This window comes from Alnus glutinosa, chromosome 14 (assembly GCF_958979055.1).
Source record: "Alnus glutinosa chromosome 14, dhAlnGlut1.1, whole genome shotgun sequence".
In the NCBI taxonomy this organism is placed as follows: Eukaryota; Viridiplantae; Streptophyta; class Magnoliopsida; order Fagales; family Betulaceae; genus Alnus; species Alnus glutinosa.
This window is the reverse complement of record NC_084899.1, coordinates 4,987,947-5,124,973: the sequence shown is the minus strand read 5'-3', so window position 1 is coordinate 5,124,973 and position 137,027 is coordinate 4,987,947. Positions and strand designations below refer to the sequence as shown.

General features: G+C 34.9%; 6 protein-coding genes, 1 long non-coding RNA gene and 1 pseudogene across 7 annotated transcripts; 1 reads left to right on the top strand and 7 right to left on the bottom strand.

Annotated features, from left to right (window-relative positions):
- Positions 1-11,627: 11,627 nt before the first annotated feature.
- Positions 11,628-19,473, bottom strand: LOC133857837 (aldehyde dehydrogenase family 2 member C4-like). Its single transcript, XM_062293189.1, has 8 exons — positions 19,202-19,473; positions 17,450-17,592; positions 13,239-13,622; positions 13,039-13,128; positions 12,757-12,930; positions 12,365-12,640; positions 12,207-12,268; positions 11,628-12,126 (listed from the first exon to the last, which is right to left on the bottom strand). The coding sequence occupies exons 1-8, from the start codon at positions 19,305-19,307 to the stop codon at positions 11,853-11,855; spliced, it is 1,509 nt and encodes a 502-aa protein (XP_062149173.1). The 5' UTR covers positions 19,308-19,473; the 3' UTR covers positions 11,628-11,852.
- An 11,544-nt stretch (positions 19,474-31,017) lies between these two features.
- LOC133857261 (aldehyde dehydrogenase family 2 member C4-like) lies at positions 31,018-35,623 on the bottom strand. Its single transcript, XM_062292458.1, has 8 exons — positions 35,360-35,623; positions 34,457-34,599; positions 32,511-32,894; positions 32,333-32,422; positions 32,032-32,205; positions 31,634-31,909; positions 31,469-31,530; positions 31,018-31,388 (listed from the first exon to the last, which is right to left on the bottom strand). Exons 1-8 carry the CDS (start codon positions 35,463-35,465, stop codon positions 31,115-31,117), a joined length of 1,509 nt encoding a protein of 502 aa, XP_062148442.1. The 5' UTR covers positions 35,466-35,623; the 3' UTR covers positions 31,018-31,114.
- A 13,186-nt stretch (positions 35,624-48,809) lies between these two features.
- LOC133857985 (aldehyde dehydrogenase family 2 member C4-like) lies at positions 48,810-54,516 on the bottom strand. The gene is made up of 9 exons (XM_062293387.1): positions 54,267-54,516; positions 53,773-53,915; positions 50,671-51,054; positions 50,318-50,407; positions 50,026-50,199; positions 49,780-49,917; positions 49,541-49,678; positions 49,384-49,445; positions 48,810-49,278 (listed from the first exon to the last, which is right to left on the bottom strand). The coding sequence occupies exons 1-9, from the start codon at positions 54,373-54,375 to the stop codon at positions 49,005-49,007; spliced, it is 1,512 nt and encodes a 503-aa protein (XP_062149371.1). The 5' UTR covers positions 54,376-54,516; the 3' UTR covers positions 48,810-49,004.
- A 1,847-nt stretch (positions 54,517-56,363) lies between these two features.
- Positions 56,364-63,991, bottom strand: LOC133857227 (FRIGIDA-like protein 4a). The gene is made up of 3 exons (XM_062292411.1): positions 63,009-63,991; positions 57,373-57,548; positions 56,364-57,287 (listed from the first exon to the last, which is right to left on the bottom strand). Exons 1-3 carry the CDS (start codon positions 63,838-63,840, stop codon positions 56,715-56,717), a joined length of 1,581 nt encoding a protein of 526 aa, XP_062148395.1. The 5' UTR covers positions 63,841-63,991; the 3' UTR covers positions 56,364-56,714.
- A 649-nt stretch (positions 63,992-64,640) lies between these two features.
- Positions 64,641-65,736, bottom strand: LOC133857228 (uncharacterized). Its single transcript, XR_009898321.1, has 3 exons — positions 64,988-65,736; positions 64,759-64,781; positions 64,641-64,668 (listed from the first exon to the last, which is right to left on the bottom strand). It is a non-coding gene; the product is annotated as an uncharacterized LOC133857228 (long non-coding RNA).
- A 1,412-nt stretch (positions 65,737-67,148) lies between these two features.
- On the bottom strand, positions 67,149-79,072 carry LOC133857025 (casein kinase 1-like protein HD16). The gene is made up of 19 exons (XM_062292120.1): positions 78,864-79,072; positions 77,126-77,281; positions 76,838-77,049; positions 75,531-75,656; positions 75,365-75,438; positions 75,220-75,289; positions 75,067-75,122; positions 74,908-74,979; positions 74,726-74,820; positions 74,555-74,621; positions 73,880-74,009; positions 73,524-73,742; positions 73,304-73,434; positions 72,388-72,562; positions 72,008-72,098; positions 70,938-71,095; positions 70,669-70,857; positions 68,384-68,484; positions 67,149-67,568 (listed from the first exon to the last, which is right to left on the bottom strand). The coding sequence occupies exons 2-18, from the start codon at positions 77,226-77,228 to the stop codon at positions 68,425-68,427; spliced, it is 2,028 nt and encodes a 675-aa protein (XP_062148104.1). The 5' UTR covers positions 77,229-77,281; positions 78,864-79,072; the 3' UTR covers positions 67,149-67,568; positions 68,384-68,424.
- A 49,022-nt stretch (positions 79,073-128,094) lies between these two features.
- On the bottom strand, positions 128,095-130,823 carry LOC133857562 (uncharacterized). Its single transcript, XM_062292826.1, has 5 exons — positions 129,753-130,823; positions 129,404-129,647; positions 128,907-129,338; positions 128,514-128,627; positions 128,095-128,270 (listed from the first exon to the last, which is right to left on the bottom strand). The coding sequence occupies exons 1-5, from the start codon at positions 130,821-130,823 to the stop codon at positions 128,095-128,097; spliced, it is 2,037 nt and encodes a 678-aa protein (XP_062148810.1).
- A 2,674-nt stretch (positions 130,824-133,497) lies between these two features.
- Positions 133,498-135,594, top strand: LOC133857561 (polyol transporter 5-like; annotated as a pseudogene).
- Positions 135,595-137,027: the final 1,433 nt, after the last annotated feature.

Here is a 137,027-nt window from a genome sequence, read left to right as displayed (position 1 = left end):
CACCTTATTCTTCTTCACTGGCTTGTAGCTCATCAAGCGGTTCAATTTCCATGCAAGGGTTTCTCCTGATGTTTCTGTTATTCTCACTGTTTCTTCTGCTTCCTTTTTAGAAAATCTATCTTACTATGATTTACTGCTGCTATCTAGTAGGTTGTGCTGGACAAGGAGAACCAAGTAGCCACAGTGGATAGAGAGTCTCTTAAATAGACTATGCTAGGTGGCATAAAGAGTCTCTTTCTCGCCCAATAATTTTAGTAAAATCCTCAACAGAGAATGTAAACAGACATCCCAGTTGTGGTCATAAAACATCAAAAAAAACCTTCCTTATGTATCACATACGTATTGTTGAGATTCTTCAAGCTGCTTATAGTTGTAGGTACATTCACAAAAACCAATTTCAAACATCATATCTAACAAGAAAACACATATACATATTCATGCCTCTTTAATGATAGAATCGCTAAGACACATGCCAAATAAGAGTTCCGTCCTGTTAAATTGTCTATTAGATTTAGGTCTTAATAAGGCCAGTCTTAAATGTAGAATGAAAAACAAATGTGGACAGTTATGCACCCCAGCATAGGTCAGCTGCTATAGACTCGTTCTTCTAGTTAAGGAGAGTAAATACAGATCAATATGGATATTGGGGGAGAAAAGTTTCATACAGAGGGAAAAAGGAACTTCATGCAGCTGCATAGACTCGTTCTTCAATTTTATGAATAGTTTGGTACTTAAATTCTTTATTCATGAATAAAAATCAAATTATAAAATGAAATCTGTTAGATTTCGGTTAAATGTTCTTAAATAAACTCTAATATTAATTTAAGATTTTGTTTTATTTGAATCCTATGCTTCACGTGTTGTTTGAAACAAAGCGATTCTGAGATAGTCAGAGAGATATGAACATACTATATCTTCACTTCAGATTAATGGAGACTATTTTTCTTTCCAAAACCAAAAGGTACACTTGGCTTCTAATGATGCATAAGCATGCACATGCATTTCTCTAGAAATAATGTAAAGGTTAGAGACACGTGTTCCATGCACATGCAAGTGTCTACGAAATTCTCTGGTCTATTGAATTCATGTCCCAACAGAGAGTTATTGGCCCTTGCATTCGTCAGTTATTGTCCAAGAAACAAATGGAAGGAGTGAAGACCATAAGCCGTCTGAGACACCAGAATTGGTTCAACTCGTCGGCTGGAGCCAAAAGCGTGATAGCTTCCTACTTGTATACGAGTACATGCCCAATGCAAGCTTAGATTATCATTTATTATGCATGCGCTGCATAATCTGGAGAAACGCAGCTCATCCCGTCATGTTGCTACGGCCAGAGGACCCGCTTGACTTGGACGAGCATGAGCTGCATAATCTGGGTTGGGATTCGATCATCAAGGAGCTAGGATTGCACGACGATCCTGGCCATGGCCCTGCTTTGAAGAGTGTTCTCCAATTCAATCCTTGCGAGCCCCAAGTTCCCCATCACCTTCCGGAGCTAGCTCCCACACTCCCAGCATTTCAATCCCTCCTAGTTTGCTCACCGAGTTACCGCCATCGTGCCAGAAGAGTACGCCGTCGAAAGCAGACTGATCAAAGAAAAACTCTTACAGTTCGCTCAAGAGCTAAAGATCAGACTCCAGGTTGACTTCATGCCCTTTCGCACCTTCGAAGCACTATCTTTCAAAGCTGTCAAATTCATCGACGGCGAGAAGACCACGATGCTTCTATCTCCGACCATCTTACGTCGTCTCAGCACGAACAACCTCATTGCCGCTTTCGTCAGCGATCTCCGACGGCTCTGAGGAGGGACACGTATTCCAGGTTCATATCCTACGGTTTGGGGAGGCCTAAAGTGTTTTGATGAATTTTTGGGGGTTTTTTGGCCTAAAGTGGATTGCAAATTTCTTGAACTTTATGGGCTGTAATTGACGCAATCGAAAAATTGGTACCAGGATTGCAAATTCGTGTCAACTTCATGGGGGTAAATTGTAGTTTTTAATTTCAAATTGCCAAACTTACAAAAAATAAAAATAAAAAAATAAAATAAAATTCTCCATAGAGTTTACTTGACTCCACTTTAATTAAGACCGACACAGAAGGGAAGAATTTGCGTTTGGATATGCAAGATATGAACTATCCATCAATGTGAATTATTGAACTATCAATGCCAACTAGGACTGTATTCGAGTCGAGAGTATTGAATGTTTAAATTTGACTTATTTAATTTTATTTCGGACACAAGTTGAGCTCGAACTTATCACAAGTTTCTCAATTAACTTATTCATTTCTTAAATAAAGTAAATATTATGATTGTTTATCTTTTTGTAAATCCATACTAATTATTGGTTATTTAATTATTGTTAAAATTTTATCATTTGAGTTAATTAAATAAATTAACTTGAATCTTAAACAATATATCTAATCTTAAGTTTATATGTATGTATATAAATTCATTATGCACATACACAAACACGTGCACGAGAACATACACATATATCTGTACATACTCACAAACACACTCATGTATACACAAAACTCTAAAACAAAACTTACAATAACAATAATTCAAGTATTTTTCATATTAGGAAGATAATTCTCTTATTACAAAATTAAAATAATACTAAAAAAATTTGTAAAAATAAAGTTATACGAGTTTATACAAGCTTATTTGAGTCGAACCGAATCGAGTTTAACGACTCACTTATTTGCCAATCTAACCCTAATGATCGATTGACGTGGGATCGATCAATCGATGTCAACCTACATGTAATAAAAAATTGGACATCTCAGCATCTGTACTCGCATGGCATGCCTAAACATCATAATGACACCCATTTCATCAATTTTCATCAGCCTTTAGCTCAGAGAACCCTAGAGAGAGAGAGAGAGAGAGAGAGAGAGAGTTATAAAGAGAAGAGGTGGATTCTTGAAGTTTACCTTCAAGAGATGTAACCTCTTGCTTTAATCTCATTTCCATTATTGTTATGAGCATGGTTTTATGATGTTTAGTTACTGTGTTAATTGTACTTTCATGGTTTAGGGTATAAGTTTGTTGTTTAAGATTTATATGATGAATCTTAGAGGTTTGACATGTTATAGTTCTTGTTAAGCGTGTAATATCTTGTTGTTTCATGATGTTTACTTACTATTTAAAGGGTTTAAATTTAGACGTACTAAAGTGTTTTAGAGATGTATTATGGTATATTTGTTATTGGATGGATGTTGGATGAGAAAGGTTGGAGTTTTGACGTATGGACCATGTACTAATGACCAATTTATGCTTATAATAGTGTCAAGAGTTAGATTATAACCTTATATTGTATTAGAATGGGTGTAGTTATGACTTTTTGAAAAATGGGAATTCTATTAAACCATTGATCGATTGACACGATTATCGATCAATTGTGCTTACACCGATTGTTCGATGATTAGACAAAATAATTGCTTTGCCTAAAATCTTGGTTTAAGAGTATTCTAAGCTAAGATTAAGAATTAATGATAGCACCTTACGCAAATTTTGGACTTGGAGAGTGCGAAGACATATACTAAGGAGACCTTTATAACCACGGGGAGTACAATTCATATAGATTCTCGTTATTAAGATTATTTATAGCATGATTATTTTATATATCAACGTGTATGCTTACTACTCACATGAAATACATTTTAAAATGATGTGAACGTACTTTATTTTTGTGTCAACGGGAAATGAATAAAGGAATGTTGCATCGTAAGTTTATAGAAGATAATGATTAATTAGTTGCATCGTATGACATTGCATGTTATGTATGGATATCAACCATGAGCTTAACATTATATGAGGAAAACCATATTGTCCATGATTTATTTTTGTGTTGTTTGGCCTTGAATCCAATAGTTCTATAGGTGAACTGCAACCATGTATGGGTGGTGGTCACAATAGACGATATCGTTAGTGGTATGGATTATCTCAGATTAAATCTGGTCGGACCACTAGTGGTGACAACGACATTATCAGACACTGGTGTTATAGTACAAGTCTCACAGGACAACGCAAACTCTATCGAGAATGGGTTAAGAGCTCGAGTATACCATATGAAGTTTAACTATGACATGTTCATTTTAAATATCATACATTATATCTATAATGTATCAGCATGATATTCTTGTCATTTAATAGAGGACCTCATCTATTACTGCCTGTGATTTATATATATATATATATATATTTTCCTTTCGTCCATAAAATTATGGATGGTTTTGCCCAAAACCGTCCAGAATTTGTCTTCTTCTTATTCTTTTTTTTTTTTTTAAAAAAATTTAATTATAATTATAATATAATTATTATTCTTATTTTTATGTCCGGTGGAGCTTCGTCTACCAGTGTAAATCAGCTCTGGTTCTACCGGAAATCCAACGGAGAGACGGGTTTCTTCGGTCACTGCCGGTCTCCTTCGAGTTCCACCTGAAATTAACGGTAGATCCGGTCACCGGGATCCAAAAAATCCTTCACAAATCAAACCCAAGAATCACAATCCAAACCCAAAGCAGAGGAAAAATCCTTCACAAATCAAACAATCATTCACAATCGAAACCCAAGAATCACAATCCAAACCCAATACAAACACAAAATGTAAATCTAACCTAAGAATTTCACTTACCAAAAAAAAAAAAAAAATCAAACATCCATCCGGTGGTTTGGAAGAAAGTGGTGTCGAGGAGGCCGGAGGGGGGGAGAGAAAGAGAGAGGAAGAGAGAACCGGCTGAAAATTCACGTATTCCGCCCGGATCTGTTTCTGTATCCGGACAGAGATCCGGCCAGGCGTGGGTTTCGGCCGGATCCGGCCGAATATCTGACCTTCCGCTTTAGATCTGACCTCGGCAACGTCACCGACTCCGGACGTGTCCAGATCCCGTCGTCCCGTTCCCATCGCTCATCTCAGTCGCCGGCGGGAGAGAGAAGAAGAAGAACGAGAGAGGGAGGGAGAGATGAGGCCGGATGACTCGAGAGAGAGATTTTTTTTTTTTTTATTTTTTATTTTTTATGAAGGGATCTGGGTCTTTCTTTTAAAAGAACAAAAAAAAAAAAAAAACAAAAGGAAAAAAGAAGTTCAAACGTAAGGATTTGATTAAATTTAGAGACGGTTTTTTTTTAACCGTCTATAAATTTAGAGACGGTTTTAGGAAAACCGTCTTGAAATTTCCAAACGGTTTTTCTAAAACCGTCTGAAAAAAAAGAAAAAAATTCTGACGGTTTTTTTTGTTTAAACTGTTTGTAAATTTGCAGATGGTTTTATTAAAACCGTCTGGAAATTTAATTTCCAGACGGTTTTTCCAAACTGTCTGAAAATTTACAGACGGTTTAATTAAAACCATCGTAATTTTTGATTTTACGGACGATTTTCAAAAAACCGTCAGTAAATTTTATTTTCCTAGACGGTTTTTTAAACCGTCTAGAAAAAAGCCGTCAATAAATGAGAGTTTTTTTGTAGTGTATCTAGTTTTATAATTGGCTTTTATTGTGATGTTGGAACTGAGGGAAAAAAAAAACCCTTTGTTTCCGAAGGCCCTAGAGGATCTAGCCAGACTGATATTTGAGGTGTTAGACCCAGATTTGTCGAATTACTTAATGACTGGTAGGTGGGAAAGGCAGATGAATTTATAGAATTTCTGTTGTTGGTATATTATCTTCGGTGGAAGGCTTATTTGGACATTATGAACTTGTCTTTGATGTTATTCAAGATCATGATCTGTAGTTTGATGATGTTTATTACTTACCGGTTTAAGTTAAACTTGATTAGTACAAGTTGAAAGTTTTAGACTTAGTTTTGTAATAACTAATATTTGACTTGATGACCGATCAGCTTAAAGCGAAACACTTGATGCTATTTTTATGATTATGTTATGATTTTTTTTTTAGTTGTTTCTATCGTTGTTATTTATTCATGAAAGATGTAGAATTGGTTATTTTATTATGTAACTGGTAAAGTTTTCCATTATAGTCTCTCTCATGATGGTCTTGAGATACCCTAGTCTTATTTCTTGGTAAGACGGAGAAGCGTACCGTGGAATTAATTAACAATTAATTAATTTTTTGGAGCGTTACAAAAACTCTCATGGTCCTCAAAATCATTTGTTATGATACTACCTTGTGACACTCCGACTTAATTCTATAAGTAGGAGAGGGTGCAATACTCGCATATTCTATGTGGCACTACTACCGTCATTGTGATACATGCAGCAAAAAATACATGTATCTCTTTTTTTCTTTTTCTTTTGTTTTTTTTTTTAAAAGAGAAAAGAAAAAAAAGAAGAAGAAGAAACTACAAACACGCTTCTACAAACAAGGAATAGGCCAGAGGACTAATTGAATAGACATTTTATAACCTTAAAAAAAGAGTCATTACAATACTTAACTAAAACATATATTCTTTACAATACCAAGTGCCACGTGTATAGGACAACTAGCTAGCTATGACAAAGGCTAACATCCACAAAAGATCAATCTTTCACAAAATAAACCCCTTAACTCCTTAAGAGTTGTAGTCCAAGTGCTGGTAGGACTCTTCTTAGCTAATTTTACAAAGTGAAAAATAGTGAGTTAACGACTAAGAGCACTAGCAGCAGCTTCCCAACTATTTTTCTTATATTTAGGGAACAAAACCACTTTTTGTTTCCCTAAAAAAACACACTCCACAATAGATTCCCTTAATTTTCCCTATACCAATTAAATATTATTTTTTACTCTTATTTTATTATTTTTTCTCTTTCCTACTTTTTTTTTTTTTTTTTTTTTTTTTTTTTTTTTTTTATCAATTTCTTTTCTTCTCCCACTCATCTTCTCTCGCCTGCTCACCCGTCTTCTCCGACTGATCAACCGAAGACCCACCGAAAATCACCCTCTGCTTCGCTGGAAATCGCCTCACTTGGGTTCACCGGTGGCGACCCATCAACGATCGGCTCCTCTGGGTTGGAGGGTTCCGGCGATCTCCCTTTCCGTCTGCATCTCTCTCTCCCGGGTTCATTCTCTCAAACTCTCGATCTCTCTCTCTCTCTGATCTCTTGGATTTTTTCACGATCTCTCTCTTTCGTCTAACCCTCTGTTCTTCTTGAAGAAAAGAATGAGTAAAAGAAAGGAAACACAAAAGAAGAGAAGGAGATGAAGTGAAGGAGATGAAGGGATGCGACGAAGTGATAGATGAAGCCAGCCGTGAAGGAGAGAGAGAGTCAGAGAGAGACAGATTTTTTTTCAATAAAAAAAAGTGATTGGAAAGTTACAGTGCTACCCAACCAAAACATGTAAATATGGGGTGTCTATTGTGGGGCAGTTTTTGTGAGTTTTGGTGAAATTTTCCCTATATTTAGGGAAGGGAACCAATATAGGGAGACTGCTACTAGTGCTCTAAGTGAACTAATCCAAACAGGTTGTCAATGTGAAGCGAGCCCTTAGTTCAAACTTCAATCAAAAACCAAATTTTCATATTATGAGAACAAATAACGGCACGTTTGTCAGTTTATAGTTTTTTTATCGACCTTTTTTAGAAGAGTAATGTTTGCTGCACAATATTTGTACACACTTTGTACAACATTACTGTCATGAAAATTGCTGCAATTACACACTTTGTGAAAAAATTGAAAAAAACTTTCACGTCAACTTTGTTGTACAAAGTGTGTATGTACAAATATATATATATATATATATATATATATATATATATATATATATATATATATATATATATATATATATATATATATATATATATATATATATATATATATATATATATATATATATACATGATAATAGCTTAAAAGTGCTTATTTTCTATATTAAAATAAGTATTATCATACTTTGTAATAATTTAATTCTTGCATTTTATATTTAATTGTGGAATATTGTTCAAATATTAATATTAAGATTAAATGGTATATTAATGCAATAAATTTTGTTATGTAGAAATTACAACAGAAATCAAAGAGTAAAAGCCAATAGGTGGGTTAAAAGAAGAAGTCTATCCTATGCCCAAGATAGAGTCCAACGTGTAATACAAGAAGATGTGAAACCAAATTGTTGGACCCACGAATTAGAGAAACATTCTAATACTACTACATGACAAAACCAAGAAGAAAAATATGTCTTTGGCTCTTATAAAAAGAAAAAGCAGAGTTTTATTTAAGTGTAAGAGAGAGACATGGAACAAATAGAAGACTTGGATTCTTATGGTTGTACGAATCCTAAAAGAAGAAAGACTCTTATCTCTATAAGAAAAGCAACATGGCAACAAACATGAGATCCGAAAATTGCAGAAAAAGAGAAGAAGATGTTCAGCTTCAGATCAAAGAAGACAGCAGCGACGGTTCCAGATTTGTTTTTATTTTCTTCTTAATTATTTTATTTTGCTAGTATGATGTTTAGGATTTTAACGATGAAATTTATTTACATAATCATGTCTAGCTAAATCTCAAGCTGAAGGTAGGGGTGAAACTTTTAATAAGATTGTAGTATTTATTTTCTAACTCTTTTATTGTTTCTAATGTATGATCTTTTTAATTGATTGCATGATTTATTTTTAGAAAAAGATTTTTGTCCTGCAAAATTCCTTGATTCATTGTTAACTACAGGTACAGTGAATGCTTTGAATTCCCTGCAAATCAAATAACCAATTTTGCGTAATAAAATCAATCAATTTTAAAATTAATCTTTCGATGATATTTTATCTTGGTATTCACTGATCTATTTTTTGATTATCACATGAGTTGCAAAATAAGTATTATAATTTTGTTAAAAGTAAAATCACAATGCCTTATCGATTCCTTTTAATTGTTATTTTCATTATATATTTTATTTGCATTAATATATCATTTAATCTTAATATTAATATTTGAACAATATTCTACAATTAAATTATAATAAAGTATGATAATATTTATTTTAATATAGAAAATAAGTACTTTTAAGCTATTATATATATATATATATATATATATATATATATATATATATATATATATATATATATATATATATATATATAAGTAAAGAGGTTACCCTTAGGGTTGGCAATTTCTAACACGACCAGCGAATCCGACACGAACATGACACGAAAATATAGGGTTTGGGTTTGGGCTAATCGGGTTTGAGTCGTGTCTGGTGGGTCAACCCGTGGGTTGAGCTGCCAACCAGATTGCGACCCGGTCATTATTATTAGGGAAAAATATATATTAGCCCCTCAAACTACCACCCTTTCTTCGGATGGCCCTCCAAACTACCAATGCTTAGATTTTACCCCTTCAAACTACCACTTTCTGATTTTTTTGTCTCATCCGTCCATTTATGCCGTTAATTTTAAACAGAATCCCGAAAATACCCCTCCTACACTTTGAAATTCTCACGGTTAAGGGAGGGGTATTTTCGGATTTTTGACAAATTTATGTTAGAATTAACGGTATAAATAGACGAATGGAGTCAAAAAATCAGAAAGTGGTAGTTTGGGGGGTCGGAGTGCAAGTGTTGGTAGTTAAGGGTGCCATGCGGAGAAAGGGTGATAGTTTGGAGGGCTAATATATATTTTTCCCTTATTATTATTATTTTTTCCCCAACCCGTTTACGACATGTTTATGATCCGTCAACCCGTTTATGGCATTTTTTTGAATTATTTATTTATTTATTATTATTATTTTTAAAAAAATACAATCGGGTTGACATCCCAACCCGATGGGTTAACCCGTTCCAACCGGATTACTAATCGGGTTGTATTCGGGTCGTACTCCAACCTGCCAACCCCACGGGTTGACACGAACTCGACCCGCCAACTTAAATTGTCAAGCCTACTTACCTTTACTAAAAAAGTTGAAAATTTTAGAAAAACTTCGGGCGCTTAGAAAAAACACAGGTAAAGACTAATTTTACCGCCATTTTTTTTTGTGACCCCCTAGCTAGTAAAGAAAACGTCAGTAAAAACTTTTTTTCTTTTTTTTTTTTTTTTTTTTTGTCCAGGAGAAGAGATTAGGGATGTAATCGAGCCGAGCCGAGTCGAGTTCGAAGATTTCAAGACTGGCTCGTTTATGAGTCGAACCTAAATAGCCGAGTTCGAATTCGAGCCGAGCTATAAATTACATGTTCAAGCTCGGCTCGTTTAAAACTCGGGCAAGCTCGAGCTCAAGCTCGAGTTCGTTGAAAACGACATTCGAGCCGAGCCGGGTTATTGGACAAGCTCGGCTCAACTAGAGCTTGATGTAAACTATTAAATTTTTCAATGAGTGATCAAAGCAGAATTCAAGCCCAAATTTATGAACAACCTCTATGCATTTATTAATAACATAAATATATAATATGTAAGTATATAAGGCATATTATAAAATATATTACATAACTATAGTTTATAAGTAACAAATTAATAATATGTTATTATATATAACTACAGAGTATAAACAATGGTATATGTATAATGTGAACATATAGTAAGTCTAATATATTCTATATAACTAAGTAACTATAATATAAGTATAATATATAACTATTGTTAACCATGTGTGATGTGATATATGTATTTATATATATATGCTAACTATTTAATATTGTTATATTGTTATATACTAATTATTAATAACATAATATGTTAATTTAACATACTAAATATTGTTATCAAAGTATTATAATTAATATGTAATACTATATATATTATACTATGTTTACTATTTACTAATATATATGTAAGATATGAATGAGCTAACGAGCCGAACTAACGAGTCGGGCGAGCGATCTGGTCGAGCTTTAAACGAGTTAAGCTCGCGAGCCCCTATCGAGTTTTGTCGAGCGAGTTGAGTATGTATCACTTACTAATCGAGTGGGTTTCAACAGTAACGATCGAGTTTCTACAGTATCGAGCTCGAATTCGGATCGAGTTAAACCGAGCGGGTATCGAGCGGGCTATTGAACGGACTAGCTTATTTACATCCCTAGAAGAGATGGTTGGACTATCTTAAAAAGGTTACAAAAGAGTTGGCTCGACCACCCTAAAGTGATCGAGGGGGTTGGTCCTCTCACTACATGTTTTTTGTTTTGTTTTGTTTTTTTCTTAAAAGAGTTATTCACCTCATGCGTCATGTTGTATTTTGCACAAGTGATAACATTTTATTAAAGTCCTTCGTTGCTTTTAACAGAAAGAGAGAGATTTGTTTTCGCCTCCGCCGCGGCTCCCATAGTTCACAAAAACAATAATGAACTTTATTCTTTCCAGTTGGCCTCTTTGTTTTATAACAAAGTCATCGCACAAGAGAGTTAGAGAAAATTTTATCTTCTGTAAAGAATTCTCTTTTGTCACAATGTGAGGCTTTAGGTGTATTAGGACCTTAATTAGGTTTAAGTGTGTTTACATCAAACCATGTAAATATATATAGTTCAAGTTTTTGATAGTGAATTCTTTTTTGGTCGTCTTCGCCCGAACATGTAAATTTTAGTATTTTGTGTGATTGGCTTATTTTATTATGTTCTTTTTAACTTCTTTGCGAACCGGAAATCAATTTATCAAAGCAAAATGGGAGGCACTAGCTGTTATCCTCCTTAGGCAAACTGAAAATAAATCCACGATTTTTTATTTTTTATTTTTTATTTTAAATGAAAAAAAAAAAGGAGAAAAGAAAAAGAAAATAATAGCAAACTAATTATACAACCAGCCGCTACACAAACACATAACAAGCTCAAACGTTTTTAACCGTCATGTCTTTGACAAAATACAGAATTTGAGATATCGAGCTTGACACAAATGGATCCTTTTAACCACCAAAGTACGTATAACTTCAACTTTATTGCACATAATTATACTACTAAACGTGCTTTCCCCATTAGCTAGGACCCAAGTGATATTAGTTCAAAGCCAGGGAGTATTGTAAAGGGGAGTTACAACCGACTTCACATGAAGATACTTGTGAAGGGCTTCCAATCCCGTATCTTTTCCAAACCCACTCATCTTATACCCTCCAAAAGGGCAGTCATTGTCGAAGGCAAAATAGCAGTTGATCCAAATGGTACCAGCACGGATTGATCTTGAGACAGTGTTAGCCACATTCAAGTCCTTTGTCACGATGCCCGCCGCTAACCCATATCTAGTCTTGTTTGCCCTCTCAATCGCCTCCTCAATTGTTCTGTAATTGTCCATCATTAGAAGTTTTGGTTAGAGTAATTACAAAAAGGTGGAAAGTACTGAAGACATATATGTACTCACTTGAATTTGGCGAGGGCCATAACAGGTCCAAATATTTCATCCTTTGCTATAAGCATTTCTTCCTGACCAAGTCATCAAGAACATCCATAGATTAAGGAAAAGAAAAACTAAAACATAGCCATAGATGAAGGTAAAGCGGACAATATATATATATATACCTTGAAATCTGTGAAAATTGTAGGCTCAATGTAGTATCCCTTCCCACCCAAGGGTTTGCCCCCAGTTAAGAGTGTCGCTCCTTCTCTCTTGCCATGCTCAATGTAGGAAAGAATTTTTTCAAACTGCTTCTTATCAACTTGGGGTCCTTGTTGAACTTGAGGATCAAATGGATCCCCGACTACCCAAGCTTTTGCCTTTTCCACCAATTTCTTCACAACTTGGTCATATATCCCTTCTTGAACATAAACACGAGAACTTGCCACACATATTTCTCCCTGAAAAAGAAAAAGAAATCAGGAAACAAAGAATAATGAAATTGAATTAATATGCAATATTTCTTTAGAAAAATGCAAGTTTATTGATAAAACATAGTAAATAAAAATGACTTCACCTTGTTAAACAGGATGCCCGTGAGAGCCAACTGAGCAGCTACATCAACGTCGGCATCATCGAAAATAATAAGGGGAGACTTGCCTCCTAATTCAAGTGAAACCACTTTCAAATTGCTTGCTGCTGCGGCCTGCATTACTTTTCGTCCTACTTCTGAGGAGCCTGTGAAACTCACCTGAAAAAACGACAACAAGCATATAGAAGATTCAAGGGCATACATGCAAAGCAATGAAGTTGCTGGCGGATTCCGCAAAATATTTACATGAAAAAAAAAAAAAATTACCGCATCAACGTCCATATGAGAGCTAATGGCAGACCCAGCCGCCGGTCCAAATCCAGTTACAACATTGAGCACCCCATCAGGGATACCAGCCTTGAAAAAGAAGAGAAAAGGGGTGAAAAGAAAAATATATATGAATAATGTATGACTTAATGGCAATAGGAACAATGTATGGCTTAATCAAATAAATCATCATAAGTTACCAGCTTAGCAAGATGAGCATAAAAGAGAGCCGAGAGAGGCGTTTGCTCAGCAGGCTTGACAACCATGGTGCACCCGGCAGCTAAAGCAGGGCTAATCTTGTTGAACAACAAGGTGCTTGGATAGTTCCAAGGAATGATGTGTCCTACGACGCCAATCGGTTCACGCAACGTGTATGCATGGAATTCACGGGACATTTTCAATACATCTCCGTGAATTTTATCAGCTGCACCTGCATAGTAACGAAGAGTAGTTGCCACATTGGGAATGTCCACGGCCTTGCCCATACTGAACAATTTCCCAGCATCAATCGTATCCAAGGCAGCTAGTTCTTCTACATTTTGGTCAATCAAGTCGGCGAATTTCATCATTATTCGTGCTCTCTCCTTTCAATAGTTAAGAGCCCCGCCAAGAAAAAAAAAACCATAATTTATATTAGCTGTTGCAAAATTATGGTCGATCCACTGAAGGTATCAAGAAAGAGATTGAGAGCTACACCAGTAATCATATTTAAGTTCTTGATATCGTCTTTTATAACTCTTATCCAACTTCAACAACATTTTTTTATATCAACTACTGAATATGTAGGGTAAGAAAATAGATTCAATAATTATTTAATTTGGAAAAAATAAAAAATTAAATGAGAGTTGGACAGTAGTCGAATAAGTAACAGGTCTCTTCGGTCAAATACTTGTAAAACAATTTTTTTTTTTTTTTTTTTTGAAATGCAGGTCTTTCTTGTTACATAAAAAAAATATTGCCTGCCCGCTATGGGTGTCAAATCCACCTAGGAACCCCACCGTTTGAAAAATAAAATAAAATAAAGCAACAACTCGATCGTTATATATGTTTTTTACACAAGAATCAAAATCTCATTAAAAAAAAAAAACCTCAAAAAGGTTTTAGTTCTTATTATTTTCCATACTTTCCCTCCAACCAAACAGAGCAAAAACAAACGTTACAAAGCTCGACATGTGAATCTAAAAATAAATAAATTAATTAAAATAAAGGAAAACCGAGAGGGGAGCTTTGTCTTTCAACGGTGGCAGAAATGACTAGCGTTATGAGAGGGCAGTGGCTTTGAGGAATTGAGAGGACACAAAAGGTCAGGTTTGTGCAACATCCTTATAAAAGTTATTCTCCTTTAATTCAAAGCAAGCAGCCTAGAGTGCTGAGGGTTATCTTGTAATTATTGAAAAAAAAATTTAAAGATGAAAATTAGTAATCATATATCATATGAGTAATGATTGAGCATCATCTAAAGACACAACTTTTCACCACATTTCTTATGTGGCAAAGTGGTCCCCCACTACCTTTTGAGTTTTTTTATTTTTTAAAAATAAATTAAGGTGAGGGACCACCTTGCCACATAGATAAGGTGGTAAAAAGTTGTATATTTAGGTGGTAGTAAATCATGACTCTATCATATATATATATATAATAGAGGAATCACTAAGAAGATTGCATAACATTAAGATAAGTGGCATCTTAAAATGCTTCCAAGTGTTCATTTTAAGTTAAATGAGTTTAGATTTGTATTAAAATTTGATAATAAACTCAATCCCTATTTGCATGCTAAATAAAAACTGAATCCCTATTTTTTTCCTAAAAAAAAAAAAAAAAACTGGACCCTATTTTGGTGTTAAACATGCGGTAGCCTACTCACTATGCATCAGTTATTTTTTCCTACAAACTAACTAAAACTAAAACGTAGTGTTTCACAATAACTGTAACTGTTTACTGCACTCTCAAAACCCTTTATAAAATCGTTCTCTGTACAAAATCAAAACTATCTACTGCCCCTTGGAGTTCGTCTTCAAATCTGAACAAAGTTCTCTCTTTGTAGATTATGATTGTGTGATCATTTCTTTTTACATTTACAAAATCGTTCTATACAAAAAAAAATACAGTAAAATTTTTTTGTTTCAAAGGAAACAAACACTACTTGAGAATTTAGTTTGACTCATCGCCTCTGACACCATTTTGTAGGAAATGAATCCATCTCAAATTCCAGTAAAAACTCAAGTATTGTAGTATTATTATTTTATTATTATCACTATCATTATTCAAAAGCCAGAAACGAGAGGCTTAGAGGATTCTCCAAATTATTACTCAGTGGTATTAAACGTAAGGTTTCCTTTGTAAGAAAACAGAGGTTAATGAATACCTTTATGCAATATATGATAAGTATTTTATTTTATTTTATTTTTTTTCGTTTCCTTTTTTTATTTTTCTGTGATTTTCTTCTTCCTTTCCTTTTTTTTTTTTTTTTTTTTTTTTTTTTTTCCTTCTAATTTATTATTTTTTCTTGCACAAATTTTATAGTAAATTTAGTAAAATTATGGTGAGAGAAAAATTCACATCGTTGTGTTTTGCACAAGGTATGACGATTTTTTAGTTTACATTGTTATTTATTAATTTTTTAAATCCTTTTTTTTTTTTTTTTTGAAACGTGTAATACACATTGTTTACGTATTTAATTAATGGATGGCATTGCTTTCAAGGTTTAATTATAATGGGAAAAATTATACATAAAATACAGTTATTTTCTATTATATTAGTATGTTTGATTCTTTGTTTTTTGTCTTTATTTTTTGTCGAAATAAATAATGCTCTTACTTTCTTATTCTCTTATATAAGTGGTTTTTTATTTAGCCTATAGCAAAAATTTGGGGTACACATACACTCTATAATTTTTGTTTGCTTTATTGGAATCAGGAAAATATACAACAAATAATTATTTTCCATTATTTGAGTAATTTCTCTTTCTTTCTTTTTTTTTTGTCTTTATTTTTTATGGTCATGTTAGTTTGTTATCGTTTTTTTTTTTTGTTATAATTTATATATTATTTTAATTTATGTTCTAAAAGTAGTTTATATATATTATATATTATTATTATTATTATTATTATTATTATTATTATTATTATTATTATTATTATTTTCACATTATATATGCAAATGATGATCGTAGAAAAATCTCTATTTGACAAAACTTATTTCTATAGGTATGAATTTCATAATTGAAACCAAACAAATGTTTTTTTTTTTTTTTTCTTATTATGAGGATATTTTGTTTGTCGTTGGTAGTTCGTTTTCATTTTTTTTTTTCCTTATTTGATGTTATGATTTGTATACAAAAAGTACAGTTATTTTATATTATAGGAGTATTTTTTTTCAGTTTCTGTTTATTGTCTGTTTTCATATTTTGTCCTTATTTTCTGTTCTAATTTATATATTATTTTTATTTCTGTTCTAAAAGTAGGTTTTTTTTTTTTTCCCTTATATATGCAAAGGATTGTCGGAAAAAAGAATCTCGGTTAGACATAACTTCTTCCTATACCTACGAGGATTTGAATTTATTGTAATTAGAGAAAATATACAATAAAAGAAAAATAAAATTATTTTTATACTATGAGTATTTTCTTTTCTTTTTTTCGTTTGTCATCTTTTTATTTTTTGTCCTTATTTTATGTTCTAATTTATATATTATTGCTTATTTTGTGCTAAAAGTATTTGCTTTTATGATATATATGTGAAGGCCAGTCAAAGGAAAAAAAAAAAAAAAAAAAAAATTCTCATTTTGTCGAGACTTCTTCCTATACCTATTAGTTTCATTGAAACTGAAAAAAAAAAATACAAATCTTACATTTCAATTTTTTGTCCTTTTTTTGTGTTCGTTCTAAATTTAGTTTATTTTACGTTATACATGCAATACATATATGTATACACACCTCTAGGATGTTGTATGAGTTACACTTCGTTTCATATTGCCCTCAATTTTAAAGGTAATAAGAAAACGATATTTATAAAAATGACAATATAATATTTGGCTTTATGTTGGATGGTTTATAAATTGTTAATTATTCAATATTTGATTATGGTGAGAGTGCGATTTTCTTTAGTTTAAATATGTTAATTGTTAACAAAATTTTCTTTTGAATTTCTTTTGTAAATATCAAATACAAGTTATAGCAATGTTGTGATCGAGTACACTATTTTGTTCTTTGTTTTTGTGATTTTTTATACTATGTAAAAGGTTTCTTGAATTAACGTTCATAAAAATTGAATAATGTGATTACTTATTAAAAAAAATAAAAAAAAAAATTGAATACATGTGATATGCAGTTTTAATTAGTAAAAGCCCGTGCACGACGTGGGTTACATGCTGGTTAATAATAATGGAGAAATCAAAGAAAGAGAGAGTACATACAGAACCGGGCAAGCGAGGCCATGGACCATGGTCAAAAGCATCACGAGCCGCCGTTACCGCCAGATCAATATCTTCCTTATCTCCTTCTGCAATCCTCCCTATCACCTCTCCTGTTCTTGGATCTATCGTCTCAAATGTTTTTCCTTTTTTTTTATTAAAGGTTTTGAAAATTTACCCCGAAATTTGCGATACAAAAAATACATATTAGCAAAAATATTTGTAATAAGGTATGTCATCAACGACAGCAAAGTTGAAAAATAACTTCATATATGCATCGGTACCGTACCTGAGCCGCCGGCCTAAAAAATGAAAGGCAACATAGAAAGTCCTACGCAATATTAATACTTTCAGAGAAAACCTTATTAAATCAAAGTTGACTTAATCTTATTCCTAATCCGGCACGCATGCATGAATGTGATCCCTCTACCTCGCTCTATGACTCTGTGTCTAGTGTCTACATCACAAATTTGTTAATTCCGAAAGAATATGAGTGGTCACAATATTTGTATATCTTTTGTACATTATTTTTTAAATTTACTATTAGATTCGTAAGATCCACAAGAATTCACGTGTGGGTCTTACAGATTTACGATTGATTTAGAAAAATGATGTACAAAATATGTACAAATAATGCGCATGTAACATGCATGTCTCTACATTTTGTCAACTTGTTTTTCATGGCGTTTTCATAATTAAGAAGCAAGGTTTTTTTTTTTTAATGAAGATCACAAAGGGGTTAGAGAATTGATATAAATATATCTTCTACACATTTCATTTTCAAATTTATCATTAGATTTATGTGATCCAAGTTAGGTCTCAAAAATTTAATGGTGAATTTAAAACTTGATTGTATAAATAGAGATATGTATAAGATATGCAATGGATTTATGTGTATCATTTCCCCAAATATATATATATATATATATATATATATATATATATATATATATTATATAGTAGATTCTTTTCGTTATGTAATTTTTTTTTCTTCTTAAAATAGAAAGAAGAAATTATATGCAAACATAACACTATGTAATAGAGGTTTTTATTTTTATTTATTTTTATGTAAATACTCAATCTCAAATATAGAGACGGAGTACGTGGCAATTCGTGAATCCAGATCATCTGAAGTTCCCCATTTTAATGATGATGTAAATGTATATATATATATACACACACACGCTACATACCATTTTCTTTTTTAAGAAAGTGCTAATTTAGACAAAAATAAAGAAAAAAAATAAATGTTGGAGGAATCAAACTGTGTAAATTCAGATTCAGATCCTATCACCTAATTAACTTTATATATATATATATATATATATATATATATATATATATATATATATAACAAAAACGGAGAGAGAGAGATCCTCGATCTTTATTTTCCTTTTATTCGATGTGAGAAATATATGTCTTTTTAATATATATATATATATATATATATATATAATTAACTTTATCCTCATGTGAAGTAGTTCATCCCTTTTGTTTTCTTTTTTTTCCAGTAAATTCTTTAACCTCTTAATTGGGAGTTGAAACAACAATATATATTTGAAGTTTCGCAACTTGTATAGATCATTTAGCAAGAGGCATGATTATTCTTTTTTCTTTTGGGCCGTAACATAAACTGCTTGTCGTAGAGTCTTATATCTGAAATCATAAACTACAGTTCGACAAAAAGAAAAAAAGAGAGGGAGTGAACATATAATCTATATTTATGAACTATGAAGTTAGGGATCAGTTAAAAACCTGAAATGGAATCAACAAATTCTCCGTTGATGAACAACTTGGTGAACTTAATCGTCGGGATCTTCACAGAAGAGTCTGAGCTGTCATTGTTGCAGTGACTTGCCATCTCTCTCTCTCTCTCTCTCTCTCTCTCTCTCTCTCTCTCGTTTGTGAAGTACAGAGCTCCTCTAGTTTGTGCCCTTAGTTATAGGCAACACATACAGATTTATATTAATAAAAATGGGAACCAAGGCCGTATATATATATATATATGAATGAGTGGAATCCACAAATTACGTAGCATATAGACGGTGCATCATGTGGTTGGAAAATGATGAAGCGGTGTAGGAAGGGACAAGCTTTACGTTGTCACATATAGACGCGGTGAACGTATATATAGGAAGGGACACGCTTTACGTTGTAAAGTATATATAGGCGGTGATTCATATGGTTGACTATGCATGCTCTAATTGGCTCAGAAATCTAAATATTATAGTTCGAATTATAAGTCATAGAGATTTTTTTATTTTTTATTTTTTTTCAAACTACCTATAGAGTTGACTTCACTCAACATTAATTAAAACCGACACACGAGGGAAGAAGTTGCGTTTGGGTTATTGGGTATGCGAGATATATAACCCCATCAACAAGAATGGCTTTAAAATATAAATTGGAAAGAGTTTGTTTGCCCTTCTCAAATTACCACTAAATTAATAATGTTTTTCAAACTTTAAATTGAAACAATGCCATGTTTCTCAAACTCTTAACAAAAATTAAACAAAAATCTGTAAAAAAATAAAAAAATGAAAAACCCAAGGGTGGTTGAACTACCACCAAGGCTATGGAGTAATTTGGCCACCCCTTTTGGTCGCCCTGAGAGTAGCCGAACCACCCCCTAAATGAGGGGGTGAAATTAAAATTTTAGGAGAGAGGGGACAAAACTCAAAAAAAAAAAATAAATAAATAAATAAATTTAGGGGGGTCCATTTCTTAAAAATACCTAACATTTAGAAGGAATTTTCAAATTTTTATGACATTTTTAAAATTATGGGGTGGCCCCAAATACTAAAGGCTAGGGTGGTTTCGCCCCTACCCCAAATGGCAAGTGGTTGGTTTGGCCACCCTCTTTGACCATATCTAGGGGTGGCCAAACCATCCCATAGCCACCCCTGGCCATATTTTTTATTTTTGGCCATTTGGGATAAGGGTGGAACCATTAAGCCATAACAAAAGCAAAGCAACTAATTATGATTAATTACGTAAATCACAGTGTAAAACATGCATAATAAACAAGGATTAGGGCTATGTTAAGTATTCATACCTCAAGGTAGAAGCTTCTCCAAGCCCTTAAGAGCAAGACTTCCAAGGTGGTCCTTCATCTCGATCTCTCTCTCTCTATGGTTGGGTATGTGGGAAATGGGAGAAATGAGGCATAGGGTTTTTCCTAGCCCTTTAAACAGGACATTTTTTTACACGTATATGTGTGTTGAAAAATCTTATCCAAAAGCATCCAAGTTGATATGTACCGATCAATTGTTACGGGCCACGTTGCACCAATCGATCGTTAGTCTAAGAAACTCTAAAAATAATTATTTTTAAAATATGTTCTTTAACACATTTCAAAACACAAGGCATGAATCACCTTTGAACTCGTTTTGTTGTTAAATTGATCAACCAATGTGGAGGATATTTGAAAAATTCGGATATATATGTGTGCGCGCGCGTTAGAAAAATTGTATTTTTGAGTAATTTTAAAACATTTTAAATTCTCGTGAACTTAATTGGTGATTATAAAATATTTGTCACATGTTCAAGCAGAGTGTTCAAATGTACAAGTGGTAAGTAAAGATCAACGGCCTAGATTGAGTCACGTGTGAATTATGTGCGATTTGATGACCAATTAATGCGACTGACACATTATTGAGGTGTTCACCCAGACTCTTACTATAAGTCCTGTTGATACAGATTTTTGGTAGGTGACGTGTCAACCTGTGATTCGTATGGGTTTTTCTCTTTCTTCGATCTATAAAATAAGAACTGCGTCGAGGGATGCCGACAATCCCGCTCCGATACCTAAGTCAGTAGGTAATTTGAGAGATGTAATGTAGAGTGATTTCAAGGAGACCAAAAAGTGTGAATTTAATACCTGGGATTCCTCTATATTTATAGAGGTTTTGGTGTAACTGAACAGCTCTGTAAATCCCGAATTTTTGGGGATCTACAGTTAGTGGCGATGTGGGTTTAGATATGTGGATCTTTTGAGATTTGTGGTGCAATTCTAGATGCACGTCTGGGAGCAGAATATCTAGGATCTTTATTCCTTGAACCTTCACAACAACAAAAATTGACATTTCGCCACGTGGCTACAGTAACTGGTACTATAGCCAAGTGGCAATTTTGCTGCTAATTGATTATCCACGTCGCTATTTTGCCACGGGGATAATCCACCACGTAGCGAAATCTTTTATGTAGGTAATTAGCCATGTGTATTTATCCACGTCGCCAATTAGTCATGTGGCTTATTGCCACATCACCAAATAGCCACGTGCCAAATAAGCTACATGGCTAAAATATTCATATTTTTCTAATTATTTCAGGAATTGAAATTTTTTCAAATTTTTTTTTTGAAGATTTGAAATTTTAGCCGCGTGTTTTATTGGTCACATTATCAATTGGCTACATGGAAAATAAACCACGTGGTTAAATTTTTTTTTTTTTTTTTTTTTTTAAATGAAGGATATACAATTTTAACCACATGGTTTTTGCCACGTCGCCAATTGGCTACGTGGCAAATAAACCACGTTGCTATTTGTTATTTGGAGGGAAGAGACGTAATGGGCAAGAGTTCTCTTAAAATTGAAATTGAAGTTTCTTTCTTTTTGTTATTTTTTAAATTTTAAGTTTTATTTTACTTCCTAAAAAGTCGTGCCATACCTCTCAACTCTCTCTCTCAACGTGAACGAGTATGACCTCTTTAAATTTTGCCTTTATTTTTTTTTTCTTACATATCTCTCTCTCTTTCTCTTAATATTGATTCAAAAAAAAAAAAAAAAAAAACCTCTCTTTCAACTCTCTCTTCTTCTTCCGCGTCTCTCTCTGTCTCACTCTCTTTCTTTCTTTTTTTCTTTTCAGAAGATGACGACTAACCCATCGGCCGCACGACTCGGTCGCCACCACCCGGAGAAGCTCGTTTGCGTCGTCGGTGACAAAGATTTAGGCGTCGAGCTCCACTCTAGGCCAAATTTTTTTGGGTCACCCACCCCATGGAAGATCAGGTCCAATCTTCCACTTTTTCTCCCTTTCTGAACTCTCTTATAACTCTGTGTTGGCCGGATTTTAATTTTGTGTTAAATTTCATGGGGGAGGAAGGGGAACGAAAATTGTTTTTGTTTGTTATTGTTTTTTTGGGTTGAATCTCTATGCCGATTATTGATTTTTTGGGTTTAATCTCTATGCTGGTTATTTTTTTTGTCGCCGAGGAACAGAATTCCACTCCGAATCTCACCGGATCTCGACGACAAGTTGGACCCGAAGATCGGGCGCGGATCTTGCCGGATAAGCCGGCCCTCGCCGAAGATCCAGTGAGATATAGTGATATACGTATGTATACGTATATCGTATATGATCGATATTGAAAAAAAGATGAAGAAGAAGAAGAAGAACACAGAACAAAAATATTTTTGTTCTTTTTTGTTCTTTTTCTTTTTTTTTTTTTTTTAAAAAAAAATTTGGTTTTTGGCAACATGGGTTAGGTGTAGGTGGCTAAAAATACTTTTTTTTCTTTTTTCTTTTTTTTAAGAAAATAAAAATGCATTTAGCCATGTGGGTGTCCCGTGTGGCTAAATGCTGCGTGGCTAAATAACCACGTATGTGAAAAGCCACATGGCTAATTGACATTTAGCAACAACCGGATTAACTACGCAGAACTCACGTGGTTAATTGCATGTGACGAACTGTTAGCCACGTGGATGTGCCACATCCACGTGGCTAACTGCAGGTGGTTAAAAATCACATTTTTTTTTTTTTGTAGTGCTAGGGTGGTCCCGAGATATCCGGGATCTCGGGTCATCCCGAAATACCCGGAATGGTCCTATCCCGAGATTTGGGATACCGGGATGTTTTGGGTCCTGTGGAGTTTCAGATCCGAGGTGCTCACATCCCGAGACGAGCTTTCATCCAATGTTTTGTAGTCTAAGACGGTTTTACCATATAAGGTCCTGATAACCTCCGAGCTGGTTATGACCGAGATGACCAAGTTGGGTTGGCCCGTCGGGCTGGGCCCCCGATTCGACTTTGGGCCCAGGTATCTTCGGAGTTGATTATTTCCCCAACAAGTCCTATGTTTTATGGTCATGGCCTATGCCCAAGTATTCATTCCTGGATGCTATTCCTAATAGTGAAACTCTTATGGTCTTCAAAGATAATTTTTAGCATCACCATGTTACGTCCTGACTTAATTATAGTCAGAGAGCAAGAAATATTTGCATATTTCATGTGGTGCTACTATAATCGTTGTGATGCACATAGTGATAAATACATTTATCTTTTCTATTTTTTTTAAAAAACAAAACCCACGAACTCGCTCCTACAACCAAGCAATAGACCAGAGAGTGACTGTACAGATATGTTATATCCTTAACAAAAAAGTCATTACAATACTTAATTAAAACATTTGTTCTTGACAGTACTACCAAGTGCCACGTAGGGCAACTAGCTATGACAAAGGCTGATATACACAAAAGATCAGCCCTTCACAAAATAAACCTATTGCACCCCCTAACTCCTAAGCGTAGTACTAGTCCAAGTGCAGATAGGTAGAATTAATAATCCAACCAAGACCAAGTTATCTTTGTTACGTGAGCCTTTAGTTAAAACTTCTATCTAAAACTAATTTTTTGTAAATGAAAAGAAATAATTATTAAAATATTGATTATGTAGTTAAATTTATCTCTTTCTATTAGTTTAAGCTTTAGGTTGAATGGTGATTTCACATGGTATCAGAGTCAAAGGTTCTGAGTTCGAATCTTAATTCCGTCATTTACTTCCTATTTCAAGTAAATATTTCACGTGTTAGGCCTCACCTATTAAAAGAGTCTGAGCCCACACGTAAAAAGAGTGTTAAAATACTGATTAAGTGGTGATTTAACAATAATAGCACGCTAGTCGGCTAGTCGCTCTTTACTGATGTTTTTCAAAAAACGCGAATAAAAACCTACCATTTAATAATACAGGAGAGGAGATGCTCACACTACAAAAAAAGGCGTAAATCGCCGCGTGTCTACAGTAGATGTTACTGTAGACACGCGGCCAGATGGCAGCGTGTTTCTCTGGACACGCTGCCAGATGTAGCGTACAAACAATTGGCAGCGTGTAATTTCTACACGCGGCCAGATGGCAGCGTGTATAAAATACGCGCTGCCATATGGCAGCGTGTATAAAATACACGCTGCCAATTGGCCGCGTGTATAAATTCCACGCTGCCATCTGGCAGACACGTGTAATTTAATACACGTGGCTAACTGAAAAACACTTTTTTGGAATTCCCTTTTTTTTTTTAAAAAAAAAAAAAAAAAAAAAAAAAAACAAATAAATTGGAGTATAAAATTGCTATGTACCCTATACCAAATTAGAGTATATAAACTAATTAGTTTTATACAATACTTGTATTTAAATTTTTTGGAATTTATTTATATTAAAAATTCCTATTATATACCCCAACAATAAATTTGTGCTACACATACTTATATAAGTATATATAGTTATGTTTTAGGATTTACATGCAAGTTGAGTTTCTTGAATATGGTTTATGCGTTAGGACTTAATTTATTGTATGTGTAGTACATACTCTCAGGGTTAGGGTTCGTTGAACATCCATCTGAATGTGTTCGCCTTGTGGTCCCGATCATTATGGCATACCTTACACAAGTATAAAATTGCATGCCTCTATCATTTGATCGAGTTCAATGTTCAAAACTTGGTCGAACTATATATCATTTGATCCTAGAGTTAGGGTTTATCACTATACATATAGTATATATATTTAGGGTTAGGGTTTATGGCTTACATATATATGGTACATACACTTAAGATTTGGGTTAAGATTATGGGTTTTAGGGTTCAATTTTATGGTCAGTGTTTAGTATAGTATATATATATAAAACTAAACCGTAAACTATAAATTAAAACTAAATCCTAACCCTAAGTATAGTATATATATATATATATATATATATATACTTAGGGTTAGGATTTAGTTTTAATTTATAGTTTACGGTTTAGTTTTATGACTTAGGGTTTAGCAAGAATGTACATTACATACACTTAAGGTTGCATGTGTCTGTGTTTGTATTTGTATTTGTATTTCAAAACTATCTTGTCATATTATGTACATACATATATATAATATATGCATGCATGCATGCATGCATGTAAACGGCGTGCCGAAACTATATACCTTTATAGTTACTTGTATACACCCTAACATTGGTGTTTATGGCTATATATATATATATATAGTATACTTATATACCTATATTGTGTATAGCTATATATAGTATATATATACACTTAGGGTTAGAGTTTATAGATATATATAATAACGTTGTATATACCCAAATTTGGGCTACAAATATATGCATAATTATACGGCGAGGAACAAAAATAAAAATATGCAACATAACAAAGTACATACACTTAGGGTTAGGGTTTATGACTATATATAGTATATAGACATAGGGTTAGGGGTATGGGCTACGTGCAATATGTTTATAGTATATTTACGTTTTACGTGTTGAGTACTTTAAATATATATGGTATACTTATAAGTAAACCCTAACTCTAATTAGGATTTACGTTAATGGAATAGTAATCTAATAAAACCCTAACCCTATATATATATAGGACCTATATATATATATATGAAACTTAACACAGACTTAAGGTTTAAGAATTAGTTTTAGGGTTACCGTTTAGGGTTTAGTTTTATGGGTTAGAGTTTACGTAAACCTTAACACTATATATATTACATACACTTAGGGTCGGATTAGGGTTTGTGTTTGTGTTTACAAATACAAAACTATATATATATATATATATATATATATATATATATATATATATATATAGATACAAAACTATATATATATATATTTAATATATATATATATATATATAGATATAATCTATACATATATATATATATATATATATAATCTATATATATATATATATATATATATATAGAATATATATATATATATATATTTAATATATATATATATATATATATATTTAATATATATATATATATATATATATATAATCTATATATATATATATTTATATATATATACCATTTTTCGTTTTTTTTTAAAAAAAAAAAAAAATTAAAAACAGATAGAGACGTGTATAATAATACACGTCCCTAATTGGCCGGGTGGCATTACGCCACGCGGCCAATTTTTGGCCAGGTGACCTGCGCGGGACATTTCCCGCGCGCCACCTGGCTAATATTTCAATTAATAAAAAAAAAAAAAAAAAAAAAAAAGGGTAGCTTCCAGAGGAAGCTACCCTCGATCCCCGCATTTCCCTCTCTCTCCCTCAGCTCGATCTCTCTCAGCTCGCTCACTCATCTCTCACGCTCACTCAGCTCTCTCTCTCTCTCTCTCTCCCTCTCCGTCCACCGACCACTAGGATCTCCGGCCAGCTCCCTCTCCGGCCGTGACTGCACCACCCGTGTTCGGCAATTATTACGGTGCATGCTCTCTCTCTCTCTCGCTCTCTCTCTCTCTCTCTATCTCTCTCTCTCTCTTTATCTCTGTCTCTCTCTAGCTCTCTCTCTCTCTCTCTAACCGAACCAGCAACCCTAACCCTAGGTCCGGACCTATCTCTCTCTACACCTCCCTCTCACTCTCTCTCTCTCTCTGTCTCTCTCTCTAGCTCTCTCTCACTCTCTCTCTAACCGAACCAGGAACCCTAACCCTAGGTCCGGACCTATCTCTCTCTACATCTCCCTCTCGCTCTCTCTCTCTCTCTCTCTCTCTCTCTCTCTCTTTCTCTCTGTCTCTCTCTAGCTTTCTCTCTCTCTAGCTCTCTCTCTCTCTCTCTAACCGAACCACAGACTAAACCCTAACCCTTTCTTTCTCTCTAGCTTTCTCTCTCTCTGACACTATCTCTCTCTACATCTCTCTCTCTCTCTGAAACCTCTCCCGGTCTCTCTCTCTCTCTCTCTCTCTCTCTCTCTCTCTCTATCTCTCTCTCTCTCTCTGCCTTGTACGTGATTAGTATTTTTTTAGTTGTTTTGGGATATTATTTTGGGACTAATATGTTTTAATGCAGGTACATTTTGGCAAAGGAGCATACAAATCACAAAAAAAAAAAAAAATTGTGAGTAATTTTAGCATTAAATTTTTTTCTAATATCTTTTGGCTATAATAAACTTGGTCCATTTAAATTAATTTGTTTAAAATCTGTTTCTAACTTTTTTAATAGTTTCATATAATAATTGTGGATTTAGCAATTAATAATGGTCTATGCAATGCTGTTAATTTTGTTGGGTTTGAATATCTATTGTTGTGTAATTTTATGTGTTTTGATGTGGTTGGTTGTTATGCATGAAAAATATTCTTACAGTTGTGGTATTTTTTTTTTTTTTTTGTAATATGTTTTACTGTACTACGAATTTGTGTGTGGATTATTATTTGTCACAATTATTTTATTAACTTAATCATAAAATAAATTATCAAAACCAATAAAATATAAATAAGTATTCGGTACTACAAAAAACAATTTTTGGGTTTTTTAAGAACAAAGAAAAAAAGTTTAATTGTTCATTTCAGGTAATTTTTTTACAAACAAAAAAAAAACCAATTCAAAGTAAACTCGCCATCATTTCACAATAAAATGATCGTATCTAACGATTATTGGATAGATACAGAAAATTAAATTTGGCCACCGTCTACCATTTATAATTATTTTTTTTATTATTCAATTTATAACAAAGGTGTAAACAATTTTCCCTAAACCCTAAATCAAAACCAATATAAAAATGCCTATGATCAAATCTCAAAACCAAACCCCTAAGCTTTATACTCTAAAAAACAAGCAAAAACCATAAACCCTAAACCCTAGCCCAAATTACCGTTCACCCTAAAAACCCTAAACCCTACAAAAGAGTGAAATTTTTTTATTACTTTTTAATTGTAGTTAAACCCTAAACCCTAACCTTAAAACCCTAACCCTAAAAACTAAACCCTAAAAACCTAAATCCTAACCTTAAAACCCTAACCCTAAAACCCTAAATCCTAACCTTAAAACCCTAAAACCTAAACCCTAAACCCTAAATTCTAACCTTAAAACCCTAACCCTAAAAACTAAACCCTAAACCCTAACCTTAAAACCCTAACCCTAAAACCCTAAACCCAAAACCCTAAACCCTAACCTTAAAACCCTAACCCTAAAACCCTAAACCCTAACCTTAAAACCCTAACCCTAAAATACTTAAAACCCTAAAACCCTAATCCTAACCTTAAAACCCTAAAACCTAAACCCTAAACCCTAAACCCTCTACAGGATTATCGTTCGTATGCCCTGGTGCTCAGCAGTCTTCACCTGCACACGTCGGTAGTACGTCATCTGTTAGTAGTGCGCCTGCAGGTATGGTTCATATTATGTATACACTTAGGTTTATTTTTAATTTGTTCTCATTACTTGTTTAAATTTGCATATAATATTATGTAGGTTAATTATTTTTAGTACTTGCAGGTAATGCGACAACGGTTGGTCCGTTGTCGCCTTCTGGACAATTGCTGAGCCAACAATCCCCTCTCGGGACTCCTTCGCCCGTTACACCATCTCTTGCGGGACAATCGACAGTTGGCGAGCTCACGCCCGGGACTGCACCTCGTGATCCGCAGAGACGTCCTCCAGATTTGTAGATATTTTGTGTATTTTTTTTTTTTTTTAGTACCGAATAACTTTATTAAATTAAGAATCTCAAATTTGTTGATATTGTTGTGTAAGTAGTTATATATAGTAATGAATATATTTATTAGTACATGGTATTCAAATTTTTAAAAAAAGTTGTTTTGATTAATTTGTGCAATTTGATTTTGTGATATTTTTGGATAAAATAAATTTGGAGAATTTTAGTAAAATATATATATATATATATATATATATATATATATATATATATATAAAAGAATATTTATATAAAATATATATATATATTTTAAATAAAAAGAAATTACAAAATAGAATTAATATATATATATAATTTACTGCGGCCAACATCTGGCCGCGTGTATTAATGTACACGCGGCAAGATGTTGGCCGCGTGTACATTTATACGCGCTGCCATTTGGCAGCGCATCTAAATGTACACGCGGCAAACATCTTGCCGCGTGTATTATTATACACGCGGCCAGATGGCCGCGTGTATTAATGTACACGCGGCCAGATGTTGGCAGCGTGTACATTTACACACGCTGCCATTTGGCAGCGCGTATTAATGTACACGCGGCAAATTGGCCGCGTGTATTAAAATACACGCTGCCAAATGTGCAATTAGCATTGCCCAAGTTTGCCGCGTGTATCTACGCTGCTAATTACACGCGGCGAACTGTTTGCCACATGTACAGTTACTGTACACGCGGCTAACTGCATGTGGCGATTTGCAATTTTTTTTGTAGTGTCAGGCTACCCTAAAATGTCTGCTAAGGGGTTTGGCTGGCTGGACCACCCCAAAGTGAGGGGGTGGTTGAGCTATCCTTTCGCCCCTAGCTAGGTTGGGGTTTGACTCGCAGAAGAGAGTTAGCTAGAGAAAATTTTATCTTTTGTGAAGAATTATCTTTTGTCACCGAGTGAGGCTTAGGATGTATTAAGAGTACTTTAGGTTGGAGTGCTTTCTCATCACTACTATTATGTATTTCATTTTTTGATACCGAAATTTTTTCTTAGTAGTCTTTGCTCGTGGATGTAAGTATGTTAAATTGAACTATTTAAATATTGGTATTTTGTGTGATTGACTTATTTTATTAAGTTTTTTATACTTCTTTGCGATCCTAAAGATAAATTTATCACAACAAAATAAGAGGTGCTATTAATAAGGGCGAAAATATGGATGCGGATACGATTATTAGTAATATCTACATCTGTATAATGCAGGTAACATTTTTAGGTATCCGACTATCCGTTTCCGCATCCGCCTCATATACATATTATCTGTATCCGTACGGTTATTAAATGTGGTACTTATCAGCTATCCACATCTGAGGTAATAAGCATTTTCGGCCTTGAAATTGTAATTCATTTTACTAGTGAATACAAAAAGGTATATATTATATATCTAGAATAAATCAAACCGCATTTATTCGCCTAGTTATTATTCGCCCACATTTTTACCCCTAGTTATCCTCACTATATAAGCAAACTGAGAAATAAATCCCTGATTTTTACAAAGATATCAAATTTTATTAGATTCCTAATTCTATTCCACCGTGTAACCTGTTTTGGAACACAGGGTTATAGTTGTTACAGATCTTCAGATGCCGTTTACTCTCTCCAGTCTCCACACATGACATAGTATATACTGCTTTGCAAGCAAGTCTAGTAACTTCATTTTTTGTGTTTTTCAATACATTCAAATTTTTTAAAACGAAACAAAATCTAATAGTACTACAAGTAGTAAATTCATAAACGTACAGAAATTAAAGCAGCAAAAAAAAAAACCCAAACTAATTAATTATACAACCAGCTGCTTCACAAAACACATAACCGTCATGTCTGCTTTGACAAAATACCGAATTTGAGATATCGAGCTTGACACAAATGGATCCTTTTAACCACCAAAATGCGTATAAATTCAATTTTATTGCAAATAATTATACTGCTAAACGTGCTTTCCCCATTTGCAAGGACTGAAGGGATATTAGTTCAAAGCCAGGGAGTATTGTAAAGGGGAGTTACAACCGACTTCACATGAAGATACTTGTGAAGGCCTTCCAATCCATTATCTTTTCCAAACCCACTCATCTTATACCCTCCAAAAGGGCAGTCATTGTCGAAGGCAAAATAGCAGTTGATCCAAATGGTACCAGCACGGATTGATCTTGAGACAGTGTTAGCCACATTCAAGTCCTTTGTCACGATGCCCGCCGCTAACCCATATCTAGTCTTGTTTGCCCTCTCAATCGCCTCCTCAATTGTTCTGTAATTGTTCATCATTAGAAGTTTTGGTTTGAGTAATTATTACAAAAAAGTGGAAACTGAAGACAAATATGTACTCACTTGAACTTGGCGAGCGCCATAACAGGTCCAAATATTTCATCCTTGGCTATAAGCATTTCTTCCTGACCAAGTCATCAAGAGCAGCCATATATAGATGAAGGAAAAGAAAAACTAACAATAGCCATAGTCCATAGATGAAGGTAAAGTGGACATATATATATATACCTTGAAGTCTGTGAAAATTGTAGGCTCAATGTAGTATCCTTTTCCTCCCAAGGGTTTGCCTCCAGTTAAGAGTGTGGCTCCTTCTCTCTTGCCGTGCTCAATGTAGGAAAGAATTTTTTCATACTGCTTCTTATCGACCTGGGGTCCCTGTTGAACTTGAGGATCAAATGGATCCCCGACTACCCAAGCTTTTGCCTTTTCCACCAATTTCTTTACAACTTGGTCATATATCCCTTCTTGAACATAAACACGAGAACTTGCCACGCATATTTCTCCCTGAAAAAGAAAATGAAATCAGGAAACAACAAATAATAACGTTATTGAATTAGTTAGCCGGATCGATCAGTTTTCGAAAATGCAAGTTTATTGAAACAACATAGTAAATAAAATGACTTCACCTTGTTATGCAGGATACCCGTGAGAGCCAGCTGAGCAGCTACCTCAACGTCAGCATCATCAAAAATTATGAGGGGAGACTTGCCTCCTAATTCAAGTGAAACCACTTTCAAGTTGCTTTCTGCTGCCGCCTGCATTACTTTACGTCCTACTTCTGGAGAACCAGTGAAACTGACCTGAACAAGCATATATATGGAATTCAGGGGCATACATGCAGAGCAAGGAAATGGCTCTGGAAATTTCTCGAAATGTTCACATAAATAAGAGAATTAGACAAGCATTCAATTAAAAGCTAGAAATTACAGCATCAACGTCCATGTGAGCGCTAATGGCTGCCCCAGCTGTTGGCCCAAACCCGGTTACAACATTGAGCACTCCATCGGGGATACCAGCCTAGCTTGAAAAAGAAGAGAAAAGGGTAAAACAAAAAATATAGTGAATGATGTACGACTTAATCAAATAAATCATCAAAAGTAATTACCAGCTTAGCAAGATGAGCATAAAAGAGAGCCGAGAGAGGCGTTTGCTCAGCGGGCTTGACGACCATGGTGCACCCTGCCGCTAAAGCGGGGCTAATCTTGATGAAGAACATGGTGCTTGGATAGTTCCAAGGAATGATGTGTCCTACGACGCCAATCGGTTCACGCAACGTGTATGCATGGAATTCACGGGACATTTTCAATACCTCTCCGTGAATTTTATCAGCTGCACCTGCATAGTAACGGAGAGTAGTTGCCACATTGGGAATGTCCACGGCCTTGCCCATACTGAACAATTTCCCAGCATCAATCGTATCCAAGGCAGCTAGTTCTTCCACATTTTGGTCAATCAAGTCTGCAAATTTCATCATTATCCTTCCTCTCTCCTGACAACAATTAAGAGCCCCACCAAAGAAAACCATAATTTACATTAGCTGTTGCAAGCAAAATTATGGTCCATTGTAGGCACAAAGGAAGAGAGGCAGAGTTTTACACCAGTAATCTTAATTCGGTTACCTCTGATATTAATTAGTTCAAACCCAAATTTAATTAGCTCTCATGGACTTTATCACAAATTATCATTAATCATTTAGTTGAACCAACAATTTGAATCGCAAACATTGTTTAGAAATAGAAATAATGTTGTTACATAACAGAACAGCATAATGCTATTACTGTTTATGTACTTTTTTTTCTTTTTTCTTTTTTTCACTTTTTTATATTTTCTACCGCTAATCAATGTTAAAATATTTCTACTTTTTATATCACATCAATAATTTTTTATTACTATTCAAATAAAAAAATTCACTACAATACAAAATTTTTTCATTTTTTTATACAAATTATTTTTATTTTATATCATATAATCACTTTTTACTAATTTCAAAACTAACAACTCACTACTCTATTCTATTTTGTACATGTCTTTGCCAGACAAGCTAAATAAAATGAGTTGTACTTAAAAAGATGGAATTTGAACATTTGGTTAAACCAGAATGAAACATATATAAAACTGCCGACAGCCAGCTTTCTTCCAGCCAACGGTACAAGCTGTCTTTTTCCACTTTTCTTTTTCCAGTGTACATTTGAATGTTTGTTTGACTTGGAAATTTGACTTTGAATATATAATAGTTTCTAATTCAAAGCAAGCAACCTTGAGTGCTGACGGGCCGACGGCTGAGAGTTATCTTGTAATTGTTGAAAAACAAAATGTTTGAAAAATTAAGGACGCGTCAACTATAGAAATTAATGAAAGTAAAATAAAAAAAAGACGAATATAATTGTTGAAAAAATAGTTATTTATGAAAATATTTGAATGAAAGATATAATTATTAGAATAGCAATTTTACACATAAAAAAAAAATGTACACGTAAATAATAAGATCGTTACTCATACGAGTGTGGAATGATGTTTACGTGCGTCTAAATCGATGAGTGCAAGTGGCCAGTGGTCCAACTAGGATGCGTACGTGCACCCAAAATGCATTCTAGAATAACAGTACCAAGATAAATCCTTATATTGAAATCGGAAGAAAACTACTTCTCCATTTGTTTCGGCGTAAAATGATTTTGACATTTTTCGGTGTTTGGTAGGAGCGAAAATAATAATCAACCGGAAAATGATTTCTGTTTGACCAAAAATGCTTAATAAATTTCAGAAAATGATTTACGCTTTTTAAAAGCGTAAATCGTTTTCCGAAGACGCCAGACGCAGTCGATCTATTTTAAACGGCACAGTCGACCTTTACGTTCAAGCAGTCGACCACCATCGAAATATAGCCGGTATCAGAATCCGACAACATCCGGTTAATGTCGCCGGAATCTGGTGAGGGAATCTAGCCACCTTTGCCGGAATCCGGTCAGCCAAATCATAAAATAATTTTCAACACAAAAGACGGAAATTAGTAATTTAAGAATGAAGGAGAAATCAAAGATAGCGAGCACATACAGAGCCGGGCAAGCGAGGCCATGGACCATGGTCAAAAGCATCACGAGCCACCTTCACAGCCAAATCAACATCTTCCTTATCTCCTTCTGCAATCCTCGCTATCACCTCTCCTGTTCTTGGATCTGTCGTCTCGAAAGTTTTTCCTATTTTTTAAATAGGAATTTTGAAAATTTACCCCAATATTCGTGATACGGAAAGCACATATTAGCAAAAATATTTGTAATAGGTATGTCAGCTATGACGATCGACAAAGTTGAAAGTCAGCTATGGCGATCGAAAAAGTTGAAAAATAACTTTCATATATATATATATATATATATATAGCCACCAGCCTAAATAATGGAAGGCAATACTTTCAGCAGACATAATTTTTTTAAATTAATTAGTATATATAAATATGAGAAAACCTTATTAAATCAAAATATATTGTTAGAGATAAGGTTGACTTAATCTTATTCCAAATCCGGCACACATGTCATCACTTCATCGATCTCTACGTCTACAGACTACATTATATCACAAATTTGTTAATTGAAGAAAGAATATAAAATGGGGAAGGCCAAAAACTTGCAACGCATATATATATTTGGCATATATAGATAAATGAATCTGCATGCCAACTTCTTTATCTTTTCGAGGCGCTTTCGTAATTAAGAAGCAGTTTAATTTTTATGAAGAAAAAAGGTTTTCAATGTGGAATAAAAAAAATAAAAAATTAGATGCAAATATAAAGAGTGAGTGATATATATAATGGACTTTTTTTTCATTTTAGATATTTGAAGTTACGTAATATGTATAGATATATCTTAAAAATCAACAATATATAGTTTTATATCTTAAATCATAAACTGCAAGTCGGAAAAGATCGAAGAGGGAGTAAACAGGATGTAGAGAGTTGAAAACCTGAAATGGAATCAACAAATTCTCCATTGATGAACAGCTTCGTGAACTTAATCGCCGGGATCTTGACAGAAAAGTCTAAGCTGTCGTTGCAGTGAGTACTCCCCATCTCTGTTTCTCCGATCTCTCTCTTTCTCCCTCACGTTTGTTTGTGTTCTTCGATCCTTAAAAGCAACACAGATTGATAATATATATAGGGACGTAGGAGATCGAGTGGTCAACAAAGACAAAGGTATGCAAGCGGTAAAGGGAGGGACGAGCTTCAAGTTGTCACGTATAGACGGTGCATCATATGACTGACTATACTCTAATTGGCTCAGAAAAATAAAATAAAAAAATCTCAATAATTAATCCGAACCATACATATAATCATTGAGATATATATATATATTTTATTATTATTTCGAACTGCCCAAAGAGTTGACTCAACTAAACATTAATTAAAACCGACACACGAGGGAACTGGCATGGCTGTGTTTGGATATGCATATTCCACACCCACGCGCGCGATCAACAGGTTTTATTTTTTTATTTTTATTTTCTTTTATTGACATATTCCACACCCACGCGATCGATCCTTGATGTTAACAAAATTATAGAAAAAAACAGACCGTTAAATATTTAATTGGTCCTTGTGCTTTTACTTCTTTATTAAAAAGTAATCATTATTTAAAAAGGAACAGAAATTTCTAATAAATCGATTTGTTGAAAAATTTTTATAACTCACATATAATATTGACATGTGTCTATTGGCAAGTGAAAAGTAATGTTATTTTAGTAACATGTACTTTTCACATGTTTTTTTAGGGTGCGTTTAGAATTGCGATTTCGTAGACAATAAGTGTGATTTTAAACCAAATCGCATAATATAAATCGTTTGGGAATTGCGTTTTTAAAAATTGCGATTTAAAAATGCAAAAAAATTGATTTTTTAAATTGCAAGTAAGATAATGTTTTTTTGAAAATACAAATTTTTAAAGGCTAATTTTTGCAATTTTAAAGGCTAAACTACAATTTTGCCAAACGCTTAACTGTGTGTTTAAAAATCAATTTTTTTAAATCGTTATTTCAAATCGCATTTTTTAAAATCGCAAATCCAAACGGATCCTTAATAGCTTTAATAAAAAAACATGTGATTCTTACATGTTTAAAGAACGCGTGTCATTTTTATATGTGGGTTGTAGAAAATTTCCTACAAACCGGTTTGTAGGAATAGCATTAATAAAAAAAAAATGTGTTTCTCACATGCTTAAAGTACACGTGTCATTTTTAAATGTGGGTTGTAGAAAATTTCTTACAAACCGGTTTGTAGGAAATTTCTGTCCAAAACATAACAAAACTATACTCTTATTTACAAGTTTATGAATTTGATCATTCAATCCTTCTACCATTAATTAAAAAAAAAAATGTTATTTAGTAGACTGTTATACGACTCTTACATAACTAGAATTGCGTAGCAGTAAAAATCAACATTTGAATTAACAAAGACTTATAAAAAAAGAAAAATTAATAGTTGATTCTCACTGTCATGTCATCTTATTTGTATGACAACTACTAAATAACATTATTTTTTAAAAAACTAATGGAACTTTCTTCCGGTGCAAAAAGCTATATAAGACCAATAGAATATTACCATGTGGGCAAAACCTCATCTAAGTTTGATACAAGAAAAAAAATAAAAAAAAATAAAAAAAATTAAGTGATGTAAAAGGTAGGAACTCCTCTCGGCCACTTGGGGTGGCTCAAGCACTCCTTATCGAATCACCGCCCACTTACAGAATTTTTTACGGTGACCCAACCACTATTGGGGAGTGATTCAGCCACCTATAAAGAAATTCTTGAAGGTAGTTTGACCACCTCCTAACCTACCGGGGGTTGAAAGGTTTTGGGGGTGGTTAAACCTATAAAGGGGGTACATTGTTCAATCATTCTCCAAACCTCTCTAATTAAAGGGGTTGAAATCTTTTTTAGGGGTGGTCAGATCACTCCTATTAAGGAAATGACCAGGCCACCCTCAAAACTTTTCTAAAGAGTTGGTCAAACGGCACTTCCAAGTGAGAGGATGGTTGAGCCACCCCTCAGGAGAGGAAGTGAGGTTCCCGGCCACCGCCTCTCACCACTTTTTTCTTTTTCTTTTTATATATAGCTTTTTTCTGTCATGTGTCAAGTTGAAATGGCATTTTATGTACACATGATAACTAACCTTTTATTAGGTCTTTTATGGCTTTTTATATACGTAACTAAAATAAAAAAAATTGTTTAGATGATTGCTAGATAGACGGAATAAAATTGGTGAACTTGTAAAACCTGAGTACCAATTTTATCACCTTTGGAAACTAGATAACTTCTTGATAAAAAAAAGGCAAATGACAGAATCTAATTTGGTATTATTTGACCCCATAAAATAAAAAATAAAAGAAGAGGAAAACAATTATATATATATATATATATATATATATATATATATATATGCTTGTTAACAAAATTCTCTAGCTACTGTCCTCCCCTAGAATCATTGAAAGCCGAGAACTGACTGTGATCTCCATGTTCGATCGGCATATACGCTTTAAGAAAGGTCTTCTATTTGTTTTCCTCATATTTTATTGTTTACTTGAAAGTATTTACATATGTAAGATGACAGATCGAAGACAACTTAAAGCAAATACTCGACATATAACTACTCTTTTATTTCGATCGATTGGTGTAGTAAAAATATTTCAAACTAGCCGGTGAGCAACGACGGGGCTAAAATGTATTTTGAACAGAGGCCAAACTGCCACAATTTACTTTGGTTTCTCAAATTAAGTTTTCATTTCTTCATGCTAAAGGACCTCAAATTAATGGTAAAAGAAAATATCACCACTATCATCCTACTATCCTTTTATATATATATATAAATGCTAGACACTGTAATTTTATCTAAAATTTAAGCAACGATGTAGACATGTCACTCCCAACTAAAGTTTGGATTAAGAGAAATGCTAGATACTATATATAAATCTATCAAATATTCATCCAAAAAAGCCCGCGTGTCACTCTCTACTAACCATTGAATTAATCATTGTTAAATAAAATAAAATAAAATTTAATGATTGATTTGAAGTGTCACGTCAACATTGTTAGATAATTATAGAATAAAAATATAATATCTAGAATTACTCTTGAATTAATCCTTATAAAAAAATAAATCAATGGTTAGTTAGGTGTGCCACGTCAACTTTGCTAAAAGAATGTGAAATTGAATTAAGTATATAGCATTTTTCATAAAAATAAAATAAAAAAATAAAAAAATGCCAGCTCATTTTTTAACTTCTTTCTTGTATTTATCACAAATTAATTATGTAGTATTTTTCTTCCACTCTTCTTGAGGTAAAAAAAAAGTTAATTTCTTTGAGATATGATTTATCGATCTAGTTTTTGAGGATATTTTTTTAATAGAACATAAACGGCTTAACATGAATATCAAATGGTTAACTGATAAAATTATTTGGTAATTTGGTATAGTATTTAGAACTTGTGATCGATCAATTGGAAGGAGGAAAAAAGCTCAACCACTCCAAACTTAGGGGATATTTCCATCTTCTCAACATGCACTCTTCCTTTTACACTAACTCAAAGACAAAAAAAACTCCGGATAGAAATTTTTTACCAACTGATTTGTAGAAAATTTCATATGACCCACATATAAAATTGACACATGTCCTTTAAACATATGATAAACATATGTTTTTTTATTAATGCTATTAAAAAAGCATGTGAGAAGCACATGCTATTAAAACTAACATGTGTTTCTCACATGCCATGAGACGCATGTTAATTTTATATGTGAGTTGCATGAAATTTCATACAAACCGGTTTGTAGGAAATTTCTGTTTAACTGGCTTGCCCTCCCCTCTCGTTTTCTTTGCAAACAAAAAAGAAAAAAGAAAAAAGAAAAACACTTGTTTGAGAGCTTCTCCATCCATCACAATTCACAAACCCCTCTCTCTCTCTCTCTCTCTCTCTCTCTCTCTCTCTGACCAATGGCTCTCAACCTGTGTCACTGTCCTCCCCCAAGTCGCTCGATCTCCCCAAACTCTTTTGTGCTCAGCGAAGAAGTCGATCGCTCCCTCATCTTCCTCTTTGGCCCTCTACAAATATATATATATTTTTTTTAACCTTATAAATTATTTTTTCCAAGAAAATTGGGGGGCCCTAACACACACCCCCCCCCCCCCCCCCCCCCCCTCTCTCTGTTGTTGCTGGTGAGAACATGACAATAATTAAGAGTAAAATTATAAGGAGGAGGACGAGTTTTCTTTATGTCCTTTTAAATGTTACGTGGTTTAAATTATTATTAAATCAAAATTTAATAATGATTGTCTCAAATTCAATGGTAAATTTAAAAGACACATAAGATTTGGGAGAACATAATGAGGACTCTAGTCCTAACCTCTTATAGCCTTTAATTACTCGATAATTAATTATCCATTTGTTCCTTTTTAAAAAGTGTTGGACCACAAAGGGTGCAAACCCCCAAGTGTAAGTTTTCGCAAGTAATAATTCTCGGTAAGTACGAGGTCGATCTATAGGGAATGATAGATACTAAGTAAAATTTCTATTTGAGAGCCCCTTTGATAAAGATGGGCTGTAAAACTTAACTTTTACAGCCTCCAATAAAATATTAACACATCATCCAACTACACAATAATCATTAAACATGAAAACACTGAACCCTTTTCTCCGGAGACTATTCATTTTTCACTCTTAATTAAACCCTTTCCCTGTTTGTCTTCCACACCGAGAGAAACAAGAGATAGAACAGCTTTGCTTCTTACCGGCGAGGTTGAGCCGCCATAGTTTCTTCTTTTTTCTTCGATAGACTAAATAGAGTTTTCCGAGTAGAATTGTTATAAGTAGAATCTTAAATAAATACAACTACTGTAACAGAATATCAGAGTGTAGGGATTCCTAAAACCACTTTTGTAATACCCCAAATTTTTATTAGACAACTTATAAAAATACCTATGTTTATTAATAATTAGTTTTTATTATAAAAGTAACTCTAGTTAATTTAACTAGATAAAACTTAACTTGGGTTAACTAGATTTTTTTTTAAAGATTAACTTAGGTTAATCTAACTAGGATAAAAGTTAACCTTGGTTTAAAAAAAAAAAAAAAAAAAAAAATTCACAACTTGCACGACAAGTTGTCTTGTTTATTAAAAATTTTTTTCTGCATCTCCCTTCTTCATTACTTTTTCTTTCTTCTTCTGTTCTTCGTTTCTTCTTTCTTCTTTGTGCTTCTCGAGCACACAGACTCATAGAGAGAGAGACCAGAAAAACAAGAGAGTGAGAACGGGAGAGAGAGAGAAGAGAGCTCAAAGCAAGAGAGTTGAGAGAGTGAGATGCCGAGAGAGAATCAGAGAGAGAGAAGAGACATTGACCGAGAGAGGGAGAGAAACCGAAGCTGAGTCCGGGAGAAGCCGGAGAAGACCCAACCGGAGGCCGAGCTTCAGGTGGAGCCAGAGGACCCGACGGACCCAGACCCGATTTCCGGCGAGTAGTGGCGTGATTTCCGGTGGATCGTTGGCCGGTTGAGCTGGGAGTGAATTCCGGCGGTTCTGGCCGGGAATCCGGCGGACCCAGTGCCAGTTTCTGACGAACCCGTAACCTCGAACCCATCAAGGCCGTGACCCGTAACCCAGAACTTGTGACCCGTAAGTGCAAAACCCGACCGACCCAGCAAAACCGAAGAAGACCCGATCGATGGTGGCCAACGCTGGCGATTTTCCGGCGACCCAAGCCTGTTCTTCCGGCGGTTCAGTGAGGAATTTCCGGCAATTCCTAGTGAATTTTATGTGAAATTTCTAAGGTAAATTCCTACAATCCACTTTGATTTATTTTGGGAAATGATTTATGAGTTTTGCTGGATTTGTGTTGTTTGGTAGTTCTTGGAAGAACTGGGTAGAACTAAAATTGGAATCCCTGTTTTTGTACCAGCCAAATATGGGTTCTGTGATGTTGGTCATGCGTGAGTGGTTTTGGTTGAGTTGGATTTTATGGATTTTAGAGATGGGTATTGTGGAGATTTTCTATGGAAATGGATTGAAAAGGGGTATGGAAGATTTTGATATAGATTTCTGTTTGGATGATAGTCCTGGAAATTATTTATTTTCTTTGATTAATTTAAGAGTAAATTTTGATATTTTGATTTGTAGTCTTCGTCAAATTGGTACCGGATTTGGGAGATAACCAGTTTCAGTTAACATGAGTTGTTTTATGTTGATAATTTCAATGATTAGGAATTTGGAATCATGTAGAATATTGTTCGGTTTAATCTGGTTGTTGGATGAATTTTCTCGGATATTAAAGATTTTGGACATTAACTTCTGTCATGATTTCTTTCAAATTATTGATCTCTTTTGGTTAATTCAAAGTTTGACTTCCGAGTATTGATGATTTAGCGATGGATATTATTGTTGAATTAAGATCTTGATGGCAGTAATATTATTATGAAAAATTGACTGGTAAATTGAGTTGGTTTAATATCAGAATGTTAGGGTCGTGAACGTTTAGGACTAAGGATTGGGTAAATCATGGGGTTGCTATTATTCTTGGAAAATTTTCTGTGATTGGGCTGAGTGAGTCACACTTGTTGGTGGTTTAGTCACTAAGTAATTATGTGAATTTATGGATGTTGTCAGGGTATAATTTGGAATCTGTAGTTATGTATTTTGTAGTATATATTTATAAAGTATACTTTAATTAAGTTTTAGGCTACAAATTCTAGAATATTCTTCTAAGCTTCTTCTTTCAATTTATTAGGGTAAAAGGTCGATCCTGACGCTAATGGAAAGTCCAGGTAAGGGGATACAACACCAAAAAACCCCCAACAAGATTTTATTTACAAATCTTGAGAGAAAGTGTTGGGGAATTTTATAAAGCATTTATTGATGTGATTTTTAATGCCAAGCTTTTATTGCTCATATGTTATTATTTAAGAATTTTGTGCATAAATTACAGTTATAAGTAAAAGAGATTCTTTAAAAGATATGATTTATGCATAATTATAGATATGACTAAAAGCATTTTGATTTATGCATAATTAAAGTTATGATTAAAAGAACTCCAAAGTATGGATTAAGCATGTTTACAGTCTTGAATATGAGCATTTCAAAAATTATGAATTATGCATACTCAGAGAAATGATAAAGAGCATTTCAAGATATGATTACAGAGAATTCCAAAGTATATGACTCTATTTAAAAATACAGTTTTGAAAGAAAAGAGAATATAAAGTTTTAAATTCTGCACATGACTACAGTTATGAACGCGGCTCATACAGTTTTAAAGCAAAGTTTACAGTTATAACAGAGCCTACAGTATTACAGAAAACGTTCATGTGCAGTAATTGTTTAACCTTGAGGCACTACTACAGTTAGAATTGGTACCCATAGGGTAGCATGGCAAGCATACCGTAAGTCGGTGTGTGCTACCATCCGAGGTTGGCCTTCACCTATGGAAGATCCCCAACCCGGCGACTCTTCTCTGTGACGACAGGCTGAGTCTATAGGTCCTTTGGACAAAGCCAACGTGCGCCGCTCACGGGAATTGGCGGTGTAGAGTCTATAAGAGGTTAAACCACAGAGAAATGATTAAAGAGAAAACTGATAAAAAGAAATTAGTGGATCATAATAAACTGTCATTCTTATATCATTATTCATATTCTATTTAATTGTTCATATGCTATGCCATCTGTTCTAAAACAATACATTTCATTTATGAATCATGCTTTAATATGTTTTTTCTTATAAAACATAAACAACCTAGCATAACACTTCTCAGACAATTTTCATAATTTGAATCTCCAACTTATACTCGGTCGAAAATCACATATCATATTCATATTTCTAAACATCATCATAAATCTTAATATATTTTAAAAACACTTAAATCATCTAAAATAAATTAAAATCAACATACTATTGGTTTAAGTTATAAATCAATTTACATTATGCAATTCATCATATGTGAAAATAATTCTTATCAGTGAGTAGAATAAATCTGTCATTATGCATAACTAAAGATTATGGCATAAAGGTTTATAACATATTTTATTCCCCTGGTTTTGTATTTTCCTTACTGAGTTGTCGAACTCACCCCTTCTTCCTCCACCCCTCTCCAGATGACAACCGTAAGACGAAGTCTTTTTCTTGTAAGGGCGTAGACCTCGCTAAGAGCGATAGTTCGTGATGAACCAGCCAAACCCTAATATTGTATTGTATGATTTGTTCCTTTGGAGTTCATGATTTTGTAAAGACTTATAAATAGAAAGGTTTAAGAGAGTAGAAGTTTTAAAATTTTTAGTTGTAGATGCACGCTTTTATTTAAAATGTTTGTTTTTAGCACTTAAACTCACGTTTTCCCTTATATCCCAAAACGGGGGCGTGACAACTTTCGAGAAAAAACTTACCACCCAGAAATTTTAATATGAATCAAAAGCTATAGGTTCATTTGTGGTAGGACTTAGGTATTGTATTCACGTGTTTATGAAGCTATCTCCTTTGTCTTCGATGTCTTTTGTTGTTTTCTGAACAGATTGCTTTTTTGTTTATAGGAAGGTGGCCGGTCTTTGGAATCCCATCGCCTGTTTGAATATTCAAAACTTTTCTTGATCATTTGCTTGTCTAAGATTTAAAAGACAAAGGTTTCACTTTCTAGAAACCTATAGCATTTGCATAGCAAATTTACTTGTGATTTGTGGCACTTCCAAGAGGTATTACGCGGGACCTGAACCTGTCGAGGGGTTGATTCAGAAATGGGCCTAATTTTAGGCGACATAGCCGAAGAAACTGTCACCAAGAAATTCAAAACTACAACTTCTGCTGCAAGTATCTTTGATTTCGCGGTGGGAGCATTGTTCAGGCAATACGAAATACCCTTTATTCAACCAAGGCTCAGTTCTGCACGCCGGCGTTGCAACGAGGGTCTGCTGTCTAAAATAGTCATTCTTTAATTCTTTAATTTGTAAAGGGTTCGGGTGTTTTCATATCTATTATATTTTTGTTTTGTTTTTATGACATGTCCATTTATAATTAGTTGCTATAAAATAAAGGATTTACAGCTCATCCTTATAAAAGGTATACACTTCCTATTATTGTGCAGAAAAGTAAATTGAATTGATTTTTCCACCAAAAAGTGGAGCAATTGATAAATGATAAACTAAACTAAAATTAACTAAACTAAATTAATAAAAAGAAAAATCAAAAGAAAACACTAAGGCTTCAGGGATCCACCTAGCAATTTATTACATATTCTTGAGACATAATATAAAATAGATCAAACATGGGTTGATTGAGAATTTGATTTCATAAACATGACATAATAAATTAAGTATTCAATATATTTTCGAATCATAACAAATCAAACAAAGTAAGCATTTGATATAAACAAAAATCATAATGAATCAAAATAAACTTGTTTCATTAAATTACTCTCAAATAAAAATCATCCCTAAATTTAATCTTTAATATATGAGTCTCAAGAATACATAATAAAAATACTAGGCTTCACCTCTAGCCTTAGCTAGAGAGTTAGCCGCTCAGGTTTAAGAATAACAAACAATAAAACCGGTCGAGAGCCTCCATAATTGCCCTCTGTTTCTCCTCTCTTTCGCTTCTCTCCTCGGTAGGGGTGTGCATGGGGCGGGGTGGGGCGGGTTTCCGCCTTTTTTGGCCCCGCCCCGCACCTTTGCGGGTTGGAAATTTACAACCCGCAAACCGCACTTGATAAAGACTAACCGTGCGGGGCGGATCACTGCAGGGCGGGTTCGCGCGGGGCAGGGCGGGTATTTTGAGTGGCATTTACATAATTTTAATTTTATTTTGTAAAAAAATAAAAATTCAAAAAAATACTAGTTTTGTAAATAAAAAATTAAATTCATATTTCCATTCAAGAACATTTTCCATGGGATTAGTTTTTTAAACTAAAAGCCCTATTAATTATAAGATAAAATTCTAAGAAACATGATTTCTATTTTCTCCCATCAACAAAGCATAATTGAATAAATGTAAAGAATAAAAAGTTATAATATTTCACTATTCCATTTAATCAATTTTCTTGTCTTTTTCAGAAGTAATGAAAAGATTATTTCAAATAACAATACAATAAAAATGTGTACACTTTAACATCCCATGAAATTGAACCATAAAAATTATATTTCTCATACAATGAAATGAGCTAGTGGACCCCTTTTTTATTTTTTTTCTCCTTTGTGCGGTGTGGGGCAGGGACCCGCATTTTTTAAAAGGCTAAACCCGCAACCCGCCCCGCCCCGCATAAATTTCTCAAATTAAGACCCTAACCCGCAAAAAAACTTGAAAACCCGGTCCTCTGCGGGGCGGGGTGGGGCGGGTGCTGCGGGGCGGGGCGGGGATTGCGGGTTTTGCACACCCCTACTCCTCGGCTCCATTTTTCGAAGAGCAAAACATGGTATTTATAGAGCTTGGGAGGTCTTTTTGGTACTTTCTTGGTGGTCTAGCTAAGGAAAGAATTAAGTCTTGCATTAATTGCACAGCAGCCCAAGTATGGAAATAAATCAGATCTTGAATACATGTGTCTTGGTAAAACTTATGGAAAGAAGTCATGTAAAGTCAATCTGACTTGTGCTCCACACGTCCATCACCAGATATATATGGAAAAAATATCAACTTGTGCATGGAAGGCATTTGCTTTGGAAAGAAATCTACTTGATATGGTCCCCTAGTTGTACAAATCCTTTGAAATTCCAATCTAAGTAGGAAAAAGACTCCAAATTCGCACAGATTTGCGTTCTTTTATTGAGGGGCAATTTGGGCATAGTAAAAGTCCGCAATAGGAAAAACCTATTTCTGATTTATTTGTTTCATTTTTCATTAGCTTTCCAACGCCACCAAATTCAATGCAATCCGATATTTGAGCCAAAAGTTATGATGAAAATAAAGTGACATGCTCAATTTGGATTCTTTCCCTAAATAAAAGATTTTGTCGACTTCTCTTTTCTTAAAGTCAAATTTGATTTAGACTTTAAATCTTTCCAAAGTGAGATTGCCAACTTCATTAAAATCTTGGAATTTGAAGGATTTTCTTCCAAAACCTTTTTGCCAATAACGTGTAGAGTTGCTGCCTCAATCTTATTTCCCAGCTTATTTGTCAATTCCACCAAGTGGTCCAGTCGCTTGAAAGCTACAACAATTCCTACAAAAAGAAATATAATTAATTGCATTTATATCAATTTAAGCTCAAATTTAATAATTAAACATTATTCCACAACTAAGTATTAAGTGCAAGAATTATAACAAAACATGGTATGATAATGCTTATTTTAATATAGAAAATATGCACTTTTAAGCTCTTATAAAAAGAAAAATTAATTGACACATAACCCTTTTACAATTCTTTTATGACTTTTAATAGAAGTTAGCATGTAATTGTAGAGTGTTAGATCGATGGCGTTAAACACTTACAATTTTAACTACAATCACATATTAACATGTGTAAAAAGTTGTATATAAATCACCACTTTTTTTCTTCTTCTTTTTTTTTTTTTCTTTTTTTTTTTTTCTTATTTTGCCATTGTAAAGATCATAATACTTTCTTTTCTCTATGGTTGATAATCACTCAACTATTTAACTTCCAAAAAAACATCGTAATTGAATGTTTTCATCCACACGTTAAAATGTCTTTTTAAAGTTTATGGTTATGTGAAGAAATGCATTTTTTTTAAAACAAAATAAATAAATAAAATAAGGAAAATGTTATAGGGGAGGATTCTTACCGCTCTAGATCCGTATGGAAAAGAGAATGTAAGATCTTATGGGAATGTTTTCAAAAACATGGTTGAAACCGGCCCATTTAACTAAAGCATGTTACCTAAATTTGGTACTAGAAGATATTTTCGAAGCATTCCAACTTTAAAAGGAAGATAAAAAAACTAATATCAAAATCAATATTAGAAAAACTGCAAGAGGAGAAAAGAGAACGACTATTAATAACAAAAACTACTAAAAGAGCATCTCTTTCAAGTTTCAAGAGAAAGATTATCAAAACTCGAAAGAACAAGAAGCCTAGAAGCAACTTGAATACCTATTTCTTGACACAATTCAAATTCGACAAAGCACACAAATTGTACGTCACCCCTACTCTCAATTACCTGGCTTGCTGTATTCAGGAAATTATTGATTATTAGGATAAGATGTCATTGTCTAGTTGGCTTTGAACTCTTCGGTGCCTTTTTTTTAAGACAAAAAATAAATAAATAAATTCGTCAATGACTTTGTTAATCACGATGTGCCGATGTGGAATGAAAGGGCACTTCGATCCGTCAACCAAAAGCGTATCCGCTATATTCTTTCTTTCTCTCTCTCCGGCCACTAAAATAATATGCGATCACGAGCATCCCAAATCACACGCCCAAAGTACGTGAATTTTGTCGACACCTGACCACCATCCTCCTCGGAAGAGCCATCACGGCCCTGCGCCTGCTAACCCAAAAAAATAGACCGTATGGTCTAGGCCTAATGTGGACTTAGCCACCGGGTATGCATGATTCTAGCATGGTCTTAAAGGTTTGTTGGGTAAGTAATATGGCCTTTGAGCAGTTTCTCGATTTCTTTGATTGATTAATTAATATGTTGTAACGATATAGGGAAAAACGCTAGTTATATTATGTGCTATTACACTAAAAGAATTAGTCAATTTATAACTTTCTTAGAATCTCTTATAAAATTCAATTTCACTTATGATCTATTTGTTTCGGCGTAAAATGATTTTTATAAAATAGTTTCGGCATTTTACGGTGTTTGGTAGGGATGAAAATAATGGTCAATGAAAATTATTTTCAATTTGACCATAAAAGCTTCTTTAATTTTTGAAAAACGATTTAAATCGTAAATCGTTTTTCAAAATTAAACATTTCGTTCTTGCACACACATTTGATATTCGATTGTCGGAATTCAGCAATAGTCGGTCCTCGAAATCTAGCCAGCGCCGGAATCCGGCAACATCTGGCCACTAAGAACCTACCGGCGCTGGAATCTGGCGACATCCGGTTGCCGTTGCCGGAGCCATGGTTAGAAGTCAGCTGGATCTGGCAGGAATCCAGTCGGCTCTTACTAGATCCGGCCGAATCTCTTGCAAATGGCCAAGGTACTCCATGAGCTTTAAAGTTTATATACATATGGATAAAATTGCATTTAACCAATGTGTGAAACACTTAAAAGACAGTAACAAAGACATATTAATGCCGAATCATCTTCTATTCAATAATAATTTGAATAGAAACCATAATGGTACTATTTAATTTGAATTGGAGCTACGCGGGAATGCAATTCATAATTTTATAGCGTGGTATATAATTTGCTCAAAGAGAGGGGTTATCTGTAACGACCCAAGGAAAAGCGCTAGCCACATCTGCGCTATCACTCCAAAAGGACTAGTCAATTTGAAGCTTTTCCAAGAATCTATTATAAAGCCCAGTTTCATCTAGTAACTAGGCAATGTGGGACTTAACACCCATGAGTATCTTTATAAACTACTCACTCTGTGAACTATTCATCTCTTCCCAATATGGGACCGGGGTGTTACATTATCCATCCCCATATATATGTGAGATACGAAGCCATAATGGTTCAAAGCCAAGGAGAATTGTAAATGGGAGTCACAATAGCTTTCACATGCAGATACTTGTCAAGGGCTTCCAACCCATACTCTCTTCCAAACCCACTCATCTTATACCCTCCATAAGGGCAGTCCAAGTCGAAAGCAATATAGCAATTGATCCAAATGACCCCAGCACGGATTGATCTCGACACGGTGTTGGCCACATCCAAGTTCTTGGTCACGATTCCTGCTGCAAGCCCATATGTAGTGTTGTTGGCCTTCTTAATCGCCTCATCAATTGTTCTGTAAGTGTGTGTGTGTGTATATATATATATGCAAAAATAATCAGTAAATTGAGAGATACAAGAATTAATGTCATGAAGAGAAGGAAAAGGCCAGGAGACTTACTTGAACTTCATGAGTGCCATTACAGGCCCAAATATTTCATCCTTTGCTATTAGCATGTCCTCCTGAGCAAGTTTCATGAACAATGAATTTTCAGTGGACAATAAATAAAAGTTGAATTAATGAATTTTCCAAGCACATGAACTTTTAATTATGTCACCTTAACATCAGTGAAAATGGTTGGCTCAATATAGTACCCCTTGTCCCCCAAAGGCTTACCACCAGTTAACAAGGTTGCTCCTTGTCTCTTCCCATGCTCTATGTAGGAAAGGATCTTCTCAAACTGCTTCTTATCAACCTGAACGTTTAGCATCATCGATCTTAATTATAAGATGTAAATTCATAGAAAGATGGTAAAAATTATTATAAACGATGTGGTTTGGATGTCCCAATTCTTACCTGGGGACCTTGTTGAGTTTTAGGGTCAAAAGGATCCCCAACTTTCCAAGCTTTCACCTTTTCCACTAACACCTTCACAAATTCATCATAAATCCCTTCTTGAACAAAAACACGAGAACTTGCCACACATATTTCTCCCTGATAAAAATGAAAGCGAAAAAAAGATGTCATTGATCGAAGCCACATTGATCTCTTAATTAACTTCAAATGGAAATTATTAAAATAAGACAATTATAAAATTCTCACCTTGTTATAAAGGATGCCAAAGAGAGCAAGACCAGCAGCTTTATCTACATCAGCATCATCAAAAATTACAAGGGGCGACTTGCCTCCCAATTCAAGTGAGAGTGTTTTCAAATTGCTTTTTGCTGCAGCCTGCATTATTTCACGCCCTACTTCCGTGGAGCCGGTAAAACTTATCTGAAAAACGAAGAACAAAAGAGGTGTGTTTGACATAGCTTCTCTATTATTATTTTTTTTAATTTCCATAAATAAAATTGATATTAAAGTAAGTAAATAAATACTAGAAATTAATTACCGCATCAACGTCCATATGAGAGCTTATGGCAGCACCAGCGGTTGGTCCAAATCCCGTCACAACATTTAGGACTCCATCAGGGATACCAGCCTAAACCAAGAAAATCAAATCATTATAAAAAATAAAAGAAGTGAAAGCTTATCCTCGTAGAGAGCTTAATGAAGCCCTTAGTGATTGGATCCAGATTCCTAACAATTTTCTATACAAATTGTTAGCAATTCGAATATACAGCAAATGTGAAAGAATTTCTATAGAGCTCACTTAACCGTCAAACTGCTAAGTATATATGTCTCTGACACATTGTTTAGGACCATTCATGCATGCATGCACGTTGAGTAATTATAGGAACATACCAGCTTAGCAAGATGGGCATAATAGAGAGCGGAAAGGGGCGTTTGCTCAGCAGGCTTGAGGACCATGGTGCAGCCGGCGGCTAAGGCGGGGCTAACCTTTCCAAAGAACATGATAGTGGGGAAATTCCAAGGAATGATGTGTCCAACCACACCAATTGGCTCACGCAATGTATAACCATGAAGCTCGCGTGACATTTTCAACACATGCCCATGAATTTTGTCAGCTGCTCCCGCGTAGTATCGTAGACAGTTTGCTGCGTGTGGAATGTCCACAGCCTTGCCTGTACCAAACAATTTCCCACCATCAATCGTATCCAACGCCGCTAATTCTTCAATGTGTTGGTCAACCAAATCCGCGAATTTCATCATAATCCTCCCTCTCTCCTAATCACCGTCAAAGAAAGAATATAAAAAATAATTCAAAAATAAAAAAGTGAGAGGCCCACTGATAAGGGACGAGATCATGTGCAATTGCATTGCAATAAGACAGTCTCATGTGAAAGTTTGTTCAAGTCCCACGGTCCTAAGTGATTAAAAACAGGTACGACCCAAACAAGCTTTCACATATATAAGTTCCTCTATTTGAGGGCAATCGAACAATCTATTGCACAGAATCTAAATTTAATTATAACGGTAATTACATGCATGCATTTGCACAAACTAAAGTACATAAGCGCGAGCTATACACATAGATTTGGAAAATAATTAAGTTGTACGTACGCTTAGCATTTACGATCATGACAAAGTTTTCTTTCAAATTCGGTGGGAGAAAATTTTCTCCAACTCAATCTACAAAAATAAGCATGTGAAAAACACATGTTTTTTTAATAACATAGACAAAGTCGGAATGACTTTTTTTTTAAAACAAAAAACAAAAAACAAAAATGCTATTTAAAAATAGACACATTTTATTTTATAGATTAAGTTGAAAAAAGTTCTTTCCAATCCAGTTTGGATGGAATCTTTATCCGTAGGTTCAGGGCGGCAAACAATTCAAACAACGAGCTTGTTTGCTAACTTTTTTTTTTTTTATTCAAAACATTAAGAAACAACTTTTTTTACAAAAACACTTGCAGAAGTTCAAAATTTCTCTCACTTATATGTTATATTAAAACACTATAAAAAAAATAATAATAAAAATAAAAATTGTTTATCAAACACCATATATGCCTTCAGGCCTGTTTGAATTTTGATAACCCTTCAAGATCGAGGTTCCTTTTTCCCGTCGACTAGGTTTGACCGTGCTTGCCGCCGGCCTATTTGACAAGTAAAAGCAATGTGGCAATGAAACCTTGAAGATGGGGCATATCTACAAGATCACTACAAGCAACATGGCAATCAAACCTTGAAGATGGGGCATCTGACAATCAACGTTCAACAAAAGTTTTCCTTTGGAAAATTTGTGATTTACCAAACGGCTTTTTTCTGGTACTTTTTGGGTAAAAAATATTGTAAAAGGACGGGGAAAAAGGTTTAGCAAACATTTGACACACTTTTTTGGAAGAGAAAGGAAAAGGCAATGAATTTGATGTTATATAGAGGTGAGTTACTGTAAAAAAAAAAAAAAAATGTTTGTTAATGTAAAAAAATTAGTTTAAAATGAGCGAATTGACAAACCGACATTCTCCACAGTACTGAAGATAGGCCAGTTTTGTTCACGTTACTTGTCTGGAATCTTTTGCCTCTTTTTATGTTTGTTCACTTTTACTTGTCTGGAAAATAAGCAGTTTTGGCAGTATGGTAAAAATAAAAATTCAGCCCTATATATAAATTAATGTAAAAGGACAAAGCAATTCAAATATTCTTATTAAATCTCATCATCTCTTCTCATCGACTTATTGCAGTGTATAAGGGCTTGTTTTGGTAAGTAGTTATGTTGTAAAATATTTGTGTGTTATATAGGGTGCGTTTGGGATTGCGATTTCGTAGACAATAAGTGCGATTTTAAACCAAATCGCAGAACATAGATCGTTTGGGAACTGCGTTTTTAAAAATTGCGATTTGAAAACGCAAAAAATCTGCTTTTTTAAATCACAGATAAGATGGTGCTTTTTTGAAAACGCAGAATTTTAAAGGTAAATTCGCGATTTTAAAGGCCAAACTGCGATTTTGCCAAACACTTAACTGCATTTTTAAAAATCATTTTTTTCAAATCGCACATTTTAAAATCGTTATTTTAAATCGCACTTTTTGAAATCGCAAACCCAAACGGACCCATAGTAAAAAATGATTAATGTGATATAAAATTTGAATGTTTTATAGAAAAGTGAAAAAAATTTATTTTGTAGTGAATTTTTTTATTTAAATAATAAAAAAAAAGATTAATGTGATATAAAAAGAGTAAAAAAATAAATATTTTTTTTTTTAAAGAAGTAAAAAGAAATAGAAGGAAAATTATAGTGGTTTGCCAAATTACCCCTAAATGTCGCCATAAATTCTTGACTCTTAAAACAAGTTGACTTCTGACTTCTGGTTAGTCTTTTGGAAGTTTTGGGTAAAATTCACCAAGTCCTTATCATGAGGTAAAAAAAGTTTCTCCAAAGTCACGCAGTCCTGCCATGACCTTTGTCCTAGATATTTTTTTAATTAAGTTGAAAAGAATTTCTTTTAATCTAATTTTTTAAAGGAAAAAAAAAAACTTTGTTCCGGCCGCCATGAACAACCCCTCCGGACCATGATCCACTATAATTTTAAAAAAAGTTATATATTCTAAAATTATAAAAAATCATGTGGCTTGAAAAATGCTAGTTAATTATTATAAAGGTGGCATGTTACAAAGCAGGAAAAAAAAAAAAAAAAAATCTTTCTATAAGACCTTCTCTTCACTTTTTTGAAAAGACACTTCTTCCATAAATCGAAAAAGTTCTTAATTCAAAACGTTTTTATTGATGAAAATATACTCAATTATTATTGGTACATGTCATATTTTTTAATCTGTAATATTTTTTATGTTGTTTCCATGCAAAAAGAAGAGCTTAAATTCATGTAATTTAAGAATTTATAATTTTAAAGATTATAATAAATTAAATAACAACTGAGAAAGATTTTAAAACACTGTAAAAAAGTGAAAAAGACAATACAAGAAGAAATTAGAAGACATACGCAGCCGGACAAGCGGGGCCATGGACCGTGATCGAAAGCTTGACGGGCAGCCTTGACGGCCAAATCAACGTCTTCCTTGTCTCCTTCCGACACCCTTGTAATCAGCTCCTTGGTTCTGGGGTCTATCGTCTCAAATGTTTTTCCTGCTCAATTTGAAGTCGGTTGGAATTTTTTTCCGACAAAAATTGATCGAGACGTACGTGCAGACAAATTGTAAAAAACAAACAGTAAACTAAATACCAACAAACATGCGCCATCCATGATCGATAACGAAGTTCAAGGAGTAGTTTTCATGCGTTCTTTTACTGAAAGTGAAACGAAATCACCGTGACAGCATGGGCACACCCCTATGTTATTTTATTTTATTTTTTTGAATATATTTTCATGTTAATTAAATAAGGAAATGGCATGGATATGGTTTGCTTGGTTGAGAGAGAGAGAGAGAGAGAGAGAGAGAGAGAGAGAGAGAGAGAGAGAGAGAGAGAGAGAGAGACCTGAAATGGAGTCAACAAAATCTCCATTGATGAAGAGCTTGGTGAACTTTATCGTCGGCACCTTGAACAAAGAGTCGGTGTTGCCATTGCAGTGACTTGTAGTCGTCATCTTTCCTCTGTGAAGTTCAGAGCTCCTCTTGTGTTTGGGTTCTGAATTATATGCACCGCTTCTTTACAAGGACCATTTCTCCAACTTGTACATGTATTAATTGCATCGATTTCGACCCCACTTTGTGATCCAAGATCAACGTACGGTGTAGGAAGGGCCAACTTATGAAGTGGCCGGTCCATGACATATACTATATAGCATTATTGGATTATGATCCTCTCAAATTATTTGTCTGAACTTGAGAGAATTCGGTCAGATAATTGTGAGATAGTACCACTTATGGAACTCACCTGACCAAATAAGTAATTGGACAGCTCAAATTTTATTTGGTTAGGTGAGTCTCATAAGTAGTCTCTTACAATCACTTGCCGAATTCTTTCAAATTTTCGTCTAGATAATTTGAGAGGATCCTAACATTATTAGCCTCTCAACTGAGGATTAGAATCCTCTACAATTGTAAAGAAATTTTAGATTCTCAAATTATGTGAATTCAAGCTTTTTTTACATCGAACGGCTTGAAAAATGCTATATATTAAAAATATGACATGTTGTCGAGGAAAAAAAAAAAAATCATTCCAAAATGTTTTTCCTTCACTTTTGAAGTGAAGCTTCTTCTTAACTAAACTAAAAAACAGTTTTTTGCTTAAAGCATTTATACGACATAAAATGTAAGAACATAAAAATAAAAAATATACTTAATTCTCATTATTACCAAGTCACATTTTTAATATTTAGCATTTTTCATGCTCTGTTCAATATATGAAACGACCTAAATTCACATAATTTAATAAACTATAATTAAAAAGAAAAAAGAAAGTGCATGTCGACATCCATAAAATTAATTTACACAAAAATGGAAATTCATAAGGTAGGTCGCATTAAATGAGCAACGTATCCAAGTCAAACATTCAGCAATATAGTAATATACTCTGCACATTTGCAAACTGACAAGTGACAACTATCTCAAATTTATTTCTACACCTAAAATAATAATAATAATAATTGTAAAATGCTTCAAATTTGCATCTTTTATTACAAACAGACGTAAGCACCAATTATTAAGAGCATATAATCGACAGTGTAACTACTCATTAATTCAATTGAGAAATTAAAATTTTTTTTCTTAATCATTTAATCAATTAATATTTCAGTTATGAGCACATAAACACGAATACATACTTGTGCTATTTTTACAAATATTTTCAAATTTATTTCTTTAATTATATGACATTTTGTTTTCCAGCAACGAATTAGCTAGTTAAAGATAAGATTGGAGTTTTATAAGATTTGATTTCCATTCGATTCAATACTTATTGAAGTTATTTCAAAATGGCTCGGTCGAAGCCGTTTAGGGTTGATTGATATAAAAAATATGCGTAGGACCCAAGGTCTAAGACCCAATCAAATCAAAAGGCCCACTATTATAAGAGTCCAAATATGCGTAGGACCCAAGGTCTAAGACCCAATCAAATCAAAAGGCCCACTATTATAAGAGTCCAAAAATGCTTCAAGACAGCCTCAAATAAAGGACCCTAAGAATTATCTCCACCCTTTTTACCCTTGAGACAAATATTGACTTATGTATGATCATTGGCTATTTATTTTTGAATGGAGTATCTGGTTAGATGGAAATAGATGAAAACAGACAGATGTAAATGTAAAGGGAAAAGTTTCAGTATACGGAAAATCAATTTTGGGGGTAAAATAATAGTGGGCACACGGGTGTGACCACTGAGATTAATTAATGGTTGCAGCATGAAATGGTTTGAACTCTGGTTGCAGGGGTGGGCGATGGCTTCCCATACCAGAGGAGGAATTAAAACAAAGGGAATTCATAACACGGGGATCCTCTACGGCTTCAACACCTAACAACATCGACTTTAATTTTACTTTTAATGAAGATGGATATAAATACCCTAATAACTTTAACCTACACCATGTGATCGACTCCTCAGGTCACCTAGGAACAAACAGATGCACATTCCGGCAAAAGGAAACGATTTTGTGGAACAATTTATTTGTTGCCCACAAAAGGGTGCAACACCCATACAACCCCATCGCTTTGTCTCAAGAGTCGAAACCAAGCCTATTATGACCAGTTTCAAACAAAGTAGCAATGTTCAATCCTACAGGATAAATTATGGCCAAAAAAAAAAAAAAATACCAAAGGAAAAATTCACAAATCCAGAACCTTGATTTTATTCCCAGTTTGACCACCAATAAGGGAGAACTCGAAAACCTAAGATAAAAGGGCACTCCCAAAAGGAGGAAGACATCTGAGGATTCCCACAAAAAACAAAAAATAAATTTCTAATTATCTAGCTACTGATGCTTCTGAATTACTGTGTATATGATGAAGGTTGGTACGTGGGTGGAACAGCATTGCCATAATCATAAGCACCGTAGCTGGTCTGGCCTCCATAAGACCCACTGGCCCGATACCCAGCAGCGCCCACACTGTCAACAGGGAGTGCGTACTGTTGCCGAGGAATTGCAGCAGGACTTTGAATGTGGGGCAAACCATAGCTCGAAGCATAAGCGGTTGTACCAGGACCCTCGTAAACACTTTGGCTAGGATAGTTGTAAGGCGCAGAATATCTTGTGGCGGGGCTGTGCTGAGCAGGAGCTGCGTTCCTCCGGTTGAAAGGAGTGTAGGCATTATTAAATTTGGCTGCTTTGGATGGACGGAAAGAAGGTGGTCCGCTGCCCCGGCCACCAGCAGCACCATAAGCTCGCTTGTTCTGAGGCTTACTTGCAGCAGCTGAATTCTTCTTCCGTTCTGCCTTGGCTTTCTCCAGATGCGTAGCCCGCTTCCTCAAGCTATCAAGGGAAAACTCTGATTCCAGCTTGTGGTCTTCTACACATTTGATGATGGCTCTAATAGAATTCAACTCCAGAGTGCTCGACTCCTCCTGAAAGGTTGATTTACAATAAGGAATCATGCAAAGAGAAAATAAAAATTATTGGGAAACATAATTGTGTAGATGTTACACATACTGTTGCGGCCATGGTATTATTGCCATTCTTCAATATGGTGCTAGCATTCTTTTTGGAGTTCTTGAGATACAACTTGATCAGAGAAACAGGAGAAAATCTTTCAGTCAAACCAGCCTCAGAAGCAAAATACACAGCTTCTATCTCTTTACCACTCTTCACCAGTTCATCAATAATATCTGGAAAAATGAAAAATTCCTTCAATGAAGATGCTACAAAATGGATTACAGAAAGTTGGACATCCACGCAAGTGAATTATGAATCGAAGCAATTTCATTTTGCTCTTATCCTTAGTCAGATTATCTGAAGAGCCACTGAACTCAAGACAGATTCAACTGAAAAGAAACATACGAAAAAGGACACATTTTTGAGAGAGAGTGCACAGAACCTATCATGCAAGGTCCAATCAACCATACTCTAATTTCTTTCTAATTTATTAAATTATGAGCCCAAGTTCAACACTCTAACCTTACTAAATCTGATTTTATGTTCTATAAGAGAAACTAGACAATTGACAAATCAAAAGATTCACAACTATGTACACCGATGACGTAATTCTTCAGACTCCACAAAAAGAATACATTTTTTTTTTTATAAGTAAATGAAATTTTATAAAAGCGTAAGGCGCCCCTCTAAGTACACTGGAAGTATACACAAGGAAACGCCTAAGAAGGCAAAGAAAAACGAACAATAAAATCAGAAAAGCTAATATACACGTGAGACAAAAAAGCCTCCGTCCAAAGATACAACGCATGAAAAAACGAAGCAACAAAATTCTCCATGGAATTCTCCAAGTCTTCAAAACACCTAAAATTTCTCTCCTTCCAAACACATGAAAGAATACAAATAGGCACCATCTTCCAAACTGCAGCACTCCTTGACCTACCCGCCTTCCACCAACATGCGAATAAATCGACAACTCTCCTAGACATAACCCAAGACATACCAAACCTAGAAAAGACATGATTCCACAAAGTAGTAGCCACATCACAATGAAGAAGAAGATGGTCTACAGTTTCCCCGTCTCTTTTGCACAAGTAGCATCTATCCACAATGATGATTTTTCGCTTCCTGAGATTATCCGTTGTAAGAATCTTTCCAAGGGTTGCCGACCACACGAAGAACGCCTCCCTCGAAGGAGCCTGAGTCCTCCACACACTCTTCCAAGGGAAATGACTGCCCTCACACCCAGCCAAGGAGCTGAAATAGGACTTAACCTTCAACACCTCTTTCTTGGAAGGGACCCACTTAAGCCTATCAGGACGATCTCTACTCACCCTAGCTAAATGCAACACATGAAAGAAGGATGCAAAGACACCCACTTCCCAGTCATGCACCTCTCTAACAAAGCTCACATTCCATTGGATAGAGCTGCCCAAAACCTCCATATTATTCGCAACGGAAGCATCCTTCATCTGATCTATACCAAAAAGAATAAGAAATGCTTCCTTCAACACCCTATCCCCGCACCACAGATCATGCCAAAATTTTGTCCTAGCCCCATCCCCCACCTCCAATCTAGAGAGACCAAAGAAAATCCCCCACCTTTTCCTGATATTCTTCCACAGCCCCACCCCATGAGCACCTACCGGCTCGCGTGAACACCACCCACCCCACAAATTACCAAACTTGGCATCTACCACAACTCTCCACCATGCTTCTCTCTCTATCCCATACCACCACAACCATTTACCTAACAAAGCATGGTTGAACAACAACAAATTCCGAATATCCAACCCTCCATCTAAAATTGGGGAACAGACTTTCGACCACCTCACCAAGTGAATTTTAGATTCTTCACCCAATCCACCCCAAAGAAAATCCCGTTGAAGCTTCTCTAAACGAGCAACAACACTCCTCGGGAGATGGAACAGAGACAAAAAGTAAGTAGGCACATTGGCAAGGGTACTCTTAATAAAGGTTACTCTACCACCCTTAGAGAGATACATCATTTTCCAACTAGCCAAACGATGTTCAATCTTCTCAACAACCCCGTCCCAAATATGAGTGGACTTATAGGAAGACCAAGATACTTAACCGGCAAAGTGGCAAACCCACACCCTAAAATGTCGACTAGCCTTTCCGCTTGATCAACATGCCCCACTGAAATTAAATTTGACTTTGTCAAATTAACCTTCAGACCCGAAGCTGCTTCAAACAAGAGGAAGAGACTCCGTAGATTACGCAACTGAGAAGAATGAGCACTACAAAAAATCAAAGTATCATCTGCAAACAAGAAGATGCGAAAAATCTACGTCACCTATTTTAAATCCATCCAACAAACCCCCCCTAACTGCAGCTGAGATCATACAGCTCAAGGCTTCCATCACAAAAACAAACAAAAGGGGTGACAAAGGATCCCCTTGTCTTAGTCCTCGGGAGCTCCTGAAAAACCCAAAAGGGGAACCATTGATTAACACCGAAAACCGCACAGTTGAGATACAATGAGTGATCCACCTACACCACTTTTCCCCAAAGCCACACCTCCTCAACATATACAAAAGAAAATCCCAGTTAACATGATCGTATGCTTTCTCCAAGCCCAAGGCAGTTTTCAAGCAAAAATTGAAGTTGGGCAGGGGCATGGATCCTAAGGTCGTGGATCCAGCCCAGCCAAGTTGGCAAGCCCATTCTTTCTCGGACTGGCCGAGGGTGAGGGTGAACATGGGTCAGTCCAGCGAACTAGGGGGTGTGGATCAGCAGGAGCAGGCTTGTTTTGAGCCTGATCCTAGGGGAAAAGCTATTGCTCAACCGAATTTTCAAGTTCTTTCTAGCTCGGACTGGTTGTCGGTGAGGAGTGACGCGGGTCAGTCCAGCGATTTAGAGGCGTCGACGTCTTCCGGTGTTCCTCCGGCTGTGCTGCGATCGTCCTTGCTCTCAGGTAACTCTCTTTCGGTGGGTGGACCGGTGGGTCCTGCGGTTTCTCCGGATCCGGTGGTTCTGATGTCTGTTGTGACTATCGGCAAGTCGATGGAAGTCATGTCGCTGGCCAGGGTACTACCGGAGCTGAACCAGGAGGTGAGTAAGAGTAGGGTCGACAGTCTGGCAGATCTTTGTCAAGAGCCGACAGATATACTGCGTGCGGTGTCTGAAGGTAGGGATCGGATGTCAAGGCTTTTTGGCCCATGCTCAGGAGGTGTCGGGCGAGGTTCATTTGCTTGGCAAGGGAATTTTTCAGGAGAGCTGGTTGTCTCTGGGTTGAACGGGTGCGGGTTGCCATTGAAGCCCCTTCAGAACTATCTTTTTATGCAGGCAAAGGACGGTGTGGGGAACTCAAACAGCCAGCCAACTGGGTGCTCAGATTTGGTTGTGTTTCAAGAGGGTGATCAGCCTAAGGCAGTGGCAGATAGTGGGAAGGTTTTCTGGGACGTGGATGTGGGGGAAAGAGAAGGTAGGGTGGGATCGGTGTCTCCTCTAAATTCCTATACTAATTCAGAGGGGGATCTCTCAGGTTACTCTGATTGGGTCATTCAGCGTGCAAATGAGATTTATCCCATTTCAGGGATACCGTTTGAGGGTCATAAGTTACAATTGCTGGATTTCTTGTCTTTTATTGAAGCGGACCGTCTCTTAGGTGAGGAGGGAGCTCTATCTTGTGGGGGGAAGAAGGGAAAAAGGGAGGTTAAGAATTTGGAGTGTTCCATTAACTACGATGCTAGAGGCTCATGCTCAAGCCGCGGGAAAAGGAAGACGAGAGGGCATCCAGTTGTGTTATGAAGCCAAGAATTCTGTCTTGGAATGTGAGGGGGCTGAATAAGAGAGAAAAACGCCTAAAGATTAGTAACTTGCTCAGGGATTGGAAGACAGATATTATTTGCTTCCAAGAAACTAAGGTTCATGGTATTTCGAGTAGCTTTGTGCGCAGTCTCTGAGGCTGCAATCATGTCGATTGGTGTTGTCTAGACTCCAGTGGGGCCTCAGGGGGCATTTTGATTATGTGGGATAATAGGGTGGTGGAGAAAGTTGATGTGTGTTTGGGGGATTTCACTCTTGCAGTTTCCTTTAGGAATGTAGTGTATCGTTTCGTCTGGGCTTTTGCAGGTGTTTACGGTCCGAATTCTGATATGGACCGTATGACCTTAAGTTTATTTCAAGAGTTATTGATTCCTTTTTCAATAAAACTTTATTTACTTATCAAAAAAAAAAAAAAAAAAGAGTTATTGATTCCTTTTCTTTTTTCTTTTTATTTGATAAGTAAGAGTTAATGATTCTCATATCAACTAGATATTTCCATGTATAATGACTCTCATTCCACAACCTACCTCTGCTCAAACATTTTTTTTTCCAATTACTATAGAGTTAATGATATAGTTAGATTATTATATTAATTTGGTTAATGGCTATTTAGAGACTTTTTGAAACTTCTAAAATTGTTCAGCGACATAAATCCATTGATCAGTAATGGCACAAGAGTTTGATTTGTGTATAATACTTTACATGAAAGCTCTCTATGAGCAGTGAGTTCTGACAAATCGTGTGCTCCATTGACATGTGACAAGGCAGGATTGTGACACATTAGTCGTCCCATATTAGTAGTCACAAAAGCATCACTTAATACAGATTTCCCAAGAAGGAAAAAGGAGTCATCCACATAAACAATCCCATAAAATGATTCATAATTTCACAATATGCCATTGTGTCGAATTTTCATCACTTGTCATATCAATAGATGTCATTTTTGCAACAGCCCCATTTCAATCATATAAAACGGGCTATTAAAGCATCTCCAACATATGCTCCAAAACTTCCACATTAGCTATTTAGCCAATATGAGCCCTTTTTTTACCTCCAGCCAATTATGTTCAGAAAATGTAAGATGTTTTTTGCTATAGTAATTAGCAACCTCTAGCTAATTACTGTAGCAAAATGTTCAAATGTTTTATTAATTATTCCTTTATTTTATAGTTTCTCTCTCTCCATGCTTCCCATCTCCCCTTCTCTCTCAAGATTACCCCCTCTCAATCTCTCTCCCTTTCTCTCATCTCTCTCTCTCTCCTGCACCACTGTCACTGGGGGCTGGTGAGGCCGCCACCAGAAGAGCAGATGACGCCGCCCACCCCCCCTCTTCTCCCTCCTCCTCCCACTTCTATCTCCTTCACTCTCAACCCATTTCACTTTCTCTTTCTAAAACCAAGATCCACTCTCTCACTCTACATAAACTACCATCAATTCAACACAAACACATTCAAATCCAAATTTCTTAGCTCTCTTCCTTTTCTTCTAAAATCTCCCTTCGTAGAGAAGAGAATAGAAAATCTATTGGAACGTGTATGGAAAAATCAATAGATAAAGAAAAGAATTGCACTTTTTGATGATGTATTTTACATGATATTGCTGGAGAAGCTCTTAGAAAACCACAAAATATTCAAATGTATCATTATGTTATCACGTTATAAGATGCAACACCAGAAAGCCCAATCTAATGCACCAACTTCTGAATAAAACGATTGCCTTGTTCACGAATTAATCTTCATGCAATGGAAACTAGCAATACAAACTTCAAGTGACTGATAAGATATGAGAAAAGTAAGTTATCACTACTAACATATCCTGAGCTAAACCAATACAAACATACAATAATTCTCATATATGACAAAACTAATAAACAACAAATTAGCCATTAACAAACTAACACCAACCTGCCATTTTCTTTCCAAATCCCAACGCGGCCGCGAGCTTTGCCATATCCCTCCGAGCGGCGAACTCTACCACCAGCTTCCTCAAATACTCCTCGTCGAACCTCGACCGCAACCCTAACCCGACCACCATTTGCAAGAGCATCACAGCCTCGGCTGGCCCCAATGCCCCACCTTCCTCGTCCATCTGCCCCTTCCACAGCCCCAAGATACCAGCTGCTCTCTCCACGACGCTATTTGCGAACTCCGGTCCCAAACGACTGGCATTCGCCTCCGGAAACAGCGCCTGAACCAGCATTCCACAGGCCCACCGCCTATCCGCCGACTTCTTGCTGAGAAACTCTTCCATGGCGTCCAAGACTAGCCTCGGCGGGTCCACTGCCTCCGCAATCGCTTTCGAGATCTCCGCACGCAGCGACACAGACTCTTTCCGCTTCGACACAATGAACCTCAACAGCCCCGAAGAGTCCATTTTCCGAGACAGGGATTTCAGGGTTTCGGACAGCTCGACTGTCGCAGAAATGGGATTCTCGAATTCCGACAGGGCGGCCTCTCTCTGCTCCTCGATGCGGGCCACGGCAGCCAACTCGCGCTCGGGAATTGAATTCTCGCGATTGGAGAGGGATTCGAGGGTTTTCCGGGAATTGGATTCCAGTGCTTGGATTTTGGATTCCAGGGACTGGGATTTCTGAGAGAGGGAGTCTTGGAGGGAGGAGAAGCGATTGGACAGGGTTGTGAATAGCTGGGTGCAGGACGATAGAATGGTCTTTTGGGCTTCGAGGTCGTCGAAGAATTTCTGGACTCTGTCCGTGTGGATAACTAATTCGGTCGTCATCGATGGGAGATTTGGGGAAAACGCTAACGTTTTGGGGGTGCTGAGTTGGGGATTTCTGGAGGGCAAGAACCCTAAAACCCCAGTTGGAAGGAGGAAGAAAGAGAGTGTGTAAAAGCGTCTGACATGTATTTCCTTTTGGTGATTTTCTGTTTTTGAGGAAGAAGGTTACTTTTTTTAACCTATATTACATGGGAGCCCTTTAACTAATGCGTATGATAACTCTACCCCTGAACTTCTTTTAATTTGAAAAATCTCTGGTCGTACCGTCGTAGTATTGAGGATTTCTTTTTTCTTTTTCTTTTCTTTTCTTTTTGGGTCTCTGTCGAAAGCTTATTGGGTTGGGCTTGGGCTTGGGCTTGGGCTTGGGCCTATAAGTACCACAAACATTATTAAATAACTTTGAGCAACAACAGTGATGAAGATTTCAGTTAACTGCATGCACGGGCAAGTTTTTTAAAGGGTCATTTTTATTTTATTTTTTTGGCAAGCAAAATGGTCAAAATTTTAGTAAAAGATTTATCCTCTCTAGACTCTAGGCTATGACTATTATTCATCACGAATTTAAAGCAATATAGTTGGACCATTATGCATGCTTATGCTTATGCTTTGTTAGTCCGATAAAAGAAAAATGGGATTGCTTGTTTCAAGCCGATGCCATTGGATTTGATTCGATGCGACAGTCTGATTCGAGAGAATCAAATATTGAGGTTGTCATTTTCGTGCATTATAGTGCAATTAGCCGTTCGAATTATACTTAATTTGAACAGTCTTGTAAAAAGGTCAGGTGAAACCTACACTGTAAATGCCCGCAGGCCCTGCACCTATTCTCTACAGAAGAGACAGTTCTAAATATGAACAGACAATTCTAACAGCCAATTACAAGAATCTTTTTTCTAAAAGACGAGATAACTAAGTCACCTTGCTTGAGGGTCATCGACGCGCTGTCATGCATACGAAATATAGAGTTAATTTCTTAACCAATCCTCTCGACTGCATTGCTTAGCAATTGATTGCTAATGCTGAACTATTCAGCATATTCTCTATAAGAGAAACAGTTTTAAATTTGAACAGTCAATCCCATTTACAGAGGAAACAATTCTAACAATCAATTACAGAAATCTTTATTCTAAAAGACGAGATAAGTCACCTTGCTTAGGGTCATCGACTCGCTGTCGTGCATACAAAATATACAGTTAATTTCTTAGCCAATCCTCCCGGCTGTACAGTTTGCCTACGGCTATGCTGTACGTTTTGGCTCTAGAATCTAGATTGTTGTGGCATGCATGTTATGATCCACATTATTCCACGCCTCCTATGAAGTAGATAAAACAAGGAAAACAACGAGCAAATGGTCCCATCCCCGTACGTGGTGGCCATTAGATGTGTGGCTCGCAAAACTGAAGGACATAAGACATAGAGGGAAGAGGTAGGGTAGGGTCGTCTATCTAAAAAATAAATAAAGAAATATTGTCAGTCAAAGAAAATACAATACTTGGTAGATATGATCAGAGGATAACGATGCCACTTGCTACAGCTAGCTGGTAATTAAGTCTTCGAGCTTTTTCAAAGATAGAGAAGATTTCAATGAAAATTACTTCAATTCTAGCAGCCAGCTTTTGGTCAACTAAATGAAATCATGAACTGGTGTTTGACAATTCAACCAACTCAGCAGCAAGTTCTAGATGTTGATGAATCACCAAAAACCCCACAATTGTGAGATCTAATAGCATCTATACCCATGCTGCTACGTCTGCTCTACAAGTTCAGCAATGTTTGTTTGACGATTCTGTGTTTCCTTGGCCGAGAAACTCTCAGCTTTTTTCGTGACAAAGAAAAGCCGCAAGATTCCTGTTTGTATCGGTAAGTTGTCCCCCACAACAATAAAAAAAAAAGCCCAGATGACATGACAGAAGCATATATATATATATATATATATTTAAGGAACTTCCATGAGAACAATTGATTAGTTCTTTCATCTTCTATCCTACAAGTTTACTAACCAAATCCTGCGTTTGGTCAACCATTACATTCTACCTTAGATCATATTAACAAGTGCAATAAAATCAAGGGACCAATAATTAAACATTTACAAAATAAAATAATTTAAAAGAAAAAAATAAAGAGGGAGCTTCTTTTTCCTCTTCATCTTTTTCTGCTGGGATCACAATCTCTCCGAGCTCTTCAACATGGGGGGACCGGAGATGGAAAAGAAATGAGTTCAATAATATTCAATTCTACAACTATCAAGCTTAATGAGACCGAACACCAAATTAAGGAAGAAGAGACAGAAGGCAAAGACTGGCATGTTTATTAAGACAATCCCACAAGGCACCCCAACATGTATATATCAAGTCCATACAAATCTACAAGGGAGTAAAGTTTTGACAAGAATTTTCTTACTCATTCAACCTATAGCTTCCTTTGTGTATGCCAAGTGCACACACACTGAGCTTCACGCTAATGGCTGACTACTTCCATGATTAAGCAGTACTGAAACATATTGCCGTACGAGGTTCCTTTAAAGTATGCTTCGAAAGATCCTGGAAGGATCAGCAAACCGAGCAGAGAAAGATCGAGAGAGGATATCGGGTTCATCCCATGTAGATCCTTGGTCGAAATTCTGAGAGTAAGTGTATGGATCATAGGGGATCTGAATTGGAGCTGGAGAGTCAAACATTCTCCTCCTTTCTTTCTTGAACTTCATCCACAACACTTTCAACCTCATCAACTTGTTTGATCTGGCAGATGGTAATCTTGTTCTTGCAGACTCAACCTCTTCGTAGTACTGCCCCAGTTGGATGGTTCTTCTACCTGAACCGGACCACTTTCGGATGTCCATTTCGGCACCAAGCTTTCTCTGCAAATGAAGCTTGGAAGGCCAATGCTTTCTACTCCCAGAGAGTCAAAATATGAATGTAAGAACCGAATAAATATAAGCACACGGTATAGTCCTGTAGGAGAGTAGTTGGGCAGGCTACCTTTAAAACTAGAAAGGAACTGGCTAGCTGATTCAAAAGCTATCCAGTCGGCTCATGAGCTATAAAATATACACCCGTGTTGAAAAGTTAAGACCAAGCATCATATAAAAAACCAAAACAAAACAGGATTTGTAATTATTTTTTTTCCCGGCTTATGTGGATCCCATTCACTATTCTAAGACAAGCACATGATGCACGTGGCCACTTCCGTGGCTGCACATCACTCACACGTGGAGAAGGGCTCAGGGTTCTGATTTTGGCATTAAGAGTTAAAGGCTCTTTCAACAAAGGAATTAATAATAATAATAATAATAGAATTAGCTCACTGGAAAATCTCAAATGATGATTCAATTGATTTCTTATAACCATTTTGCAATATTTTTCTACCATCAAACAATTGAAAATGATACAAGCCTTTATGATAACAACAGTGACATGACATATTTTGAGGTAAACTGTAGAACTTCTCTGATACTTTTCAAACTCTTGCTCTCTTAAGAGTTTTTTCTGCAAACTGCTGATCGTATTCGTATGAAACTATAATAAGAACACGTAGGATATGCCCCATCTATAAGGAACTGAATCTGCCAGACATGACCAAAAAGAATGATGCTTGCACAATTCAAGCTTCTCCCTGCATGTTTCTTTGCCCGAGCAACTCAACACGACGAAAAGCAACTTCTATGCTTACTCCAAAACTTCTGAATCATTCTAAAGCCCTGGAAACAGGTGGTGCCAGTGAGCGCCAGCCTATATAAAAAGTGTGAATATGAAGTCAAAACCCTGTTCCAGTCCATGTAAATTTATTACAAGTTATTTGTCTAAATGTACTGAAATTAAATTAATAAACAATAATTAAAAAGGATGGAGGTTAAGTGAGCCCGGGAGTAAAAACCATGCCTCCAAAGGCCAGTGTTTTCTTTATATTTTTTTAACTTTTACAGAGGATAGAACAAACGTAAACCCCATATCCAATGCAATGTATGAGAGCCATCCCAAACTGGTGTAATTAATTGTCAAGGAGTTTTAACTCCATCCAACATGACTAAGAGGCCATATGTAACAGTTTACAGTTTCAAGTAATACTTTTGATTATTCTGTTCTCACGGGAGATAACCACTACAGAAATAAAGTCAGCTTTCATATAACTACTCCACAAGTTCTTACACATTCCGAATTTTTTGGAATTTAACGGCCCTCCTGATTTATATAGGAAACAATTTATACTTAAAATAGGACTCAGGAGAACTTTGTTTGGCCTGAGTCTCGGAGGGTTGCAAAAAGGTTACTCAAAGAGATTCAAGGGGCGCTGTCAATAGAGGATAAGAAAGTCCAGAATGACAAGAAGATGATCTTAGGGAAGTTTTATATCCACAGAAAAATCTATACATGGGCAATCTGCATTGAACTATTGATACTAAGACTCTAGCTAAGGAACAATGAACTATTGTAGGGATCCGATCGACAAACTAGAGATTCATCATTTAATCCAAAATTAGGAGCCTTGTAAGTCATAACAGATGAAAATTAAAAGATACCATGTGGGATAGGCTGGGATACTGTACCTGCTAGGGATGTGCAAGTGCAATTTCTACTTCCAAGCCCTTCAAGACGCTGTTCTGCCGTAGCAGATGGATGCAATATATTGATTCTTTGACCACTTCTCCTGCCATATAGCCAAAAGCAAAGATCACTTTCTACCAAGCCATTTTGGAATTGTTGAAACGAACACCCACGTGTGAATATAGTCAAAATAACATTTGAACATTCTAAATCAAAGGCAGTAAATCCAAGCAACTTTCTTTCACAAGGAGGATTCTGTCGACAAACTCGCACCCGTGTAGTTGAAAGCCAAAACTATTTTCATCAGCCTTCTCTTCCAAAAATATGTCACACGTTTCAAAAAAGCTGAGAATTTATTTACTCGTGAGGACAGTAGAAAATATCTTTAAACATGAATGGAAGCACCGGCATAAGCCTCGTTTTGCTCTTTGTAAATCTCACATTATGTATGTTCTCTATAAGTGGGAATGGCTGAAACCAAGACTTCTATAGCCTGCAGGTGCAGGTCAGTTAGTTGGGTTTTGGTATCCAATAATCAAACCTAATTACACAGTTCCAGTTAGGGCTGTAAATGAACTGAGCAGTTCCTAAACAACTCTCAAGCTCGACTCATATAAACGCGACTTGAGTTCGGTTTGTTTATTAAATGAACCGAGCTTGAATAAAAATTTAGGCTCGTTTAACTCGTATAAACTCGGCTCAACTCGTATAAGCTCGTATAAAATCATTTTTATTATCTTTTATAGCATTATTTTTAACTTTGTAATAAAGTATCTAAAAAGATAAAAATGAATTTTCTTCGTAATGTAATAGCTATAACTTGAATTATTGTAATTGTCAGTCTTGATATAAATATATGTGTGTATATGAGTGGGTTTGTGTGTATATGAGTGGGTTGGTGTGTATGTATATATTTTTGTGTGTGTGTGTGTGTGTGTGTGTGTGTGTGTGTAATAAATGTATATACACACTATAAGACAAGCATATAGACTAGAGATTAGATTGTTTAAAATTCGAGTTAATTTATTTCATTAGTCAAGTCATAAAATCTTAAAAATAATAATTAGTTAATAATTAGTAAGGATTTATGAAAAAAGTTAAACAATAAGATAATTGAGTTAATTGAGTAAATAAGTTACTTTACATATGAAATGAATAAGTTAATTGAGTAGCTCGTGAACACATTCGAGTTTGTTCAAGAAATAAATGATTTGATCTTGAATAGATTATTTAGGTCGGTGATAAGCTCAAACTCGGCTCATGTTTGAAAAAAATTAAACAAACCAAGCTTGAATATTCAATACTCAGCTCGATTTCAGCCCTAATTCCACTATAGCCAAACAAAAATTCTTTTTTAGAAATTTATTATGTGAAGCTGACCCCCTTAACATCCTTCACCCTAATTAACGACACAAGATGAATGGATTATGAATAAGAGTAACACCCTCGGGAGAGTTGAACTTATTCTAGTTCACATTTCAGCTGAAGGCAAGAACATTTGAATGTTCCATAAAACCCTTTGTAGATAAAATAACATACCAAAACTATAACTATTATTTTTTTTTATTTTTTATTTTTGATAAGTGCAAATTTTATAAAACAGCGTAAGGCATCTCTAGTATACACGAAGTATACAAGAAACAAACAGATCAACATTGACCCGCCCCAAACAACATCCCACAAAACAATCCAAACCCCCTAAGCCCCCTTAAGCTCTCAACCCACAAGCTTATCCTCCCAAACATGCTCCTCATCAAGGGCAAAGAGGAAAGCCACGGCCCACGGTCTTATCCTCATCAAGGGCCAAAATTATAAATATAATTAAGAACGTATAAAAGCTTGATGATCAGTTTTAAGAGGTGAATGGGACAGGGGAGCTTGAAGATTTCGATTTGTGCCGATATCTAATGGTCAGTCCAGCAAATAGGTATTTTCTTCAACATAGCATCTACTGCAAAATCTTGATTAGAAAGGAGTTACTAAACCCAGAATATTTTTTATTAAAAAAAAAGAAAAAAGAAAAAAGAAAAAGAGGGAGAGAGAGAGAGAGAGAGAGAGAGAGAGAGAGAGAGAGAGAGAGAGAGAGAGAGAGAGAGAGAAAGAAGAAGAAGAAGAAAAGAAAGAAAGGGGAGAAAGAGTTACCAAAAAATTGTCAACTTTCAAAGATACAACAATAATTCCAACTATACGACAAACAATTTTTCAAACTTTAAGATAAATTAGAAATAATCCTTCAATATTATGTAGAACTCTCCCTAACAAATTTGAATGTATGGATCAGATGTACCTTAACATGATTAGAAGGAAAAGCAGATGTCCTCAGAGTTTCTTGTGCAACATCTAGTGATTTCCTCTTGGGTGCACTAAGTATGAATGCAGCTTGATCTGCTGTAGCAGCAGTGGAGGTGATCCTATATCCACTCTCCCATCTTCTATGAATCCCTTCACTTGGATAGAGGAAGTCAAGTTCAACAACCTAAGAATACAGTACAAGATATAAGTGCTTTTTGCTGTATTCTATCCAAAATGGAAGACAAGAATAGGAGATTTAACTACCTGATTAGGATAACCTGCATTTCGGGACATGACAATTCCCCATTTGCTACCTGCAGTGGTCATGGAGGTAACTGAGAAGCCTTCTTTCCACTTCTTATTGATCCATTTGAAAGGAAATACATCACTGACTTTGTAGGACTGCTGAGTGTAAGCCACCCCTTCAATGGAGAAAAAATAAAGGTAATATTGACAATATATCAGAAAAACTGCTCCAAAAAACTTGCTGGGAAATGATAATAAAGACCTGGTCATTGATATGAAGCTTCTGTTAGAATGATTTCCCAAAAAAAAAAAGTAATGCTTGTAATTTATGACGAATCACATTACCAATTTAGAATGGAAAATGCCTACTTCTCAAAAAAAATTTCCCCAAAAGTGGTTTCCAAATGATGTGTCACCATTCTATAAGATGACACATTTTCTAAAATAGTAGATCTCATCCATAATTGACACATCATTTGGGAATTAATTTTTGGGAGAGAAATAAAATTGGAAAGTGTAGCACTTCTAATTTAGAATATATAGTTTTCATCATACTAGGGGCTTGCATGGTTAGGCTCCATAGGTTCGAAGGAGCTTTTCAGCCGAAACATGGACAAGTAAGACTACCATACTTGGGAATACAAAGTGAAAATTATTCATTCGACAAGGCAAACCCAGCCGATTAATGGAAAAAAAAAAATATGATAAGAGAAGGAAAGTAAGATCTAGTGAAGAAAATTATGGTTGAATATCTTATTATCACTCCTTCAACATCCTATAATGTCCTAGTTTACACTCTTTCCTGAGCAGTAGCACATGAAGGAATATATGTGTGCATGCCAATCAGATAAGAATCAGAATGTGAAAGAGCATCAACTTAGGAAATTCACTTATGCCCAAAATAAATTGCAGCACTTCACCATCTCTCAGTGCTGGATCCCCATAACTACAGATAATATTTGCCTAACCCATGAAATAAATAATGGTTATGAAATCTAACCATTTAAGATAACACTATTTGAGGACAAAAATAAACAGAGTGAAGCGACAAAAAATAAAAAGGGAAAAATTAAGTCGGTGTCAATTACCTTGGGACATTACCACCAAGGCACTGCCAATGCATGCGCCAGCCACTGAAGTGATGTAGTAATTCTTATCCCACTGTTCCATTATCCACTCCTGATGAAACAATTAGAATAAATGAAGTTGTTAAACTGTCGGATAATCAAATATTACTAGAATATTAATTAATTATTAAAATTCATTATTTTCCATCGGTTTAAGCTTTTGAGATAATTGACGATTCATCACTCATTTTAGTTAAATATTACATGGATTGGGGGAAAGTGTTAGAATAATAATTAAATAATGAAATTCACCATTTTCTATCAACTTAAATTTTAGGGATAATAGGTGATTTAACAAATATGAAATTCCAAATTGAAAACAAGTTATAGTAAATACCTACCTTATGCAAGAACATGGGAGATATTTCATAAACCTGGGATGTGAAACCTGTCCCTGCATCCATAATAACAGCCCACAAATTGGTTGATGAAGCTACACAGCTAATGTACAAACCATCTTCTCTTCCTTTCTCCACGTGCTGTTGTAGTCTTGAATCCATAACATTGTAGTGATACCTACAGTAAAGGCGTCTGATTACTTGTTGATAATATAAGGAATCGACAACCAACAAGTGGAAAAGGATTGTTATAGGTTAACAGTTACCATTGGCCTTAACATTTTAGTGAACACTGCCAAAGGTGATCATGGATTCAATCTCTAGATGCTCAACCATGGGTTCAATTTCTAAAGGCTCTTTCCCACTGTAATGCTGACAGTCTCTATAGCAGTCTATAATGGGATTGCTAACGAAAAGCAGGATAACAGCTAATTCCAATATAATGAATATACGTTCCCCTTCCCTAAAGAGTCGAAGAAGCCAGACTACACACCAAATCATATTATATGATGTAAACATCCATAACTAAAGACCACTTCCCACCAAAACATTTCAAGTTTAAGCAGGCAGTGATTACCAAAGCCATAAAAAGTTAGTATTTAAAAAAACTCCAGCAAGGGGGACACAATGAGTTAAAAAAATAATTTCCCACAGAGACCCTGAATCTTGGTGCTTAAAATAATCTAACAAAGACTGCAACACTAATTTTGTAAAACCATAGAAGACCAAGAAGATGGAATTGCAAAGTGAGTTATTGTCAAAGCTAACACTTCAACCAAAATTTGTCATAGAAACAATATGTTAAGTTAGAAATTCATCGATATCATGGCTAATATAGAAAAAGAGGGGGGAGGTGAGGAAGGGGGGGGGGGGGGGGGGGGGGCGCTTCTGTAACACACAATATTTGAGCCTCATTCACCTCTGCTTCATTGATGATCTGGAATTATAGACTGAGATCCACTGGGTGGCTGGAGTACCTAGTCGAACTTTCTTTTTAAGCTGCCCACCATCTTCTAATTCAACAAGTGATCTCCCCCTTTTTTGACCCACCTATAATGCATGATGCATGAAAGAGTAAAAACAAATATTTAAACAATTATCTGTAATAGAAGATCCATAAGTCAAAAACACCAAACCACCTTTATAGCTCCATCAGTTCTGATGGGTCGGAGTGTTGCATTGGAACCAATGCTGTCATTAAACAGGGAAATTAGCTCCGAGTAATTTGGCTCTTCGTCAAATCTCATATTGGTCACCATCTCAAGAAATTGTTGAAAAGGAGGAGGACACAAGCAACATAGAATCTCCGGAGAAGTTGACATCTTCTTCTTACAAACAAGAAATCCTTTGTTCTCTCCCTGCAACCCAATATAGAATTAAAGATTTTATAGAGAGAGAGACACAGAGAAGAGAAGAGAAGGAGAGAATATGCCGAAGAAGTCTAAGCTACAAAGTTGCAATTATCATCAATAGTGTAACAATGAAGTGAACTTACAACGTAACCTTGCCAGGGAAGTTTCCCTCTAAGTAGAAATATTAGCGTATATGCTAATGACTCTAAGTCATCCCTCCGGCTTCCTGTCCTGCCCAAATGAGCATGTACACTTGCATAACGAACCGTTCCCCTGTCAAAAAAATAAGATAAATGAGGCTATTTCAGCATATAGCTTTATATGTGCATCGGCTCTTAAGGAAATTGAGTCTTAGAAGAGGCATAAATGTAAATATGCTATCTAATAGAACAGAAACTTAATATGAGAAAAAAAAAATTAAAAAATTAAAATAAAAAAATGATGACAAGAAAATCCTCTAAGGCAAGGTCACTTCGTATACCCACCCATGTTTAGTAAACCTCAGACCTGTGTAAAGCGCTCTCTCCACATGGATTGGGTAATATAGGTTGGCCACAAGGGATTTGAACCTTAGACATCATGGGATTACCACAAAGACCAAGGCCCTTACCACTTGAGCCATTGAGCCAACCCCTTAGGGTTTAATATGAGAAAAATGACATTTAGAATTATTTAAGCCAGTATAACTTCTGAACAAGGATTTCCAGAAAAATAAGCAACGGAGTATTTAAAGAAAAGATAAATGAGTTTTTTGGAACCGTATTCACAATCTGATCTTCCACTGAACCAAAGATAGCTTCAGTGAGGCTTTTAGTCACCTGAAAAAATCAGGCTTTTGGTCATAATCAACATGACGACCAGAAGATGCATTCTTCCATCTTGAAGCTGAAAAAGAAAATATGGTGGACCAATTACAAATCTATGCGCAATTTTCTATGACAAAAAAGCATTAGAAGCATCTCCAGATGTGTCTAATGGAAAAGACATACCCAAACCAAGATCAACAAGATACAACTTCTTTTCATTAGGTGTTCCAGGCTGACCAAGCAAAAAGTTCTCTGGCTTAACATCCCCATGCACAAACCTGGAGTGGAAAACAAGTCATTATGAACATAATTAGCCCAAAAAAAAGACGATGGAAATAAAAAAGAAAGAAAAAGTTGCAACGTACCCTTTACAATGAAGTTGCTCTAGAATTGATATTGCCTCCACTGCTATACAAGCAACCATCTCTTCTGACAATCTGTGCATGTAGTAAAGATTAAAGGAGATAAGAACAACGTATTTAACATAATAAGAGTACTTTCAAGAAGCATTAAACTTTTCTTACATCTGGTTGTTAGAGTTCCAAACATCCCATAAACTTGGGCCTAGCATGTCCATCACCTACATTCACAATCAGGAATGATCACTTATCAAATCTTAGTTAGCAAATTCATACACAGATAGTTCTAAAAATAAAAGGAGCCAGCAAAATACTCACTAGGATATAGTAGTCTCCTTGTTGACCTTTATAATAGACCAAGGGAAGTCCGTAGCTACCATTAAGAGTGCTTCATGATATTGAAAAGAAGGATTAGTTGTATCATAAACATCAGAGTTCAACCAATAGTAAGCATTAAACTTACCTGTATACTTGCCACTCAAAAGGAGGAGCACAATTGCATCCTTTACTTTTTCGATGCTCAAATTTCAAAGCAACCTACAAAAGAGTACAGGGAAATGCATTAGCAGAAGAACCAACCTCCTCGGTAAACTTACACAGATATACCAGAGATGCACGAGAGAATAAACCTCAAAGGCATCAGACCCCGTGTGCCCTGTGCCACCGGTCACTCTTCTTCCAACATATACTTGCCCAAAACCCCCTTTACCCAGCTTTCTGTCTAACTTATAAACAGGGGAGTTACCAACCTGAACCTGAAAAGGCAATTAGAAAAAAGAAAATTATTATTACTTCAAAGATATGTTTCAATTCATGAAATCCCAGAGACAAAGTGTTATAGGTAACACAAAGTTGTTAATATCTTACTATATAAGTACAAGAACGTATCATAAAATGTACATTCAATGTTAAATAAAACATATGCCCAATATATTTTATGTCTTGTATACATCTATTTTCTTTTCTTTTTTATAAATAATCGAGATATCAATAAAAGCGTAAGGCGCCCCAAGTACACAAGAAGTACACCAGAGAAAACACCTAGTTAGAAGGAGAAATCTTGAATACATCTTAATATAATTAACATGATAAGTTAAAAAATGTATACCGACTGCTTGGAACTTTTCAAGAAAGAAATGTTTAACTTTGTTCCACAAAAACTACTACACCATCTTTAAAATGAAAGTTAAACAGTTTTAAAGTTCAAAAACCTAATCCACTACCACAAGCCTAATTTCCATTTTCTTATTTACAAATTTAAAGTCGTGAGACAAGAAATCCATTCAAATTCTAATTCAAAGGCAACATGATACTTAAAAATATATATTTGCTTCCTTGTATTCTATTTTCTGATGAAATGGATAAAGTTTTCAGTTTTACAAGTATTGGAATGAAGCACAACCTTTTATGGTAAAAATGTATCGCATGCTGCAGTTTTAAGAGGTCACATAATTTCGTAGAAGTCAATTGACCAGTGTCACGAAGCAAAAAGGCCTGTCTGATACAAAGACACTGCTTATGGCACTCCCACAAGCCTCTAATCGCAGTTGGTGAGCTTAGAAAAACAACACAGCTACTAAGGAAATCCTATAAGAACTTAGAAATCTATCATCTCAAGCTAGGAACAGATGTTTACCTTGTAAAATTGCAAAAAAATTTGCCTAGTCAGGTCATGTAAAGGGTTATATAGATTATTTTGTTATTTATCTTTATGCTATGAATGATAAACCAGGTAAACTTACAAATTATACCTAATGCAGATTAAAAAAAAAAAGTGAAAACAAATATAATTGGATATAAGTAAAAATTGGCATATAGAAACTATCAATGATAGGTAAAAATCTAGTAAAAAGATGAACTAAAGAAGCCAAAGAAAGATAGCAATAGCGATTTATAAGTCTGCCACTTGAAAGCAGAAAGGCTTTAAGAAAAGTACCTTTTCAGGAAGTGGACTTGTGCTTCCTTCCGCCTCAGCAGCTAATTTTTCTGCACATTTCTGAACCATCCGCTCATCCTGGATGGCAGCTACCTCTTTTTTTGGCAAGTCCAAACCCCCACGTCCAAGGCCACCAGCTCCAGCACCAAGAGGCTTGGCATTCTCTTGATCCATTGCTCCAAATCCTCTACCTCTGCCTCTACCAGCCAGGCCTGGATTGGGATAAAAGAATGCTGGGGTAATTGGATTTCAGTGTTGATTTCAGAACTGTGGCTTTGGAGCCTTTACCTTTTCCTGTGCCAGGCCTAACAGTTGTAACCACAATAGAAGGATTCTCCTGGACATTATTCACTCTCTTTGATCGCCGAACTCCACTTCTCATATCCGGCATTCTTTTCCCATACAAAAGGAAATCTCTGTTTCTTCCTCTCCAACTCCAATGAACTTAGAGCAATTGAAACCAAATCAAACAAAAAATAAATAAATATTATAAATTGGAAAAAAAAAATTGAATAAACTATCTTGTGGTAACCATTTAATTTAGAAAATGGTCACTTTAGGCATTAATTTCAGATTTTTAACAAAAAATTCCATCTTCAATTGAAACTTTTTGTTTCCTTCTTTTTAATAAACAGTGTCCTCACTTAAATCTAAAAATTGTGAACATCAACGTTAATTCAAGCGGATCACAATTTAGTGCTTGCATTCTGTCAATGAGCTCCAAATCAAATGATACTTCTTTCACCTACAAGAATGGAATGGAGGGTAAGATTGTGGGTTCACAACCCACTGAATGCTTGTGCAACTTACTAATCATCAAATGGGTAAAGGTGATATAGTACACAAATGACCCAAAAACCCATAGTGAGCCAAACTTAAGGGCCAGTTTCAGAAAGCAACCCCATACAATTGTTTAAAATCATGGTGAGCAGTCAAGGGGATCTTTTTGGAAACATGAGACATTTGGAAGCAATGATAGCCGAGGGGGTTTGGGCTATGTATTTAGGACCTTCTGAACTGAGCCTTGAAGCATAAAACATACAACATTGAAGAATTATTACCCTCATAGACCAATAGCCATGCCAAATTCTGTCATCAAGTTGCTTAGCTGGCTGACATGAGAGACATGAAAGCAATAATATCAGGCAGGTACGAATTACTGCTGCATCGTTCCTAATTCGAGTTTATGTACAGAAAGGGGATGATCAGAGTTTTAACAGGATGGAACACTAAAAACTTGAGCTTAAAAGCTGCAACTTTTTGCACTTCATTCGCATGGATGGTTGCTTCAGTTGGTTTCTCCTTATCATCTTTCCTTTTCAGATTTTGCTGCTCTTTGCATTTCTAATAATTTCCTTTTATTTCTTTATTTTTCTCTGATCAGCAAAAGTTACAAAGAGAATAACTGGCTCGCTGGAGTTACATTGCAAGCTTATATCCATCAGAAAAAACTAAATATAAAAATATTATCAAAACTTAACCCAGTTCAAGTTAAAACTATAATTTCTATCCATAAGGCCCTTTATTCCATAAGCTAAAACATCTTTAATCTACATCGGTTGGCCAGTAACCCAATCACCAAGGAACGCAAAGTTTAACTCATCACTTTCAACTGCAAAGATCCCACCCATACAAAAAAAAGACTCAATACTAGATTCTAATAATCTAATCCACAAACTATAACCAAAGCCAAAAGCTAAAATTTTCACTGGCAAAAACACCTCTAACCAAAAATTGACAGCCGTAAGACTAAAACCCGCATCAATTGAACCACCCTCCAATTAGATGATCATCCAAAAAATCTATGCAAACACATCATACACACACACAAAACGCTCAAAAACATCAGCACCCACAAACAGGTTCATACCTACCAAAGCACATTCAATACAAAATATCAAAACATATTAACAAAATATGGAATAATGGGTAGGTGGTAATTTGCTACAACTGCTTATTCACAAAGACCATTTGCTAGAAATGAGAGATGAGAATTGAGAACTGATAAACTCTATCAAACACGTACCTTGCGAGATGAATTTAAATTTGCAGTCGGGACAGATGATCACTAAGACGGAGTACGAAAAATTTCAAGAAGATTGAAAATTTGAGCAAATGGAAGAGAGAGGCTGTAAAAGAATTGACGGTCGTGACTTGGGTGGGTATGTGTATGTATGAGGTATGGTGTGGGTTGGAGAGAGAGGGACGAACATGGGAAAGACGGTAACGCGAACCTGATTCACACGATAGCATGATGGGTTACGTGTAGTGTAGGAAGTAGGCGTGTAGTTTCTTTCCATGGGCATCTGCGTACTGTATCATAGCCTAATTTCTTTTTTTTTCTTTTGTCTTTTTTGAAAGGAGATCATAACCTTAGTTGTTTTAAGTTAAGGTCCCGTTTGGTTCACGAAATAAGCACCCGAAATGGAATGGTTATTTTATAGAAATGATTATTTTTTAGTTTGGTAGGAGTCCATTCCATGGAATAGAATAGTTATTTCAATGGAAATAGTTATTTCCTTACAAAGAGAAATACCTATTCTTTAAAAAAAAAATGAGAAGAATAGCTATTTATTAGGGTAAATACTACATTTTTCCAAAAAAAAAAATCTCAATTTTTATTTTCTTTCGGATCTTTTGTTTTAAAAAAAAAAAAAAGAAAAAGAAAAACTAGACCCCAAAGTGGTTGGCCGACCACCCATGTGGCTGGGGGTAGTCGCACCACCCCCGAAATGCCTCGGGGGAGGTGGTGTAACCACCCTCGGAGCAACTAGGGGTGGCACAGGCCACTCCCAGTTCTTGTTAGGGGTGGTTGGCCACCCCCATAGTCCACCAAGGGTGGCCTCTGGTTCAACGGTGGGTGGCCGGCCACCCCAATAGGTGGTCGGCCACCCACCATCTTATTTCAATTTTATTTTATTTTGTTTTGTTTTTTTTAGTTTGATTTTTTTAAAAAAATAATAATAATATAATGTAGGGTTTTTTTAGTATTTTTTTTTTTGAATTCCGATTAAAATGGGTGAGTTATTACCAAACAAAAGAATAGGAATAGTCATTTCATTCCATCACCTTTTATTCTTAGGAATAACTATTCATTTTCCCAATGGAATAGCCATTCTGCGAACCAAACGAGGCATAAAAGTTTCTCTTGTGTCTTTAAAAAATTATTTGACTTTTAAAATCACCATTAGCTTGTGATAGATCACTATTAAATTTTGATCAAATGGTAACTTTAAAAGTTACTTCATTTTTTGAGTAACACATGATATACTTATAAAATTACTCTTTAAGAACAGCGAGTCAAGAAAGTTGATTGAACCGATCCAACAATCCTCAAAGTCCGAGTGGATCCAAACTCGTGTTCGGTTTGGATCCTATATGATTGGGGCATAGGCATTAGGCAATAATGTATGGGTGAAAAAGCAGATGCGGTTATTAACAATATTTGCATCCGCATTTACATAACGTGATTATCACTTTTACATATCCGCATGATGCGATTATTATCCGCATCCACAGTTATTATCATCTATCCGCATATGAGGTAATCTTCGTTTTGGGACTTGAATTTGTAATTTCGGTTTCTAGTAAATATAAAAATGCATTATCAATAGTTGAACGCTATTATTCAAATCACACTTTTTAATCATTTTGCCATAAAATTTACATATCATACATTATTTAGCTTCCAGCATCATCAATTTATAATTAGCAAGAGAAACAAATATTTGAAATAATAATAATAATAAAGGAATAACATATAAGATAATTAAATCGTAACAATTTAGAAAGTTTCCTAGCATTGAAATCCAACATTAATACAAACGACGTTATTTTAGTGAATTTAAATAAATAAATAAATAAATATATATATATATATATATATATAAAGGAAAATACAAATGCAGCTAATAATCGCATATGCATATGCGGATTGTGATTTCTGCTATTTGCATTCGCATATACAGATAGTGAATATGTGTGTCTAGCAGATATGAATGGTTATTATATGCTCGTATTTTCACCCTATGCAATATGACATTAAGTAAATCAAAGAAAAACTATGAATGTTTAAGGTATATCCTTTATAGTTAATTTCAGATAATAAAATTAAAAACATCTTAGAAATTATAACAAAAATTTAAATAACTTTAGAAGATCTTGATTTTTTACAGCATTATAGATGTAACTAACAAAATAATGATCATGGGTTAAAAAAAAAAAAAAAGAAGAAGAACTAACGAATTAACAAATATCAAGTATATTTTCATAAAAGTTCCCATTGTCATTAGCTTCATAAGAAAAGTTTGCAAGGTTTTAATTTATCATTATATATGCATAATCTTTTCTTTTCTTTTCTTTTTTTTTTTTTTTTTTTTGAACAGTATAATCTTGTTAAAAAGTGCAAGATGAGATTTGAAAATTGAGAGAAAAGTTTTCTTCCCAAAAAAGATAGTGTTGGAATCATACTTTCACAAAATCATGAAAGAAAAGAAAAAAGTCCTTTTAATTTCAAAAAAATTAAGCATGATACTTGATTTAAATAATTCTTTATTTTACTTATTGATTGGTAAATTCAAAGATTAAAAATAAAAAATAAAAAAAGTTGTAAGTTATTAGTCAATAAGCTTAGTCATAATATAGTTTATTTAAAGGGAAAAATATATTTTACCCCCTCAAAGTTTTACCACATTTACACTTTTGACATCAATGTTTAAAAGGTGGCAATGTACTCAAACAAAGTTTTCAAAATTTTCAATGTAAGCAATCCGTTAATTATTTATGTCTACCTTAACATAAATTATTGAAAACTACAGCACAGATGCTGTTAAAATATTGAGTGGCTCAAATTTAATTAAGATTATTTCACTCAAATTGCGTCGTTTAAGTCTCACAGCAAAAGTCTTTTTTTTCCACCTTGGGTATGCACTCTTCTTTCAGCAACGATGTCAAGTTTTCTCAGTTCCTCAATATTTCTCTCTCTTATGTGAAAACAATCATTCTTTTAACGAATTTGTTTATGTAATATCTCAACAAATAGAGGGTAATTGGGTTTATGAAATCTTTCCAACAATTTCTGGCATTTTTTTGGCGACCAAACATAATCAACAAAAGAAACACAGTCAAAGTGAAATACCTTGTCAAAGGAGGCCTCCGGACCCAACAACTTGGCGAATTTGAACAAAGACAAGTGACTGTTTTGGTGTTGCGGTTGAAGATTGAACTTCACCAATTTTCCTTCTTTTATTCTAACAAATCAATTGGAACAATATTCAAAGAGAGGGAGAGAGTGAGAGAGTTATAAAATCTCAAAACTCAAAATGCTTTGACAGGGATGTTAAAGCTACAGGGACACAATATAAAAGACTTCGACTTTTATGGACTTACTTTTATGTAGGAATTTGTTGCAAGATCTCACCCCACCTCTAAGGGTTGAAAGATCCCCTAAACCCAATTATCCTTTCTTTGTTGAGATATTGCATAATCGAAATCGCTAAGGGACATTGTTTTCACATAAAAGGGAGAAATACTAAGGAAGTGAGAGAAAATTATCATAAGATAGAAAAGAAATGTTTGATGTGAGACTCAAGACGACGCAGTTTGAATAAAATAATGTTAGTTAAATTTGAGCCACTCAATATTTTAACAGCATCTATACTACAGCACAAAAGCTAGATCCGTTTGAGAAAGTAAGAGAGAGTAGAGTTGATTTGATTGGAAAATGTGCTAGGGCTCACCGAGAGAGGGAGAGAGGAGGATGAGGATAATCGTAGGGAGAGTATGAGGATAAACGTGAAACGTCGAAGAAACAATCAATAAATAGGAAGTTTGCACTTGCTTGATTTTGTAGGATAACAAAACAAATAAATAAAAATAAAATTAGGATGTAGCTTAATTTACTTGCTTTGAGCTTAATTTATGAAATTAAATTGAGTAACTAGGATCTCAATTTTACTTTATCGAGTCCGTATCATCGAATGATCGAAATCCTCCGACTGGAATCTCGGTTTTAGTTCATCAAGTCTATGTTATCGAATAATCAAAATCCTCTGACTGGAATCTCGATTTTAATTCATTGAGTCCGTGTCATCGAAGGATCGAAATCTTCTGACTGAGATCTTGGTTTTAGTTTATCGAGTCTATCTCATCGAAGGATTGAAATCATCCGACTGAGATCTCGGTTTTATTCAATTTTGAGCATACGAAGATTGAGACTGTGGTTGCTTGCAATTATCAGAGACATACACAGACAAATATTTTACTATACAAGTCAATATGGAGAGAGTTAAATTAATCATCTCAGCTCTACAAGCTAAAAGGGAGAGAGTTAAATTAATAATCTCGATGTTTTCTTTGGATGGGTTTAACTTTGTCTGATTGGATTCACAATCTGCCAAAAGAAGTAGAGCCATAAAAAACTATAGTAAAAAAGATAACTTACAAAATGTAAAATTACCCTTATTAGATTTAAAAAAAAAAAAAAAGGCACAAGTTACCTTATAGATGCATCGTCTTGTAGGTTTTCTCTGTTTCTTCGTTGACTGATTGACTTTTGGCTTAAAATTAACTTTGTTAATAGTCGCTAGTTCTTTTAACTTCATCAGGGTAAATAAACTTCACGTCTGTATGTTATAGAGGTTGGGGTTCAAATGCTTAAGTCTGCCAAGCAAAAGAAGTTTCATTAATAACATTGAATGCCACTCAAACAATATAAATTAATTATTTTCGTAATAAATCATTGAATAACATTTTTTGTTTATTTTAATCCACTTACCTTCTATTTGCTCATGAAAACCAAAAGAAGAAAATACAACATCAACATTAAATTTACCAATGATTTGAACTTTATATCATTTAAGACATCAATTGTACTTAAACATTTCACCTTTTGACTTTGAAGCCACTTAAGCATGCCCTATACCCAAAATCACAAATATTTTAACAATGTTACCATTAACTTAATTTGTTTTAATATATACCAAGCTCGTATTTTGAATATAAAATTCAAACAAACAAATGAAAAAAATGAAACATATTAACACTTTAACACATCATAGTTTACCCTTGTGCCAAAATTCATACGATCCACAAACAGAAATAAATCATAATAACTATTCAACTACAATGATATGATAATAATCGTTAATTAACAAAAGCAATCTATAACTTTTCTAAAGATTTTGCTTTTGTCTTTGGAGTTTTTATCTTACCTCCATTGTGATGCATAACCAATCAAATTTGACCAAGTCCAAAATGTACGGATAAAAGTGTAGGATAAGACGAAATACTAACCTCTTCAAACGAATACAAGTTATACATTTATGCGAAAATGACCGCAAGAAACACATTTTGATATCAAATCCAATATTATTACGGAATCTATTTATATATTGATGATTTCAAACGGCAAAAAGTGATAATACATCATTTTATACATACCTTCATCTCATCCTTATATTCCAGAAACATAGATACAATTCTCTACACAAATTAAACATTAAAGTTAAAAAGGAACTAAAACATCAATAACAAATAAGTCAAAGATTATTGATCACATATTTTCAAGCTTACCGGCTGTGTAATGTCATTTAACAATTGCAAAATGCTAATTCGCTTAAGTATCACATGACTTGTAAAAAATATATGTTTTACAATTGGGTGTAACAGAAGCTATGGACACATCATCAAAATAAAAGTAAGGATTAAATTGAATTTATCCCTCTTTTACTAGTCAAAAATAACTAATAAGGCCTATGAGGATTTTTTATAAGGTATTGCGTACAAATATATTTTTCTAGTAAAGCTATATTTGGACTCGAAAATTGGAATATGATTTTTTGAAGGAGCTCAATCACATTTGCATTCAACAATCCTGTGAAAAGATAGAAAAACAAAACAAACTCAATTGTGTTTTTTAAAACAAACTTATACCATGTTTTTTCAAATTAAATTAAAAAGAAAGATAATGCATTTTAATTTATCAAACCAGTATCTATCCAATGTATAATGGAATGAGTATCATAGAATGAATCATCAACCCTATGTTGTTCTTCAACTGGTAACAAGAACATGGGAGACAACATACATTGACTCCCAAGTTTTGTTGGTAATAGTTTCATCCAACTCTTCTCATCCCTTCACTAAAACACCACCTAGTGTCTTCACATGGTTAACTATGTAGTCAACTACTCGGTTCAACTCTCTTGGAATCCATCTTACTTTGACATCTTTGTTTCCAATTAATTCACTACATAGGCTAATAGCTCTCCAAAAGTCATTATCCATGACTTCCTCACTTCTTGGATGCAACTTGTGATTCGTAGTGTCACTGACACGTAAATTGTCTGTCTTTATCTCAACATGTAGGTAATTGTATTGCACCACATGAGATATTGCTTCCCACACGGCGCATACTTCAGCATCTACAGCTTCAAATTTTTTAGTTGGGTATAGTTTGAGACTTCAAAAGTACCGAGCGCAGTGGTCAAACAATACGAAACCAAGAAACAATTGGGCTTTACAAATACTAGCATCCACATTAATTTTAGTTAGTCACCTCTACAGGACGTGACCACTTGATTAATTCCACCTTTAGACCAATAATAAAAGATTAAATAGTCAGCGCAAATAATGTTTTATTTCTAATAATTTAAACAAAGCAAAAATATATAAGTTTTTGCCCCTCCTTTTTCCATCAGGGATTTAATTTACTTCATCGAGTTCATATCATCGAATGATCGAAATCCACCGACAGGGATATCGATTTTAGTTCATTGAGTCCATGTCATCGAAGGATTGAAATCTTCTGATTGAGATATCAGTTTTAGTTCATCGAGTCCGTCTCATCGAATGATCGAAATATTCTGACTAAAATATTGGTTTTAGTTCATCGAGTCCGTCCCATCAAAAGATCGAAATCCTCTAACTGAGATCCCAGTTTTAGTCAGTTTTGAGCATACGAAGGTTCAGACCTTGGTTGCCTGCAATTATCAAAGATATACACATTAACAAATATTTCACTATACAAGTCAATAGGAGTGAGTTATATTTTACTATACAAGTTTATACACTGAGATCTCGGTATTAGAAGTTGGGTTTCGAATGCCCATGTATGCCATGTAGAAGAAGTTTAATTGATAACGTTGAATAGCATTCTTTGTTTACTTTAATCCATTTACCTTCTATTTGCTCTTGAAAACCAAAAGAAGATAATACAACATCAACATTAACTTTACCTGTGATCTGAACTTTATATCGTTTAAGGCATCAATTGTGCTTAGACATTTCACCTTTCGATTTAAAGCCATTTAAGCACTTATACCTAAATCACAAATATTTCAACAATGTTATCATTAACTTAATTTTGTCCAATATATACCAAGCACGTATTTTGATTGTAAAATTCAAACAAAAAAATGAACAAAATGAAATATATTAACACTTTAACACATCATATTTTACCCTTGATCCAAAATTAATACGATCCACAAGAAGACTTAAATCATAATAACTCTCCAACAGCAATGATATGATAATCATCATTAATTAACATAAGCAATCCGTAACTTTTGTAAAGATTTTACTTCTGTCTTTCGAGTTTTTATCTTACCTCCATTGCGATGAATAGTCCATCAAATTTGACCAAGTCCAAATGTACTGATAGAGGTATAGGATAAGATGAAATATTAACCTCTTCAAACGAACACAAGTTATACACTTATGTGAAAATGACCACAAGAAATACATTTTGATATCAAATCCAATATTAATACAGAATCTATTTATATATTGATGATTTGAAACACTTAAAAGTGATAATACATCATTTTATACATACTTTCATCTCATCCTTATATTCCAGATACATAGATACAATCCTTTACGCAAATTAAACAGTAAAGTTTAACAAAAAACCCGAAGAATATTGATAACATATTTTCAAGCTTACCGGCTATGGAATGTCATTATCACATGACTTTCGGAAATATATGTTTTACAATTGGGCGAAACATAAGCTATGGACAAATCATCAAAATAAAAGTAAGGGTTAAATTGAATTTATCCATTTTTTACTAGTCAAAAATAACTAATAAAGCCCATAAGGATTTTTTATAAGGTATTACGTACAAATATATCTTTCTAGTAAAGCTATATTCAGACTCGAAAATTGGAATATGATTTTTTAAGGGAGCTAAATCACATTTGCATTCAGCAACACTGTGAAGATATAGAAAAACAAAACAAAACTCAAGTGTGTTATTGAAAATAAACTTATACCATATTTTTTCAAATCAAATTAAAAAGAAATAAGATTTCGTTTCATCGAATGATCGAAATCCTCCGATAGGAATCTCGATTTTAGTTCATCAAGTCCGTGTCATCGAAGGATCAAAATCTTCTTATGGAGATATCGGTTTTAATTCATTGAGTCCGTCTCATCGAATGATCGAAATCTTCCGACTAAGATCTTGGTTTTAGTTCATCGAGTCCGTCCCATCGAAGGATCGAAATCCTCAGACTGAGATCCTAGTTTTAGTCGGATTTGAGCATACAAAGGTTTAGATCTTGGTTGCCTGCAATTATCAGAGACATACACATTGACAAATATTTCACTATACAAGTCAATAGGAGAGAGTTATATTTTACTATACAAGTTTATACACTGAGATCTCAGTATTAGAAGTTGGGTTTCGAATGCTCATGTATGCGATGCAGAAGAAGTTTAATTAATGACGTTGAATAGCATTCTTTGTTTACTTTAATCCACTTACCTTCAATTTCTTCCTGAAAACCAAAAGAAGATAATACAATACCAACATTAACTTTACCCGTGATCTGAACTTTATATCTTTTAATGCATCAATTGTGCTTGAACATTTTACCTTTCGATTTTGAAGCTATTTAAGCATGTCCTTATACCTAAATCACAAATATTTCAACAATGTTACCATTAACTTAATTTTGTCCAATATATACCAAGCTCGTATTTTAACTATAAAATTCAAACAAAAAAATGAACAAAATAAAATATATTAACATTTTAACACGTCATGTTTTACCCTTGATCCAAAATTAATACGATCCACAAAAAGACGTAAATCATAATAACTCTCCAACACCAATGATATGATAATCCTTACTAATTAGCATATGCAATCCGTAACTTTTGTAAAGATTTTACTTTTGTCTTTCGAGTTTTTATCTTACCTCCGTTGCGATGCATAGTCCATCAAATTTGACCTAGTCCAAATGTGTTGATAGAGGTCTAGGATAAGACGAAATATTAACCTCTTTAAACGAATACAAGTTATACACTTATGTGAAAATGACCACAAGAAATGCATTTTGATATCAAATCCAATATTAATACGAAATCTATTTATATATTGATAATTTGAAACGCTTAAAAGTGATAATACATCATTTTATACATATCTACATCTCATCCTTATATTCAAGATACATAGATACAATCCTCTACGCAAATTAAATATTAAAGTTTAACAAAAAACCCGAAAAATATTAATAACATATTTTCAAGCTTACCGGCTGTGGAATGTCATTTAACAATTGCAAAACACTAATTCGCTTAAGTATCACATGACTTTCGGAAATATATGTTTTATAATTGGGCATAACATAAGCTATGGACACATCATCAAAATAAAAGTAAGGATTAAATTGAATTTATCCCTCTTTTATTAGTAAAAAATAACTAATAAAGCCCATGCGAATTTTTTATAAGGTATTACGTACAAATATATTTTTCTAGTAAAGCTATATTCGGACTAGAAAATTGGTATATGATTTTTTGAGGGAGCTCAATCACATTTGCATTTAGCAACCCTTTGAAAAGATAGAAAAATTAAACTAAACTCAGTTGTGTTTTTGAAAATAAACTTATACCATGTTTTTCCAAATCAAATTAAAAAGAAAGAAGATTCTGTGTCATTGAATGATTGATATCCTCTGATTGGGATCTTGAATTTAGTTCATCAAGTCCGTGTCATCGAAGGATCGAAACCTTCTGATGGAGATATCGGTTTTAGTTCATCGAGTCTGTCTCATCGAATGATCAAAACATTCTGACTAAGATCTCGGTTTTAGTTCATCGAATTTGTCCCATCGAAGGATTGAAATCCTTTGACTGAGATCCCAGTTTTAGTCGGTTTTGAGCATACGAAGGTTCAGACCTTGGTTGCCTGCAATTGTCAAAGACATACATATTGACAAATATTTCACTATACAAGTCAAAATGAGAGAGTTATATTTTATTATACAAGTTTATACACTGAGATCTCGGTATTAGAAGTTGGGTTTCGAATGCTCATGTCTGCCATGCAGAAGAAATTTAATTAATCACGTTGAATAGCATTCTTTGTTTACTTTAATCCACTTACCTTCTATTTGCACCTGAAAATCAAAGGAAGATAATACAACATCAACATTAACTTTACCCGTGATCTGAACTTTATATCGTTTGAGGCATCAATTGTGCTTGGACATTTCACCTTTCAATTTTGAAGCCATTTAAGCATGCCCTTATACCTAAATCACAAATATTTCAACAATGTTACCATTAACTTAATTTTGTCCAATATATACCAAACTCGTATTTTGATTGTAAAATTCAAACAAAAAAAATGAACAAAATGAAATATATTAACACTTTAACACGTCATATTTTACCCTTGATCCAAAATTAATATTATCCACAAAAAGACATAAATCATAATAACTCACCAACTACAATGATATGATAATTCTCATTAATTAGTATAAGCAATTCGTAACTTTTGTAAAGATTTTACTTTTGTCTTTCGAGTTTTTATCTTACCTCCGTTGCGATGCATAGTCCATCAAATTTGACCTAGTCCAAATGTACTGATAGAGGTCTAGGATAAGACGAAATATTAACCTCTTCAAACGAATATAAGTTATACACTTAAGTGAAAATGACTACAAGAAATGTATTTTGATATCAAATCCAATATTAATACGAAATTTATTTGTATATTGATGCTTTGAAACGCTTAAAAGTAATAATACATCATTTTATACATACTTACATCTCATCCTTATATTCCAGATACCTTTACGCAAATTAAACATTAAAGTTTAACAAAAAATCCGAAGAATATTGATAACATATTTTCAAGCTTACTAGTTATGGAATGTCATTTAACAATTGCAAAACACTATTTCGTTTAAGTATCACGTGACTTTCGGAAATATATTTTTTACAATTTGGCGTAACATAAGCTTTTATGCTATGGACACATAATCAAAATAAAATTAAGGATCAAATTGAATTTATCCCTCTTTTACTAGTAAAAAATAACTAATAAAGCCCATGGGGATTTTTTATAAAGTATTACGTACAAATATATTTTTCTAGTTAAGCTATATTCGGACTAGAAAATTGGAATATGATTTTTTGAGGGAGCTGAATCACATTTGCATTCAACAACCCTGTGAAAAGATAGAAAAATAAAACTAAAATCAATTGTATTTTTGAAAATAAACTAATACCATGTTTTTTCAAATCAAATTAAAAAGAAATAAGATTCCGTGTCATCGAATGATTGAAGTCCTCTGACTGGTATCTCGATTTTAGTTCATCAAGTCCGTGTCATCGAAGGATCAAAATCTTCTTATGGAGATATTGGTTTTAATTCATCGAGTCTGTTTCATTGAATGATCGTAATATTCCGACTAAGATCTCGATTTTAGTTCATCGAGTCCGTCCCATCGAAGGATCGAAATCCTCAGACTAAGATCCCAGTTTTATTCGGTTTTGAGCATACGAAGGTTCAGTCCTTGGTTGCCTGCAATTATCAGAGACATACACATTGTCAAATATTTCACTATACAAGTCAATAGGATAGAATTATATTTTACTATACAAGTTTATACACTGAGATCTCGATATTAGAGGTTGGGTTTCGAATGCACATATGTGTCATGCGGATGAAGTTTAATCACGTTGAATAGCATTCTTTGTTTATTTTAATCAACTGACCTTCTATTTGTTCCTGAAAACCAAAACAATAGAATACAACATCAACATTAACTTTACCTATGATATGAACTTTGTATCGTTTAAGGCATTAATTTTGCTTGAACATTTCACCTTTCAATTTTGAAGCCATTTAAGCATGCCCTTATACCCTAAATCACAAATATTTCAACAATGTTACCATTAACTTATTTTTGTCCACTATATACCAAGCTCATATTTTGATTGTAAAATTCAAAAAAAAAAAATGAATAAAATGAAATATATTAACACTTTAACAAATCATGTTTTCCCTTTGATCCAAAATTAGTACGATCTACAAAAATACGTAAATCATAATAACTTTCCAACAGCAATGATATGATAATCATCATTAATTTACATAAGTAATCCGTAACTTTTGTAAAGATTTTGCTTTTGTCTTTCGAGTTTTTATCTTACCTCCGTTGCGATGCATAGCCCATCAAATTTGACCTAGTCCAAATGTACTGATAGAGGTCTAGGATAAGACAAAATATTAACCTCTTCAAACTAACACAAGTTATACACTTAAGCGAAAATGACCATAAAAAAAATAAAAAAAATAAAAAAATAAAATAAAATAAAAAAGCGAAAATGACCACAAGAAATGTATTTTGATATCAAATCCAATATTAATACGGAATCTATTTATATATTGATGATTTGAAACGCGTAAAAGTAATAATACATCATTTTATACAAACCTACATCTCATCCTTATATTCCAGATACATAAATACAATCATTTACGCAAATTAAACATTAACTTTTAACAAAAAACCCAAAGAATATTGATAACATATTTTTAAGCTTATCGGCTGTGAAATGTCATTTAACAATTGCAAAACACACTAATTCGCTTAAGTATCACGTGACTTTCAGAAATATATGTTTTACAATTGGGCGTAACATAAGCTATGGACATAGCATCAAAATAAAAGTAAAGATTAAATTGAATTTATCCATCTTTTACTAGTAAAAAATAACTAATAAAGACCATGAGGATTTTTTATAAAGTATTACGTACAAATATATTTTTCTAGTAAAGCTATATTCGGCCTCGAAAATTGGAATATGATTTTTTGAGGGAGCTCAATGACATGTCCATTCAACAACCCTGTAAAAAGATAAAAAAACAAAACTAAACTCAATTGTGTTTTTGAAAATAAACTTATACCATGTTTTTTCAAATCAAATTAAAAAGAAATAAGATTCCGTGTCATCAAATGATTGAAATCCTCTGACTGGGATCTCGATTTTAGTTCATCAAGTCCGTGTCATCGAAGGATCAAAATCTTCTTTTGGAGATATCAGTTTTATTTCATCGACTCTGTCTCATCGAATGATCGAAATATTCCGACTAAGATCTCGGTTTTAGTTCATCGAGTCCATTCCATCGAAGGAGCGAAATCCTCAGACTGAGATCCCAATTTTATTCGATTTTGAGCATACGAAGGTTCAGACCTTGGTTGCATGCAATTATCAGAGACATACACATTGTCAAATATTTCACTATACAAGTCAATAGGAGAGAGTTATATTTTACAATACAAGTTTATACGCTAAGATCTCGATATTAGAAGTTAGGTTTTGAATGCTCATGTATGCCATGCAGAAGTAGTTTAATTAATGACGTTGAATAGCATTCTTTATTTACTTTAATCCATTTACCTTCAATTTGCTCCTGAAAACCAAAAGAAAGGAATACAACATGAACATTAACTTTACCTGTGATCTGAAGTTTGTATCGTTTAAGGCATCAATTTTGCTTGAACATTTCATCTTTCGATTTTGAAGCCATTTAAGCATGCCCTTTTACCCTAAATCACAAATATTTCAACAATGTTACCATTAACTTAATTTTGTAAAATATATACCAAGCTCATATTTTGATAGTAAAATTCAAACAAAAAAAATGAACAAAATGAAATATATTAACACTTTAACATCATATTTTACCTTCGATCCAAAATTAATACGATCTACAAAAATACATAAATCATAATAACACTCCAACAGCAATGATATGATAATCATCATTAATTAACATAAGCAATCCGTAACTTTTGTAAAGATTTTACTTTTGTCTTTCGAGTTTTTATCTTACTTCCATTGCGATAAATAGTCCATCAAATTTGACCTAGTCCAAATGTACTAATAGAGGTCTAGGATAAGACGAAATATTAACCTCTTCAAAGGAACACAAGTTGTACACTTATGTGAGAATGACCACAATAAATGCATTTTGATATCAAATCCAATATTAATACGGAATCTATTTATATATTGATGATTTGAAACGCTTAAAAGTGATAATACATAATTTTATGCATACCTTTATCTCATCCTTATATTCCAAATACATAAATACAATCCTCTACGCAAATTAAACATTAAAGTTTAACAAAAAATCTGAATAATATTGATAACATATTTTTAAGCTTACCGACTGTGGAATGTCATTTAACAATTGCAAAACACTAATTCGCTTAAGAATCATGTGACTTTTGGAAATATATGTTTTACAATTGAGCGTAACATAAGCTATGGACACATCATCAAAATAAAAGTAAGGATTAAATTTAATTTATCCCTTTTTTACTAGAAAAAAATAACTAATAAAGCCCATGAGGATTTTTTTATAAGGTATTATGTACTAATATATTTTTCTAGTAAAGCTATATTCAAACTCGAAAATTGGAACATAATTTTTTGAGGGAGCTCAATCACATTTGTATTCAGCAACCCTGTGAAAAGATAGAAAAACAAAACTAAACTCAATTGTGTTTTTGAAAATAAACTTATACCATGTTTTTTCAAATCAAATTAAAAAGAAATTTGATTTCATGTCATCGAATGATCGAAATTCTCTGACTGAGATCTCGATTTTAGCTCATCAAGTCTATGTTATCGAAGGATCGAAATCTTCTAATGGAGATATTGGTTTTAGTTCATCGACTCCGTCTCATAGAATGATCGAAATATTCCGACTAAGATCTCGGTTTTAGTTCATCGAGTCCGCCCCATCGAAGGATCGAAATCCTCAGACTAAATCCCAGTTTTATTCGGTTTTGAGCATACGAAGGTTTAGAGCTTGGTTGCTTGCAATTATCAGAGACATACACGTTGACAAATATTTCACTATACAAGTCAATAGGATAGAGTTATATTTTACTATACAAGTTTATACACTGAAATCTCGGTATTAGAGGTTGGGTTTCAAATGCTCATTTTTGTCATGCAGAAGAAGTTTCATTTATCACGTTGAATAGCATTCTTTGTTTATTTTAATTAACTTACCTTCTATTTGCTCCTAAAAACCAAAAGAAGAGAATATAACATCAACATTAACTTTACTTGTAATCTGAACTTTGTATCGTTTAAGGCATCAATTTTGTTTGAACATTTCACCTTTCGATTTTGAAGCCATTTAAGCATGCCCTTATACCCTAAATCACAAATATTTCAACAATGTTACCATTAACTTAATTTTGTCCAATATATACCAAGCTCATATTTTGATTGTAAAATTCAAAAAAAAAAAATGAATAAAATGAAATATATTAACACTTTAACACATCATAGTTTACCTTTGATCTATAATTAATACGATCCACAAAAATATGTAAGTCATAATAACTCTCCAACGGCTATGATATGATAATCATCATTAATTAATATAAGCAATTCGTAACTTTTGTAATGATTTTGCTTTAGTCTTTCGAGTTTTTATCTTACCTCTGTTGCGATGCATGGCCCATCAAATTTGACCTAGTCCAAATGTACTGATAGAGGTCTAGGATAAGACAAAATATTAACCTCTTCAAACGAACACAAGTTATACACTTATTCGAAAATGACCACAAGAAATGCATTTTGATATAAAATCCAATATTAATATGAAATCTATTTATATAATGGTGATTTCAAACGCCTAAAAATGATAATACATCATTTTATATAAACCTACATCTCATCCTTAGATTCATAGATCATTTTATACATACCTTTATCTCATCCTTATATTCCAGATACATAGATACAATCCTTTACGCAAATTAAACATTAAAGTTTAACAAATAAGCCGAAGAATATTGATAACACATTTTCAAGCTTACCGGATGTAGAATGTCATTTAACAATTCCAAAACACTAATTCGCTTAAGTATCATGTGACTTTCGAAAATATTTGTTTTACAATTGGGCGTAACATAAGCTATGGACACATCATCAAAATAAAAGTAAGGATTAAATTGAATTTATCTCTCTTTTACAAAAATAATTTTCTAGTAAAGCTATATTCAAACTCGAAAATTGGAATATGATTTTTTAAGGGAGCTCAATCACATTTGCATTCAGTAATCTTGTGAAAAGATAGAAAACAAAACTAAACTCAATTGTGTTTTTGAAATTAAACTTATATCATGTTTTTTCAAATCAAATTAAAAAGAAATAAGATAATTCATTTTAACTTATCATAGCAGTATCTATCCAATGTATAATGGCCTGAGCATCTTTGTTCGACTGTGAAAATACATAAAATGAATCATCAACCCTATGTTGTTCTTCAACTAGTAACAAGAACATGGGAGACAACATACATTGCCTCCCAAGTTTTGTTAGTAATAGTTTCATTCAACTCTTCTCATCCTTTCACTAAAACACCACCTTGTGTTCGCACATGGCTTACTATGTAATCAGCTACTTGGTTCAACTCTCTTAGAATCTATCTTACTTTGATATCTTTGTTTCCAATTAATTGGCAACTCTCCAAAAGCAATTGTCCACGACCTTCTTACTTCTTGGATGCAACTTGTCATTCATAGCCTCACTGACACGTAAATTGTCCATCTTTATCTCAACATGTAGGTAATTGTGTTGCACCACATGAGATATTGCTTCTCACACGGCGCATACTTCAGCATCAGCAGCTTTAAATTTTTTAGTTGGGTATAATTTGGCACTTCAAAAGCACCGACTGCAGTGGTCAAACAATACGAAGCCAAGAAACACTTGGGCTTTAGAAATATTAGCATCCACATTAATTTTAGTTTTAGTCACATCTACAGGAGGTGACCATGTGACTAATTCTACCTTTAGACCTACAATAAAATATTAAATAGTCAGTGTAATTAATATTTTATTTTCAATAATTTAAACAAAGCAATAATATTTAAGTTTTTCCTCCCTTTTTGCATTAGTGATTTAACTGGGATCTCAAATTTACTATATCGATTATGTGTCATCGAATGATCAAAATTCTCTGACTGGGATCTCGATTTTAGTTCATCGAGGGATCGAAATCTTCTGATTGAGATACCGGTTTTAGTTCATCGAGTTCGTCTCATTGAATGATCAAAATATTCCGACTAAAATTTCAGTTTTAGTTATTCAAGTCCGTCTCTTCAAATGATCCAAATCCTCGGACTGAGATCTCAGTTTTATTCGGTTTTGAACATACGAAGGTTGAGACCTTGGTTGCCTGCAATTATCAAAGACATACACATAGACAAATATTTTACTATACAAGTCAATAGGATAGAGTTATATTTTACTATACAAGTTTATACACTGAGATCTCGGTTTTAGAGGTTGGGTTTCAAATGCTCATGTGTGAACTTTATATCGTTTAAGACATCAATTGTGCTAGAACATTCACCTTTTGATTTTATGCTCGGTTTGTTTCAACGTAAAATGGTTTTCGTCGTAAAATGGTTTCAGGGAAGTCATTTTTCAGGAAACCATTTTTCGTCGAAAGCATTTTCCGGTGTTTGGTGCGTACAGAAAATCGCAAATATTTTTTTATATTTTTATTCAATTATATTAACTTATAAAAATCAATTTTTATTCACAACATAAAAATATTAATGTAAATAATATAAAAATCATCGATGACGAGATTCGGTCACTGACCGACAAGATTCTGACTATTTTTACCTGATTCCGGCTAATATAGCTAGAATTCGAAATAAAGGCCGGAATCCGAACAATTTCGTCGAAATCTGGGATAGCCGGATTCCGGCGAAAGTGGCCGGATTCCAGCAGTTTCGCCGGAATCCGGCACAAAAGGCCGGATCTGGCCAGAGAGGACGAATCCCGGCAGGCTGGCCGGATCTGGCCAGATCTGTCCGGCCAGTCGGCCGTTCTGGCCAGAGCCGGCGGGGAACCGACCTCTCTGGCCAGGGCCGACCGGGATCCAGCATCTCTAGCCAGGGCCGGCCGGGAACCGGCCTCTCTGGCCAGATCCGGTCGGCCGGAATCCGGTCAGTTTGTCGTTGGAATCTGGCTGACCGGATTCCGGCGAAGGTGGCCGGATTCCGTCGCCAGATTCCGACGACATTAACCGGATGTTGTCGGATTCCGATACCGGCAATATTTCGATGGTGGTCGGCTGCTTGAACGTGAAGGTCGACTGTGCCGTTTAAAATAGATCGACTGCGTCTGGCGTTTTTGGAAAACGATTTACGCATTTTCCGAAATTTACTAAGCATTTTTGGTCAAACAGAAATCATTTTCCGGTTGACTATTATTTTCGCCCCTACCAAACACCGAAAAATGCCGAAATCATTTTCCAGAAATCATTTTACGCCGAAACAAACAGAACATTAAAGTCATTTAAGCATGCCCTTATACCCTAAATCACAAATATTTCAATAATATTACCATTAACTTAATTTTGTCCAATATATACCAAGCTCGTATTTTGAATGTAAAATTAAAACAAACAATTCAACAAAATGAAATATATTAAGACTTTAACGCATCATGTTTTACCCTTAATTCAAAATTAATATGATCCCAAAAAGATGTAGATCATAATAACTCTCCAACTGCAATGATATGATAATCATCATTAATTGGCATAAGCAATCCGTAACTTTTGTAAAAAGATATCAAATCCTATAACAATACGGAATCGATAATACATCATTTTTACTTTCATCTCATCCTTATATTCCAGATACATGGTACAATCATCTATGCAAATTAAGGATTAAAGTTAAAAATGAACTAAAACATCGATAACAAATAAGCCAAAGACTATTGATAACATATTTTCAATCTTAATAGTTGTGGAATGTCATTTAACAATTGCAATGCATAAATTCGCTCAAGTTTAGAAATATATGCTTTACAATTGGGCGTAACAAAAGCTATGAACATAGCATCAAGATAAAAGTAAGGATTAAATTGATTTTATCCCTCTTTTACTAGTAAAAAAGAATTAATAAGGCTCATGAAAATTTTTTATAGAGTATTACGTACAAATATTTTTTTTTTGTAAAGCTATATTCAACTCGAAATTTGGAATATGATTTTTTGAGGGAGCTCAATCACATTTGCATTCAGCAATCTTGTGAAAAGATAGAAAAACAAAATTAAACTCAATTGTGTTTTTGAAAATAAATTTATACCGTATTTTTTCAAATCAAATTAAAAAGAAAGATAATGAAGTTTAGCTTATCATATATATATATATATATATATATATATATATATATATATATATATATATATATATCCAATGTATAATGGTTGGAACATCTTTTTCCGACTGTGAAAATACAAAGAATGAATCATCAACCCTATGTTGTTCTTCAATTGGAGTCAAATTGGTAACAAGAACATGGGAGGCACCATACATTGTCTCTCAAGTTTTGTTAGTAATAGTTTCATCAAACTCTTCTCATCCCTTCGTTAAAACACCACATTGTGTCTACATATGGTTAACTATGTAGTCAGCTACTCAGTTCAACTCTCTTAGAATCAATCTTACTTTGATATCTTTGTTTCTAATTAATTCACAACATAGGCTAATGGTGCTCCAAAAGTCGTTGTCCACGTCCTTATCACTTCTTGGATACAACTTGTCATTCAGAGCCTCACCGATACGTAAATTGTCCGTCTCTATCTCAACATATAGGTAATTGTGTTGCACTACATGAGATATTGCTTTCCACACGCCAATTGCTTCAATATCAGCAACTTCAAATTTTTTAGTTGTGTATAATTTGGCACTTCGAAAACTCTTAATTCCGCGGTGGTCAAACAATACGAAGCCAATAAACACTTAGACTTTAGAAATACTAGCATACATATTAATTTTAGTTTTAGTCACCTCCATAGGAGGTGACCACTTTAATGATTCCACTTTTAGACCTACATTACAAGATTGAATCGTCAGTGCAATCAATGTTTTATTTTCCAATAATTTAAACAAAGCAATAATAGATAAGTTTTTTTTTTCCTCTCTTTTTGGATAAGGGATTTATGATACATTTTCCATTGTTATATATATATATTCAATAACGCATTATTCATAAAAAAAAAAAAAAAAAAAAAAAAAAAAAGGACTTGCTTGTTTGAGCGAAGATACCATTGTCGAAGTTGACTTAATTTGAGAAAGTAAGAGAGAGTAGAAGGATCAAATGATCAAAATCATTTGACTATGATCTCGTTCCATGTCATCGAAGAATCAAAATTCTCCGACTGAGATCTCAGTTTTAGTTCATCGAGTTTGTGTCATCGAAATCCAAAGAACTGGATCTAAGTTTTAGTTCAACGAGTTCGTGTCATCGAATGATCAAAATCCTCTAACTTGGATCTCGATTTTAGTTCAACGAGTCCGTGTCATTGAAGGATCAAAATCCTCCGACTAGGATCTCGGTTTTAGCTCATCGAGTCCGTCATATCGAAAGATCAAAATCCTTCGACTGCAATCTCGATTTTAGTTCATCGAGTCCGCGTTCTTGAAGGATCAAAATTCTCCTATTGGGATCTCAGTTTTAGTTCATTGAGTCCATGTCATCGAAGGATTGAAATCCTACGACTAAGATCTTGGTTTTATTCAGTTTTGAGCATGCAAGGGTTGAGACCTTGGTTGCGTGCAATTACATTCATTGATAATATATCTCTTGAGATGCTTCGTGTTCCACGGATGGGGGAGTCAGTCTCTTTCCTTCTGTAGTCTCCAAATGGTAGGTTCCTATTCTATGGCAATCTATCACTCGGTAGTGGCCCTCCCAAGTTAAGGCTAGCTTCCTCTAGGTCGAATCCCTGGTCGCCAATGTCACCTTCCGCAGCACCCAATCTCCAATAAAAAACCTTTGAACCTCACCTTCCTGTTGAAGTATTGGGCAGCTCAATGTCGGTTGGTCGCCATGGCTATGTTAGTGTGGTCCCTACGTCCTCTGGGTTGTCGTTTTCGACCCTAAAAAAACTTTTCAAACCAATTTCTACAGGGATCACAACTTCCATCCCGAAAGCTAGTTCGAATGGTGTGTGCTCCGTCGGGGTCCGCCTATTGGTGCAATATGCCCACAATAACTCGGGGAGCTCTTTTGCCCACCCTCTCTTTCGATCTCTAAGTTTTTTCTTCAAATCCTTAAAGATGTTTTTGTTGGTCGTTCTACCTGCCCATTGGCATGTGGGTGTCTTGGGGATGAGTAGTAATTTTTGATCTTGAGCTCTGAGCACCAATCTTGGAACGGTTGGCAGTCGAATTGTTTCCCGTTGTCTATAATAAATGCATGCGGGATTCCAAAGTGGCAAACGACTTATCGCAATAGGAAGCGAGTGATGTTAGTCGTTGTGATTTTGACCATGGCTTCTGCCTCAACCCATTTAGTAAAATAGTCCACCGCCATGACTACAAAACTCACTGGGTATAGCTCTGCTACTGCAATCACCTTCTTCCGCTTCACCTCCTTCTTATTGATAATAGGTTGGGTCAAAGCAAGACTCTTCTTCATAATCGAAGTCTTCTTCGATGGAGTCATGCACAAACTCCTAATTTTTGAGGGGAGAGTGTTGCCGCTCTGCCATACGGTGCCAAAGCACTTAATTCTTTCGAGCGAGGGCCTCAACACGTACGTTCTGTTTCATGTCCGAGTTATTCTTCCAAGTTCGCTTCTTGTCAAGCTGATGGTCTGGAGGTTCCTGCTACTGTGGTTTTACACTGAAATCACTTTGCTTGCGGATGGTGTCCAGGGGCCTAGTATTCACGTATGAGTGTCAGGATATTGAGCCAGCCTGCCAGGCCATGTCCTAACACACCATTGCTTCTCTTAAACTGAAGTGGTTGGATAAGAAAGATGGTCCATTTGTTCAGAGTGGCTATTCCTTATTATCTTAGCAGTCAATCTGAAACAAATGACCAGATTAATCACGTGTCCAATTATTTGTTACAAGAAATAAATTAAACCACCTACGTACCAACATGAGTTTGGCTATGCAGGTATTTGAACATCTAATTGTTCCTATGCAAAATTGATTTAAAAGTGCAGTGAGAATTCCGTTGCGCAGTAAGCTTTAAGCTAGCTTGGAATATTTAAAGCTGTTTGAAAGCTTTATTACATTTGTCTAATTCTTTCTTCCTAATTTAATATATTAGATTATTTTCTGTGAATTAAACATTCTTTAATGGTTTTGCAGGGTGAGTTATATAACACATTCAATTGCAGCAATCCTGTCGTACGTCAATTTATAGTTGACATGCGTGCAGCTTAAGATAGATCGATTGATAAGAACTTTTTATAACAGATATTTTCTCCTATGTTATTTTCTCAAGTTTCCTGTTTTAGCCAGAAAATATCCGAGGCATTTTAAAGTATTTTAAATGGTACGTAGCTTTACGAGACTATGTTGCCACCGGCAAGCCACTCCAATTTTTACAGCAAAAAAATTTTTTTTAAAAAAAAAAAAAAAAAAAAAAAAAAAAAAAAAAAAAAAAATTCAAACTAAAAACATTAATTCCTACTTTTTATTTCACTTTAATCACGTTTTCTTACTATTTAAACAAAAAATCTATTAAATTTTTTTTTTTTTTTCACTTTTTCTTAAAAACAAAACTAATAATTTCTTTTATACTTTATATCATATCAATTATTTCTTGCCATCTATTCAAACAAAAATTTCATTACAAGATCGGTTACCAAACATTGATCGACTTCTATTGGATATATGTATACATCTTTTATGGTCTTAAAATAAACTTATATTTACTACTTAGCAAGGCATGCAAGAGAACCTAACGAGCATTATTTTACCAAATTATATATCCTAAATTTTCAGTTTTGATATTTGAACAACAAGAAAACTTCTTTGGGATATAAAGTCATAGGTTTGACACATGCATGTTGAGATTTTCCAGTTACACTAGGTTTACATGGCTGAAACACTTAGCATAATCCACATGACTGTGGTAGCAACCTTATTATGATGGATAATGTTTGTTGCATTTCAGAAATAAAAGTCTTAGCATAAGTGAGCTATGACTGGACATCCTCGGAGACTAGAATATGACATGATGTATGATTCAACGGCCGAGATTTGCCTATAAAGTAAGTTCAACGATGCCAATCTCTCATAATTTAAAGTTCGGTTTTTTATCGTAATATCATTTATTTGTGTTTTGTTAAAGATATGATACGTTTATAACTTCTATACAACTTTTATATAACTCTAACTTCTATACGTTTATCGTAATCTCGTTTACATCAATATTCTATTCCTATCATATTATGTTGTTTTGACATTGCCAATTTGTCATTGAATTTTTTTTCTTTAACAATGAGTTGATCTAAGGGTGGATTGCAGCACCACCCTAGCATAATGAAATAATAATGTGACGGTGATTTGGTATATAGCATTCCCTTTGGTATTGTGTTTTTTTTTTTCAAACCTTCACCTGACTTATGCCACGTGTCTAAAGATTAGCCATAGGTTGGTGATAGTTGGAAACTTCTCATCACCGTATATGCTTTTCTGGTACCATTTTTCCTCTTTTTTTTTTTTTCACAACATCATGACGATATCATTTAATAAAGAAAATTGTAATAATTAATATTAATAATAATAGAAGCATGGCTTTTTGAATGTTATGGCTTAGTTTAAAATGAAAAAAAATTGTTAATATTGGTCCCTTTTTTTGAATCATCATTGTCCTTTAATCTTTATAGATTAGGATTCTGGTGAAACATTATTTAAATTGTGAGAGACAAAAAGAAGCCAAAACAAATTACATACGTTAGCTGTAAAGAGGGGCAATATTGTCATTTTATTTTTTAGACAATTCTGCCCTTCTTAATAAGGAAAGCCCGTTAACTTAAACATTTTTAAATTTTCCTCAATTAACTAGCTGTTTGTTTTTTTAAAGGACTTGGCAATTTCTCACATTAGATCTTTTCAAAAAGATTTTTTTGGAAAAAAAATAAAAGTAAGGTAAAATTAATATATTTTTGATAGATTATGGCTGAAAAAAAAAATTAAAACAAATTCAAAACACTATAAATTGCTTTAAATTATTTTCAAAATAGCTTAAAATAAGTCCTAATAAAGATCAAAGATGACCTAAAATCCCTATTAACTAATATATGGATAGCGGATAATAACCGCATTTAATTAATAACTACAATAATCACGCATATGAAATTAGTAAAAATATAATACGGATGCAGATACGGATAGAGATTGCATCCTTGTGGATTTTACTAGCATTGAGTTTGATTAGGCCCTGCTTTGAATTGGTGTCAATTTTTTTTTTTTTTTAACCTCAAATCCGGTTTGAATCAAGTTATATAAGTATACAACACTTCACGGTTGGTGACTAGCTTGATTTATGTTCATGCGGAACCATATATTTTTGGTGGAGAGAACGGTTTATTTATACAATCGTGGTAATTTAATGGAGGTAAAAAAAAAAATGGATCCCTTTAATCAAGTCTTAAATACTAATATATAATTGAAATTTGCAAATTTTTTACCATCAAATTTTAAAGAAATCGGGTGGATTTCTTTTGTGGGTTCTGGTTATCTGTAAAGTCATTTGACCATCAAAGTAAATAAGATATTTATGCTCCGTTTGTTTTGACGTAAAATAGTTTCCGTCGTAAAATATTTTCGACGAAATCAATTTCAAAAGAAATTATTTTCTCGAAAATATTTTTTGGCGTTTGGTTCGCACGAAAAAAATTACGAAAAGTGAAAATGCAACTGTCGCCGGAATCCGGCAACGACCGGTCGCCGTCTCCGGATTCCGGCAGGACACCTCCGGATCCGGTCATATCCGGCCAGATCCCGGCCATTTTGGCCAGATCAGGCCGGATTCCGACCGATTTCTGTCCATGGCCGGATTCCGGCCAGATTCCGCCGGCATTCGGCGCAGTTGCCGGATGTCGCCGAATTCCGGAGGCCGGCATTATTCCAGTGACTTGATGATGCCGGATTCCGGTGCTGCCTATTTTCGAACGACCAACTATTGCCGGATTCGACCAGTCAGATATCAAACGTGCGTGTAAAGACGAAGAATATAATTTTGGAAAACGATTTACGGTTTTAAAAACCGTAAATCGTTTTCCAAAAATTAAAGAAGGTTTTACGGTTAAACCGAAAATGGTTTTCGTTGACCGTTATTTTCGCCCTTACCAAACACCGTAAAATACCGAAATCATTTTTCGAAAATCATTTTACGCCGAAACAAACGGAGCATAAGTGAAATTGAGAGAAATCTTTTAATTGTTTTGATTAAAATTTTAAACAATTAAATTTTAAGGCATTTAATGTTGTAGTGTCACATTATTTAAAAAAAATAGGTAATATACATTTTGTTAGATATTGTGAAATTTAATCTGGACAATAAACTAAAAAAATCCTTCTCAAAAATTTAGGGATTATCCTCTGTCAATTATTACTCTTACGAGGCTTTGAGCTAACAACAATTAATATGGGGATAAAAAAAAAAATTTTTTTTTTGAAAGGTTGAAAAGTTATGATTAATGTTTGATTTCACATTAAAAATATCATAGCAAAATATATACAAAATGAGAGCTTGTTGAATATGTCTTTGGGATGCTTGCCATGTGGTGGGCTAAGAGCCGTTTGAGTATTACCTTCTTATGGGCTGTTTTAGTGGGACCTTTTATGTTAAACTCTAAGCTTGCGCCTATGCTGAAGGGGCCAGCTATTTGGGTTGCTATGCTCAACGGGGCAGCCAGGCCCAATACAACTCAAAGAAAGAATTGCATCCTATGCGTCCATGATGCCCTAAGATTGTGTCTAGAGCTCATCTGCATAGGATCTAAATGGAAACCATTACTTTTCAATTCCCATTTATTGAAAATACAAAAATTAAAAAAAAAATTAAAAAAAAAAAAAGAAGAGAGAAAAGAAAAGAAAATATGATTCCGAACTTACCTCACAGACTACTACTAAGACAATAATATATTTTGGAAAACATTAAGACGATTTTCCGTTTATTGGCTCTAAATAATAAAACCATTTTTGTTGTTTTAATTATGGTGTAAAAGCCCAATTGATATATGAGGTTTGAGATCATAAACCTGCAATGTAAAAGCCCAATTGCTTGGATGCTCATAGCTCATACTAGGGATAATGAAGAAGAAGAAATGAACTAATAAAGGCCTCAATGCTGAGAATCTCTTTTGCCCAATGTAAATATATCATCAAAGTGGCCGGATCCGGTCAGATCAGGCAGGATTTGAATGATCTTTTTCCTTTTGGAAAGAAATTGAAATGATGTTATAGGCCCAAAGCAGAGCCCCTCAAAGCCTCATTTGAACCCATCTCTATACCGGCTTGCTTCCCGGCTGCCCTTTGAAAGGCCTCTATTTGCTAACCTACACCTGATCATGGGCTGAGCTACTGCATGGCCCCACCCAATTAGGGGCTTATTGTACATTACAAACCGTTTACAAATAGTGTAACCCATCAATTAGGAAACATGAAGAAAAAAAATCTGTTTTTGAGTTGGGTTGAAAAAAATTTGAGTTTTGGTGTAAAAAATTGTCAAACATAAATTCAAGAAAAATTAAAAATAAATAAATAAATAGTTAAAAATAAACTTACACTGTTTGGTAGCTATTTTGGAAACAGCTTTTCTGTTTCTAAGACAACAAAATAAGTTTTTGTACTGTTAATGTGCGTTTGGTAGACTGTTTTAAAAGTAAAAACACCAAAAAAAACAAAAATATAGAAATAACTTATACATATTTCCAAAAACAATTTTCATTTATCCTTAATTTTTCTTTCTCCATCGAGAGAAATATTATACATAAAATTATATATTATATACTTATACATATACGCACATATAACATATTACATTTAATTATTTACATAATTATTTAAATATTAGTATATAACATCAATGATAATATTATATAACACATATCATAAATTATAAATTTTAACTTATAGCATTATAGCATATACTTCTTGCTTATAACATATAACATACATATATTAATATACTCTTAAATTATAAGATATAGCATTATAGCACATACTTAAATTTATAACATTTAAGTATCTAACATTATATATTTATATATAGCAAAAATGTTTTTTTTTTTTTTTACATGTCCACACAAGAGGGAGGAGGGAGAATTCGAACTAGTGACCTCCGCTTTATGAGGCGTGGTCCACAACCGATTAAACACATATCTAGCAAAAATGCTTAAGCATTTAAGAAGCAGATTTAATTTCTCTCACAAGCCAAGATTTTCTAAGTAATTCCTCTATTTTAGTGATAAAACAATGACATAAATACAATCTATTTACAAATGTCAAAATAGGAGAGGGATTGATTGCTGCACTACACCCCCACAACATGGGCACAACACCCCCTCAAATGGGGGGTGGGCCCCCTCTCACATGGGGGGTGGGCCCCACCCCCATGTGAGAGGATGTTGTGCCCATGTTGTATTGGTGTTGTAAAAGTAGCATTTCTCAAATAGGAGACTTTATCCTATCATATGAGGGGCACAATGCATCTCAAGTTTCACACTAGTTAGCTCCCCCTTTAAATGTATATTAGAGTGTTTTTGAGAAATGCTACATAAACTTTCAAGTTTACATTCTTAAATGTTTATTTTTTGACTTCATAGTAAAAATATCGGATTCAAAATTTAATGGAGATTCATTCAAAATACAATGATGATTTTCATTGCTATGTTATTGAACAAACATTTGTGAGTGTAAACTTGAGAGTTTGTGTAGCGTTTTTTATCTTATTGAAAAACATTTAGGACATTTTTATCTTTTTACTGACCATTGGGGATATCGACAAATTTTATTTGTTTGGCCGTTTGGAGACATTGACTCAATTAATAATTTGGAAAAATATTGACAATAGAGTAATAATTTGATGAGAATATGCGTACTTTTTACCCTTATTTTAATATCTTAAGAGCGGAGTGGGAAATTGGTGGAATTATTTTAATTTTAGGGAAAAGTACACATATCCCTCTCAAATTACTATTCAATTGCCAATGTTCTCCCAAACTACCAAAAAATGTCAATGTTCTCCCTAATGACAAAAATATCATTCATAAAACTATTAAATAACAAAAAGTTTATAAAAAAAACATAAAAGAGTAAACAATAAATAAAAATAAAACTTTTTTTTTAAAGGTTATTTGTTCGTTTTTTAATTTTTTTAAAAATATTATTTATTTATTTAGTTTTTTTTTTCAAATTCATAAGGACATTTTTGTCTTATTCAAAAAAATTGAGGTCATTTTTGTCTTTTTGTTAATCTTAGTGGGACATTAATATTTTTTAGTAGTTTGGAGGGGGGAGACATTGACAATTGAATGGTAGTTTAGAAGAATACGTGTACTTTTCCTTTAATTTTATTAGTTTTATTTATGAAAATGATTTTTTTTTTTTTATTTCTTATGAAAAAATATTGATTTTTCAAACTGTCAGTATCAAAGTAGATGACTATACACTATCCCCACATCCCCCTCCCATCCTCCTAAAGTTTATGTGACGTGATCCTTCATAGTATTTAATGCATGGAGATTAATTTTTTTGTTTGAAGGACCGAGCTACATAGGCTTTAGTGGATGAGGGGTTTGGTGTAAAGTATTACTCGTAAGTGTACAATGAACCCGTTGAAATAAAGATTCACTTTCACCCTTTTTGTGTTTTTTTTTTTTTTTTTTTAATTCTTCCTTTAATTCTTGCTTTAATTTATATCTAATCGTAGGATGAGAATACGTGTATTTTTTTTCTTATTTTAATAACTTAGGAGCGGAGTGGGTAATTAGTGAAATTATTTTAATTTTATTAGTTTTATTTATGAAAAGGATTATATATTGAACATTATTTTAATTTTTTACACTATAAATTTCTCTTAGAAAAAGGTGAGCTACAGTTTGTATTAGGGTATATATTATACCTTAAAATCAATTCGCCTATTTAATTAATATATTAACTTAGGGTTTCGTCTCACCTCATTGAATAAAAAAGTTTCCTTTGCCAATTTTACTGCATATGTTTATTGTAGCAATAAATGACCGCACATGCATTTTCATTTTTGCCCTCACAAAAAAAAAAATTCAACACAAGAAAATGTTTTAGACTTTAGAGAGTTTACACGCCGACATAAAGAGGGCCATACACGAGTAATTCAGGTTAAACCGATAAAAATACACTATAAAATAAAAAAAAAATGTTTTTTAATTATTGTATGAATTATATTTTTGTTATTTTGGGTTAGGAGATATTGCAATGTCAATGATAGATTAGGAATCTTAAAAAAAAAATAAAAATGATAGATTAGGAAAAATATTGAAAAACTTGAAACATTAAGGCATCGTTTGGTTTGTGGAATGACTATTCCATTAAGAAAAAGAATATAAGGTAGTGGAATGAAATGGTTAATCCTTAGTTTGGTAACAACTCATATACATTAATTAGAATACAATCAAAATTACTAAAAAAATTTCACATTATATATATAAAATAAAAATAAAATAAAAACAAAAATCAAACTTCAATTTTTTATTTATATATATTTTTTTAAAAAAAAATATTGAAAACTATAGGGTAGCCAGGGGGTGGTCGGCCACCCATGATGAGAATCGGGGGTGGCCTGTGCCACCCCCAAATTGCCCCGGGGGTGGTCGCACCACCCCCAAAGCGCCTCGGGAGTCCACCACGAGGCGTTCCGAGGATGGTGCGACCACCCCTGGAGCCATATGTGGCTGGCCGACCACCCATTGGGGTAGTCGGCCAGCCACTGTTAAGGGGGGGTAGGGTTTCGTTTTTGCCTTTTTTCTTTTCTTTTCTTTTCTATTTTTTTTGAAAAAAAATTTAAAATAAAATAAAAAATAATAATGGTTTTTTTTTTTTTTTTTGGAAAATCTAGTCTATTCCCAATGGAATAATTATTCATCTCATTTTTTTTAGAGGAATAGGTATTCCTCTTCGTAAGGAATGTGAATAACTATTCTAAGGAATAGATCCTTACCAAACATAGGAATACTCATTCCATTCCGGGAGTCTATTCCGCAAACCAAACGAGGCCTAAGGAGATATATAAAAAAGAAAAAAAGAAAAAAAGAAAAAGAAAAGATAGTTAAAGGAAAGGAAAAATATAATGTTGCTTGCCATTAATTGTCCGGCCTCATAAAATTAGATTTAGATCATTAAAAAAAAAAAAAAAAAAAAAAAGAAAGGGAAAGGGTGAAAGGATCTTACTAAAATGTAAAAAAGCCAAGAGACAGAACTGAGCATATAGTACAAATTTCTTTTGATAATAAATTTATGAAAAATGTTACACATATTTTTATTTTTATACTCTCAAATGCGAACTCTTTATATTTTGAAGTGCAAGTCAAAAAAAAAAAATATTATTTTCACATCAAAAAAATAAGTAACTAGAGTTGCGTAGCATTTTTCTAAATTTATTCCTAAAGCACAAGTGTATGCATTGCCTACACCTGTCCCATTTATTATCTATAGACTTCTATACCTGTCCCATTTATTGTCTATACCTGTTCCATGGCTCACCATTTTTTTTTTTCTCTTTCTCTTTTGTTCTCACTTGTCTTTTTTATTTTACAGCAGGTAATTATCTAGTTTATTCAACAAGAAACTCACTACATCAAAGTCGCTAGAGCTTTCCTTTTATCAGACAACTCTGTTGTTTCATGCTTGTATGTTGTAAACGTTTCCAAATTGAAATTCTCCAAGTCTACTTTCATTTTCTTTGGATATCTTTGCTTGTTGCTCAACATATTGGACAAATACATAATATATAGCTTTCTTCTTTTTGTTCGGTGAAAAGCATAACAGAGTAGTGCGTGTTGGGGAAATGTATTTTTTTATTTTTCAATAATAATTAATATTAAAATATTAACTTTTTTTTATATTTTGTATCACATCTATAATTTTTTTATTACTATTCAAATAAAAAAAATTACTACAATACAAAACTTTTTTATGTTTTTATATAATTTTTATTTTTATTTTATATTACATCTATCACTTTTTATTAATTTTAAAATTAACAACTCACTACGATGTTTTGCATAAATAATTGCCAAACATGTCCATAGCTTTCTTCTTTTTGTTCGGTGAAAAGCATCTGAACATTCTTTGGTTCAGACAAATTCATTTACTTACCAAAAGAAATAACCATATGAACAAGTACCTAACCGTAAGTATGCTACTGGTATCCAACTTAAATTAAACCTTTGTTTTTTAAGCTTTGCGGGAGAAAAGTACAAATTTTAATACTCTTTAACCTGTTTTCAAATCAAAAGTACATATTTTCTTTTAACAATAATATTGGACTTGTTTGGTAAGAGAAGGAAATTTTTTATTTCCTCTTTACTTTTTTTTAAAAATAATTAATTTTAAAACATTTTAATTTGATATTATATCAATAATTTTTTATTATTATTTAAATAAAAAAATTCACTGTAATACAATTTTATTTTATTTTCATACAAATTTTTTTTTACTTTATATTACATTTACCACTTTTTATTACTACCTTCAATTCACACTTCCTTACTAAATAAAGGCCAATAATTTCTCTCTAACAAAGAGTTCTCCAATAATTAAGTTTCTCTTCTCTTTAATAATGACACGTATCCCTCAAAGATGGCTGAACTTTCACACGGTTTTTCCTCTTTTCCTCATTGAAAGGGCATAATCGTCAAATTCAAAGTAAGACCGACTTCTCACTCGGCAGAAAAGCATGTGAATACGGCACTGTCATTGTACACATCGCAGTGCACAGACAAGGACAATGCACACTGTGGGGCTGCAGGGGGGAAAGTGCGGGGAAGGGAAGCAACTTCACGTGACACTGGTTGTGAAGTTCACGATTTTCTCATGGGCAAGAATGTCTGACATGGAGACAGAGAACTATAATTTACCAAAAAAAAAAAAAAAAAAAAAATCCTAAAAACGCCTTCTTGTAATTTATAAGAGTTATGTAAAAGTTGTGTAAGAATTATTATTTTTTAATATATTTGAATTTATTTTTTATACTCTAATTTTAAAAAAAATTAATTTTTTGATTTGTAATATTCATACAGGGGTCATGTATAGATTCTTCGTTCTATAATTTCAATGATTAATTTTTAAAATAAGATAATAAAAAGAAAATAAGAAAATACAAAAAGCATTAAACTTTTTCGTTCTTTTTCTCCCAATAATTAATTACTTACTGGACATAAATAATTAGCTACGATAATTAATTAATGGGTCTAGGCATTGTGCATGGAATATTTTTTTGGCAGGAGTGGTGTTTTTGGGTGGGGTAAAATGGAAATTGATTAAATTGAAGCTTCTTGAAGAAGCCAACATTTGAAGTTTGTCTTATACTCCACCGTACTGACAGGGGAAAGGGCAAAGGAGGGAAGGGGAGGGGGAGTGGTTAGCAAACAGAATAATATCTGTCCTTTTGATTTTTTTTTTTTTTGAAAGATGTCCTTCTGATTTTTTATGATGGCACTTGGAGCATTGACTGCGAATCAGACAAATAAATACGTAGCTTTGACCGTAATGGTGATTCTCTGAAAACCCGAGATCGTGGTGCCCTGTTTGATAACCCTTCTCTGCTCCGTCATTTGTTTTGTTTTATTTTATTTTTTTTCACAAAAAAAAAAAAAAAAAATTTCAAAACATTCTCATTATTATTTTTTACTTTTTATATGATATCAATCGTTTTTTTTTATTATTCAAGTAAAAGAAAGTCACTATAAAACAGTTTTTTTATTATTTTTTCATCAAAAAAATTCCACACATTTTTTTTTGTTTGAAAAAAATACATATATCCTCATTAAACTATCACTTAATTATTAATATACCCTCCAAACTACCAATTGTGTCAATGTCTTTCCTCAAACTACTAAAAAGTGTCAATGTCTCCTCTAATGTCAATAAAAAGATAAAAATGACCTTAAATTTTTTTGAATAATAAAAAAGTCCTTATAAATTGGAAGAAAAAAAAATTAAAACTAAAACTAAAAAATAAAAAAAAATAAAAATAAAAAACTAAAAAAATTATTTTTTCAAAAAAAAATTAAATAATTAAATAAAAAACGAAAAAGAAAGATTTTTTTTTTTAAAAGGAAATGAAAAAATAATTGAAAATTATAAAAATATTTTTTTTTTCAAAAAAAAAACAAACGAAAATGAAAAAAGAAAAAAGAAAAACCAGTTTTTTTTAAATTAAAAAAAAAGGAAAAAGAACAATTTTTTTTTTTTTTTAAAAAAAAAAAACCGAAGAAAACAGAAAATTATTTTTTAAAAAAAATAAACAAACGAAAAAAAACAGTTTTTAAGTTTTTTTTTTTAATTATTTTTTTGGTATAAATTTTTGTTATTTTATATTTTTTTAATAATTTTTTTAGTTTTTATTTTAATAATTTTATGAATGGTATTTTTGTCTTTCGGGGGACATTGACATTTTTTGGTAGTTTAAGGGGGGACATTGACACAATTGGTAGTTTGGGGGTACATTGATAATGAGGTGGTAGTTTGAGGAGGTTATATATATATATATATATATATTTTTTTTTTATATCGCATTAATTATATTTTATTACTATTAAAACTAAAATTTCCTCCCAATTTGAAAACTGGCTCAGCCGACACTGGAAAGATCTCAACAATTTGATGCATAGACCATTCATATTGAGCTTTTCAATACTTTTTAATTTAATTTTAAAAATCAACTTTAATTGATTTACAGCCAATACCTTCCATCATTTTTTTCTTCTTCTTAAAAATAAAATAATATAACATCTCACAAAACTTCGAATATCAACTTCAAAACTCTTCACACGATGTCCAAATAATTCTTCTTTCATACGGTTGCCATCATCTTCGCACTTTTACGTGCCATGAATATTTCCCAAAAATGATCAACACTTGTTCCCATTTAAGCATAAAATTCTCCTCCGCCTGATGAAATCCATCAAAATCATTTTTTTTTTTTTTTTTTTTTTATTATGAATTTCTTCGGTCATACGGTCACCTCTATTTTCTTTTTCATTTTTTTTTATCAATTTTTGTTTAAAAAAATTAATTTTTTCATTTAAAATTAAGGATAAATTTAAAATTTAATACTAATTTTAGAACATGAAGGTCATTTCATCTCTATTGTCATTTAACACCTACCCTTAACCAAAGGTGATATTGCAAATCCTAATACTTATGTGAGAGGTGGGTGTGTAAAAAATATGTATTTGATGTTTCTATATCACTTTGGATCTTAAATATCTCATGATTGTTCCTAAAAATATATATATATATATATATATATATATATATATATATATATATATATATATATATATATCATGATTGATGTTAAAAGGAAATCGTTAAAAATATAGAAAAATTGTATTAAAGTTTTAGTGTATCATATCTGTAATTAGTCTTTAATGCTTTCCTCTGCGCAGTAGGAGATACTGGCTATAATATTTGAATTACTCAAATATTGCAGCATGGGATCCATTGATCGTTTAGAAACCTACTGACAAAGCCGGCCACGTGTTGACCGGTGTAACTCAAAGTTCTGCAGCTCTATCAATTTTCTGTCCTTTTGATTTGGCGATGGCAGAAAATTAAAACTTGTTTGAACAAATCTTTTACGGCATGAAATTGAAATCTCTCTACTGTGGTGGACCTATCACGTGTTTTCTCTTTTCTTTTTGTAAGTATGCTCTGTACTTTTTACCACCCGTTAATCTGCTTAGAATCCCCTATATAAGAGCATTCGTATCAAACTTGTTATTTCAAAACTTTCACCAAGTAATAGAGAAATTTCTCAAAGTCTCTCCTGCATCTAGTTCTCCATAGTTTCCCCCTATATCCCTCCTTTATAAGTAAATGGAAAGAATCCTCTCCATTTTCCTGTTCCCAAAATTTACCGCCGATCTGCTCTTACGCTATTCATTTTATTTCACTCCTGTTTCTTCACTTTCCAGTCCGATTTCAACGGAGACTTCAGCTCGCGCCTTCAACGGAGATTCCTCGTCGGGTGTTCCAGCTCCGCCGTTGATTCGGTACTGCTCTCTCTCTCTCCCTCTCTCTTCGTTGCTTGGGTTCTTAGGGTTTAGTTCAAAGGAGTATGGGGCTATGAATGGGTTTAGTTCAAAGGGGTATGGGGCTATGAATGGGTTTAGTTCAAAGGGGTATGGGGTTTTCTTTTATCCCCCATTTGCAGCTTGATTATAAAAACCCAAGAAACCTCAACGGAGTTTCTTTTGTTGGCGGCGCTGTAAGGTCACAATGCTTTTCTTTTTTCACTTTGTTTCCAATATTTTCGTTTCAATTTTCTCTTAATTCTTCTATCTATCTATCTATCTGTCTCTCTCTGTTTGGTTGCTGAGAAAACTGTCGTTGGTTTAGAAAATTTGAGGAAAAAACCGGTTTTTGCAAATTCGAGGGGTTTACGTTTAATTTTTGGATTTGACATGTTTTAAGATCTCTGGGGTTTGACGATCTGCAGAGCCATCATTGTTTGTGTCTTATGAGTTTGTTGATGTTTGTTTGTATAGGTTTCTTAGATTAAGTTTTACTTCTCTGCTTTGAGTAGCCTCTGTTTGGTTTCTTAGATTAAGTATCTTTTGTGGCCAGAAGAACAGAAGAAAATGTTTGTTCTTTGTCGAATGCAGAAAAAAAGAGTCTTATTGAATTGGTTTTTTAATTTTGACAAAACCCATTGTTGTTTTAATGGAATAGGGTTCTAAATAGGTCATAATTGAAGGTTGACGACCTCTCTACGACTAGAACATCATCTTGTTTCTTATGGTTACCCAAGTAACAGCTTCAAGAAGTTCAATCAAAGTTAATGTAATTGTTGTTCCAATAATCTGTTGCTTTTTTTGGAGTGATCTTATGATAAACTAAAACTAAATTGCATTATTGTGATGCCAATAATGTGATCCTCATGTAGTGGACATAGCCAAAACCCTGTTTGGTAGTGAAGGCCTCCATAACTACATGCCCCCACAGTACCAACCCAGTTTGTATCTTCCTGGTTCAATGCATGAAATTCTAGTGGTATTTTTTTGCAATGGATGAGACGAGCCAATTTGCCTTTTGTGTTACTAGTTTTGGGGCCATGTTAGGAAAAATTACTTTGTGCTTTAGGGTGTTATTAGTGTAACTTCTCATTTTTTCTATTTCTTTCCCTCTAAAGTCTCAGTATTTTTGGATTCAACATTTTTTTACCATAATTAAGCCTTAATTAAATAGCATGGACTAATCATTTTACCATAATTAGGTCTTAAAATATTATTATTATTATTATTTTTTAATTTTGCCAGTTGGGACCTTATTCCATTCCATAGAGGGGCCTTAGGCAACCCGCCTAAGCCAGCCATGTAAAGTACTTCTACCTAATTGTAGAGAGACATAAATTTTCACCGAATCCTCTAATTCAGTCTTTTAAAGTGACATATCTCTTAGCTTGTAAAAATTACATGTGTTTATTAATAGTATGTATTTTTCAAGTACTTTGTTAATAGCACTAATTACAAAAAAAAAATGTGCTCCTTCAACCTGGTTCGAAGGATATCTGTGTCCATTGTAAAGCCTCTCAACTCAATAAAAACTGAAAAAGAAAATGCTTGCTTTTTTAAACCTTCAAGTATTTTCAATTCTGTATATAAAAAAAAAAGTTTGCATAAAATCGAAAAACTCAGATATTATTAACTTTCATCTATGTCAAAAGCACTCACTTTTGTCCGGTTCAGAAACTCAAAGCAATTGGCCGACTGCCAATGCAAACCACACATATAGAGGAAACACATGTAACTCCAAAATCAAAGCTCAAGGTGGCAGGAGAAGATAGAGAATTAGAGATAAAGAAGAAAAATATAGATTTGGGAGTAAGGATAACTTCGATTATATTTTGGGGCTCGGTTGTTTCCTTTGGTTTTCAGATTAAGTTGGATATGATTTCCTATGATTAATAAAAGAGTTGAATCGGCGTTAAAAAATGCAGATTATATCTACTATTAGATCCTCTTTGATCATGTTGTAAGTATCTTCTAATAGCATATTTGTCATGAATTATTTGCTTTGGATTCATTGTTTTCTTTTTAATGGTATAATATATATACATCGGTGTAGCATAAACAATAAAGCTCACAAATGCTTGCTATTGATTGTAGATGATGTAGTACAAATGATTTTAGATACACACAACTGAAAAAATTGAAGTTGTTGATGTTGAAGCATATGTCGCGAAGGAAGCATAATATCTCATGTGGTGTAACACAATTATCTACAAGTTGCGGTAGAGACTGACAATTTACTTGTGAGGGAGGCCATGAACAGCAATTTGCATCCAAAAAGTGATGATGATCTGAAAAATAAATTTTGGATCAATGTTTCCAAATGCTGTGAATTAAGTGGAAACAAAGACATCAAAGGAAGATTGATCCCAAGAGAACTAATCTGAGTTGACTACATGAATAGCTATGTTCAGACACAAGATGATGTTATAGAATCGGGTTGTGAAGAGTTGGATGAAACTATTACTATCAAAACTTGAGAGGCAATGTATGGTGCCTCTCATGTTCTTGTTACCAATCTGACACTAGTCGAAGAACGTTACATGGTTGATGATTTATTTTATATATTTTCACATTCGGACAAGAATGTTCGAACCATTATACATTGGATAAGATCTCAAAAATGAATTTTGGAACATTGTTAGCATATGCCTTGAATTAATTGGAAACAGAGACATCAAAATAAGATGGATCTCAAGAGAACTAACCCGAGTTGACTACATAGTTAGTCATGTTCAGACACAAGATGACGTTATACCAGAAGGATGAGAAGAGTTCGATAGAATTATTACTAACAAAACTTGGAAGGCAATGTATGGTGCCTCTCATGTTCTTGTTACCAATCTGACACCAGTCATGTGTTGTTCTTAAGTTGGTGTCAGATTGGTAACAAGAACATGGGAGGCACCATACATTGCCTCCCTAGTTTTGTTAGTAATAATTTTATCGAACTCTTCTCATCTTTCTACTATAACGTCATCTTATGTTTAAACATGACTAAGTATGTAGTCAACTCGGGTTAGTTCTCTTGAGATCCATCTTATTTTGATGTCCCTGTTTTCAATTAATTTAAGGCATATGGTAACAGTGCTCCAAAATTCATTTTTGAGATTCTATATAATGTATAATGGTCTGAGCATCCTTGTTCGAATGTGAAAATACATAAAATGAATCATCAGCCATGTATTGTTTTTCGGTTGGTGTCAGATTGTTAACAAGAACATGGGAGGCACCATACATTGCCTCCCAAGTTTTGTTAGTAATAATTTCATCAAACTCCTCCCATCCCTATGCTATAACATCATCTTGTTTTTGAACATGGCTAACTATGTAGTCAGTTCGGGTTAGTTTTCTTGAGATCCATCTTACTTTGATGTCTTTGTTCCCAATTAATTGAAGGCATATAGTAACAGTGCTCCAAAATTCATTTTTGAGATCTTATCCAATGTATAATGGAAAAAACATGGTATAAATTTGTTTTTTATTTTATTTTTTTCTATCTTTTCACAGGATTGCTGAAAGCAAATGTGACTTAGCTCCTTCAAAAAATTGTATTCCAAATTTCAAGTCTGAATATAGCTTTAATAGAAAAATGCATTTGTCCGTATTATCTTATCAATAATCCTCATGTGCATTATTTATTTATTTTTGACTAGGGAAAGAGTGATAAATTCAATTTAATCCTTACATTTATCTTAAAGTAGTATCTATTTCTTTTTGTACGCCCAACAACTGTTAAGCATATATTTTTGAAGAGTAACGTTTTTTGTACAACTCTTAAATAACTTTAATAATTTTTTTTAAGATTAATCATTAAATATTTAGGACCCGCATTGAAGAAAACAAATTTAATGGTTGATCATAAAAAAAAATTAGTTAGAGTTCTATAAAAATTATTACTCATTCCTGAAAGTTGGGTGATACTTAATTGATTAGTGTTTTGAAATTGTTAAATGACATTTCATAGCCGGTAAGCTTGAAAATATGTTGTTAATATTCTTTGGCTTATTTGTTATTAATGTTTTAACTCATTTTTAACTTTAATGTTTAATTTGCATGGATGATTGTATCACACTAATGGTGGATTATCTAGGCCTGTTTTTTCATCATTGTACTTTGTTACATATATGTAGAAAAAAAAAAAGAAAAAAAAAAAAAGAACTCCAAGTAAAAGTTTATATAAATGGCACGAGTAATGTTATAAATTATTTTTTTTGTTATTCTTGTGTCCCTCTAAGAATAATGTGGGCTTTTAAAATCACCATTGAGCTAGTCTTTTAAGTAGTTAAAAGATAATGATCTTAAAGAATTGATTTTTATTTTAACAAATGCTGATTTAATAATTGATTTTTATTGTCAAATCTTTAAATTGTATGAATATCATTACTCTTTTAAGTAGTTAACACTTATTTATTTATTTTTTTGGTCAACTACTTAAAACACATTGCATCGACTAAAAGAAAAAATAGGATACTAAGAGTAACAATACTCTTCTAGTAACCAAGAAGACCGAACCTATGATGCGTTTTTAAGGGAAAGAAAAATAAACAAATAAAGGTGAATTCATGTAGTTGTAATATAAAGACGCCACCCAAAATGTTTCTACGAGACGAAGACTAATCGAAGTCAACAATAATTTTTAGTTATTATTTAATACATATAAATATAACTTACAATTAATTTTGTCACACCTATCGTTAATTAGCAGTTATTTATTTAATTATTGTCAGGTATCTCCTCAAAAAGTTATGGGAGATAATTTGGCCACCCTTGTTCCATATTTGGGGGTGTTCCAAATATTTTTTCTTCATGTTTCCAAATTGGTGGGTTGCACTATTTGTAAACGGTTTGTAATGTACAATAAGCCCCTAATTGGGTGGGGCCATGCAGTAGCTGAGCCCATGATCAGGTGTAGGTTAGCAAATAGAGGCCTTCCAAAGGCAGCTTGGAAGCAAGCCGGTATAGAGATGGGGTCAAGTAAAATGAGGCTTTGAGGAGTGGCTCTCCTTTGGGCCTATAACATCATTTCAAATTCTTTCCAAAAGGAAAAAGATCATTCAAATCCTGCCTTAATGAAATATTTACATCGGGCAACAGAGATTCTCAGCATTGAGGCCTTATTGTTCATTTCTTCTTCTTCTTCTTCTTCTTCATTTTTCATAGTATGAGCAATGAGCATCCAAGCAATTGGGCTATTTACATTGCAGGTTTATGATCTCAAACCTCGTATATCAATTAGGCTTTTACACCATAATTAAAACAACAAAAACGGTTTTATTATTTAGAGCTAATAAACGCTAAATCGTCTCAATGTTTTCCAAAATATATTTTTGTCTTAGTACTCTGTGAGGTAAGTTCGGAATTATTATTATTATTATTATTATTTTTGTATTTTCAATAAATGGGAATTGAAAAGTAATGGTTTCCATTTAGACCCTATGCTGATGAGCTCTATACACAATCTTAGGGCATCATGGACGCATAGGATGCAATTCTTTCATTGAGTACTATTGGGCCTCATGCCCCTTCAGCATAGGACGCAAGCTTAGAGCCCATTTAACATAGAAGGTCCACTAAAACAGCCCATAAGAAGGTAATAATCAAATGGCTCTTAGCCCACCACATGGCAAAGCATCCCAAAGACATATTCAACAAGCTCTCATTTTATAAAGGCACTCTCCAAAAACAACACAAACAACGAATATTTATATATTCGCTGTGATTTTTTTAATGTGAAATCACACATTAATCATAACTTTTTAATCTTTCAGAAAAAAAAAAAATTTATTATCCCCACATTAATTGTTGTTAGCTTAAAGCCTCGTAAGAGTAATAATTGACGAAGGATAATCCCTTAATTTCTAAGAAGGATTTTTCTAGTTTTTTGTCCAGGTTAGATTTTACAACATCTAACAATATGTACATTACCTATATTGTCACATTATTTAAATCTTTTTAAATAATGTGACACTACAATATTAGAAGCCGTAAAATTTAATTGTTTAAAATTTTAATCAAACAAGTTAAACAACAAAAAGATTTCTCTTAATTTCACTTAATATCTCATTTACTACGATGTTCAAATGACTTTACAAAGAACACCATAACCCACCAAAAAATCCATCCCATTTCTTTAAAATTTGATGGTAAAAAATTTGAAGATTTTAATTATACATTAGTATTTAAGACCCGATGAAAGGGATCCATTTTGTTACCTCCATTAAATTACCACGATTGTGTAAATAAACCGTTCTCTCCACCAAAAGTATATGGTTCTGTTCGTAAAAGCTAGTCACCAACTGTGAAGTGTTGTATTACTTGACTCAAACCAGATTCGAGTTATTAAAAACACACACACACACACACCAAAATCAAAATTTGACACCAATTCCAAACAGGGCCTAATCAAAATCAATGCTAATAAAATGCACAAGGATGCAATCTCTATCGTCTGTATCCACATTCGCATCATGTTTTTACTAATCTCATCTGTGTGATTATTGTAATTATCAATTAAATGCGGTAATTATCCGCTATCCGTATATTAGTTAATGGGCATTTTAGGTCCTCTTTGGATCTTTATTAGAACCTATTTTAAGCAGTTTTGAAAATAATTTAAAGAAATTTCTAGTTTTTTGAACTTGTTTTAATTTTTTTTATTTTTTTGGGTCATAATCTTCCAAAAATTTATTAATTTTACATTACTTTTGTATTTTTGCCCAAAAAAAATCTTTTTTAAAAATATCTAATGGTGTGAAATTGCCAAGTCCTTTTTTTTAAAAAAACAGCTAGTTAATTGAGGAAAATAAATGTTTTAAGTTAATGGGCTTTCCTTATTAAGAATGGCAAAATTGTCTAAAAAATAAAATGACAATATTGCCCTTAAGGAACTGCTCCTTCCCCTCTTAGAGCATCTCCAGCAGACTTGCTATTCCCTTCAAATAGTCAAATTGACTTCTAAAAGTAAAGTGTGTGCACAAGTGTCAACAAAAATTAAGCACATCGAAAAATAAAAGATTCACAGATTTTTGTTGACGAAGTGGAAACTCAATCAAGAGAAAAACCACTCCGGGGTAGCCAAACCCAAGAATTCCACTATTCAGAAAGCAAAGCTAGATACAAGATAGTAACACTCACATTAACCCGATGCAGTGGTCGTACCTTGCTCTCTGACGTGTAACCCAATACGAATTCTTCCCAACCAGGTCTCCTACCTGAAGAGGTCTTCAATGGAATCCTTTACCTTAGAGCCGACCTTTAAGATAGACTTCAGATGTAGCGCAGCACACTTGTAACGGCTTCAGAGGGATCTTGAACTTCTTTGAGCTCTTGTGGAATTCAATATCGAATTCTTGCAGTTCTCAATGCCTATGGGCCTCTATTTATAGGCTGAGGTGCAGAATGGGCGACTATTGTAATATGTACGGACGCCGTCCGGACGGTGAACCTGAGCTGTCCGGACGGACAACTGTGCGACAGGATTTTTCGAAAATTTCGCTGAAAATCTTTCCTATTTAAGAGCCGCGTCCGGACGGTCGCACGTTCGCTGCAAGTAATTTCCATATAAGGTTTAGCGCGTCCGGACCAAGGGGGATGAACATCCGGACAACAATTCTTCAACACGCAATTTCCATATCTGCTATGAGTGCGTCCGGACCATGAGAGGCAGACGTCCGGGCGGTTGAAGTCGAATCGGCAATTTCCATATTAGTTGCACGCGCGTCCGGACCAAGGCTAACTGACGTCCGGATGGTGATATTTGAATTGAGATTCTTGCCTTATGTATGAGAGAGTCCGGACGGGAAACCACATTGTCCGGACGGTGTATCAATCTTCCCATATTCTGAACTTGGAAAGAATCTGAAGCTGATCGATCACTGATGGACGTCCGGACAGGCTGCTGAGAGGTCCGGACGGATGCAAGCTGGAACAGAAGCTTCTCGATACAGTAGAGGGTCTGGACGGAAAGATACGTCGTCCGGACGGATGATGTTGGTCTGTCTGGTGTCCGGTCGGGGTGAACACGTCGTCCGAACGGATGGAACAGTGGACAGATGGACGTCCGGAAGGGATGACACGTCGTCCGGACGGCTGACAGGGAATCTGAAATCTTCTATCTTTTTCGCAGTGCAGAGTCTTCTGAAAATGCTCTGACAAGTGGAATTCCTGTTTACAGCATCTTTACACATAAATGATTTTGTCCAAACACAGAATGAGGCCAAAATACTAACAAACTATATATATATATATATATAAGTAAGGTCACCTTATCAAATCAGAATGATATCATGTAATCATGTTAGAATCTGATCATCACCATGGAATTTATATTCCTTAAATTTTGTGTTCTCTTTTCTTTCTAGCTTTCGCTTTTCTCCTCAATATCATATATTTTATCATAAATTCTTGCTTCCACTTTTCCCTCCATAATTTATATTTTATATTTAAATTAGCTCACCAACTGATCTTGAATTCTATTAATGTTTGGTCCATGAATTTATATTTCATCACAGTTCTAGTGGCAATATATAAATATATATACATTTCGATATTGGTGAGGAGCTGGGATAGCTCTTTTCGATAAATATTCTCAAAAATAGAAAAAGGTAGTTTGACATTCTTTTGAATTCCATTTTGTGACACATTCGGAAGAATGCGTTTGTTAAAAAAAAAAAAAAAGTGAATATTTGCCAGTTCTCAGCGGCTGGGTCCCCATAACTATGGATAATATTTGCCTAACCCATGAAATAAATAATGGTTACGAAATCTAACCATTTAAGATAACACTATTTGAGGACAAAAATAAAAAGGGAAAAAATTAAGTCTGTCGATTGCCTTGCGACATTACTAATGGGAAATTATCATTCCCCGACTGAATAGCTCACAATTGGGGATATACCCGACCGAAACTCTCGGATACTAACAAATCGTTCGTATAACCAAACGGGTCGATTAATCCCAAAGTACCAAACACCCCGTTTGGACACGCCACACATGGTCGGAGATCATATAGTACAGCCTCCTTGAAGATGATTATTTAATGGTGTCAAATCAAGCACTAGCAAGCATCACAATTGAGAGCATGACAAACTTTTTGTGGAAATCAGTTGTGTGCCGGTTCAGAATTCCCCACGTGTTCATTACTGACAACGGAGCACAATTTGATTGTGGACCGTTTTGAAAATGGTGTACCGAACTTCACATCCGCAATTATTACTCTACACCAACATATCCCTCATCTAAAGGACAAGTCGAAGCTACTAACTAGACACTGAAGAGGACTTTAAAGAAAAAACTTGACAGGAAGAACGGGGCATGGGTATATTTTGTCCCATAAGTCTTGTGGTCGTACCGAATGACAACTCGAACACCGACCGGCGAAACTCCCTTTTCTCTAACTTATGGGATTGAAGTAGTGATCCCGATCGAGGTAGGGTCCTCGAGCTTCAGGGTTTCTCATTATAATCGAGGGTTGAACGATAAAGGCATTAGCTTGCATTTAGATTTGCTGCAAGAGTGCAGGGATGAAGCGCATATTACATGGGAGGCCTACCAGAGCCGAATGGCTAAATACTACAACAAGACAATGAGCCCTAGAAAGTTCCAAGTCAGTGACTAGGTTATCATGAAGGTAATTTTGATGACAAAGGATCCTGTGGAAGGAAAGCTGGCATCCAAATGTGAAGGACCATACAAAGTAATCAATCATCATGAAAAAGGAGCTTATCATCTAGAGTCATCGAACGGGAAGCGCAGATTTTTCAAAGGTTATCCTCATTTAGATAAGGGGGTTAACCTAGCTATCCTCCCTCGAATAAGGGCGATAGCTCGAATCAGATTTTTCAAAGGTTATCTTCCTTCGGATAAAGGGGTGTAACCTAATAGCTATTTTCCCTCGGATAAGGGAGGTAGCTCGGTTAGTAAGCTTGAGATTCTTAAAGAAAGACTTGTGAAATTTGTTGTAATCTTCCTTGTTCTAAGCAATCTCTAAAGCATGTCAAAGCATTTCTTGATGAAGCCGATCTCTTCAATAAGTAAGTTAATTTTTTATTACCCAACTTGTTGAAGGGGGTAGCTCGGTATAGTCAAGGTTAAACCGACCGCTTCGTTAAGTTAGTTAATTTTCATTATTTAACTTATTGAGGGAGATGTCTCGGTATTGTCAAGGATTGAACAAATTATTAAAGACTGCGGAATTTAACAACTAAGTAGAAAATTAGAATCCAACAAAAAAAATTCAACAAAAGCTAAGCTTCATTGATTGTCACAAAGTCAAGATTATTTACAAAGTGTTCAAAACAGTAAAAATACAAAAGCCTAAGGGTCTCCACCCTCGGAATGCTCACTCTCGGTTGCAGCACAGACAATATGTTTGGAACTCGGAGGAGCAATATTTTCTTCAGGCTGAAAGGCATCTTGGCTCTAATCCGGGATGCGGGGAAATGGTTAACACCTAAAAGCTCCAACTCTGAAACGACCTTCAGAAGGAATGCCAAGGAAGTCCGGACCCAGGGTCTCTAAAGAGACGTTGAACCGAACGCGATTGAGAGCTAGCATCCGAAAATTCTCGAATCCTAGGGTGAAGCCATAGGTCCAGGCCAAAACCCGAAGCCATGGAACCAGAACAAGTTGGTTGAATAACCTTGCACTTTAGACTTGCAGTGTTTGTATTTTCGGCAAAGTTTCTAGTATCTGCTCTCAGTCTTCTCTAACTTTTGCAGGGTGGATTCCCTCTCTGTTACAGCTTGGTCTCTTTCACCCTTAGCCTTATCCCCTTCGGCTACAGCTTCCTCTTTAGCTAGGATGGCTACATTCACATCCGCCACTCAAGTCAATTTTTCATCTCGGAGAGTGGAAAGCTCGGCATTCAGGCGTTCTACTTCTTTGTTGGCCTTGGCCAAGTCATTTTGAACCCTGGTAGTTCTAGTCAAGTTTCGTTCCAGTTTAACCTCTAAACTCCGAGCTCTAGCCTCGAGAGTGTCGCGTTGTTTCTGTAGGTCAGCGAACTCCTGGTTTTGGCCAGCAATGATTTGATCCTAGTTCACCATAGTATGTTCAAGCTCATTGATCTTGGAGCAGAGAACGACTTCCATGTTGGGAATTATGCGCATATGATCCAAAAAATTGGACCATGAAGCAACAATTTTTTAAAGATTGCTCAAAGGAAAAGGAGAATGTTTTTTTTTAAAAAAAAAAAAATTAAAAAAAAAAGAAAAAAAAGAAAAGAGAAAGGAAGTAATAAGGCAACATGAATGTACCACAATGCAAGACTCTACAGTCTCTTGGGCGAAATGGAAAGGAGTTGTCCTCCCGACATTCATAATTAAGCCTTCGGGAAGGATGAAAAGCATAGCCTCCAAAGGATCATCGAGCAAGTTGATGCCCATGAAGTTGAAGGCGAGTGTAGTCTGAAAGGGACCTGCACCGGAAGCGTCCAGAGTATAACCTGGAGATTCAGCACTAGCAACAGTTGAGACCAATCTTGAAGGGTCTTCTTGCATCAGACTTCCCCGCCTTGCACCCTCTTGATTGATCTCCACATCAACTTCGGGGAGTGGAATGGATACATCCCGGATGGGATCCTCGGTCTGCTTGTCCAGAACTTCAAGAGCCCTTTCACCCCCTACAACCTCATCTCTGAGATTGTAACAGTCCTCAAGGTCTGTTACTAATTTAGGACAGAATTGGAAGAATGAGAAGAAAGAATTGAGAGAAAGAATGGAGAAATGAAGAAGAACTGGAATTGATCAATTAGGGTTCATGAAGAACAATTGGCAATTTGAGGAACCAGCCAGCCTCCAGATCCAAATTCGATTTACAATCAACTTGAATGCCCATTCCTCAAGTCTCTCGGCCCTTATATACAAGTTCCCTAGAGACCCGTGTAAATGAAATTATTTGAACACTTAACAGAAATTCAAACTAAACGACATTGTTTACAAACAACTATAAACGGCAACATTTATTTTGTATAGCCTTGAAGCTTTGATGAGCTGTACTAGTTTCCTTCCCCAGCATCCAAGTACCCCAACACGTGTCAGTTAGCATCAACCACATGTCAAGCTCCCTGGTGAGCTTGTTACATTATCCCCTCCTTTAAAACAACTTGCCCTCAAGGTGGGGGTAAGCATTCTTCAAGGCATAGTAGTCCTCCCAAGTGGCATCATCCGGAGATTGGCCTGCCCAGCGGATCAGTAACTTTGTAACAACACGGTTGTTCTTGGGCCAGGTGCAACGTAGCAGCACCTCCTCAGGTTCTGGTTGGATAATGCCTTGCTCATCAACAGGCAGCAGAATTGGTGCAGCCGAATGAGAAGATCCCAACTTAAGCTTTAATTGGGAAACATGAAATACATGATGAATTCTTGATGAGGGTGGAAGGTCCAGCTCATAGGCCACTGATCCAATCCTTCTTAGAACAGTGAAAGGCCCATAAAACCGTGGGGACAGCTTAAGGGATCGCCTAGTCACCACAGAATTCTGGCGATAAGGTTGAAGCCTAAGATAAACTTGTTGTCCAACTTCGAACTCCCTCTCACTCCTTCGCAAATCCGCATATTTTTTCATGCGTTGCTGGGCTTGCTTCATGTTGTGGCGAAGTAGAGTGATGAGTTGAGTTCTGTCCTTGAGCAGAACGTCTACTGCATCTACAGTGGTTGTGCCGGGGACATAGGATAAAAGCCTGCTAGGAGGAGTCCCATACACAGCTTCAAAGGGGATCATCTTGATGGAGGCATGCCAGGTTGTATTATACCAATACTCTGCCCATGGTAACCATGAAGACCACTGCTTAGGCCGGTCGTGAGTGAAGCACCGAAGATAGTTTTCAAGGCACTTATTCACTATCTCAGTTTGACCATCTGATTAGGGATGATAACTGGTGCTCATGCATAATGAGGTGCCCTGCAACCGAAACAACTCCTTCCAGAAAGCACTGGGGAAGGTGGGGTCTCTATCTGAGACTATGGAGGTGGGCATACCATGTAGCTTGAACACATGAGTAATAAAAGCTCTGGCTACTGTGACTGTCGTGTAAGGATGTTTGAGAGGAATAAAATGCCCATATTTAGAAAGTCGATCCACCACCACTAGGACAACTGTAAATCCTTGAGAAGCTGGTAAGCCTTCCACAAAATCAAGACTTATGTTTGACCAAATCCTAGTAGGTATAGGAAGTGGTTGAAGCAAGCTTGCAGGGGAAGTATTATCACTCTTGTTCTGTTGACAAACTGAGCATTCTCGAATGAATCTTTTTAAATCCCCTTTCATTCCTTTCCAGTAAAAATCCCTCTTAGCACGCCTCATAGTCCTTTCAAAACCAGAATGGCCGGCCATAGGATCACAATGAACATAATGGAATACTTGATTTTTCAGGTGCTGATTCCCTCCCAACATCAATCGGTTCTTATAAAAGAACAAGCCATCTCTCAAGGCATATTTCTGGCTATCAAGAAGATTGTTGTTCCACTTAGACAACAGCTCCTGCATCTCTTCATCAGTTTGGTAATGCTCCTTTACTTCTGTCAACCATGTAGGAGTAGGAATGGACAAGAGTGAGATGCTTACATCCCCATCTTGGTCCCATCCTTCTCGTGGAGGTAAGGCATCTACTGCCACATCCTCAATTCCATCTTTATCCCAGCCTTCTCTTCGAGAAAGAGCATCTGCTGCCCCATTCTCAGTTCCTTTCTTATACTCCACTCGGAAGCTGTACCCAATCAGTTTGGTTAACCATTTTTGCTGAAAGGAGTTTCCAACCTTCTGCTCAAGGAGGAATTTCAAGCTCTGCTGATCAGTCTTCATTATAAAAGATTGACCAAGTAGGGTCTCCATTTTTGGATTGTAGTCACCAAAGCAAAGAGCTACTTTTCGTATGTGGACATGTGCAAAGTCCTACCCTTCAAAGCCTTGCTAAGGAAAGCAACAGGTCTGCCATTCTGCATCAGCACAACATCCACCCCAACACCACTGGCATCACACTCAATAACAAAAGATTGAGTGAAATTCGGCAAAGCTAGGACTGGAGCTTGTGTCATTGCTGTCTTCAACACATTATAAGTTTCATTGGCAGCCTCTGTCCAAACAAAAGAGTTTTTTTTTTTTTTTTTTTTTTTTTTTTTTTTTTTTTTTTTTTTTTTTTTTCTGAGCATGGATGTTAATGGTGCTGCTATAGACCCATAATGTCTAATGAACTTCCTATAATAACCCATAAGTCCTAAAAATCCCCTTAGCGACTTAATGGTTTTAGGAAGTGGCCAATCAATCATGGCCTGGATTTTACCCTGGTCTGCCCTAACTCCATGTTCAGATACAATGTGGCCCAAGGTATCAACTTCATTACAAGCAAATTTACATTTAGAGCGCTTAGCAAAAAGCTTGTTAACTCTAAGCAGATCTAGGGAAAGAGACAAATGTGATAAATGTGTCTTAAAATCTTGGCTATAAACAAGGATATCATCAAAGAATACAAGGATAAATTTTCTCAAATAAGGCTTGAAAACATGATTCATTAAGCTTTGAAATGTTGAGGGAGCATTGGTTAAGCCAAAAGGCATAACCAAAAACTCATAGTGACCCTCATGTGTTCGGAAGGCTGTTTTTGGGATATCCTTATCAACCACTCTAATCTGGTGATAGCCGGATCTCAAATCCAGCTAAGAAAAAATTTTAGAACCCCACAACTCATCTAGTAATTCATCAACAACCGGAATAGGGAACTTATCTTTTATGGTGACTTTGTTGAGTGAGCGGTAATCCATGCACATTCTCCAAGCCCCATCTGCCTTGTGGACCAACAAAACTGGTGCAGAAAATGGACTAGTGCTCGGTCTGATCACCCCGGAAGCCAACAGCTCTTTCACAATCTTTTCAATCTCTCCCTTCTGATAAAAGGGATATCTGTAGGGCCTCATGGATACTAGCTGCACCCCTTCTTGTAATGGAATTGAGTGGTCATGTATCCTTTGTGGAGGTAAATCAGTAGGCTCCCGAAAAACATCAGCATAGCTGCACAAAAGTTCCTCCAAGCTAGCTAAGTCTTCAGGTCTTCCAGCTTGCTGTTTATCGGCAGTCAGCTCAACATCATTTCCCAACAATTGAAGAAAAACTCGTTTTCCATTTTGTTTGGAAATTTCAAAAAAGTCTCAGCACTCTCCAAACTCCAAGGTTTACCCTGCTGTAACCCCCTTAACACACACTTGTGATCAGTATACTCAAACTCCATAGACAGGGTTGCAAAGTCCCATAAAATTGCGCCCAACATTCTGAGCCAGTGAATGCCCAAGACAACATCATACCCTGCCAATGGCAAGATGTACAATTCCACCAAAAACTCAGTTCCCTGCATTTTCAAAGCTAATTCCCCACACTTGCCAGGACTATGAACTTCCTGTCCATTGGCAATAGCTTCTTGTCCCTTTGGTTTAAGTCCCAAAACAGCAGCAAAATTCTCATCAAGAAAATTATGCGTACTACCAGAATCTATCAACACAATTACTTGTTGTCCTTTTACTTATCCCACAATTCTCATGGTCTTAGGTGTAGGAGTGCCAGTAATGGCATTTAAGGAAATTTCAGGTACCTCTTCTTCAACCTCTTTTAAAGTAGCTTCATCAAGCTCCTTTAACTCCTCAGTTTCTACTTCCTCTATCAAAAACAACTTCGGTCCACCTTCACATACATGTCCCCTATTCCACTTAGCATCACAGGAATAGCACAATCCCTTCTTCCTCCTTTCTTCCATTTGTACAGAAGAGATTTTTTGCACCAGCACTAATGCCCTACTATTATCTCCTCCCTTAACTTGTCCAAATATAGGATTATTCTGGAACATCTTAGATTGCCCTGGCAGACTCACTATAGGTTTATAAGAGCTAGTAATCAAGTTGGAATTTCGAAGCAAAGTGCTACTCCAGGAATTTCTAGAAGATTTTTTGACATTAGACATTAATTCCTCCTGAATTTTGGCTAAGGAATAGGCCTCTGTCATAGACTTAGGCTTAAACATCCTAACCGGTAGTTTAATTTCCTCACTTAAACCCCCAAGGAAGCAACTCAATTTCAAATTCTCCAACAATCCGACAACTCTATTAGCCAACAATTCAAATTGAGATTTATACTCTTCCACGTTTCCAGTTTGCTTTAATGACACTAGAGACTCCATTGGATCATCATAAAGACTCATACCGAACCTAGTTTGAATAGACTTAAGGAAATCAATCCAAGTGGTCAGGCTATTGCTATTACGCAACTCTTGGAACCATACTAAGGCTTTTCCCTCCATATTGAAGCTAGAGATTGTAAATCTCTGTGATTCAGGCATATTGTAATAATCAAAAAACTGTGAGGCTCGGTAACACCAACCTTCTGGATCCTCTCCGTCGAGCCGAGGAAGCACAAGGCGTAGAGGCCTTGTCTGGAACGCATCTCCTCCAGTAGTTGCCGTCTGAACAATCGGATCGTTGTTCCTACTAGTATCTCCTTGTCCTTGAGTAGCTTCCATGTGCTCTTGCTCCTTGAACTTGAAGTGCGAGTTGAATTGCCGAAGCTGCTCTTCCTGCCTTTTGAGCATTTCGAACATCTCCTCCTGCATCCGGCGAATTTCCTCCTATGATCGGATGCTAGATTGCACATCCGACTGATTCTGACGCATATCCGCCTGTACTTCTGAAATCACCACATGCATCGTCTGCATTCCCTCCTATAGTTCCCGAACTTCAGCCGAAGTTGATCGAGTTTGCGTCATCGCCAATGAAGTAGAACAATGAAGCAGAATCAAAATTAAGACAATGGATCGAGGCTCTGATACCACTTGTAATAGTCCTCAAGGTCTGTTACTGATTTAGGACAGAATTGGAAGAATGAGAAGAAAGAATTGAGAGAAAGAATGGAGAAATGAAGAAGAACTGAAATTGATCAATTCGGGTTCATGAAGAACAATTGGCAATTCGAGGAGCCAGCCAGCCTCCAGATCCAAATTCGATTTACAATCAACTTGAATGCCCATTCCTCAAGTCTCTCGACCCTTATATACAAGTTCCCTAGAGACCCGCGTGAATGAAATTATTTGAACACTTACAGAAATTCAAACTAAACGACATCGTTTACAAACAACTATAAACAACAACGTTTATTCCATATAGCCTTGAAGCTTTGATGAGTTGTACTAGTTTCCTTCCCCAGCATCCACATACCACAACACGTGTCAGTCAGCATCAACCACATGTCAAGCTCCTTGGTGAGCTTGTTACAGAGATCTTCCCCTTGAAGCAATGGAGAAGTAGGTACAGCCCTCTCGGCATCGTTCCTTTCGGGAATATCCCCCTGAATAGGAGAGAGCCTCTGAACAAGTCCTTCATTTATTTGGACTAGTGCGGTTGGAACTATAGAAGAGTCATCCGGAAGCACATACCCCGGGCGGTTAGCTCTTCGAGCAGGAAAGGAAATTCGACTAAGTAGGAAGTCGTCGTTCCTCTCGGTCCGCTGTTTCTTTGAACCTTTCCCCTTCTACGAATTATCGCCCTTGCGTTTGAAGTGATATTTTTGTCAGACTCCGCTTCCCCCTTGTTGCTCGGCCATAATGAGATCTCCTTCCTCGTCTCGGAGAGAAGGTGGACTTCCACTCGGTTTGACCTATCTGGTAGACCCTTCCGTGGCCCTTCTTGGAGAGCTTTGGTCTCCTTGCTTAACAACATCCTTGGGAGCCCTAAAAGGAGGGATAGGGTTTCCTAACTCAATTATGACCTCTATTTTTTCCTGAAGGAGAGAGGCTGCTGTCCTTGTAGTCAATCTCGGCCTGAGAGTTGAACTCGAAACTAGAACCCCAGTTGCTTCGGGGATACTTTCTGACCGAACATGCGAAACAGTAACCTGGCTAGTGGAGGAAGCCAGACGGGTAGACTTCCCACTCGAATGAGCGCATTTCAATAGAGAGGCAGTTGGGCGCCTGGAACTATCTTTCGTAGATGCAACTGGAGGCTTCTTCGAAGCCTTCTTTTTTGAAGCACCTTTTGGAACACCCCCAGTAGCAGGAGCTCGAGAAGACTTGCCTTTTAACTTGGAAGACTATTTAGGGGGATTCCTCGGCTTCAATCTCCCCGTTTTATCGTAATACTGCTTATTCTTAGTGATATTGTAACTCATATACATAGTCATTGCTGCTTCAGTAACAATCCAATCAAAATCGTTTCTTGTCTCGTGATTGCATTTGGCGTCATCCACAATTCTAAGGAGTTCATCCTGATCGGTATCTGAGAGTTTAGAAGGTGTTGTCAGACTTTCATCCATAGAAATCCATTCCCAAGGGATCATTCGGTCCTCTGAGAGCACAGTGTTCCAGGGGCATTCCCACTCCCTGGAAACTCGGAAGATTTGTTTCTCCTAGTCTTTGTTGTTCGAATAGCTACTTTTCAACCATATGAATGACAGACTCTAGCAGACTTGAAGTTCTAAAATTCCATCCCGACCCATCTTTGGTCGGTAGATATTGAAAAATTGGAGAATATTCATCTCAGACCCGAGTACCGATTTCTAAATGATGAAAGAGGCGAACAAATACCTCCAAGAATATGGAACTAGTGGGCTCGACGCTACCATAAGATAGATCAGAAAGTCTTGAGCAATCTCTGGCAAGGGAAAACAGAGTCCAGCCAAAAACATCCTCTCGGTAAAGGTGACGCCACCACCTCTAATGGTTAGAGAGCTTTTGTCCTGAAAGTGAAGATGGACTGAAGGAGGGATCTCGTAGTTATGTCGGAGGATCCACTCGTTCTCTACCGAGAGTAAGGCCATGTGACAATTCTCGTGGGGAACCAACCTCGTAAGGTTACCGACTGTAGCTTCTTCTTCTTCTTCTTCGACCTCCTCATTACTGGTTGGGACTTCCTCATCTACGACCTCCTCATTATAGGTCGGGACTTTTCCTCATTTCCGACCTCCTCGTCTGAGATCTCGTGGTAGGAGTCAGAGAGATGGCTGGATTCACTCTCGGAAGACATCTCGAGAAGACTTGACCGAAAGGAAGAAAAGAAGAGGATGAGAAATGTTGCAGCGAGAGAGAGAGAGAGAGAGAGAGAGAGAGAGAGAGAGAGAGAGAGAGAGAGAGCTATTGAAAAGTGAAAGGTAAGAGTAAAGAGTGAGAAATAAAGAGTAAGAGCATTTGTAATGAGCTCGTCAAAGTGAGGAAATCGTCAAAATCAGTTGAGTTTCATCAAAATTGTGTCTGTAACAAACTTGTCTCTGCTACAGTAAATTTGGTGAGACCTAAAATGGCTTGTCTGGTCTGTTGAGGGCAAAGTCGATCGTCTCTTCTTGTTTTGCAATATTTTATTCAATTTCGCGGGTGAAGGTCGTTGGTCTCAGACGTGGAAATCGATCGAGGGAGAAACTGATTTAGGGCAAAATCGATCCATAAGATGCCGGCCGTGAGGAAAAGCTAGCCGTCGAAGAAACTGGTCGTCGTGGAAAGCCGGTTCCGGTGGATCTAGAAGCAGAGAAGTCGAGCCTCCACCGGTCGTCGAAGAAGCCGGTCGTCAAAGCAGAGAAGGTTGAGCCTTCATCGGTCGTCGAGCCTCACCGGTTGTCGAAGAAGCTGGTTCGCGATGAACAACCGGCCGTTGAGCCTCCATCGGTCGTGAAGTCGCTGGTCGTCGAAGGTTGGGTCCGTGGAAGTGGGTTTAGGTCCGGTCGAAGTCTGGATTGGGTATTTTGTTGGCTGGTTGAAAGATAAAAAAAAAATAGTATTTATTTTAAAGTAGAGAATATTTGAAGAGTTTGATATTTGGAGCTTTTGAAAATTAAGTAGCTAAAATAATAAAAGTGGTATTTTTCGTCAAAATCTGCTGAAATTTTGACGAGTTCACTACAAGTGCTCTAAGAAGTAGGCTTGTATACACTTCACAGTGATCGGGACCAGCCGGTGTCAACTACCGGAAGCCCATTTGGTTTGGTCCCCACAACTGGTTTCAATTATTAGAAGCTCAATCGATCCGGTTTCTGCAAACAGTATGGCACCAAAGCGATAGCTATCAATTCGGTTTCCAGTGTGAGACTCGAGGCGTCAGCTGAATTTAATGCATTTTGAGGGACATTTGAAAATTTGAAATTCGAAATTCAAATTTGAAATTCGAGAGATTTTGATGGAAAATCATTTTATTATTTCTCTCGGTCGACTCCCATTCCATTTGGTCTAGAAGGACTGTCGGAATATTTTAAAATTCATTCTCAAAAGACCCTAGCGAGAACATAGAAATTTTTAAGTGTTTCAAGCTTGTTCGGCTATGGTTCACCAGTTATCGGCCTAGGTGTCATTGCAATGCCGGTGCCCCCTCGTTGGCTTGCGATGCAAGTCCGCATGAACGAAGCTAAAGAGGTTTAGATTAAAATATCAAACAGTGTTGGAGAAGTTGAATCCAGGCTTGAGGAGAAAACCAAAGCTGTGTCGGTTTTGGTTAGCAGCCCAACTGCCAGCCCAGAATTGGCCCATGAAAGGAATTGGCACAGAGAAGGGATTTGGAAGGAGCTTTTGTTAAGGCCCTCTAGGCCCATTAGATGGATGCTAGTTGCGGCTATAGGAATCAACTTCTTCATGCAAGCTTCTGTGAACGACGCCGTTATATACTATAGCCCTGAAGTGTTCAAGGTTGTGTGGACACTGGATTCATAGTAAGAAGGAGCTTTTTGGGGTTAACGTCATTATGGGCATTGCCAAGACATCCTTTGTGTTGCTGTCGGCCCTTTACTTAGACAGGTTCGAAAGGCGGCCCCTTTTGTTCTTGGGCTCGGCCGGGATGGTCCTCTCATTAGCTGGGCTAGGCTTGGGCTCGATGTTTCTCAACTGTTCAGATAGCAAGCCGGTGTGGGCCATTGTGTTGTGCATTCTGGCTGTGTGCGCTGATGTATCCTTCTTTTCGATTGGGCTTGGGCCCATCATGTGGGTCTACTTGTCGTAGATTTTTCCTATGAGGTTACGGGCCCAAGGTTGGAGCCTGGCCATTTCGATGAACCGGTTGGTGAGTGGGGTGGTGTCAATGACGTTTTTGGAGCCTGGCCATTTCTTGTGCTTGCGTGGTGGTGGGCACGATGTTCTTTTATGTGTTCTTGCCGGAGACAAAGGGCAAGAGCTTAGAAGAAATAGGAGCCATGTTTGAGTATAAACACACAAATAATGATAACAGGGCAACGGAATGGGGCAGTGTAGTTATGTGTTTAGTTATGTGTGTAATTAAATCTCTTTTTATTTGCTTAAATTTTTAAGACAAAATGATTATTTATTATAGTATCAAAGTAAATATTTTAAGTCCAAACTTTATCTCCATCATTCATCTTTTTAGAAAACTCTTCTCGACCAAGTCATGCAAGGCTAGCTCTAGAGCTAGTCAACCTGTAAGCGACCATATATAATAAGCTTGGGTTGCTTAAGTAGAGCTTTTTCAAACCACCCGACTGTTAAGAGTTACAACTCTTGTTAATTACATGTAAATAGTTTTTAGTCGGCTTTCACTGATCTGACAAAGACAGATAAGAGACAAAATTGCTACTTGTGTCGTATCTAATTGGAGCATGCTGCAAGTTGTAACCACGAATAAAAGAACATAGAATTGTCCCCCTATGTAACCTTTCCCCCCTTTGAATAGAAAAAAGAAAAAAGAACATAGAATTGGAATTAGGATGGCAGAGTAAGAAAAACATTCATGGTCAACGGGTCCTGTTCATGCTGGTGCCTGTATTCACTGAGTCATACACTATCAAGGGGTATAGAATCGATTGTGGTTATGGTTATTTGCTCATAACCGCAACCGGTAGACATGTAATTTTTACCAACAATCAGTTATCCCGTTATTTTAAAACGGATATTAGCCAAATAACGCATTTCCATATATTGTTGAATATTTTCAATTTTTTAAATTCAATATTTGAATTTCAATTACATAATTTTCTGTCCTTTCATGTTTTATTTAAATAACTATCACAATGAATTATCACAAAAGTCCATATATGTTGTACCAGACTTCAAATATATATATATATATATAGCGTACCAACAGGCAACACGTACAGCTTCTTCACCTTTGTGCCTTATCACAAGAGTCAATATATGTTGTTTTAATGTACGAAAACAATATCTGTTATTCCTCCAATTATCCAGCACTCAACATTCTACTCGAGACACAATTAAGAAAACCAAAAGCTTTTCCTTTTTTTTTTTTTTTTTTTTTCACCTTTTCTTATTCTTCATATTAAATTTTTATAGACTATGCTTCCAAATGTATCAAGATTTGTGGGAGTTGCTGCAACACAAGTTGTAAGATAAATGGAAATTTCTTAATTGGTGATGGAGGTCGAAGTCTATTTCTCTCATTTTTTATTTACCAAGGATGAAAGTTGAGTGCCTGAAGTTGAACACACCAGATAGGATTCTTACGAAAAAGATACACAACACTCACAGGCACAGAAATGGCAGGAAGTCCAAGAAGATTTGCTGCAAGGATAAACCACATAAGATAACCTGAGGAACCAATACCAAGTTTTTCTTCGTTTCCTGGAACGTGGTAAAAGTTCTCCAAGACTTTTGATCCTCCTTTCATGGGCGAAATGGGACCTAATCAGTGTATCAAAACAACTAAAGTTAGCTGGTAAGCCGTAAGCATGCACTACAAAAATACTATCATTTTGACGCGTGTCTACAGTACCCGTTACTGTAGACACGCGTCCAATTTGACACGTGTCTCCCATGACACGTGTCAAATTGTACAGCCGTCCAAAATGGACACGTGTATTATTACATGTGTCCATTTGG

What these genes read in the sequence shown, in the direction of transcription:
- LOC133857837 (XM_062293189.1), bottom strand. Translation starts at nt 19,307, where the DNA reads ATGGCAAGTCACTGCAACAATGACAGCTCAGACTCTTCTGTGAAGATC. An exon ending in ATGCTCATCTTGCTAAGCTG is followed by an intron (nt 13,129 to 13,238) that starts GTAACTTATGAT and finishes TTCTTTTTCAAG; the next exon opens with GCTGGTATCCCTGATGGGGT. An exon ending in CGGGCATCCTGTTTAACAAG is followed by an intron (nt 12,641 to 12,756) that starts GTGAAGTCATTT and finishes TTTCTTTTTCAG; the next exon opens with GGAGAAATATGTGTGGCAAG.
- LOC133857261 (XM_062292458.1), bottom strand. Translation starts at nt 35,465, where the DNA reads ATGGGGAGTACTCACTGCAACGACAGCTTAGACTTTTCTGTCAAGATC. An exon ending in CAATTTTCACAGACTTCAAG is followed by an intron (nt 31,531 to 31,633) that starts GTATATATATAT and finishes TGACTTGGTCAG; the next exon opens with GAAGAAATGCTTATAGCCAA. An exon ending in ATGGCGCTCGCCAAGTTCAA is followed by an intron (nt 31,389 to 31,468) that starts GTGAGTACATAT and finishes GAACAATTACAG; the next exon opens with AACAATTGAGGAGGCGATTG.
- LOC133857985 (XM_062293387.1), bottom strand. Translation starts at nt 54,375, where the DNA reads ATGACGACTACAAGTCACTGCAATGGCAACACCGACTCTTTGTTCAAG. An exon ending in GGCCCCGCTTGTCCGGCTGC is followed by an intron (nt 51,055 to 53,772) that starts GTATGTCTTCTA and finishes GACGGTGATTAG; the next exon opens with GAGAGAGGGAGGATTATGAT. An exon ending in AAACTCAACAAGGTCCCCAG is followed by an intron (nt 49,679 to 49,779) that starts GTAAGAATTGGG and finishes CTAAACGTTCAG; the next exon opens with GTTGATAAGAAGCAGTTTGA.
- LOC133857227 (XM_062292411.1), bottom strand. Translation starts at nt 63,840, where the DNA reads ATGACGACCGAATTAGTTATCCACACGGACAGAGTCCAGAAATTCTTC. An exon ending in ATTTGGAAAGAAAATGGCAG is followed by an intron (nt 57,549 to 63,008) that starts GTTGGTGTTAGT and finishes TCATTTTTCCAG; the next exon opens with ATATTATTGATGAACTGGTG. An exon ending in ATAATACCATGGCCGCAACA is followed by an intron (nt 57,288 to 57,372) that starts GTATGTGTAACA and finishes TCAACCTTTCAG; the next exon opens with GAGGAGTCGAGCACTCTGGA.
- LOC133857025 (XM_062292120.1), bottom strand. Translation starts at nt 77,228, where the DNA reads ATGCCGGATATGAGAAGTGGAGTTCGGCGATCAAAGAGAGTGAATAAT. An exon ending in TTCCCTGGCAAGGTTACGTT is followed by an intron (nt 73,743 to 73,879) that starts GTAAGTTCACTT and finishes ATTGGGTTGCAG; the next exon opens with GGAGAGAACAAAGGATTTCT. An exon ending in CTCCCATGTTCTTGCATAAG is followed by an intron (nt 72,099 to 72,387) that starts GTAGGTATTTAC and finishes TTGTTTCATCAG; the next exon opens with GAGTGGATAATGGAACAGTG.
- LOC133857562 (XM_062292826.1), bottom strand. Translation starts at nt 130,823, where the DNA reads ATGCAGGAGGAGATGTTCGAAATGCTCAAAAGGCAGGAAGAGCAGCTT. An exon ending in GTTAAGGGGGTTACAGCAGG is followed by an intron (nt 129,339 to 129,403) that starts GTAAACCTTGGA and finishes ATGGAAAACGAG; the next exon opens with TTTTTCTTCAATTGTTGGGA. An exon ending in TGGAGTTAGGGCAGACCAGG is followed by an intron (nt 128,271 to 128,513) that starts GTAAAATCCAGG and finishes TGTTGAAGACAG; the next exon opens with CAATGACACAAGCTCCAGTC.